The 110165-nt window shown below is 43.2% G+C and overlaps 3 protein-coding genes across 5 annotated transcripts; 1 reads left to right on the top strand and 2 right to left on the bottom strand.

The window, feature by feature from the left end:
• Positions 1-824: 824 nt before the first annotated feature.
• Positions 825-11743, top strand: sccpdhb (saccharopine dehydrogenase b). The gene is made up of 12 exons (XM_055872279.1): positions 825-1336; positions 4400-4512; positions 4912-4992; positions 5276-5405; positions 5795-5844; positions 6192-6322; positions 6603-6720; positions 7763-7882; positions 8295-8351; positions 8605-8716; positions 8896-8977; positions 9228-11743. The coding sequence occupies exons 1-12, from the start codon at positions 1144-1146 to the stop codon at positions 9322-9324; spliced, it is 1284 nt and encodes a 427-aa protein (XP_055728254.1). The 5' UTR covers positions 825-1143; the 3' UTR covers positions 9325-11743.
• A 13438-nt stretch (positions 11744-25181) lies between these two features.
• On the bottom strand, positions 25182-79265 carry snap25a (synaptosome associated protein 25a). Of its 3 annotated transcripts, none has more exons than XM_055872277.1 (8): positions 78698-79265; positions 51610-51754; positions 48939-48980; positions 47540-47588; positions 45628-45745; positions 37149-37268; positions 28195-28339; positions 25182-27549 (listed from the first exon to the last, which is right to left on the bottom strand). In XM_055872277.1, exons 2-8 carry the CDS (start codon positions 51679-51681, stop codon positions 27481-27483), a joined length of 615 nt encoding a protein of 204 aa, XP_055728252.1. In that variant the 5' UTR covers positions 51682-51754; positions 78698-79265; the 3' UTR covers positions 25182-27480. The 3 variants fall into 3 exon arrangements, with proteins under 3 accessions (XP_055728252.1, XP_055728251.1, XP_055728253.1); XM_055872276.1 differs by lacking the exon at positions 45628-45745 and adding an exon at positions 45309-45426 and having other exon boundaries at positions 78698-79255; XM_055872278.1 differs by lacking the exons at positions 45628-45745; positions 78698-79265 and adding exons at positions 45309-45426; positions 73319-73368.
• Positions 79266-86539: 7274 nt separating this feature from the next.
• On the bottom strand, positions 86540-97871 carry ankef1a (ankyrin repeat and EF-hand domain containing 1a). Its single transcript, XM_055872275.1, has 10 exons — positions 96825-97871; positions 96006-96407; positions 95161-95360; positions 94691-94840; positions 93480-93603; positions 92391-93225; positions 91905-92131; positions 91548-91705; positions 87908-88048; positions 86540-87324 (listed from the first exon to the last, which is right to left on the bottom strand). The coding sequence occupies exons 2-10, from the start codon at positions 96355-96357 to the stop codon at positions 87169-87171; spliced, it is 2343 nt and encodes a 780-aa protein (XP_055728250.1). The 5' UTR covers positions 96358-96407; positions 96825-97871; the 3' UTR covers positions 86540-87168.
• Positions 97872-110165: the final 12294 nt, after the last annotated feature.

The raw sequence follows: 110165 nt of genomic DNA, 5'->3' as shown, positions 1-110165 counted from the left end.
CCATATGCTCTCCAAGAGTGCTATTCAATCTGTATCACTGAAGCGTTACAGATTTGCGTGATAGAAATGCAAAGGTAATTTCATATTGAAGCGACATCTGCAGCGTTTAGCTGAATGCAGTCTCAGCTAATGCGGGAACATAGCGCCCCACTGTGGAGATGTCATAACACCCATAAAACCTAGCGGTCAAATGGGGAAATGGTTCCAATTGTTTTCCCACCATTAATTCTTCCAATAGGGAATTTTAGAAACACTTAAAATAAGGGCTGTGCTTCATGTAGGCGTACTCTGGTGTGACGTTTTGATAACCATGTAAATCTCTCTCGGGCAAGGTGACTTTTATCAATATATTCGGCTCTGTTTACTCTATTTCGAAAATGCTCATTGGAATCAAAGTAGACATCATGCAAAACTACAAATACCTGCAAGTTCTCTCTAGCTGACATCTTGCCAATGTGAACAATGAAAGAACATCTCATACCAAGTTTCCTTTATATCATGTATGTTCCATCGAGAAAACAAGTAAACAAAAATAATGCAACATATAAACACGGATTGCATGATGCAACACAATTGCAAACAACACAGGCTGCTACAGTGACAATTAGAGGCAGCATTCATTGACATTACTCAACCACAGCCATTTACGACTTTATTCAATCCATATATTGTCTTTTGCGAGTTTTAAATTGGCAGAGTATCTGTAATCAAACATTGGCATGAGTTGTGCAATGTTGTAGCCTACGGGGCTCCTCTCAAGATGTAATACCACCAACAGGCCACAAGATGTCCCAGTGCACCATGAAACCAAACCAGACACCATTATTCTAGAATTGTGTATTTATACTATCAAGCGTTGGACTAGAGCGCAGTCGACTCATGCAATATTGTTGCGCAGTTTATATGTTTTAAGGCAAAGTTCGAGTTATTTCGGATATCCTTATTATGCCTACCCATGTGGTTTTACATATCTCAGCTGTAGTATTTCAATCTCGATATTTTTTTTGCCAAACATTGCAGTAATACCGAATGCATTGGTTAACATTGTAGTCAGTTGATTGATACGAAACACTACGAGAACAAATCCTTTGGCGCGTCACGCGGCGTAAACTTGGCTACAGTAAACGGACGTTTTAGTGCGCAATGGCGACTGTAACCTCTACCAGACCTTATCATATTATCATATTCGGAGCCTCCGGTTTTACCGGGCAGTTTGTGGTGGAAGAGGTAGCCCGGAGCGCCTTCGAAGGACCAAGCGGGTCTCTGAAATGGGCCTTGGCCGGGCGCAGCAGACAGCGGCTGGAGGGAGTTTTGAACCAAGCCGCCGAGACCCTCCGTACGTGTTTGACACTAACCAGAAAAGAGAATCGAGTGCCTGTTGTCAGTAAAATTATGATTTTATGTCAAGCATGGTTTGACTAGGCTACTACTGTATAATGATTAACAGCGGCAACGGTTTCAGTTGCCTTCAAACGACAAGGCCTATACACTTGCATTTTTTTGTAGAAGGTGCTAGTAACAAAGGTTCATTCAGTTTCTCTGCAGGGGAACCATTTTTATAGCGGTTCTTCCAATAACCTGTGTATAACAATTTGTACGGTTCTTCATTGCACTGATAGAACCAAAGGGTTCTTCATTACACTGTAAAACAATAATTCCGGTTTCTGGATGCAGTGAAAATATGGTAAACCTTTATGGAAAATAATTGCAGTCAGAGTGCTGTATAACTGCAGTACACGCAAATACTGCGTCCAAAATACACCGTTTTTTTTACAGCAGTAATTTTGCAGTGTAACCGCAGTTAGAGCGGAGTATAACAGCAGCTGTACACGGCAGTTATTCTGCAATTACTGCGTCCAAAGTACAACAGTGGACTGCAGTTACTGCACTTTTACTGCAGTTTCAAAACGGAAATATTTTTTTGTAAGGGAATATACAAAAATATACTTCATTGTTAGAGCTGGATTAAGGTGATGTTTCTGTAAGGGACAGTATACTGCTGTATTCTGATAACTCCGAGTCACCCTCACTTGGGATTTGAACTCACAACCTCTAGTTTGCCAGCGTCAGTAGTGTGCAACTGCAGCCTGCAATTCGGGGCGTTTCTGCATGTACGCATTCACGCTACTTCCTCAAGCATTCCATTGGTCATGTATCACATCCGGACGTGATTGGGAGTCCCATAGGGTGGCGCACAATTGGCCCAGCTTCATCCGGGTTTGTCCGGAGTAGGCCGTTATTGTAAATAAGAATTTGTTCTTAACTGACTTGCCTAGTTAAAGGTTTGATTAATTTATATATTCATCTCACAAGGAGCCCTGGGTTTATTTTTGTTTTGACCCTGTAGGGTAACCCAATTGGGTTCTATGTAGAACCCTCTCATGAAGAACCCTCTTGTTGCAGGATTCTGTCATCTGTCCCTATCGGGGAACCTTTTTGGGTGCCACATAGAACCCTTTGATTTGTCCCTGTAGGGGAACCCTTTTGAGTTCCATTTAGAACCCTCTCATGAAGAACCCCCTGGTTCCAGGTAAAACCAATGACAGGTCTACAGTTATACTTATAGGATACTTCAGATGCGTTTATGGCACACACTGTTAGGTACTCGCCTGTTGGTGAGTACTGGTCAGTACCATTAAGGATACATGTGCGCAAATCTAGTATAATGGTACATTTTTCTATTCAATATAAGGCACAATCATTACTGCCCTCTGAAATGTAGGTGGGGGCTGTGCTGGTGGGGGCTCATTAGCATATCTGGGGGCATGATCTAAAATATGTTGTATTTGTGCCAACTGTTAGTGGAAGTGTTGTACCAGTTTAAGTGGTTTTATTGTTATGTTGATGAAGGTTGAGCACCTCATTTGTCCACTCCAGTTCTACGATCTTTGTAAGAGCTTATGACAATCAAGAGCTGCACTGTTAAGAGGTTAATTTAATGTGCATTTACCAGTAACTTAATGGTAGTTGGCCACCAGGAATTTCATTTTTCCCCCTTCTATAATTTACTGTCCGCTTGCTGCAAGTAGTTATTGTAAAATTCAGTAACTTACTGTGACTGATTTCTGTCGCACTCACTGACCAGATGGTGTGGCAGGACGGTCAGTTGGCTGTCAACCATGAGGTTGAGGCTGAGCTCCAAGTGTGCTAACCACAAAGAATGCTTAGTAGTTGTCAACTAATGTTAATCTTGTAATCAGTATAGTTCAGTGAAAGTACAGTAAGTTACTGGCATTTAGTTGCAAGTAAGTTACTGGGTATTAAGTTACTGTGAATTTTACACGAACTTACTGACAGCTAGGTAACACAAACTTCCAGGCAGCTAACTGCCATTAACTTACTGTGAAATACACAGCAGTGTTTCCCCTATATTCATTCAAATTGTTGCCACTGCTGCAAAAAATATGAAGTTATTTTAGACATTTCTGTCGAGATGCGCTTTTAAATGGATAGTCATTGGCTCCATGACTGTAAGTCTATGGGAACAGCTAGCATATCATTGCGCTAAAACTAGTAACAATGCACACCCACCCCCCTGCTAACCTTGCCACCACTGCTGAAAAAAATCCTAGGGCAAACACTGCACAGTAACCTCTTAACAGTGCAGCTCTTCATTGTCACAATGATTGCAGAACTGTCAGTGTTACAGTAAAATAGGTGCTCAACCTTTAACCTTTAACCACCAACCACTTAAACTGGTACAACACTTGGCACAAATACACAACATTCAGTAACTTGCTGTTTACAGTACTTTCACTGCAACCAGTAGCCTCTAGTGTACTGTAAAATTACAGGAACTTTTTAACAATCTAGCATTTCATGGCATAAAGCAAAACATGGAGGAGAGGGAAAGAACAGGATGGTTCTTCACAGCCATCACAGCAGTAAAGAACCCTTCATGAGCAGTAAAGAACCCTACCTGAAAAATGGTTACACATATCACCCTCACCGCTGACAAAGAACCCCTCAAGAACCTTTTTTGTTGTTGTTGTTGTATGCGCACGCAGTGTCCGTTGTCCTCTACGGGTGAACAACGACACTGCTGAACTTGACCGGTAAACAGGTGTCTTAATATTTCACTGGGTACACAGGGATACTGCTGTTTAATCTTAGTTGATATTGATCCCACTGGCTTGTGACTTGCTTAATAATGGTCACCCATGCAAATTGCTCTAATAATGCAAATCTTTCCAAACAATGTGATCAGTGATTCAGAGGGGTTGGGTTAAATGCGGAAGACACATTTCAGTTGAGTACATTCAGTTGTACAACGGACTAGGTATTCCCCTTCCCCTTTTCTAAATGCCTATTTCAGTATTGTATTAAGCTATGATTTACTGTAGATGTGTGACTTTTAACCAATGCATGCGTTCAGTAGAACTTTGCTCTCTGTTTCCAGGTCAGCCGGAGTTAAGGACTCAAGTTGAAATCATTGTGGCTGATGTCTCCGAAACAGATTCATTGGCCATCATGTGCCAACAAGGACTGGTTGTTCTCAACTGTGTTGGGCCAGTAAGTCTACAGTAACAATGACTGTTCTTGTTATTGATACCTGGGATGAGGGCTGGCCTTTTGGGGTGTCATTGGTCCAGACTCCCAAGTTACTCTTGTCCCCAATGATAATTGGAAAGCTTGTTAGGAGTATGCTGCCTGTGTAGCTGTGGCCACGGTACTGCTGTACATTACAGTCGACTCAGCTTTATCAGTGCGTATGGAACGTAATAACATGTGATCAATTGCAAAGGTATGGCAATTTGATAGGGAGATGAGGCTTTTGATAAAGGGTTGACGACACGCATTCACACACACACACACACACACACACACACACACACACACACACACACACACACACACCTATACCTCCATTAACACCCAAATCATATTGAGTCCTTTTTCTTGTCTCCCTAGTACAGGTTCTATGGTGAGCCCGTGGTTAAGGCCTGCATAGAGAATGGAGCCCACTGCATAGACATCTGTGGAGAACCTCAGGTAGTGTGCTCTGTCATTACACAACACCATCATATTAAATGTCCGTCTTTATGGCTCAATTCAGTGCCTTCACTAGCCTCTACCTCCAACCTAGTTTTATTACTGTCTATTACTGTCTTTACAGAGACAACGATGGTAGGATGCATTTGGATTTCAGGAGCTTTATGCTCATATCATCCTTATTGCCAACATAGTCTGGTGGAAAGCAGTGCAGGCCTTTTGGGACGCACCCCAGGTCTCTCTGCTAGGTGTTTTTACAGTGGTCTTGTGTTGTGGTCCGTAGTTCCTGGAGAGGATGCAACTGGAGTACCACAGCAGAGCGATGGACAGTGGAGTGTATGTGATTGGCAGCTGTGGCTTTGACTCCATACCAGCTGACATGGGTATCCTGTACACAAAGAACCAGTTTAAAGGTAGAGAGATACACTGTTAATTGGGTTTGTGAATGTTTTTTTTAAAATATGTTTTATTATAGAGAACAGCACTTGTTTGTGATGGCAGCCATCTGTGAAGAAGATACAGTTCTCATACTTATTTTTGTCCTTGACATTGTATCTGCAGGCTCTTTCTGCTTTACTGGTGTTTTTCCTGTTATCAATGATGAATTACGGAACCATTTTGGCAAAGAAGATGTTTGTGTTTTTAGCTGAATTCCAAACGCGATGATACAGCTACAGTACACAATTAACTCACTGCATTAGTACCATTGTTGCTTTTCCCATGAGGTTTCTATCTGTGTGCTTGTCCAGTCTGTCCTTGATTAAAGGTATATATAATAACACTGTGTCATATCTGTTAACAGGGACACTGACAGCTGTGGAGAGCTTCCTGACTATACACACTGGTCCTGAGGTAGACAGCTCGATCACTTCCGGTTTTTCTACATGCATTATGGGAAATGTAGTCATACAAGTGATCTAATGTTGATGATTCCAAGGTCCACACCATTATTTTGTTTAGATCCAGCTATATGCTTTAATCGTGAATGAATAGGAACTATAGGCACCATCTAATTTCATAATTTCGTTAGACACAACAAATGGCATGGGACGTGGACTAGTAAACCACTTTTGAGGTCTGAAAATGGGGAATTCTGGGGAATTCTGATCGACTTTAATTTTGGAGTGAACCATTCCTTTAATAGTTTGTTTGTTGTGATGGTGACTTGGCTTAAGCTTTGGGATATTCCTTCCCTGTAGGGAGGCTGTGCCCACGACGGCACATGGCAGTCCGCCATCTACGGCTTTGCAGACAGCGGCTCCCTGCGGAAGCTGAGGAAGAAATTTGGCCACCAACCTCTCCCAGTTGTAGGTGCAAAGGTCAAGAAGAGGTATTGGCAGATGTCTAATGTACAGACAGTCTGTGTTCACTCCATTTCCATTCAAAGTCATTGCATTTGATTGGTATGGCACAGTTGGTGCTTGGCAATGCTGAAGTGGATTTAGAGGACTTGTCTATCAATATAGATTAAATGAGTTGATGGCGTCTGTCTGTGCTGAATTCTGTGGGATGCTGATGGTGAAAATTTGAGAGTGTATTTGGAAGTAAACTGACTTGTATGTATGTATGTATGTGTGTGTGTGTGTGGTATGTGTTTGTGTATTCCTCAGGGGTAGCCTGTTCTTCAGTAAGGAGATTGACCAGTATGCCATACCCTTCATGGGCTCAGACCCATCAGTAGTCAGGAGATCCCAGCGCTTCCTGTATGAGGGCCATCAGGAGTTACCAGTAAGATCTAACACAACCCCCCACCTCTATTTCCTGACTGGCTGCCTGCGTTCAGTCACTCAACAATGCTACATTGTGGTCCTGCTGATGCGTAGAGGTTTGGCATGGCAAGAGAACGATCAGTTGGCTGAAGCAGAAACAGACTGGTATCCAGGCTACCCCTCCTTTCCCCAGTATTTTATCCATCACGGCTAGCCTAAACAACCTGCTCAATACCGAGACCGCTGTCAAACCCCATCTATTGCCACGTACAATACCCAGAGGGGTACATGGTCGTCTGTAGCTCAGTTGGTAGAGCATGGCACATGCAGCGCCTCAATAGTAGGTTCGATTCCTGGGACACCCGTATGTGTTTTGTATGCACGTATGACAGTAAGTCGCTTTGGATAAAAGCGTCCGCAAAATGACGTTATTATTCTGTCATTTTCCATAGTCTACCTCAGTATCTACGTGTCTCCCCCCTTCCTTGCTTTCACAACCCCTAATTAGGTCAAGCAACTCTGGCTGTCAAAATTGTATTCCATTTACGAGCTTCCTATGAAACTATAAAATGAAGCCTCATTTACTCACAAACATCCAATGTGGAGAGAGAGAGATTGTAAAGAACCCCTGTTTTTCTTCCTTGTGGAGAGATATATATTGTAAAGAACCCCTGTTTTTCTTCCTTGTGGAGAGAGAGAGATTGTAAAGAACCCCTGTTTTTCTTCATATGGAGAGAGATAAATGATAATGAGTCATACAGCAGCTCCAAGTGATTCATCATCTTGCTCTCCTCATTATCTTTGTGGGGTGTCTCAACACTGCTCCTGGCCAATATAGTGCACTTGGGATTATAGTGCCTGTGATGTGCCCTTTCTTTAGCCTGTGCCCTTTCTTTAGCCTTTCCATGGCATGGGGGAGTACTATTTAGAAGTAGGGACATCAGTAGCTTACAGGAGCATGCAGGAGTTAAAAGTTATTTATCGAGTTCCCTTCTCTTTCTACTTCTCTCCTTCTTTCTCTCTCCCCTTCTTTCTTTCCCCCTCCCTCTCTCCCTCTTCAGGTCCAGTACTCTGCGTATGTAGGGGTCGGTGGCGTCTGGTCGTTGATAAAGATGTTCTGTGGTGGCCTGCTCTTCTGGTTCCTAGGGAAGTTCGGCCTGGGAAGGAAGCTCCTCATTACGGTGTGTGTCCAAAATGGCACCCTATTGTCTATATAGTTCACTACTTTTGACCAGAGCCCAAGACCATATTCCCCATATCGTGCACTACTTTTGACCCGGGCCCATACAGTGTATTTCACCACATTTAGATGTCTGTGGAAATGACATTAACCAAGTAGTTTGGTTACCAATCTTGTGAAAATAGTCAGTCACAGTTGGTTGGCTTAATTAAGGGTAGAAAAGACACAAACGAATGGTCTCCTCTTCTTTTAACTGTGAGCCCCTCGTTCAGTTAACCTCCATGACTGTCAGATCTGTGTGAATATAACATACAGTTACTGTACAGCGATAACAAGAAGAAATGACCTGTGTTGGAGATGGGAGGTAAACAGCTCATTTTTCCAGTGAATTGGTTGACGTTTCTGATCCTTAGTTTCCAGAGTTCTTCTCCTTTGGCGTGTTCACCAAGGCTGGACCCAGCAGGAAGCAGGTACTGTAGTGGACTCAGGCCCGATGGAAACAGTACATGAATGGCCCAGTCATAGCCATGTGTCTAGTGAGAAGAACCTCCATAAACGTTTCATGCTAAAGTCAAGTTTTGGATGCAGGCATTGTAGAATGTTGATAACATCACTGTATATGTAGAAAAACAAAATTAAAAGCACTGTATTTATTTGATCAGTTCATGGAAGTGGAGGTTAGCGTTCATTACTTGAAGCGCTAAGACTCCTCTCCTCTCCCAGATGGACGGAACATCTTTCAGTCTGACGTTTTTCGGGGAGGGTTATGCTGAGGGGCTGGACCCGTCTCAGGGAAGACCCAACGCTAGGATCTGTACCCAGATACACGGAGCAGGTAATACATTATCTCTGATTGTAGCCTTGTTTTTGGTTTAGTTGTGATGCAGGTCAGGGTCATGACTATTCATGCTCTGTCCAATGTCCACACAGTGCTTATTATTTTCTTCGTCTTGATTATCATTGGTCTACTATAATTTTTGTTGATAAACTATGTTGACTTTCATTGGTCCACAGAGCCTGGCTATGTAGCCACACCTGTTGCTATGGTACAGGCAGCTATCACTCTGCTGAATGAACCACAATTCCTTCCTATAAAGTGAGTCGGGTGCCTCTGTCTCTCGCTCTCTCTCTCTCTCTCTCTCTCGCTCTTTCTCTCTCGCTCTCTCGCTATTTCGCTCTCTCTCTTGCTCTCTCTCTTGTGAATATTTTATAGTTCTACAAGGAATGAAGTCCGACACACTGGTACATCAAATATGCAGCTACTATTACAATGTAACAGTACATATATATATTGTAATATATGCATGTACAGGACCTAGAAGTTAACGCTATGTTGTGATTGACAGGGGAGGAGTGTACAGTCCAGGAGCTGCATTTGCCAGGACAACTCTCATTGACCGCCTCAACAGACATGGCCTGGTGTTCTCGGTGAAGAGATTCTGACGAGAGGGTCTGAGAAAAAGGACTCCTGTCTGTGCCCAATCCCAAATCCAACCCCTAGGACATGTTTGGCTGCTAAATTCTGGTGCATCTCGTGCATCTGGGTGGCGGTGGTATTTCTATTATATCTGAGAGGTTTTGATTTGGACTGTTTTTTGTTAGCAATATAGAAATTGGTAATATCTTCACTTTGCCCTCTGGTGGGCTGGGTAGTATATTCACCATATTGCTTATACCCATCCAATCCTTTCAGATCTACATGAAGTGCCATGGCATACAGGTGAATAGGGTGAGCGATACTCTAACCCCCTGTTACCCCCTACCCTAGTCCCACCAGCTCTGTGTATCGATTGCTTAACCCAATGACTGCTGTGGTCTATGTTAGAGGAAATACTGGATGTCAATATTAGGCCAAATGGACAAACCTCATCCCCTTAAAGCTGTATCTGTCTCCCCTTAAAGCCGTACATAATCAGCCTTTTTATCAGGCTAAGGATACAGGCATTCAGACAGCCGGCCACATTGTTACCGTTCTAGTCTGAAGTCTGTGTCTCTCTCGTGGCCCGTTTGAACTGTCCTTTTATGGCTTCAGAATTTTGGTCATGCAGAGGTGTCACTCAGTGGGTTTCAAATCAATTGTCCGTAATACAAGTGACTTATTAGTATTGTTAATGTGTATGTGAGTGTCCTTGACCCAGATTACAGCTCTCCACAATAGGATGTAGTGGAGGACTAGTTTAAGGGCTGTTGTGTGTTCTCATAGCCAAGAAAGGACTGTGGCCTATAGGTCTTTATTCTGTGTTTTAACTCACATTTTAACACCCATATTTTGCCACTGTGTGTGTGTGTGTGCGTGCGTGCGTGTGCTTGCCACATGGATTTTAATCAGACTAGTCCAAGGGCATTATAAGACAGACTTTGGGTGTTTCAGATATTTCCGAATAATACCAGTGTTTTATAAACGTGGTGATATTCTGTTTTTGTGTTTTATAAAAATAACAAGTAGGCAATACATACTGCTCTGTACAAGTATAAACACACACATATGGTAACCTGAAAATGTAACAACAAATATCGCCTCAGACTGTGCAACCTAAATAATGTTTATAAGCTAAAGAAAATGGAGTCAAATGCGGTCTACCAATGCCCATCAACACATTCAGGACCCAACCTCCCCACTAGGTGGCAGTGTTTCTCTAATTACACATTCCCTTCCCACTTTACCAAATATTTACATGCCACTAACTAGATGAGCTGTCAGTTAAGGTAATTCGCCTGTGAGAGGAGACATGGGATGGTACAATGTTTAACCATAATTAAAAGTCCATGTATACACTTTTAGCCAGAATGGATGAGGAAGGAGGGGGATGGCCAGGTTTATCATGGGTAACAGATGTGGGTACGTGAATGAGGAGGGTCAAGGTTGGAAGGACCTGGGAGGCATTGTCTGTAGACTGTGACTCAACCTCCTTTCTCTTCCCTCCTTAGCCTCCCTTCCCTCTTCAGCTCTGTCTCTCCCCTTCCTCCACCACTGTCGCAACAACTCTGTTAGCAGAGCATTACAGAGAGAGAGAAAAGGACAGAGAGAGAGCAGTGTCCTAGTTCTACTGTAGTCATACAGAGGGAAATAGACAGGTTTGTTCAATCATAAAACTGTGGGAGAGTAATTGTTAAGTAGCGTGGTTAAGTACAGGGTGTATAGCATAGCTATACGTGTAGCTGAGAAAACGAACAAGGAAAGGGAGAAAGAGAGCAAGACAGGAGAATGCAGTGGCTTGTTTCCCTATGCACATAGGATACAGGAGCCCCATCCCTCTTCCCTGCCCTCCTCTCCCGCCATCGTGGGTGTGCTGTTATTCATGCCATCTCCCTCACCTTGGCCAGCTCATCCCTTCTATCTCCCTCTCCTTTCCCCTCATCTCTTCATCCCCTCTTCGATCTCTCTCTCCTTTCTACTCCTCACTCCTCTCCTGCTGTCTTGTCTCCTCTTTACTTCTCCTTTGCTCTCTCCATTTCCACTCTTATCATCCCCTCTTCTGACTGATGCCTTCCTCAGTCCAGCAAACAGCCTCCACCCTACCAGTTAGGCATGATGTTTAGAGTGGGCTGCAGAGCAAAACACCTATCGGGCACTTCCAGCCCCGCATTCACTCTCTCTATTTAATTCTCTCTCTCTCCCTTTCTCTCTTGTATTTTCTGTTCTTCCTTTCTTTCTCCTCTGACTTTCTGTTTACCTTATCTCTCTTCCCCCCATCTCTTTCTATTTCTTTCTTTCATCCTCTTGCTGTCTATCTGTCCTCTCTCTCAGTGGTGACCCGTCATTCAGTGCAGGTGGGGCCTGTTTTGGCATTAATACATGTCACATATCAGTTAGAAAACGATGTAAAAAATAAATTATTGAGTTAATAAAGACACATACAAACATGGTCTCTTTTTTGCTTTCTTGAGAAAGGCAGCTCCAAAATGCCTGTGTTTCAGCATAGCTCAGTGCTTTCTGTGGTTGAGGGGCAGCCAATGGAAAATATGGAGCGTAGGGGTTGGTCATCTTCTCTAGTTGCGCCATGATTGGCTCAGTGTTCTGTCACTGTCAGGTTGTGCGCTACTGGTAAGAAGTCAGGTGCAGGAGAGCGGAGAGTTGTGATCAGGCGCACACTTTAATTGGCAGAAGTAACAACAGATGGACGCAACTGCGTCAAAAACCTCAAGCCAAATGGAAAAAGTGCAAAGAGCGACAACAGTCACAATAATGCATAAGTTAAACAACTAAACACACTCGGGTACAACACGGTACCCGGGGAAAAACCAGCCTGGCGCGTAACATGTAACAAAACAATTCCACTCAGACATGCGGGAAACAGGGAATATATATGTAATGTGATTAGGGAATGTAAACCAGGTGTGCGGGGAAACAAGACAAAACAAATGGAACAATGACAAGTGGAGCGGCGATGGCTAGAAGACCGGTGACGTCGACCGCCGAACGCCGCCCGAACAAGGAGAGGAGCCGACTTTGGCGGAAGTCGTGACAGTCACTCATGGGGACACTACATCACCGCAAAATCTACAGGGAAAGCTAGAAAGCTCAAGCCACCTTGGGTGCTGCCATAGATTTACATTAGAAGTGCACATCCAAGAAGGCTCAAGATCATTGGCCACAGATAAAATTATGTTAAATCACGTTATATCTACCGTAGCTTTGATTGGACTCAACATCATACTTTCAAAATCTTAGCTAGCAAACTAGACACGCAGTCATCATTAATCATGTCGACAATCTACTGGCAAATCCTTTTCATATGAAGAGAAATTATAGATAAAACGTATTGTTGCTCATCAGCCATTGGACATAAACATTACAAAACAAGTTGGAAATCGCAGATTCAACAATGAGTGTTTTGGAAGGAATCAGTGGCTAACTGCAAGTGTTGCAAAGCAATCACTATTTCGCTTCCCCTGTATGCTATGCAGCGTTCAAAACAACTGGAAATTCAGAACTGGAAAATCTCAGAAAAAAACGAGCTCCAACTGGAAAAATACGTTTTGAACAGTAATCCAAGTCGGGAACTCAGGCCTTTTTCTAGAACTCCGACCTGAAGATCACTGACATCATGATTCAACCTTGTTTTTTTCCAAGTTCCCAGTTGTCGTGAAAGCACCATAAATCCTTAGAATGCCAGACTTTGATGACAAAGTTTTATGACAAAATTTTCCCACAAGGACCGCCTCGGCCTTCTGAGTGGTGCAGTCGTCGAATGCACTGCATCAATTGCCCAGCGTCATCAGGGTTAGGGGAGGGTTTGGCCGGCAGGGATGTCCTTGTCCCATCGCTCTCTAGCGACTCCTGTGGCGGGCCTGGCGCATGCACGCAGACACAGTCGCCAGGTGTACGGTGTTTCCTCCGACACATTGGTGTGGCTGGCTTCTGGGTGAAGCGGGCATTGTGTCAAGAAGTAGTGCGGCTTGGTTGGGCCGTGTTTCGGAGGACGCATGGCTCTCGACCTTCACTGTCCGTACGGGAGTTGCAGCGATGAGACAAGACTGCAACTACCAATTGGATAGCACGAAATTGGGGAGGAAAAGGCGTTAAAGTAAAAAAATCTAATACAAGAAGGACCGCCTCGCCACCTTCTTGTTCGAGTGAGCACAGCACAATTGTGAGCCCAAAAATGTCTTCTATGCTGCTGCATAAATTATGTAATATGACAGGGAGATATGTATACTGTAGCTAAGAAAGTAGTACTAAGTGTATGTTGTGTAGTAAGCTGTTAGTAGCCCATGTGCCTCACCCTAATAATTTGGTCCCTTTCACCCATATAACTTTGCCTTCTGTTCTGACTTGGTGGTGCACATAGCCTGTTTTAGAGAAATGTCATCATCGAATATTGGAAGAGCTTTCATTGTCTGCTTATATGCCCTCATATTTATCCTACGGTTCTGACTTGGTGTACAGGGAGAATACTGTAAGAACAGCCAATGTTCTTAATTCTGTCGCTGTCAACACCATAGTGCCCTCAAAGCTCATCAATAAGCTAAGGACCCTGGGACTAAACATCTCCCTCTGCAACTGGATCCTAGACTTCCTGACTGGCCGCCGCCAGGTGGTAAGGGTGGGTAACAACACACCCGCCACGCTGATCCTCAACACAGGGGCCCCTCAGTGGTGCGTGCTCAGTCCCCTCCTGTATTCCCTGTTCACTCATGACTGCACGGCCAGGCACAACTCCAACACCATCATTAAATTTGCTGATGACACAACAGTGGTAGGCCTGATCACCGACAACAACAAGACAGCATATATGGAGGAGGGCAGAGACCTGGCCGTGTGGTGCTAGGACAACAACCTCTCCCTCAACGTGATCAAGACAAAGGAGATGATTGTGGACTACAGGAAAAAGAGGACCGAGCACGCCCCCATTCTCATCGACGGGGCTGCAGTGGAGCAGGTTGAGTTCCTTAGTGTCCATATCACCAACAAACTAACATGGTCCAAGCACACCAAGACAGTCGTGAAGAGGGCATGACAAAACCTATTACCCCTTAGGAGACTGAAAAGATTTGTCATGGGTCCTCAGATCCTCAAAAGGTTCTACAGCTACACCATCGAGAGCATCCTGACTGGTTGCATCACTGCCTGGTATGGCAACTGCTCGGCCTCCGACTTCAAGGAACTACAGAAGGTAGTGTGAACCACCCAGTACATCACTGGGGCCAAGCTGGAGGAAGGCCCTAAAAATTGCCAAAGACTCTAGCCACCCTAGTCATAGACTGCGCCAAGTCTAGGTCCAAGATTTTTGTAAACAGTTTCTACCCCCAAGCCATAAGACACCTGAACACCCAATCAAATGGCTACCCAGACTATTTGCATTGTCCCCCCCCCCCCTCTTTTACACCACTACTACTCTCTGTTATCATCTAGATTTTCCCATGATGTCAAGCAAAGAGGCACTGAGTTGAAGGTAGGCCTTGAAATACATCCACAGGTACACCTTAAATGGACGCATATGATGTCAATTAGCCTATCAGACACTTCTAAAGCCATGACATCATTTTCTGGAATTTTCCAAGCTGTTTAAAGGCACAGTCAACTTTGTGTATGTAAACTTCTGACCCACTGGAATTGTGATACAGTGAATTATAAGTGAAATAATCCGTCTGTAAAGAATTGTTGGAAAAATTAAGTGTGTCATGCACATTTACATTACATTTAAGTCATTTAGCAGACGCTCTTATCCAGAGCGACTTACAAGTACATACATTCATACTTTTATTTTTGTACTGGCCCCCCGTGGGAATCGAACCCACAATCCTGGCGTTGCAAGCGCCATGCTCTACCAACTGAGCTACACGGGACCCCATGCACAAAGTAGATGTCCTAACTGACTTGCCAAAACTATAGTCTGTTATCAAGGAATGTGTGGAGTGATTGAAAAACGAGTTTTAAGGACTCCAACCTAAGTGTATGTTAACTTCCGACTTCAACTGTACCTCTCCATGGTTGCAGAATCTTATCTATTTTTGCTAACTTTCTATTGAAATTAATTGTTGTAAGATTGTTGTAAGATGTCTGCTTCACCATCCACCCATTTTATTGGTAAACTACAAGGTAGTGTTAACACTATTTTTTAACGATCCAATACGTAATATGGTACACTTGTCATAATTAGGTTTTAATCCAGAGAGGCTAGGAAAGTGATCAAGATCTTCAATGAGACTGTGCAGGGATCCAGATTGTGGATTTAAGAAAAAACTAGAGTGCATGACACTTTTGTTTTTATCCCCAGGATTTCTAACCCCTTGATGTTCTTGTTGGATCTAATTTTAATAGCTAGCATTTCAATGGCCGTAATGAATAGATATGGAGACAACGGACAGCCTTATTTTACTCCTCTTGTCATGACGTTGGCATGTTGGGGGAGGTTTATGACCCCCATAAATACCTTCAATCCCGTTTCTCTCTGTCTATAGAGTTGACTCTTGAAAAGCCCTTTGTTAACATAGAGAGTCTGGGAACATCATAATGTGGGGGAAAGGAACCATATTTCGGTAATCCAACCAGTTGAAAATATGCGTTGGTACTTAGAGAATATGATTTCAGATCAGTTGGCGTCTGGGACATTATTACTGATGATAGGACGACATAAATTGTATCTTGGAAAGTCTACACATTAAAACCTGTCTGATCAGGATGAACAATATCTGGTATAACCTTTTTTATTCTATGTGCTAAGCATTTCGCCAGGATTTTCACATCACTACATTGAAGTGTAAGAGGCCTCCTGGATCTTTATACTGTTTTAGTAGTAATGAAATCAGACCTTCTTGTTGAGTACCTGAAAGTCTACCATTTGTATAAGAGTAATTAAAACATGCTAATAATGGATCTTTGTGTACATCAAAAAAGGTCTGATATACCTCTACTGGTATACCATCAAGCCCTGGTGTTTTTACAGACTGAAAATATTTTATTGTCTCAAAAGGTTCCTCTTCTGTAAGTTAACCTTCACACAGGTCTTTCTGTAAATGTGTTAATTTTACATTATTATTATTATTATTATAATTATTAGGAAAGACATCCTTACAGTTAACATCATTCAGTGAAAATGGAGGAGACTGAAAAGAAAACATGCTAAAAATATTTTGCTTCTTTCAAAATATAATTTGGTGAATCATGGATAATCATTTGTAACAAGTTTCTGTAAATTCTTTTTGGTAGAACTTCTATGTTAATTTTTTTTTTTTAAATTGGTGCATTTTTCAAAATGTTCCATCCAATTCGCTTTATTTTGGTAATACATTACATTTGATCGTTCTTGAATAAGTACCTCCATTTCTTGTTGTTTTTTCTCTAACCTATTTTGTGCTTCTGTAGTACAGTTTCCATGACCATCTACCTGCACTGTTACTTCCTCTATTTGCTTTATTATTCTAATCTCTTTTGACCTAAACTGCTTTAGTTTTAATGATGAGTATTGTATTGAATGGCCTCTAAAAGTACATTTGAAAGTGTCCCATACAATAAGGGCTCTACCTATGCTGTGCAAAAAAAAGTCAATTATGAATGATTTTGTCTTAAGGTTAGTTATTAACTCTGAATGGTTAAGGTAAGGGTTAAAGTTTGGGACAGGCTTAAAAAAAATCTTATAAACCACTTTCTATCGCTGGATTTAAACTTGCAACTTTGGGAATCAGAGGTTTGAAAGAAATTAGCTTTTTGTGCGTATGGAACATTTCTGGAATCTTTTATTTAAGCTCATGAAACATGGGACCAACACTTCACATGTTGCGTTTATATTTTTGTTCAGTATATTTCTACAAGGGCTGCTCGGATACAACCTTTGCTGTGGCCTATTAGCTATGGACAGCCTGAGTACATTTAGGGGAACCGATATAGCCACTGTAAATGACAATGACTGCTAGAAGGCTAGGCAGGCAGGCAGTTAGGCTTTTGTGATGTTTTTCTCCAGGCTTGGTCTGCTGACTACCAAAAGGGGCCCAGAATGTGTCAGCGGGGATGGGTGAGGACTAGAAGCAAGAGAGACGGTGGGAGAGGAGAGAGAGAGAAGGGGAGGGAGAGAGCGGGAAAGGGGAGGAAGATAGAGAGCGAAGAAGAGAGAAAAAGGGGACAAGGGTACAGGCGATGAGGGAAAGAAGAGGTTAGGTGTTGTGAGAGTGAATTGTGTGAGTGTGTGAAATGAAAAATAAGAGCGGAAGCCAGCTAGGGATGCATGAGATGAGAGATTATGTGGAAGACAGTATATGAGGGATGCCAAACAGTGAAGGAGATATGATTCCAGGGAAGAGGTCAGTTCTCAGTCCTGTCTGGGACGAGACACACCCCACCCCATACACACCATTTTATTACAGCCATTTTACAACCACACAGCCCCATTACACACAGTCACACATATGGTATACTTCAGCCATTCAACCCTCTTATTCGCTGTATCTCCTCTGAACAGACAGACTTACTGTATTGTGGGATGAGAGCCAGACATCACTACATTACCCTATAATTTGCTGTGTTTAAGTGATCACCACCCACAGTCACGATGCAGGGAGCATCCAAGATGTAAATTACACTGTCTGCATCCCAAATAGCACCCTATTCCCCATTTAGTGCACTACTTTTGACTAGGGCCGATATGGTCAAAAGAAGTGCACTATATAGTGGATAAGGTCCCATTTGGGATGCACCCACAGTGAGTGGATAAGGGGACTGGTGGGTAGCACTTTATTTGACAGTATTTATACATAGATTTTAGAAATCAAATGATCAAATGATCAAATGGTCAAATGGTAATTGCACATTAACACATTAATAGCACTGGCACTACTAGGCACCATTTGAAACCAGGTTTGAATTGTGTTGAATGCTATTGCCACATAGTACAAATGACACAAAACAAGATCAGTCCATCAGTATCTCCTCGCTTCTTTTCTCTTCTCCTCTCCTCTCTCCACCCCTCTCTCCCCTTCTCTTCTCCTCTCCTCTCTCAGCCCCTCTCTCCCCTTCTCTTCTCCTCTCCTCTCTCCGCCCCTCTCTTCCCTTCTCTTCTCCTCTCCTCTCTCCGCCCCTCTCTCCCCTTTTCTTCTCCTCTGCTCTCTCCGCCCCTCTCTCCCCTTCTCTTCTCCTCTCCTCTCTCCGCCCCTCTCTCCCCTTCTCTTCTCCTCTCCTCTCTCCGCCCCTCTCTCCCCTTCTCTTCTCCTCTCCTCTCTCCGCCCCTCTCCCCTTCTCTTCTCTTCTCCTCTCCTCTCTCCGCCCCTCTCTCCCCTTCTCTTCTCCTCTCCTCTCTCCGCCCCTCTCTCCCCTTCTCTTCTCTTTTCTGCTCTCACTTCAGTAATGAATAATGGAGAAGCTACAGACAGATGGTGATAGTGTGGTATTAAATCAGCACTTGTTTTCCCCAATGTTTCCCAGATCTTGATTTATCTTACTGGAAGATACAGAAAAGATGCAGCATCATGCTCTCGCTCTCTGTGGCAGCTTGTTCGGATTCAAACTAAAGGTTTGCCAAAAAAATATGCAGGAACTCCTCCAAGAACTGAAGTTCTCTTATAAATATTGCAGCTTTCGATTGTGTGGCTTTAAGAAAACTCAACAGAATCGATAAAGTTGTTTTTGGGAATAAGACAGGCATATAATTGCTTAATAAATTATAACGCAGAAATGTATTTCGGAAAAGATTTATTTTGACAATCGCAGTAGTAATGTTTGGTTCTCATTTTCGGTGAATAAAAATGAAACCTTGTTCAAAGTATCACCCTTTCTTAAACAAGCCATATTAAGCTGGTTAGAATTTCAATTTTATCCTCCAGAAAATACAGTAAAATCACAACAAATGTTATGGTTAAACTCAAATATACTGATTGACTAAAAAAAAACATTATTTATGGAAACAAGGGTTTAAAATTGTATTATTTTCATAAAAAACATTATGAATAGGAATGGTGGAGTTATGTCACACATGCCGCTATCGAAAATATATGGGAACGTCTGCTCAATCCAAAGTTATAACTAACTGATTGCAGCAGTACCTCAAAAATGGAGGAGACAAGTGGAATGGGGAGAAGCTCGGGAACTTGTCTGTCTGCCATATATTAAAGACCAAAATGGGCAGAAATAGAAAAATATACCAGTTTAATTTGAGGACAAAAATGTTGACAGCTACGCCATACAGGTTGTAAAATAGCTGGGAAGAGATTTTTAATGTACCGATTCCATGGCACATGGTGTATGAACTGATACACAAAACAATGCTTGACTCAACATTTCAAGTTTTTCAACTTAACTGATTATACAACATTTTTGCCACCGACATAATGTTATATACAGCATATGGGGCCATACAACAATCTCAGCTCTGCATATTTTGCTGCAAAGAAACAGAATAATTTGTTAATGTATCTGGTATTGCCCACATGTAGCTTGTCTCTGGTCACAGGTTCAGGAATGGCTGAAAAATCACCACATTCAATTCAAATTAACCCTACAAAGAGTTGGGCGATTTGGAAACCCATGGTCAATCAATAAACAGTATATAAAAAATGTCCTCTTTAACTCACAATCTGTGGATACTATGCGATCAGGAAGGTTCAAAATGAACGTAAGACATCACGGCACAGAAATCACGGAAATCAAAAGAGGGTGGTATACGGAGACAGGTGGGATGGGCTGAGAGTAGCAGAGGGGTGTGATTAAAAAGCTCATGACAAGTAATAGTTATTTTCTGAAAATGCGATATAGATTTCTGAGTAGTATCTATCCCAAAATGTAATGTGTATAATCAAAAAGAAGACTGTTCTTGTGTAATTACTGTGTGTATAAGTAACATGCATGTAAAATGTACAATAATACAAAACAAAGTTACTTTTGTCCCCTGAAGAGGTGGGGGGCCCTAAACGAGATTTGTTTGGGGGCCCACAACCTCGCAGGCAAAACATTTTAGTGTGTGCAAATCAGCACCAGAATTTAAATTGAATTTTTTTTAAAATATCTCACTCTAATTTCTGAATCACACTTGTAACGTCAGCGTACCATTCACAGGGTGAACAGGCAAGACAAAATATTGAAGTGCCTTTGAACGGGGTACAGTATGGTAGTAGGAGCCAGGCGCACCAGTTTGCGTGTGTCAAGAACTGGAACGCTGCTGGGTTTTTTACCCTCAACAGTTTCCCATGTGTTTAAAGAATGGTCCAGTACCCAAAGGACATGCAGCTAACTTGACACAACTGTGGTAAGCATTGGAGTCAACATGGGCCAGCATCCCTGTAGAATGCATTCGACACCTGGTAGAGTCCATGCCCGACGCATTAAGGCTGTTCTGAGGGCAGAAGGGGGTGCAACTCAATATTAGGAAGGTGTTCCTAATGTTTTGTGCACTTATCAAATCAAGTCAAATTTGATTGGTCACATACACATGATTAGCAGATGTTAATGCGAGTGTAGCGAAATGCTTGTGCTTCTAGTTCCGACAGTGCAGTAATATCTAACAAGTCATCTAAAAATTTCACAACAACTACCTAATAAACACAAACGTAAAGGGATGGAATAAGAATATGTACATATAAATATATGGATGAGCGATGGCCGAGCGGCATAGGCAAGATGCAATAGATGGTATAAAATACAGTATTTACATATTAGATGAGTAATGTAAGACATGTAAACATTATTCAAGTGGCATTTTTTAAAGTGACTAGTGATCCATTTATTAAAGTGGCTAATGATTTGAGTCTGTATGTAGGCAGCAGCCTCTCTGTGTTAGTGATGGCTGTTAAACAATCTGATGACCTCTGTTTTTCAGTCTCTCGGTCCCTGCTTTGATGGACCTGTACTGACCTCGTCTCCTGGATGGTAGCGGGGTGAACAGGCAGTGGCTCGGGTGGTTGTTGTCCTTGATGATCTTTTTGACCTTCCTGTGACATCAGGTGCTGTAGGTGTCCTGGAGGGCAGGTAGTTTGCCCCCGGTGAAGCATAGTGCAGACCGCACCACCCTCTGGAGAGCCTTGCGGTTGAGGGCGGCAGTTGCCGTACCAGGCGGTGACACAGCCCGACAGGATGCTCTCAATTGTTAATCTGTAAAAGTTTGTGAGGGTTTTAGGTGACAAGCCACATTTCTTCAGCCTCCTGAGGTTGAAGAGTCACTGTTGCGCCTTCTTCACCACACTGTCTGTGTGGGTGTAACATTTCAGTTTGTCCGTGATGTGTACGCTGAGGAACTTAAAACTTTCCTCGTTCTCCACTACTGTCCCATCGATGTGGATAGGGAGGTGCTCCCTCTGCTGTTTCCTGAAGTCCACGATCATCTCCTTTGTTTGGTTGACGTTGAGTGAGAGGTTGTTTTCCTGGCACCACACTCTGAGTGCCCTAACCTCCTCCCTGTAGGCTGTCTCGTCGTTGTTGGTAGGCAAGCCCACTTAGTCTATGTATATACAGTGGGGAGGACAATAAAAATACATGCAATAAAATGCAAATTAATTACTTAAAAATCATACAATGTGATTTTCTGGACGTTTGTTTTAAATTCCGTCTCTCACAGTTGAAATGTACCTATGATAAAAATTACAGACCTCTACATGCTTTGTAAGTAGGAAAACCTGCAAAATCGGCAGTGTATCAAATACTTGTTCTCCCCACTGTATATATATATATATATATATATATATAAACTCAGCAAAAAAAGAAACTTCCTCTCCCTGCGTTTATTTTCAGCAAACTTAACATGTGTAAATATTTGTATGAACATAACACGATTCAACAACTGAGACATAACCTGAACAAGTTCCACAGACATGTGACTAACAGAAATGGAATAACATGTCCCTGAACAAAGTGGTGGTGGGAGGGGGGGGGGGGGTCAAATTCAAAAGTAACAGTCAGTATCTGGTGTGGCCACCAGCTGCATTAAGTACTGCAGTGCATCTCCTCCTTATGGACTGCACCAGATTTGCCAGTTCTTTCTGTGATGTTACCCCACTCATCCACCAAGGCACCTGCAAGTTCCCGGACATTTCTAGGGGGAATGGCCCTATCCCTCACCCTCCGATCCAACAGGTCCCAGATATGCTCAATGGGATTGAGATCTGGGCTCTTCGCTGGCCATGGCAGAACACTGACGTTCCTGTCTTTCAGGAGATCACACACAGAACGAGCAGTATGGCTGGTGGCATTGTCATGCTGGAGGGTCATGTCAGAATGAGCCTGCAGGAAGGGTACGACATGAGGGAGGAGAATGTCTTCCCTGTAACACACAACAACAAGCTCAGTCCGATGATGCTGTGACACACCGCCCCAGACCATGACGGACACTCCACCTCCAAATCGATCCCAATCCAGAGTACAGGCCTCTGTGTAACGCTCATTCCTTCATTGATAAACGCAAATCTGACCATCACCCCTGGTGAGACAAAACCGCTACTCGTCAGAGAAGAGCACTTTTTGCCAGGCCTGTCTGGTCCAGCGACGGTGGGTTTGTGCCGATAGGCGACGTTGTTGCCGGTAATGTCTGGTGAGGACCTGCCTTACAACAGGCCTACAAGCCCTCAGTCCAGCCTCTCTCAGCCTATTACGGACAGTCTGAGCACTGATGGAGGGATTGTGCGTTCCTGGTGTACTCGGGCAGTTGTTGTTGCCATCCTGTACCTGTCCCGCAGGTGTGATGTTCGGATGTACCGATCCTGTGCAGATGTTGTTACACGTGGTCTGCTACTGCGAGGACGATCAGCTGTCCGTACTGTCTCCCTGTAGCGCTGTCCTAGGCGTCTCACAGTACAGACATTGCAATTTATTGCCCTGGCCACATCTGCAGTCCTCATGCCTCCTTGCAGCATGCATAAGGCCCGTTCACGCAGATGAGCAGGGACCCTGGGCATCTTTCTTTTGGTGTTTTTCAGAGTCAGTAGAAAGGCCTCTTTAGTGTCCTAAGTTTTCATAACTGTGACCTTAATTGCCTACCGTCTGTAAGCTGTTAGTGTCTTAATGACCGTTCCACAGGTGCATGTTAATTGTTAATTGTTTGTGGTTCATTGAACAAGCATGGGAAACAGCGTTTAAACCCTTTACAGAAGATCTGTGAAGTTATTTGGATTTTAACGAATTATCTTTGAAAGACAGGGTCATGAAAAAGGGCCGTTTCTTTTTTTGCTGAGTTTATATATATATATATATATATACAGTTTAAGTCAGAAGTTTACATACAGTTTGGACACGTCTACTCATTCAAGGGTTTTTCTTTATTTGTACTATTTTCTACATTGTAGAATTGTCACGTTCCTGACCTGTTTTTCCTTTCTCTTGTATTATTTTAGTTAGTCAGGGCGTGAGTTGGGGTGGGTTGTCGATGTGTTTGTTCTATGTTGGGGTGTTTGTGTTCAGCCGGGTATGATTCTCAATCAGAGACAGCTGTCAATCGTTGTCCCTAATTGAGAATCATACTTAGGCAGCCGGTGATTCACGTGGTTTTTGTGGGTGGTTGTATCTCGTGTCTGTGTTAGTACCACACGGGACTGTTTGCGGTTTGTCACGTTTGTTGTTTTGTATTTTGAAGTGTTCAGTCTATTTTTATTAAATAATGAACACTAACCACTCTGCGTTTTGGTCCTCTTCTTCTGTCAGCGAGGACAGCCGTTACAAGAATAATATTGAAGACATCAACACTATGAAATAACACATGGAATCGTGTGGTAACCAAAAAAGTGTTAAATAAATCAAAATATATTTTATATTTCAGATTCTTCAAAGTAGCCACCCTTTGCCTTGATGACAGCTTTGCACACTCTTGGCATTCTCTCAACCAGCTTCATGAGGTAGTCACCAGGAATTATTTTCCAACAGTCTTGAAAGAGTTTCCACATATGCTGAGCACTTGTTGGCTGCTTTCCTTCACTCTGCGGTCCAACTCATCCCAAACCATCTCAATTGGGTTGAGGTCGGGTGATTGTGGAGGCCAGGTCATCTGATGCAGCACTCCATCACTCTCCAGATGGGATGGCGTATCACTGCAGAATGCAATGGTAGACATGCTGGTTAAGTGTGCTTTGAATTCTAAATATATCACTGACAGTGTCACTAGCAAAGCACCCCCACACATCACACCTCCTCCTCCATGCACCCTACTCTGCGTCTCACAATATACAATTATGTATCATAATTATGAAACGCCCCCATCGCATTCATCTTACTAATGAGACCTTCTAATGGCCCACCAGATACTGAATCGTGGGCCGTTTCCAAATGGCACACTATTCCCTATATAGGCGGCAGGCAAGGTGAAAAATATTCTGATGTGTCCTTGAGCAAGTCACTTAACCCAAATTTGCTCCAGGGGCAGCGTACTACTCTGGCTGACCCTGTAAAGCAACACATTTCTCTGCAACTATCATGTGTATGTGACAACAACAAACACCTTATTTTTTTTTTGGGGGGGGGGGGGGGACTGGTCAAAAGTAGTGCACTACGTAGGTAAGGGTGCCATTTGGGACGCAGACGTGCTTAAAAAATGTAAATGAATAAACGTTCACGTGACTACAAAAGATACATAACTGTAAAGATGGATGGTATAGTCAAATATGTGTCTTATTTACATGTATAATGTCAGTCACAGTATACATATACTGGGTATTGTTAACATTACATATACTGTTCAATTTACATACAGTATTTATTTCATGTTCATACATCATTTGGTTGCATATTATGTTGTTGTTATATGTCAGTGTGGGTATAACGATATTGTTGTCTTTGGCCTGGTGAATCTGACCGACAGATGAAGACAGACATATACTGTAGTAGCAGGTGTGTGTCTATATAGACAAAGCCATTGACCGACAAGAGCAATAAAGATCCATCATGAGTAATCACAGAGAATACAAAGGGAGTTTTAATACTACATGCGTTTTGAGGACGTCAATCTCACAATTGAATCTGTGGTGTCGTTCAGAGAAGGTATTTATTCATTAATTTCAGCGATTTGATGTGTGCATCGCTATAAAAATACAGAAGCAAACAAAAAAACCTTTGTATGTCATTTTTTGTTTCAGAGTGTTATTACTATCATATTCATATTTGTATCATTATTATTTTACCATTAATAAACCACACGGGGAGATTAAACAAACACAATACAGTCCTCTTATAAAAGTAATGTCTCTCAGAAATACGAGTTTTTGTTTTGCTTTTTTTCCCCCCCAGAGCATCCAAAACCTGATACAGTGCCCAACTAGTCGCCAACCTTTCAGCACATATTTAATATCTTCACTGAACTGCATATTCATTTAGAAAAAAACAGGTCCTCATTTTTTCATGATAATCTCTTCACGTGAAGATCATTTTGCATTATTGTACAATGGTCACAGTCTGTAAATATATGTTCATACAAATAGTGGAACTGTTGCAAACTTGCAGGAGAGTATGGATCGTTTAACTGTGTCATAATACTGAGCATGAGTGAACAAAACATTAGGAACACCTGCTCTTTCCATGACATAGACTGACCAGGTGAAACCAGGTGAAAGCTATGATCCCTTATTCATGTCACTTGTTAAATCCACTTCAATCAGTGTAGGTGAAGGGGAGGAGACAGGTTAAAGAAGGATTTTTAAGCCTTGAGACATGGATTGTGTATGTGTGCCATTCAGAGGATGAATGGGTAAAACAAAAGATTTGAACGGGGTATGGTAGTAGTTGCCAGGCACTACCGGTTTGAGTGTGTTAAGAACTGCAACGCTGCTGGGGTTTTCACGCTCAACAGTTTCCCGTTTGTATCAAGAATGGTCCACCACCCAAAGGACATCCGCCAACTTGACACAACTGTGGAAAGCATTGGAGTCAACATTGGTCAGCCTCCTTGAGGAACGCTTTCAACACCTTGCAGAGTCCATGCCCTGATGAATTGAGGCTGTTCTGTGGGCAAAATGAGGTGCAACTCAATATTAAGAAGGTGTTCTTAATGTTTTGTACACTCAGTGTATATATTTTTAAGACCGCTTTTATGTATAAGACAAACAAATTAACCAGTTGTCATGCAGAACGCACAATTTACATCTCTTGGAATGCAAAGTCTATTACAGCGAATCTAGTTGCACATTGTCTGAACAGTAATGAACCAAAGACAGTGATTGTACTTAAGTGCTTTTTGAATTGACTATAATTTGTAATCATCGTATTTTTTCCCTCTTCTTCATTCGTCATGACAACATCAAAATAAGGAACAGGACAGTAGCTGATGGAATGACACAGTTTTACTAAGACGATACTGAGATACTGAAAAGGAAAACAGCTTGTATAGCATTCCTATTATATTTTTAATCCGGCAGTGTACCTTTATACAGTATATACAGGTATCTGTCAGAATAAAGGACACGCCAACATAAAGTATCATAGTAGGGCATTGGGCCACCACAAGCCACCAGCACATTTTCAGTTTGCCTTGGCATAGATTCTACAAGTGTCTGGAACTCTATTGGAGGGATGCGACACCATTCTTCCTCAATAAATTCCATAATTTGTTGTTTTGTTGATGGTGGTGGAAAACGCTGTCCATGGCGCCACTCCAGAATCTCCCGTCAGTGTTCAATTGGGTTGAGAACTGGTGACTGAGATGGCCATGGCATATGGTTTATTTCATTTTTATGCTCATCAAACCGTTCAGTGACCACCTGGGCCCTGTGGATGGGGGCATTGTCATCCTGAAAGAGACCACTCCCATCACGACAGAAATGCTTCAGCATAGGTTGAAGGTGATCACTCAGAATGGCTGTGTATTTATTGGTGCTTACCTTGCCCTCGAAGAGGTTGAATGGACCTAAATCAGGCCAGGAAAATGCACTCACACCAAAACAGAGCCACCAGAACCCTAATCTACTCAAGTGTTTCCTTAATTTTGGCAGTTACCTGTATTTACTATATTTGATAAAGAGAATATAAACTTCACAAGTGAACTAGAGCCATCGAGTCAGCACTGTATGCAACCTTTGGAAAGAATGATACAGAGGATAAGAAATATTTCATTTCACGAGGACAATCATTGAAAAAGCCAGACAAACGATACACAGAACAACATTTACAATGTGGGGAGGTGATATGTGCACATGTGCAAACCTAGAAGGTAAATACCATGACAATAAATTGCGATTGGGGGAAAAGCAACATGCTCTGGGAGCTTAGCCACTGCCCAGCATCTTAGTGGCCCGCTGGTTGGCTTCGTCAATCCTGGTCTTGTTAGAATCAGCCTGGAAAAGGAAAGGAAAGGAAAGGAAAGGAAAGGAAAGGAAAAGAAAAGAAAAGAAAGGAAAAGGAAAACACAAGTTATTTGTGGTCCTGTTTGTTTTCTCTTGGAACATTTTGCAGATAATATACGTAGATAACGGCACTTTGAGATGTGAGGCTATTGAGTCTCGGTTGTCATGTGATGTCAACTCCTAATAATAGCATATATACAATGAAAGACCAATAGAGAACTAATACAGACGTGGACATCGATTAAGGAAGGCCTCGTACTTCTCTGATTCAGAGGAGTTGGGTTAAATGCGGAAGACACATTTCAGTTGAATTCATTCAGTCGTGCAACTGACGAGGTATCCCCTTTCCCTTCCTTTCCCGAACAGAGGACCAATAGAGGACCAATAGAGGACCAGCACAGGGCCGATACAGGACGAATAGAGGACCAATAGAGGACCAACACAGGGCCGATACAGGACCAATAGAGGACCGACACAGGGCCGATACAGGACCAATAGAGGACCAATAGAGGACCAACACAGGGCCGATACAGGACCAATAGAGGACCGATACAGGGCCGATACAGGACCAATAGAGGACCAACACAGGGCCGATACAGGACCAATAGAGGACCAATAGAGGACTAAGAGCAGTACCTTCTCCATGATCCTGTCGATCTGTCGATTCTGGGTGTCGATCTCATTGCCCATATCCAGGGCCATGTGGCGCAGGTTACCGATGATGCCTCCCACCTGCTCCAGGTTCTCATCCATCTCATTTTCCCGGGCATCATCTGTTACCCTGTGGTTTAGGAACTGAATTAGGGTTGCATGCACCCAAACAAACACGCAGTCATACACGCTCGCTCGCTCGCTCGCACACACACACACACTTGTTTTTCTATCCTTGTGCGGACGTAAAATGTATTTCCATTCAAAATCCAATTTTCCCTAACGCCTAACCCTAATTGTAACCCTAACCACAAACCTAACCCCTAAGCTTAAAATACCCTTTGTCCTCGTGTAGCAGTGTGATGTTGTTCCCCTAGATTACGCACCAAATTGCAAACAAGGACCAATTCAAATAGGCCAGGTCAAGAGGGGATGTTAATAATCTGATAATAATAATAATAATTCAGTGTATTTTTTTATTTAATTACAGCTGCATAGCTAATGTTTTTATTTGGTGTACAAACACTTTTTCATACCAATATTGTACATACAAGTGATTGTAAAAGTTTTGTATATTTTGGTTTGGCCCATCGCGGGTTATCTGTATCCCCATACCACTTTATCGTTCTCTTTTGCCTGACCCTCGGTTAGCAAGGTGCCGGAGAGCTGTGACTGCACCAAGGGTAACGTGTGTGTTGTCTCTTCGTGTGCAGGTATGTCTTTTATTTTGTCAGAATTATGTTCTGTATAGTTTTACTTGTATATGCTGTGGTGCAGCGAGTGTGTGCACGCAGCACCTGTTAATTCCTTTTGGCGCTCTTTTGCCTGACCCTCGGTTAGCAAGGTGCCGGAGAGCTGTGACTGCACCAAGGGTAACGTGTGTGTTGTCTCTTCGTGTGCAGGGCAAATAAAAAGATTTCAACGAGCAGACCATCAGTTGTGGCAGCGTCTTCATTAAGAATTACACAACGCAGAATGAACCACGCTACAAACTGGTGCCGCGACCTGCCGACTGGTTAGCTCAAGCTGACCACCGGAGCTGTGCATGTGGAGGAGATGCGCGATCCGCGCATGCGCACTTGTTGATGGTTTGCTATAAGTGAATGTATACTGTAAATAGTGAAGGTGAATGTAGCATATTCACTAGATAATTGTATTGGTGTTTATTTGCATGTTTTGAGGGAATTTGTTTATTGCATTTTTTTTTTTGTATTTGTATGCAGTAAATTACATTGTAGTTTAGTTCTCTATTGAGCCATGGAAGACTCTCAAGTCCATAAGATGAGTTATGCTGGGGATTTTGGTGTGGTTAGTGTGGGTAGAGGGAGGGGTGTCCATGCATTTACACCATTTGTACAGTCAGCTCCTGGGAGTAGAGTGTTTGCTAGTCCTGAGTTTACAAGCACTGGGAGGGGTAGGCTGTTTACTCCACCTGACCAGGGTATCCCACCTCTGTCTCATGATGTACCATCGTCCCCAGTCCTCAGTAATAATGGTACACCGAGTCAGCTTAGTGACCTTATAAAGCAGATTGGTTCAGAGATAGGAGAATCTATCAGGGCGAGTTTACTGCAGCCTGGGGCTTCAAGTCTTTCTCCTGCCCATTCCCCTGACCAATCCCAGCAGTTTCCCCGGCCTGAACAATGTGGGTCAACTTTTATTGATGCGTCCAAGCTGAATCTGGTTGTGAAGTCAGAGGTTAGTGCTCCACCTTTCTTCAGGGGTGATGGCTCAGATGAGTACTCTGTCCTGGAGTGGGAGGAGCTAATGGGAGTCTACCTAGAGAAGAGGGGTTACACTGGGTCTGAGAATGTTGGGGAGGTGATGTCTAGGCTCATGGGGAGGGCACGGGATGTGACCAAAGTCTGGATGCGTAACAACCCTGTTGTCACAGATGTTAAGGCAGTGTTCAGTGTTCTCATGCAACACTTTGGGGATACTGTCTACTCAGGTATGCCATTAGCTGATTTCTATTCAATGAAACCATATGCTAATGAGGGTCCACTAGATTTCTGGATTAGGCTTAACAAAGCTGCAGACGCAGCTGAACAGTATCTTGTAGGTGAGGGTAGAACTTTGCCCAATCAGCGCTCAGAGTTGGCAGTCATGTTTGTGCGCAACTGTCCCGATAAAGAGTTGGCCCAAGTGTTCAAATGCAAACCCCTTCGTGACTGGACAGCCAGTGAGGTACAGGATCGTTTGGATGAACTGTTAAGGGAGCGTAAAGCATGTAGAACACAACTTTCACAGCAGGTGGCTGCTGTCTTCGACTCCCCCCAGGAGGAAGTGGATCCTGAGAGCAGACCTAATGTGTCATCTTTTTCTCGATGTGGCCGTGAACCAGAACAGGCCCAATCTGTATCTGAGGGTGGGACATTAGAGAAAGTTTTGAGTATGCTAGAGAAGGCTCTTCTCAGCAATACTCAGTCTGTGAACAGAGGGCCCCGTAAACAGTTCCCCAAACGTGAGCGTGAGTGCGCTGTCTGTGGAAGCACTAATCACTGGACCAAAGCTCACTGTCAGATGCACCAGCTGTGTTTCAAGTGCTTCTCTACTGGCCACATGAGCTTTGACTGTAGTGAGACTGGGAAGCGAAAGAGCCCTGAATGTGGACAGACTGGCAGGTCTGGAAAACTAGAAAGCCTCCATTCTGAGGAAGGCAATGTGGGGCAGGCTAATTTTTCCTCTACTGATGATGATGATATCCAATCTGTTTATTCTTATTTTTGTGAGTCAGTACCCAAGAACAACACAGTAATTTTTCAGAACACAATGAGAATTTCTCAGAATGACAGTTTGTTTTACACCACCGTGCTAGTACAGGATAAAGTTGAGCTGAAGGGGATGTTAGATAGTGGGTCCATGGCTACTACTCTGCGCGCAGATATTGTACCTCGGTTGAGGGAGGCAGGAGTGGTAGAGGGGAACTTTCTAGCTCCTTCAGACATCATACTGGTGGGTTGTGGTGGGACGCAAACTAGCCCAGTGGGCATGTGTGACTTGAAACTACAGCTTTATGGCTTCAGTTATGTAGTCCCAGTGCTGATTGTAGATGGGCAGGTTGATGAACTCATTGTTGGCACTAACGTGTTGAAGTCTCTGATTAGACAGTTCAAATCAAATGACAGCTACTGGCGGGTGGTGGGTACGCCAGGTCCCTCTGGCCAGTGTGAGGACAGCCAGTTCCTGCGTCTCCTATCAAATCTGGAGAGATGGAGAGGAGACTCCATCCCAGATAAAGTGGGCACCATTAAGTTGAAGAGGGCAGTAACGCTCCAACCCATGAGTGAGCATCTGGTGTGGGGCCGCTTACCCCCAAAGACAAAACTCTCTGTGGGCAGTACTGTTGTTGTCGAGCCCAGCACGTCTCGTTGTGTGAATCGACACATACTAGTAGGGAGAGTAGTTACGCCTCTGTGGGGGGATGGATGGCTCCCTGTGAAGATTGTGAATCCAACAACTTCGCCAGTTACCCTGAGACGAAATGCTAAAGTGGCAGATGTGTACCCTTGTATTGCATTGGAGGATTTTGAGGATGTCAAGCAGCAAGCTGCTTACCAGAACGTGGCAAAAGTACAATGTGACAGCTCACATGGCAGTCTTACAGCTAAGAGTTCAGTTGGTGGCAGTGTAGTTAATGACAACAGTACACTGAGCAATCTTGGACTTCAAGGCCTGTCTGTTGAGGAGTGTCCAGTCTCACAGTTCTGGAAAGACAAACTTGTCGGTTTAATTGAGAAGTATGACACGGTGTTCTCTAGACATAGCCTGGATTGTGGAGAGGCAAAAGAGTTCTGCCATCGCATACGGCTGACTGATGACCGCCCATTTCGATTACCTTATCGTAGGCTTTCTCCAGCTGATTACCAAAAACTCAGGGAAACACTGGATGATATGGAGGAAAAGGAAATCGTCAGAAAATCCAGCAGCGAGTATGCCTCACCATTGGTGCTGGTATGGAAAAAGAATGGGGACTTGCGTCTATGTACTGACTTTAGGTGGTTAAACGCCCGCACAGTGAAGGATGCTCATCCACTGCCTCATCAGGCTGATGTACTGGCGGCGCTGGGAGGTAATGCCTTCTTCAGCACAATGGACTTGACATCAGGGTACTACAATGTGCCACTGCATGAAGAGGATAAGAAATACACTGCCTTTTCCTCTCCTTTAGGTCTGCACGAGTACAATCGTTTGCCTCAGGGCCTTTGCAACAGCCCGGCTACGTTTATGAGAATGATGCTGACCATCTTTGGGGACCAAAACTTTCTAAGTCTCCTTTGCTATTTGGATGATCTGATGGTTTTTGCTAAGACGGAGGAAGAGAGTCTGCAGAGACTTGAGATGGTTTTCCAGCGGTTGCAGGAGCACAATCTTAAACTGTCTCCGTCTAAGTGCAAGTTTTTGAGGAGGTCTGTTAAGTTTTTGGGCCACATCATTTCTCAGGAGGGCGTAGCCACTGATCCTGCTAAGATTCAAACCATTTTGAATGTGACTGAGATTGAGATGATGGAAGCTGATGGTGTCACTCCGTCTTCTAGCAAAATCCGTTCTTTCCTTGGTATGGTAGTATACTATCAACACTACATTGAGAATTGTTCCATGGTTGCTAGGCCATTGTTTCAGCTGACTACAGGTCAGAAGAAGCCTAGGAGAGGCAAGGGCAGAAAGATGCCTGGTCCCTCTCGCAGGCTCACTGCTGCAGACTGGACTGCCGAGTGTCAACTCGCTTTTGAAGCTTTGAAAGCAGCACTAGTTGACCAGGCACTGCTGGCTCATCCAGATTTTTCTCAGCCATTTTTGCTTTCTGTTGATGCATCTACTAGTGGTTTGGGAGCTGTACTATCCCAAGTGCAAGATGGGAAGGCCATAGCCAGGCCAATAGCTTTTGCTAGTAAATCTCTTAATCATGCACAATCCAAGTATCCTGCTCACCGGCTGGAATTTCTAGCCATGAAATGGGCCATTCATGATAAGTTCAGCCATTGGCTGCGAGGGCATAAGTTTACGGTGTGGACCGACAACAATCCACTCAAATATATTCTTACAAAGCCGAGACTTGATGCATGTGAGCAGAGATGGGTTGCAAAGCTGGCACCTTTTGATTTTGATATCCAGTACATACCAGGGCCCAAGAATGTCGTTGCTGATGCTTTGAGCAGAGAGCCATTTGTCCGCCCCAAAGTTCTGCACCGACTGACAAGAATTCCATATGATGTCCTGCTGGAGGAAGCCAGAGGTCTTCGACTGGATGATGTACAAGACATGTTCCGTCTCTCCTGTGAGCAGCCCGAGGCTGGCTGTGGAACGTCTATGGCTCCTGGGAGTGAGTTGAGTAGAGCTGGAGACGATGTCAGTGGGTTGGTTTCCTGTGAAGAGGTGTCTGCTGTCCTCCAAGCCCATCGCCGATGGGATGATGGTGCCACAGTGAGGTCCGTTTCACATGTGCAGCACCTTGAGAAGTTGATGTCCATGGGTCAGAGCCCTTTACCTGTCCTTACACACAAGGAGCTGTATGATAACCAGTCACTGGATCCTATCATCAGCAGAGTAATGTTCTTTGTAGATAGAGGCCGGCGCCCATCTAGGAGAGAGCGAGTCTTTGAAGCTAAAGAAACAGTTTATACTCTAAGACAGTGGGGGAAACTCACCACGCGGTTAGGGATTCTGTATCGTGTCTCAAAACACCCAGTGAGTAAGAAGAAAATATTCCAGTATGTCGTACCTGTGTCTTTGAGAGGCCTTGTGTTGAAGGGAGTTCATGATGATGCTGGTCATCAGGGTCAGCAGCGCACATTGTGGCTCACGAGACAGCGGTTTTACTGGGAATCTATGGAGAAGGATGTCAAGGAATATGTGGCCCACTGTAAGAGATGTGTGTTGAGTAAAGCACCTGAGCCTGAAGCAAGAGCTCCACTTGTCTCCATTGTGACAACGGCACCTTTAGAACTTGTGTGTATTGATTTCTGGACTGCCGAAGATTCAAACAACAAGTCTATTGATGTGTTAGTAGTGACTGATCACTTTACTAAGCTGGCCTGTGCGTATCCATGTCCAAACCAGTCTGCTAAGACTGTTGCTCGTGTTCTCTGGAATAATTTCTTCTGCATTTATGGGTTCGCTGATTGCATCCATTCTGACAGGGGTGCAAACTTCGAGAGTTTACTTATTGCAGAATTACTTCAGTTATCTGGTGTTGAAAAGTCCCACACCACACCTTATCATCCCATGGGTAACGGTCAAGCAGAACGTCTGAATCGCACACTGGGTGGGATGATTAGAGCTCTGCCAGCTAGGTCTAAGGCTAAATGGCCTCAGATGTTGAACACATTGACATTCTCCTATAACTGCACTGTTCATGAGACTACTGGGTTTCCACCCTTCTTCTTGATGTTCGGACGCACCCCTAGGTTGCCGGTAGATGTTATGTTTGAAAGTGTGCTGTTGGATGGGGACACAGTAGATGTGGATAAGTATGTCCAGTCTCTGGGTGAGGATCTGAGAGAGGCCATGACATTGGCCCAGCAGCATGCCAGTAAGCAACAAAAGAGACAAGCCGAGGTCTACAACAGACGGTCTAAGGGTCACTCGGTGCAGAAGGGAGATAGAGTTCTACTTGCTAACAAGGGGGAGAGGGGCAAGAAGAAACTGGCTGATCGCTGGGAGAGTGTGGTGTACATAGTGGTTGCAAAGAACAGCTCACTGAACACATATCGTATCCAACACCCTACCACTGGACGCATCAAAACTGTGCATAGGAACCTGATTATGCCAGTCAACTTTCTGCCTTTACCTTCGTGGGAGGAACCTGAGGGTCACGGATCTCTATCGAGTGGTGACGTGATCTCTGAGATGTCTGCAATGTCCAGCCAAATGGATGGGAGTGACGCCAGGACTGTCCACTGGGTAGCAGGCTTTCCTGAGTCTTCTGGGAGGATACTCCAAGAGGATGGTGAAGTCCCGGCTGATGGAAGTGAGGTGGAACAACCGTATGAAGTCCCCTTAAGTGAGGTGTGCTCAGCAGAAGTGGACCAGAGAGATATCCCCGAAGCCTACAAGAGTTCTGATTGCGAAACTCCATTCAGTGTGGATGATGTTACCTTGGTTGAAGATGCTTCGTCAGTGTGGTCTGTGACAATCTACCAGGATTCTGATCAGTCGTCTGACACTACTAGTGTTGAGTCGGTAACTGAAAGTGTGCTGGCTCCGGAGATGCGGATCTGTAGTACTCCCCATCCTGAGGTTAGACCTCTGAGCAGGGTTAGTGCTGTCTGTGACATTCCTGCTAGGTTTGTGGGTGAGGGTGTTCGGACTAGACTGGGTAGACTTATTAAGCCAGTGGATAGGTTAATCCAAACTATGTCTACACAGGAAATGAAACAGTTCTTGGTTTCTCAGTGACGGTAGGATATTGCCTACCTTTTCTTTTGTAGGAATGTAGGAAATCTAAGCATGTCTTAGAATGATTTGTGGGTTTGTCTAATATATTTGACAATTCATGTAACTTTGTGTGTAGTCCATCGGCATAAAATGTATATGGCATTTTTCGTATACGGTTGAATAAGGGATTAGCTACCCCTTATTTTTCCTAATCCTTCGCGGGATAGCTTTTCAGCTGATCGACCATTTGTGGGTCTAGAATTAAGGGACTACACTGGGTTACTCTGTCGCCCTGTGGGTGTGAATTTTTTTTTCTTTCTTTGCTTTGTTACCTTTGAGGTAATGTGTTTTGTTTTGGGTCTATAATCTAGTGTAAAACAGTGGGGGTGAATGTAGCAGTGTGATGTTGTTCCCCTAGATTACGCACCAAATTGCAAACAAGGACCAATTCAAATAGGCCAGGTCAAGAGGGGATGTTAATAATCTGATAATAATAATAATAATTCAGTGTATTTTTTTATTTAATTACAGCTGCATAGCTAATGTTTTTATTTGGTGTACAAACACTTTTTCATACCAATATTGTACATACAAGTGATTGTAAAAGTTTTGTATATTTTGGTTTGGCCCATCGCGGGTTATCTGTATCCCCATACCACTTTATCGTTCTCTTTTGCCTGACCCTCGGTTAGCAAGGTGCCGGAGAGCTGTGACTGCACCAAGGGTAACGTGTGTGTTGTCTCTTCGTGTGCAGGTATGTCTTTTATTTTGTCAGAATTATGTTCTGTATAGTTTTACTTGTATATGCTGTGGTGCAGCGAGTGTGTGCACGCAGCACCTGTTAATTCCTTTTGGCGCTCTTTTGCCTGACCCTCGGTTAGCAAGGTGCCGGAGAGCTGTGACTGCACCAAGGGTAACGTGTGTGTTGTCTCTTCGTGTGCAGGGCAAATAAAAAGATTTCAACGAGCAGACCATCAGTTGTGGCAGCGTCTTCATTAAGAATTACACAACGCAGAATGAACCACGCTACACTCGCTGGGACTTGGGAAATGTCCTCACGAAGGATAATTTTCCATCTTTTACTATCCTTGTGGGGACTTTTGGGGATTTCAAGTACCCACAAGGACAGAAGAACAAAACCACACACTACATATTGAATAATATAATTCATAAAGGTAGCCATACATATTTCACCTTTGATTTCTCCTCCTTTGGGGACCTTCGACTCCCATCAAACTCTCCGTTCCATACAGCTCCCCCAAACCCAAACAACTGAATATCCCTGCCCCCTACATTAACCACCAACCCACCCGGTTCCACCACGGCCCCCTCCTCACCTGCCCCCTACATTAACCACCAACCCACCCGGTCCATCCACAGCCCCCTCCCTCACCTGCCCCCTACATTAACCACCAACCCACCTGGTCCCTCCACGGCCCCCCTCCCTCACCTGCCCCCTACATTAACCACCAACCCACCTGGTCCCTCCACAGCCCCCTCCCTCACCTGCCCCCTACATTAACCATCAACCCACCTGGTCCCTCCACAGCCCCCTCCCTCACCTGCGAACGAATCCTCCACTGATGGCCATCTGTTCACGTTCGTCCACCACACGGGCAGGCTGGCTGGCCACCACCCCATCCTGGTTGTTCCCCCAAGCCTTGCTGCCACCACTCTTCATCCTGGGGGGGGGGGGGGGGGGTCGAGGAAGAGGAGGGTGAAGCTTAATCAGGACTAGATATATTATCTATCAGGTGTAGCTGTTTCATCATGATTTATTCCGCCACATAGAAATATGAGAAACAAGTCAAAGACTAGAGACTAACCAAGCAAAGCAAAGAAAGCAGGCATGGGTTTGGTCATTCCTTCATTCTCTAGTCTTAACATTGTTAGTGTGATGCGATGTCATATCTCAATGGCATATAACACACTGTACTCAGGCTTAGTATGTTTAGTATGCAAGTTTAGTATGCTGAGACACATACCTTTTCCCAGCTGAAAAATTTGACCTCTTAAATATTTACATGCATTTTGTAAACAACAGTTGGGATAACTCATTTTTTACCACCCTCCTCCACCCTCCAGCATTCCTTCACATTGAAATGCCCCCCGCCCCCCTCCTCACAATGGTATGACCCAGGTTGCATCTGAAATGCCACCCTATTCCCAACACACATCCACTACTTCTTGGAATAGGGTGGCATTTAAGACGCAGCCTCAGTGTGGCTATATGTGACACAGAACAGAGAGACAAGGGCTTGGCAGACAGACAACATAGAATAAAAGGACTGGACTCCCACAGTGTTTGGGGAAGAACTGGAAAAGAAAACAAAGCGGAGGGACATAACAAGAGTACACTTCTTTTCTAATGTCAACTATTTTGTTCACTTTGTGAATCTATCTAGGGTAGGTTATTTTGGGGTGGTTAATTTGGGGCGGCAGGTAACCTAGTGGTTAGAACGTTTGGGCCAGTAACCGAAAGGTTGCTGGATCGAATCCCCGAGCTGACAAGGTATAAATCTGTCGTTCTGCTCCTGAACAAGGCAGTTAACCCAGTTTTCCCCGGTAGGCCATCGTTGTAAATAAGAATTTGTTCTTAACTGACTACCTAGTTAAATAAAAAATAATAGGTAGCGTTAAAGGGATACTTTGGGATGTTGGCAATGACTGGATGTCTATGGTATCTACTAGCATGCTAGCAGTTACCATAGACTTCCAGTCATTGTGGTAATGCTAGTTAGCATTTGAACTAATGTTTGTTAGCAACTTCATTCAAACTGCACACAGAGGCATACAAATGGCATCCACGAGTTGGATATGACTCTGGGGAAGTAGATGATCAAATCAGGAAGTATCCCTTTAAGGTCGATCAGTGAATAGTGCATTATTAAGGCCTTCTTAGTCAAATGATGGGGTGGTTTGACAAAATGTTGGCCTCCTCTATTTCAGGTGGTAAGTAATATTTATGCAGTACCTGCAGTACCTGCCCTTTATAAATAAAATGTAATATTATTATTAGTAGGTTAATTATTAGCAGGTTAACCAAGATGAATGTAAAACAAATGATGTAGGTGTATCTAGATTTGTTATGTACTGTGTCAGACAGAGATCTAAACATGACAGGCAGCTTCTATGGTGGCATAGACCCTGGGTGAGTCTATGCTTCAGGCTCCCTTTAATGAGTCTATAAGTACACTGCAGTAGTCAAGATATTTACCACCATCACAAATTGTCTGTGTGAAATGTATGTCATACTGTATTTTGTATGCAATTATTCATTTTAATAACATTCAACATGGACTATAAGAGGACCCTGAGTTATAATGTCTATCTTGACTTATCTTTCTTCCCTCTCCCTAAAACTATGTCTGTCTTTCCTCTAAGTAACCAAATGGCTTGGTTGGATTAAGACTTTCTGTAACCTCGAAGCTCGAGGATGGTAGATATTTCTTGTTTTATCAGACGATGGAGAAGATGGCTGATTCTGAGCCCTCCCGCTGAGCTAGTATTTATAGAAATGGACTGAGGCGATGATTACAAAGACCACTGTGGTAAACACACACAGCCAGGCACACTGGTTAACTCTCCTCTCCTCCTACATTCACTTGACTCAGTTATCTTATACAATTTGTTTTACATGCAACAGTTAGGTTATCCAATTCTTTCGACGTGCCATTTGCAACTTTCTCTATCACTCTCTCGTTTTATGAGGTAAAAATGTGTTTGTTTTTTGTGAGAAACTCCCAAATCCCTGATCAGAGTGAATCTGTTTTAGTAACACATACCGTATACCCTCCATGGACTTAGAACTCTACCTACTGTACTTGGATATGATGTCAATCAGACAACAAGAGAGACACCTCATCAGGGTTAACTAACTCTTTTGATCCACTGGCTGATAAAACATTTAGTCCCTATAGTCCTACTAGTGAAGAAGATTCATTTAATATGATTGGAGGAGGAATAGAGACCAACAATACAGGTTAAATCCAGTGGATCGAGTTCTTGTCTCCAGTATAGATCTAGATATCTAGAACGTAGCCCTGGGTTTCAGTCAACAGGGTATCTTGCCCACAGTATATATGATCTGGCTGACCTAGATCTGAGCTGCTTCCCTGGGGCTGCATGGGAAGAAGACGGCACACAGTTACCACAGTGCTCTGTGGAAGTGGAAGTGGTGGTAGGCCACTGCATAGGCAATGCAGCGTGGTATCCACTTGTTTTTAGAATAATAATTTGGTTTTAGTAGCCTATTATAACCTGTTTGCGTCTCTCTCTTCCTATACAAGCACTTTGAGGTATGTATGAAGTGTATGAAGTGCCGGGACCAAGAGACTGAAAAACAGCTTCTATCTCAAGGCCATCAGATTGTTAAATAGCCATCACTAGCACATTAGAGGCTCGTGCCTATATACATAGACTTGAAATAACTGGCCACTTTAATAAATGGAACACTAGTCAATAATGTTTACATATTTTGCACTACTGATCTCATATGTATATACAGTATAATTATATTCTATTCTACTGTACCTTAGTCTATGTCGCTCTGGCATTGCTCATCCATATATTTATATATTCTTAATTCCATTCCTTTACTTAGATTTGTGTGCATTGGGTATATGCTGTGAAACTGTTAGATATTACTTCACTGTTGTTAGATATTACTTGTTAGATATTACTTCACTGTTGTTAGATATTACTTGTTAGATATTACTGCACTGTTGTTAGATATTACTTGTTAGATATTACTGCACTGTTGTTAGATATTACTTGTTAGATATTACTGCACTGTTGTTAGATATTACTTGTTAGATATTACTGCACTGTTGTTAGATATTACTTGTTAGATATTACTGCACTGTCAGAGCTAGAAACACAATACTTTTGCTACATCCGCAATAACATCTGCTAAACATGTGTATGTGACCAATAGCAATTGATTTGATTAAAAAATGAATGTTATTTTATGTTTATTATAATTATGACAATTACTGATGATCCCTTATTCTCATTTTCCAGTCACTACCATAAGTGGCAAATTAATGTGACCCAATTTAGCACCCAATTATATGACAAATAACAGGAGTTCATCATGAACATCATCAGCATCATTTTTTCAACATGTGTACCATTAATATGAGTTGCATCATCAGCATGCATGGCATTCGATGGACATGCTCTCCAGTCATTCCAGTCAGTAGTCATTCGTGGGTTGGGTGTGCAGAGTACACAGTTGCAGGGAGAGAGACAGAGATCTGTCTGCATGACGTGCAATTACTGATCTATTCTGCAGATCTCAGGTTGTTTGGGTGTCTGACCATGTGGTATTCACATGCAGACGAAGAAAAGTGACAAGCAGTCATGGAATCTTATAGTGGCTTAGATAGAAACTATAGTACCTATGAAAGTAATAGTAACTATAGTGGCTATGGAAGTAATAGTAACTATAGTGGCTATGAAAGTAATAGTAACAATAGTGGCTATGAAAGTAATAGTGGCTACTACAGTGGCTATGATAGTCTGGCAAGAGGAGGGAGGAGAATGGTGCTGTTCTATACACTCGGACTGTCATGTAAGCGTGCTGACGATACGTTTGCTTGGACTAGAAGGAAGCTTGGAGAATGGCACTTAGAATATGGTGTTTGGAGAAGGGTGCCTGGAGAAGGGTGCTTGGAGAAGCCCCTGCTGATGAGTTTTGGCCTGATCTAAGTGGAGGAGATGTTGGTTTGTTGATGGATAGGAGTCAAGACTTGGTAGGTTGGTGTGTTCAGGGGCCATAGAAAGTCTGTCCTGTCCGTCTAGCATTAATAGTTAGGGGCAGCAAGTGTTTGGACATTTGTGGGCAGTATTCAGCTTGGCTATTATGCTGTTGAGGGGAACTCCAATATAGTCTACATGCTGTATAAGCTAACACTGCATTGTTAAGGGGTTGAACACCTCCATACACTCTTCTCACACCTTTGTTGATTGTTGGTTGTGACAGATGGGCCTGTGGGGAGCTCCCGAGCCGAGTCTGTGGATTCCACAAAATATTCTGGGATACGTCTAGAGGCCTGTCCAGGTTTATTACCAGAGTGAGACCCATGAGGACCTGAGGCTCCTGTCAGTCACCACTGTCTGTGTGTGCATGTGTGTGTGTGTGTGCAGAACGTGTGTGTGACATCATGTTGTGTGTGTATGTGTGCACATATATTACCAGTCAAAAGTTTTGACACACCTACTCATTCAAGGGTTTTTCTTTATTTTTACTATTTTCTGCATTGTAGAATAATAGTGAAGACATCAAAACTATGAAATAACACATATGGAATCATGTAGTAACCAAAAAAGTGTTAAACAAATCAAAATATGTTTTCAATTTTAGATTCTTCAAAGTAGCCATACTTTGCGTTGATGAAAGCTTTGCACACTCTTGGCATTCTCTCAACCAGCTTCATGAGGTAGTCACCTGGAATGCTTCCCAACAGTCTTGAAAGAGTTCCCACATATGCTGAGCACTTGTTGGCTTCTTTTCCTCCACTCTGCGGCCCAACTCATCCCAAACCTGTCACGTTCCTGACCTGTTTTCTCTTGTTTTGTATGTCTTTATTGGTCAGGGCGTGAGTGTTGGGTGGGTAGTCTATGTTTTGTATTTCTAGGTTGGTTTTTGTGTTCGGCCTGGTATGATTCTCAATTAGAGACAGGTGTGTATCGTTTGTCTCTAATTGAGAGTCATACTAAGGCAGCCAGGGTTTCACTGGGGTTTTGTGGGTGTTTGTTCCTGTGTCCACACATGGACGGTTGAAGGTTAGTCACGTTTGTTGTTTTGTAGTTCTGTAGTGTCTTGTTTGCTGTTTTCATTAAAAGATGGCTTATTTCCCTCAATCCGCATCTTGGTCCTATCCATGCTCCTCCTCGTTTGAGGAGGAGAACAACGTTGACTGCCTTTACAGAAACACCCACCATAACAGGACCAAGCGGATTGAGGAGAGAGAAAAGGAACTAAAGCACTGGACACAGGAGGAATGGTCTTGGGAGATCATGGACGGAAAGGGACCCTGGGGAAGGGTTGGAGAGAATCGCCGCTCTCGGGAGGAGAGGAAGGCAGCCACAGCCCAGGAGCGCTGGTATGAGGAGGCAGCACATAGGAGAGGCTGGAAGCCCGAGAGGCTCACCCAAAAATTTCTTGGGGGGGGGGGGGCTAAAGGGGAGTGTGGTGAAGCCGGGTTGGATACCTGAGCCAACTCCCCGGGCTTGCCGTGGAGTAAGAGGGCGTCGTACTGGTCAGACACCGTGTTATGCGGTAAAGCGCACGGTGTCCCCAGTACGCGTGCTTAGCCCAGTGCGGGCTATTCCACCTTGCCGCACTGGGAGGGCTAGGTTGGGCATCGAGCCGAGTGCCATGAAGCCGGCCCAACGTATCTGGTCTCCAGTACGTCTCCTCGGGCCGGCGTACATGGTACCAGCCTTACAGGTGGTGTCCCCGGTTCGCCTGCATAGCCCAGTGCGGGCTATTCCACCTCGCCGCACTGGCAGGGCTACGGGGACCATTCAACCTGGTAAGGTTGGGGAGGCTCGGTGCTCAAGAGCACGTGTCCTCCTTCACGGTCCGGTATATCCGGCGCCACCTTCCCACCCCAGCTCAGTACCACCAGTGCCTACACCACGCACCAGGCTTCCAGTGCATCTCCAGAGCCCTGTTCCTCTTCCACGCACTCTCCCTATGGTGCGTGTCTCCAGCCCGGTACCTCCAGTTCCGGTACCACGCACCAGGCCTAGAGTGCGCCACGAGAGTCCAGTGTGCCCAGTTCCTGTTCCCCGCACTCGCCCTGAGGTGCGTGCCCTCAGGCCGGTACCTCCAGTTACGGTACCACGCACCAGGCCTAGAGTGCGCCACGAGAGTCCAGTGTGCCCAGTTCCTGTTCCCCGCACTCGCCCTGAGGTGCGTGCCCTCAGCCCGGTACCTCCAGTTCCGGTACCACGCACCAGGCATATAGTGCGTCTCAGTCAGCCAGAGCCGTCCTGCCATGACCAGCCAGAGCCGTCCTGCCATGACCAGCCAGAGCCGTCCTGCCATGACCAGCCAGAGCCGTCCTGCTATGACCTGCCAGAGCCGTCCTGCCATGACCTGCCAGAGCCGTCCAGCCAGGACCTGCCAGAGCCGTCCAGCCAGGACCTGCCAGAGCCGTCCAGCCAGGACCTGCCAGAGCCGTCCAGCCAGGACCTGCCAGAGCCGTCCAGCCAGGACCTGCCAGAGCCGTCCAGCCAGGACCTGCCGGAGTCCCTCAGCCAGGACCTGCCGGAGTCCCTACGCCCGGACCGGTCGGAGTCCCTCAGCCCGGACCTGCCGGAGTCCCTCAGCCCGGACCTGCCGGAGTCCCTCAGCCCGGACCTGCCGGAGTCCCTACGCCCGGACCTGCCGGAGTCCCTACGCCCGGACCTGCCGGAGTCCCTCAGCCAGGACCTGCCGGAGTCCCTCAGCCAGGACCTGCCGGAGTCCCTCAGCCAGGACCTGCCGGAGTCCCTCAGCCAGGACCTGCCGCCCCTTATCCCGGTGCTGCCCCTTATCCCGGTGCTGCCCCTTATCCCGGTGCTGCCCCTTATCCCGGTGCTGCCCCTTATCCCGGTGCTGCCCCTTCATTTAGGTGGTGTTAGTGGGAGGGTGGTCATTGGGAGGGGGATAAAGAAGCGGGGATTGATTATGGTGGGGTGGGGACCTCGCCCTCAGCCTGAGCCACCACCGTGGACAGACGCCCACCCAGACCCTCCCCTAGACTTTGTGCTGGTGCGCCCGGAGTTCGCACCTTAAGGGGGGGGTTCTGTCACGTTCCTGACCTGTTTTTTCTTGTTTTGTATGTCTTTATTGGTCAGGGCGTGAGTGTTGGGTGGGTAGTCTATGTTTTGTATTTCTAGGTTGGTTTTTGTGTTCGGCCTGGTATGATTCTCAATTAGAGACAGGTGTGTATCGTTTGTCTTGTGGTAAGTCTAATGAACGTATCCTCTGCAGCAAAGGTAACTCTGGGTCTTCCTTTCCTGTGGCGGTCTTCATGAGAGCCGGTTTCATCATAGCGCTTCATGGTTTTTGCGACTGCACTTGAAGAAACTTTCAAAGTTCTTGAAATTTTCCGGATTGAATGACCTTCATGTGTTAAAGTAATGATGGACTGTCGTTTCTCTTTGCTTATTTGAGCTGCTCTTGCCAAAATATGGAATTGGTCTTTAACCAAATAGGGATATCTTCAACTGATTGGCTAAAACGCATTAAGAAGGAAAGAAATTCCACAAATTAACTTTTAACAAGGCACACCTGTTAATTGAAATGCATTCCAGGTACCTCATGAAGCTGGTTGAGAGAATGCCAAGAGTGTGCAAAGCTGTCATTAAGGCAAATGGTGGCTACTTTGAAGAATCTCAAATATAAAATAAGTGTAACACTGTTTTTGGTTACTACATGATTCCATGTGTGTTATTTCATCGTTTTGATGTCTTCACTATTATTCTACAATGTCGAAAATAGTAACAATTAAGAAAAACCCTGGAATGAGTAGGTGTGTCCAAACTTTTGAATGGTACTGTATGTATGTGTGAATGTGTGTCAAGATGTCTTACGAGAGGATCAGAGGATTGATGGGAGGAGTCAGTCTGGTTAGAGCTTGAGCAGACTAACGCACTACTGGCCACTATGACGTCAATTCTACCTTGGTTAATGGCAGGCAGGCAGGCAGGCAAGCATCACCTACTTGTTACATGGGCAGGAGCAAATACCACAGAATTTTCCTAGATCGTTCAAATTCTTTTCTGCATCCTTCATGTCCTTATTGATTTGGTCCATTCCCTCTTCGATGCGCTCCAGTTGCTCTGATTAAACACAAGTCATTTATCCCCCCACAGAACGAAGCACGTGAGAAGGAAAGGAAAGGAAAGGAAAGAAAAGAAGGAAGGAGGAGAGAAGACAAAGAAGAGAAGACAACAGATTCAGACACTCACTGTGACGAAAGGGGGAAAAAATGGACGCCACCACAAGTGAAGAACCTTTGGGCTCGTTGGGTCAGTACCTACTTGTTACAGGGACATATGATAAGACCACAGCATTTCCCTAAATCTTTTAAACTTTTCTCGGCCTCCTTCATGTCTTGGTTGATATGGTTCATGCCATCTTCAACACGGTCGAGTTGTTCTGGTCAGGACAAAGGGATGACAGCAGTGGAATGAATTTTATTGACTATTTGACAGAAAAATATGAGTCATGAGCAGCACTGAGCTGTGTACAATATGATATAATCTATATGAGTTTCTATTGAGAGCATGCATCTTCACGCCAGAGAGTACTGGATACTGAGACTGTCAGTTTCAATATATTCTTTTGAATTTCATTTTACAGAAGCCTTTTAGTGTTGAAAGTACGCAAAACAAAATATTTGTGGTTTATTACTCATTGGCGAGGGGATTTTTTTTTTAAATCTAAAGATATCATCATCAACGGTTTTCGATGGCTGTAGCATCACGGAAACGTGGGGCAAATCTGAAATCCTACCGATCCTATACTACAGTATCATTCCCCTCGGAGATGAGCTGTTCATGGGCAGTGTGGACATCGGGTCAAGGCATGAACATGGTAGCTGGATGGATGTTATTGGTGTGATGTCGGGCAGGGTTGGGGTCAATTCAGTTATCAATACAGGCAATTCAGCAGAAAGTTTATCATGAATTCAAATGGACCATCTTTTATATGAGGATTTCTCAACTCAGACATTGCATTTCAATGAATTCCCTGCAGTGAATGAATTGAAAACAAAATGTGTGGAAGGGGATTAATGATAGCGGGTAGGTAGGTGGGTGGATGGACAACTCTGATGTTGTGGTTTAGGAGGTTGCGTAGAAATTACATGCAGCATATGTGTTATAGTAAGATGAGGTTGGAAAGTGGAGTAGAGTAGGTCAGGAATGCAGTCAAGGCTAAGCCAATTGATAAAGTCCACCTTTGTAAAATCCCCGGCATGCTTTTATACACACGTACTGTAGAAACAACTAAGTCATGTGACCTTTACTTGAACAGCGGCAACTAAGAGGAACGTCAAATGGAAATAAGGTGATGTTGAACGGGTATTTTTTTTTCGCTCAGTATCAACATAATCAATTTCTTTGTTCACAAACCCTATATTTTTCGGCCCTTTTTAATTTATTTAATTCTGTGACTGATTCAAGCCTTGTGTACTGCATCAGTCCAGGCTTCTCCACTACGGCACCGTCAATAAGCAGAAGTCAGAGAGCAGCTAAGCAGGCTTACGGCCACCTCAGCGACCATCCAGCAGTCTAAATTGGCTTTGTGGAGGCAGCGCTGGACTGATGGACTGCAGAAGGAAGGGATGAGTGGATAGAGGGATGATGATAGAGGAATGAGCAGATGACTTTGAGAGTGTAATTAAGGTCCTCGGTCAGGGGGATTTCCCCAAAAGGAACGGATTACTGATTACAGCCAATCAGAAGACTGGATTGAGGCTAATGCCTTCCGGCAAGACAATTATGTCCTCTAATCAATCCCTCCAAGCACAACAAACCAGTAGTAATGCCAGGGTTTAGGCCCTGTAATTATTTTCTCTAAATAACATTTGTTATTGGTCATTATCAGGTGTAAATTCTTTGTTTTTTTTGGGGGGGGGGGGATTGCCCACTTAATGGATACGAGCAAGTGCACAGGAAACAATTCAACCATCAAGAAAATCTCTGTTTGTTTACATGGGTATCTAAAATATTGCTATTTGAGTGTTTTTGTACCTTCATCCATATATATGTCTATTTCAATGTACAAAGCACTTGAAAATAACTCACGTTGAAATATAAAGCAGAGTCTGTCATTCTAGCTAACCACTTCAAAGCATGCACTGTTAAGTTATTCATAGCAAAACATCAGATGCAAGGCGGGGCACAAAGTCCCATTGGTTTTCCCTTCCAGAAGACATCCAACACTTACCTCCTTGCTCGTCCAACATAACCAAAGTCCTGATACCAGCATCTTTACTCTACTCCCCGAATAACCGCAGAGAAGAAGGAAGAGATGAAAGGAAGGAAATAAAGAGAAAGAGAGAGGTAGGATCAGTAAGGGAGTATACAGAATCCATACAGATTGGAGATTAGAGGGCAAGGCAACATGATTGAAAAACAGGACGGCACCATCAGAAAAAAAAACACCTCACGCTTTAGACAAAGTTAGATCAAGGTCTTGCGATTTTCTCAACCAAAAAATGTCACAATAGGGGTAACATTGTCCGAATCGCAACAGCCTGATAACATTAGCATATTCGTATAGTTTCATATTCGTATAGGAAGAGGACATCAACATTTGGGGCGAGCAATAAGCAGCCACTGCAGTGTGTAAATATTTGTTATATTTTTTTGTCATTTAGTCGACACTCTTATCCAGAGCAATTAGGGGATTTGAACCAGCAACCTTCTGGTTATTGGGCCAACAAGCTTAACCGCTAGGCTACCTGCCACCCTATAATTTATTCTGTAAATTAGCATTCCGGTTCCCAGAGAAATCCCGAAGTAGTAAAAAACACGACCCCCATAATGCACTGCACTGAACCCTTCAGCTCGGCTTCACACTAACACCTTATGCAAACCACATAGATGGAGATAGATACACCTTGATTCCATCATTATGTATTTGGAAATGCAGTTGCTTGTTTGTTTGCATGAAAAATAAAATGTTCTCACCTTTTTGTTATGATGATAGAGAGAGAGAGACAACAACTCAAATCAAATAGAATCTGTGCTCCAACCCAGTGTGGTGATGCACTATTATCGCCAAACAATTATCACACATAATCATCTGATTAATCATAGCTGACTAATGTGTCCCTCTATTCCTCTCTCTCTCATCCTTTATAGTTCCCTCTCTCCACTATCCTTCTTTTTCTCCTCTTAAGTCTTCCCTTTCACCAGACAGCCCCCCTCCCTCTATCTTCACCGACGCTCGTCTGTCTTGTCACGTCCGAGGTGCTTCTCTCTCTCTCTCTCTCTCTCTCTCTCTCTCTCTCTCTCTCTCTCTCTCTCTCTCTCTCTCTTCCTGCCAAGATAACAATTCAACCCTCAACAGTGTTCATTTAACACCGTCTTAGTGGGACTCATACATACACTGTGAAAGTTATACATTTAACACTCTCTGAGTAAAATGTGCACCAGTGAATATGCTGTGCCAGGCAGATCTGTACATGTGAGAACACACAGTGCATGTCTTGCCCATGTCAATACCATGCACTGTTCTGAGGCAGATACTGTAGAGTACACTAAGAGCTGTGACACAGCTTGCATTGTATTCTGGCTTGGCGTTGCGAACACTGTAAGTATGAATGGTGTCTTTCTCTTACCTCTTCCACCAGCTGTAGCATACGACGAGTGCTCTCGAGCGACTGTGGACAGAAAGGAGAAGAAAGTTAGAATTGGAAAGCATGAGAAGACATGACAGACATGAGTGGAGACAGAGATGTAGGTTGACAAAGCTCCATATGGTCTAGACCTCACTCCCTATGTTTGTGAAATGGAATTGCCTGGAATTGGGACGTAGACACTGGAATCGATGACCAATACAATCAACATGATACTATAATCGACATGATAATCATTTGGAAAGTTAATAAATTATCTGTAATTTCATACATATTCCATTGATAAGAAAATGTAAATATAATGTGTATCAGTAGGTTGAATGGCGGACATAGAACTTTGATGTAACTACCCACCAAAAGGAGTCAGTCAGTTATAATATATGTTTTCTTTAGAGGCACAGAAACCATCACAACTATACTGTGGAAACAATACATTTAAAGATTTGGAAGTATTAAAGAACTTGTACTGTAAATGTATTTTAATTCAAATAAGATTTTTTTTTAAACAGTGCTTCTAATTTTTTGTATCATTCAAAGCGATATAAACCCTGTTTTTAAATAACTGCATAAAGTCTGCTTTGATAGTGTAACGTGTGTCGTCGGAAGGAGACCAAGGTGCGGCGTGGTAGGCGTACATAATTTTATTAAAATGTTCCACCAAGAAAAAACAATAAACAATACAACGAACGAAAAGCTTCGTCGTGCAAACTACGTGCACTCAAACAAAGACAAGATCCCACACTGAAGGAGGGAAAAAGGGCTGCCTAAGTATGATCCCCAATCAGAGACAATGAAAGACAGCTGCCTCTGATTGGGAACCACACTCGGCCAAACACAAAGAAATAGAGAACATAGAATGCCCACCCCAAATCACACCCTGACCTAACCAAATAGAGAAATAAAATTAGCCTCTCATCTCCTCCTACCACCACCACCCCCCATAGAGAGAAGAAACTTATAGGAACCCCCATTTTGTGTTTCCCGGTTGTGTTTGCATGTGCGTGTGTTTTGTATTCTGCTCAGCTGTGAGAGTGTGAGCCATTCTTGTCGTGATGTGTGTTTTGTCCTATATTTTTATTTAATTGTATAATTAAAAAAAAATCCCAGTCCTCGTCCCCGCAGGAGGCCTTTTGCCTTTTGGTAGGCCACCATTGTAAATAAGAATTTGTTCTTAACTGACTAACCTAGTTAAATAAAGGATAAATAAATATTTCAAAATACCAACTTTTCAAATACTCAAGGTAGTCTATTGTAGTTTATATAGAATTTCAACTAAACGGCAACCATTATTTTAAATATTCAAGTACAGGTCAAGAAAACCAAATAATATTTTAAAGTATTTTGATTACTTCTCAGAAAACCAAATATTTGAAGGTAATTGAATATATGCAAGTTATAAAATAATCTATATTTATTTGATGGGAAGCCAAATATTTGTTGAAGAACCAAAAACTACAACAGTTAGTTGAATTAGTCTAAATATATGATCATAAGCACATGGTTTGGAGGGCTCTTAGATATGAATAATAATATAGCCTATAGCCTAGAATTAATTACATGAGGGACATGGAATCAATTCAACATTAGAGTAGACCACTTTTGCAGCTTCAAAATAATTAACAAATCATAGTTACAGCTATAATTGTCCTAGGTTTGGCACACACATAAACTAACACTTATCCACATGCACGCACGCACGCACGCACGCACGCACACACACACACACACCACTATTATGTAAGAACTGAACCAGGTGGATCCTCCCTCCACCTGACACACAGACCCTGGCATTGCACAGTCGGAGCCAGGAGCTGTAAGCACGAGGCTGGGCCATCAGCATGTTACCCTCCCTGTGCATCTGCCCTGCTAGTCCTCTACAGGAGCTGTAAGCACGAGGCTGGGCCATCAGCATGTTACCCTCCCTGTGCATCTGCCCTGCTAGTCCTCTACAGGAGCTGTAAGCCCGAGGCTGGGCCATCAGCATGTTACCCTCCCTGTGCATCTGCCCTGCTAGTCCTCTACAGGAGCTGTAAGCACGAGGCTAGGCCATCAGCATGTTACCCTCCCTGTGCATCTGTCCTGCTAGTCCTCTACAGGAGCTGTAAGCACAAGGCTGGGCCATCAGCATGTTACCCTCCCTGTGCATCTGTCCTGCTAGTCCTCTACAGGAGCTGTAAGCACGAGGCTGGGCCATCAGCATGTTACCCTCCCTGTGCATCTGCCCTGCTAGTCCTCTACAGGAGCTGTAAGCACGAGGCTGGGCCATCAGCATGTTACCCTCCCTGTGCATCTGTCCTGCTGGTCCTCTACAGGAGCTGGCTGCTGCTGACAGGAGGAAGTCATCTAGTGGGCTTGATTGTCATACAATGTGTGATACTGTAAAATGTATTTTAAAAAACAAACAAGTTGACTGGATCTGTTTTAGTTGATTTTATGTCAAGAGGAGAGTGAGGAATTCATATTTCCTCAATGCTACAGCTAAAACATACAGATGTTTTCATTCTATAGTTAAAACATACAGATGGTTTTGAAGTGTAGTTGCATATGCCTAAATTTGGATGATTTTCTGTGTAAGCATGAGTGTCTCTCAGGCATCTAAAAATCTGTTGGAAATGTGGTATACAGTAGCATGGGTTGGGGCTGTGCTGCTCACCTCATCTCCAAGCTGGTCGGCGCGTTGCTGCATATCCGACAGCTCATTGCGCATGTCCAAGTCTTCAGCCATGGCTACTGGCTGTGCGTGGTGGAGCTGGTCTCCAACGGGGAAGAGTAGGTTCTAATGGGAGGCCGGGGATAGGCTAGAGGAGGAAGGGAGATACAAAACAACAGCCATTAGCATGCTAAGCTAAATAATATCCTTTAGCACGATAAGCTTAGCAACAGTCTTTAGCACTGTAAGCTAAACAATAGTCTCTAGCCCGCTAAGCTAACCGACATAACGTAGCATGCTAAGCTAAGCAAATACCTTTCGCATGCTAAGCTAAGCCAAGCCAAACAAGTATGTTCTCAAAGCTAAGGTTACGTTTCAACGTCCATACTAGAATACCACAGAATACATGTTAAAAACACTTGAGTGTACAAAACATAAGGAACACCTTCCTAATATTGAGTTGCACCTCCTTTTGCTACTTTTGAACAGCCTCAAAACATTTGGGCATGGACTCTACAAGGTGTCCAAAGCGTTCCATGTTGTCTCCAATGCTCCCCACAGTTGTCTCAAGTTGGCTGGATGTCCTTTGGTGGTGGACCATTCTTGATAATACACACGGGAAACTGTTGAGCATGAAAAAAAACAGCTGCATTGCAGTTCTTGACACACTCAACCCAGTGCACCCGGCACCTACTATCATACCCCGTTCAAAGGCACTTAAATATTTTGTCTTGCCCATTCACTCTCTGAATGGCACGCATACACAGTCCATGTCTCAATTGTCTCAAGGCTTAAAAAGTCTTCTTTAACCTGTCTCTTCCCCTTCATCTACGCTGATTGAAGTGGATTTAATAAGGGATCATAGCTTTCACCTGGATTCACCTGGGCAGTCTGTCATGGAAAAACCTCATGTTTTGTTCATTCAGTTTTGCGCTTCAGTGCACTGCCAGTGTGGATATATCAGTCTTTTTGGGAAGGGTGCTACCTCATGGATTTTTATGAGATGTGTTTTTGCCCAATGTCACAGTAATTTACTGTGAATCTACCCAGTTTCCCCCCCCCAAAACAAATATTTTTCTTTGATCTCATACGCAGTATTTTCTTGGATCTCAAGTGAATGAACGGCAGTCTCTTTCCAGCTGCAGTTAGAACCCAGTTTAATAGAGGATTACGACAGCGTTTGTTCCACTCAATGAAAGGGAAGCGGAGCCATTGATGTTTGCAGAAGCATGGCAGTCTTAGAGAGTCGTGTCGATGGTATAGTGTGGATTAGCTAGCTAGCACACCAGACGTAAACGTTCTGCTGCAAGCGTGTGCCGTGTTCTCCTGTAGACAAGCGTCATGAGAGTTTCAATCATACACCAGACAGTGGTTTGATCCTTCCTCAGCAGCCCCGACCCACATTCACTAAGGGAATGATGACATTAATTGATTAACTTGCTGTAGTTCAGTTGGTAGAGCATGACTCCTGCAACACCAGAATAGTGGGTTTGATTCCCAGGACCACCCATAGATTAAACATGTATGCATACATGACTGTTTGTCACTTTGGATAAAAGTCTGCAAAATGGCATACACTATCATAATAATACAAAAGAAGGGCAATCATAATGGTATGCATACAGCATACCACCCTGCATCCCACTGCTGGCTTGCCTCTGTGGGATGCAGGGTGGTCCCTGGATGAGAGACCAGATGCTGCTGGAAGTGGTGTTGGAGGGCCAGATGGGGGCACTCTTCCCTCTGGTCTAATGAGATCCCAGGGCATTGAAGGGGACATTGCCCTGCGACTCGTGCCAAAATCTTTTTAAACCTCAAATACACTACAATTTTAAAACGTCCTGCATTGCAGGAAAGCTCTCCTACTACAGGGTGATCAAATTAAGATCCTACATCTGTAGCTGATGTGTGGTGAGCGTTCTGGCACAAAATGGTTGGCGTGGATCACCCAGGTGGGTGCCACACATTGGCGGTGGATGACGTGAGTTTCCCCCTATTTCGTAAAGCGCTATATACTGTAAATCCAATCAATTATGCCACAACATATAGGTACTTAATTTGAGACAGTTTGCTCCAGCAGGAAAATAATCCTGCAGCAACAGGACATTTTTCATAAGGGAAAATCAAGTCTGAAATTTCAAAGTGAAATTCAGAAAATTCAGAAACATATTTAAAGGTCTAATGAAGCAATTTTGATCTCAATATAAAATAATTTATGGGTAGCAATTAAATACCTTACTGTGATTTCTCAAGCAAAAATGTTACTAGGACTGTCTGGGAGTGGTCTGAGTGTGGAGGGGAAAACTGAAAACTAGCTGGTATTGGCAGAGAGGCTTGGAACTCTCTTGGTCTATTAGCTAATTCACCCCCTGGTGATGTCACCAGGCAGTCCAAAATTTCATCTGACTAAAACAGGCTAAAATTTCCAGCAGTCTTTTTTTAAACAGCTCTTACACTAAAAGGGCATTACTATAATTTTTACAGTTTCACAGTATTATTCCAACCTCATAGGGTAGAAATATATATATAAAACTCAGGTTTTTGACATCACTGTCACACACACGTATTACATTTCATGAATTGTAGAAAAGTTATCCTGCAACAGGGTGATCAAATTAAGATCCTACGTCTGTACCCTTCACAGGTTCTGTTGATTACTAAAATATATCATCTCTACATGGGTAACCTAACAACATTAAAATATTCAATGTTAAAGTTATGTGTATTACTGTGCAATATTGTGTGCCAGAGAGTGTATCATTGTTTGTGACTAAGGAGTGAGAAGGACATCTACAGATGTAGGATCTTAATTTGAGACAGTTTGCTACAGCAGGAAAATAATTCTACAGCAACAGGAAATGTGAATTATGTGGATTATAATTAATTGACATTTGTAGGAGCTGATAAATTTTCCATTAAGGAAAATCAAGTCATTCATTTTGAAGGGGAAATGACAATCTTTAGAAGCCTTTTTAAAACTCAAATACACTGCTGTACAGGACTACTTTCTTATGTCAATCTCACTGGCACCTACAGTTTAAAAAAGTGTTGATAAGGGACAGAATGCGTCGGACTATCATATAGTTGCCATACACTCTTACGGAATTTCCACGTTGGCGAGGATATTAGAAATTTTATCAAAGCCAACTGTATGACAACTTTACATTTTCCTACATAACATACAGTGCCGGTCAAAAGTTTGGACATACCGACTCATTCCAAGGTTTTTCTTTACTTTGACTATTTTCTACTTTGTAAAATAATAGTGAAGACATCAGAATTATGAAAAAACACATGGAATTATGTAGTAACCAAAAAAGTGTTAAACAAATTGTTTAACAGATTCTTCAAAGTAGCCACCCTTTGCCTTGATGACAGCTTTGCACACTCTTGGCATTCTCTCAAACAGCTTCATGGGCTAGTCACCTGGAATGCATTTCAATTAACAGTTGCACCTTGTTGAAAGTTAATTTGTGGAATTTCTTTCCTTCTTAATGCGTTTGAGCCAATCAGTTCTGTTGTGACAAGGTAGGGTTGATATACAAGATATCCCTATTTGGTAAAAGACCAAGTCCATATTATGGCAAGAACCGCTCAAAAAGGCAAAGAGAAACAACAGTCCATCATTACTTTAAGACATGAAGGTCAATCAAAATTGCAATACATTTTTAAGTTTCTTCAAGTGCAGTCGAAAAAAACATCAAGCGCAATGATGAAACTGGCTCTCATGAGGACAGCCGCATTCGCTCTGCAGGTAGTATAACTTTTCATTACATTTCATTACATTTCATTATAGTACAACGGTTTAATTTGTTTAATTTGTCTAACCTTAGCAATTTCTTCTTAGCTAGCTACTTAGCCGTCTGTGTATAAAAGATAATTGCGTAATTATCGTATTCCGTCGTCTATCGTAGTCCACACTGCTATCTGCCCAGCAGCTAGCAAACGTCCACCGTCTACCGAATAGTAGTATAACTTTTCATTACATTTCATTATAGTACAACGGTCTGATTTTCATTTTCACTACAGTACAACGGTTTGATTTGTTTGATCTTAGCTAGCTACATAGCCGTCTTTGCATCAAACATAATTGTGTAGTTATTGAGGTTCGCCAGCCAGCTATTTTCGCCCTAACGTAACGCAACGTAGCCAACACTGCTAGCTAGCCAGCTTGCCACCGAATAGCAGCATTGTAGAAACGAGTGCATTACAACGGAACGACTTGATCAGTGTAGTGTTGGCTGACTACACAGTTGTCTTTGCTATCTTTGATTTGTATTTGTTCGATCTTAGCTAGCTACTTAGCTGGCTACATAGCCGTCTTTGTATCGGTGATAATTGTGTAGTTATCAAGGTTCGCTGAGGTTCGCTAGCCAGGTATTCTCGCCCTAACGTAACGTAACGTAACGTAGTCAACCCTGCTAGCTAGCCAGCTAGCCACCGATTAGCAGCACTGTAGAAACGATTACATTACAACGGAACGACTTGACTTGTGTAGTGTTGGCTAGCTACATAGTTTTCTTTGCTATCTTTGTATCTAAGATAATTGTGTAGCTTTGAGTAATTATCGGTTAGCTAGCCAGCTATTTTTCGCCTGCCGCGCTGCCGTCCTCCTACCTAGCCAACACTGCTAGCTAGCCAACTTCTACCGAATAGCAGCACTGTAGAAACTTACATTACAACGGAACGACTTGATTAGCGTAGTGTTAGCTAGTTGTCTTTGCTGTCCTTGTATCCATGATAACTGTGTAGTTTAGAGAAATTTAGTGAAATTGTCGAGGTTACCTAGCCAGCTTCACTTTCAACAACGTAGCCACTGCTAGCCAGGCTACTTCACCAGCCAGCAGTACTATATCATTTTAGTCAATAAGATCTTGTATTTTATTTTTATTTTTTTGCAACGTAAGCTTAACTTTCTGAACATTCGAGACGTGTAGCCCACTTGTCATTCTAATCTCCTTTGCATTAGCGTAGCCTCTTCTGTAGCCTGTCAACCATGTGTCTGTCTATCCCTGTTCTCTCCTCTCTGCACAGACCATACAAACGCTTCACACCGCGTGGCCGCGCCCACCCTAACCTGGTGGTCCCAGCCCGCACGACCCACGTGGAGTTCCAGGTCTCCGGTAGCCTCTGGAACTGCCGATCTGCGGCCAACAAGGCAGAGCTCATCTCAGCCTATGCGTCCCTCCAGTCCCTCGACTTCCTGGCACTGACGGAAACATGGCTCACCACAGATAACACTGCTACTCCTACTGCTCTCTCTTCGTCTGCCCACGTGTTCTCGCACACCCCGAGACCTTCTGGTCAGCGGGGTGGTGGCACCGGGATCCTCATCTCTCCCAAGTGGTCATTCTCTCTTTCTCCCCTTACCCATCTGTCTATCGCCTCCTTTGAATTCCATGCTGTCACAGTTACCAGCCCTTTCAAGCTTAACATCCTTATCATTTATCGCCCTCCAGGTTCCCTTGGAGAGTTCATCAATGAGCTTGATGCCTTGATAAGCTCCTTTCCTGAGGACGGCTCACCTCTCACAGTTCTGGGTGACTTTAACCTCCCCATGTCTACCTTTGACTCATTCCTCTCTGCCTCCTTCTTTCCACTCCTCTCCTCTTTTGACCTCACCCTCTCACCTTCCCCCCCTACTCACAAGGCAGGCAATACGCTTGACCTCATCTTTACTAGATGCTGTTCTTCCACTAACCTCATTGCAACTCCCCTCCAAGTCTCCGACCACTACCTTGTATCCTTTTCCCTCTCGCTCTCATCCAACACTTCCCACACTGCCCCTACTCGGATGGCATCGCGCCGTCCCAACCTCCGCTCTCTCTCCCCCGCTACTCTCTCCTCTTCCATCCTATCATCTCTTCCCTCTGCCCAAACCTTCTCCAACCTATCTCCTGATTCTGCCTCCTCAACCCTCCTCTCCTCCCTTTCTGCATCCTTTGACTCTCTATGTCCCCTATCCTCCAGGCCGGCTCGGTCCTCCCCTCCCGCTCCGTGGCTCGACGACTCATTGCGAGCTCACAGAACAGGGCTCCGGGCAGCCGAGCGGAAATGGAGGAAAACTCGCCTCCCTGCGGACCTGGCATCCTTTCACTCCCTCCTCTCTACATTTTCCTCTTCTGTCTCTGCTGCTAAAGCCACTTTCTACCACTCTAAATTCCAAGCATCTGCCTCTAACCCTAGGAAGCTCTTTGCCACCTTCTCCTCCCTCCTGAATCCTCCTCCCCCTCCCCCCCCTCCTCCCTCTCTGCAGACGACTTCGTCAACCATTTTGAAAAGAAGGTCGACGACATCCGATCCTCGTTTGCTAAGTCAAACGACACCGCTGGTTCTGCTCACACTGCCCAACCCTGTGCTTTGACCTCTTTCTCCCCTCTCTCTCCAGATGAAATCTCGCGTCTTGTGACGGCCGGCCGCCCAACAACCTGCCCGCTTGACCCTATCCCCTCCTCTCTTCTCCAGACCATTTCCGGAGACCTTCTACCTTACCTCACCTCGCTCATCAACTCATCCTTGACCGCTGGCTACGTCCCTTCCGTCTTCAAGAGAGCGAGAGTTGCACCCCTTCTGAAAAAACCTACACTCGATCCCTCCGATGTCAACAACTACAGACCAGTATCCCTTCTTTCTTTTCTCTCCAAAACTCTTGAACGTGCCGTCCTTGGCCAGCTCTCCTGCTATCTCTCTCAGAATGACCTTCTTGATCCAAATCAGTCAGGTTTCAAGACTAGTCACTCAACTGAGACTGCTCTTCTCTGTATCACGGAGGCGCTCCGCACTGCTAAAGCTAACTCTCTCTCCTCTGCTCTCATCCTTCTAGACCTATCGGCTGCCTTCGATACTGTGAACCATCAGATCCTCCTCTCCACCCTCTCCGAGTTGGGCATCTCCGGCGCGGCCCACGCTTGGATTGCGTCCTACCTGACAGGTCGCTCCTACCAGGTGGCGTGGCGAGAATCTGTCTCCTCACCACGTGCTCTCACCACTGGTGTCCCCCAGGGCTCTGTTCTAGGCCCTCTCCTATTCTCGCTATACACCAAGTCACTTGGCTCTGTCATAACCTCACATGGTCTCTCCTATCATTGCTATGCAGACGACACACAATTAATCTTCTCCTTTCCCCCTTCTGATGACCAGGTGGCGAATCGCATCTCTGCATGTCTGGCAGACATATCAGTGTGGATGACGGATCACCACCTCAAGCTGAACCTCGGCAAGACGGAGCTGCTCTTCCTCCCGGGGAAGGACTGTCCGTTCCATGATCTCGCCATCACGGTTGACAACTCCATTGTGTCCTCCTCCCAGAGCGCTAAGAACCTTGGCGTGATCCTGGACAACACCCTGTCGTTCTCCACCAACATCAAGGCGGTGGCCCGTTCCTGTAGGTTCATGCTCTACAACATCCGCAGAGTACGACCCTGCCTCACACAGGAAGCGGCGCAGGTCCTAATCCAGGCACTTGTCATCTCCCGTCTGGATTACTGCAACTCGCTGTTGGCTGGGCTCCCTGCCTGTGCCATTAAACCCCTACAACTCATCCAGAACGCCGCAGCCCGTCTGGTGTTCAACCTTCCCAAGTTCTCTCACGTCACCCCGCTCCTCCGCTCTCTCCACTGGCTTCCAGTTGAAGCTCGCATCCGCTACAAGACCATGGTGCTTGCCTACGGAGCTGTGAGGGGAACGGCACCTCAGTACCTTCAGGCTCTGATCAGGCCCTACACCCAAACAAGGGCACTGCGTTCATCCACCTCTGGCCTGCTCGCCTCCCTACCACTGAGGAAGTACAGTTCCCGCTCAGCCCAGTCAAAACTGTTCGCTGCTCTGGCACCCCAATGGTGGAACAAACTCCCTCACGACGCCAGGACAGCGGAGTCAATCACCACCTTCCGGAGACACCTGAAACCCCACCTCTTCAAGGAATACCTAGAATAAAGCAATCCTTCTGCCCCCCCCCCCCCCCCCCCCCCCCTTAAAAGATCTAGATGCACTATTGTAAATGGCTGTTCCACTGGATGTCATAAGGTGAATGCACCAATTTGTAAGTCGCTCTGGATAAGAGCGTCTGCTAAATGACTTAAATGTAAATGAAAGGAAGACCCAGAGTTACCTCTGCAGTGGATAAGTTCATTAAAGTTAACTGCACCTCAGATTGCAGCCTGTTCAGAGGAGATTGCGTGAATCAGGCCTTCATGGTCAAATTGCTGCAAAGAAACCACTACTAAAGGACACCAATAATAAGAAGAGACTTGCTTGGGCCAAAAACCATGAGCAATGGACATTAGACTGGTGGAAATCTGTCCTTTGGTCTGACTAGTCCAAATTTGAGATTTTTGGTTCCAACCGCCGTGTCTTTGTGAGACGCAGAGTAGGTGAACGGAGTATTTCAGCATGTGTGGTTCCCACCGTGAAGCATGGAGGAGGAGGTGTGATGGTGTGGGGGTGCTTTGCTAGTGACACTGTCAGTGATTTATTTAGAATTCAAAGCACACTTAACCAGCATAGCTACCATTGCGTTCTGCAGCAATACGCTATCCCATCTGGTTTGCGCTTAGTGGGACTATAATTTATTTTTCAACAGGACAATGACCCAACACACCTCCAGGCTGTGTAAAGGCTATTTGACCAAGAAGGAGAGTGATGGAGTGCTGCATCAAATGACCTGGCCTCCACAATCACCCAATCTCAACCCAATTGAAAATAGAAAATAGTAAAAATAAAGAAAAACCCTTGAATGAATAGGTGTGTCCAAACTTTTGACAGGTACTGTATATAAAACTTTGCTGGGGGTGGGGGCCACAAAAGATCTCAACTCATCATGAGGGGCGCAGTTGCTTGCGGGTCTGCGTACCCACATGTGCATTCCCCCCCACCACATTGTGAGCAAAACATGTTAGCAGCCCCCCTCTTGAATGCAGGCCGCCGGTTGCCCATCCCTGGTCTTGCGGATGCACAATAGTAGTTTCATCTTGCTGTGATGTTCTCACATTGATTTTTAGCTCTCAATAGGAAAAAATACAAAATCATTTCATAGAATTTTAACAAGACTAATTTCTCTTGGTCACAGATGGATGAAATCACTTTGTGCTTTAAGTTGAAGTTGTAATGAGTCTGCACACATTTGAATGGTGTCTCTGTGCTGCTCAGTGGACGTTGAGAATAAAAGTCTCTGTCGTCAGTTATATGAAATAATGCCAATATTGTACTGTCAGTAAGTATGATCATATTTATTTTACAGTTATAAGAAAGGTGAAATCTTATAGTAAGTCATTTATAATTGGATTGTTACTATATTCAGAAAGCATTTCAGTACTTTCAAGCCCTAATGCCTCACTGTTGTTGAATAGGGAAAAAATCAAATATGATTTGTCATATTTTCATATTTCAATAATATTTGCACTATGTACTTGAGTTTGTGTCCTCAAAAGTGAAAACACCTAAGCAATTTATTTTAAAAATGACCGGAAAGTTGAGTTCTAGACCTTTCTAAGACTATGCAACATTACCAGTTATTGATTATGGCAATCTCGTGGAAAGGAATTACGTTTGGGTATGTCTATTTAGGCGGAAATCTAAACTTTGTCCTATCATAAATAGATGGAACTCTCATCTAAGCAGGAATCAACTGGGACATTTTCGATAACACAAGTTAAGCATGTTTCTACAAAATCAAAATCTGTACTACAAAATCAACACAATCAATGTGTGAGGGTGAATGGTCCACAGACATCTCTGCTGATGTATGTTTTAGGTTGGTTTATGTTACTCTCAGATCCAGCGGAGAGAGAATGTGTTTCTGTCATGTTAACCAGATCAGACACATTTATTGAGTGGCCTAGCTAATTTACTGTGATTTACTCTCTTCTGCTGCACTCTGCCAGCTGCCAGACATCTGCCTCATCCTCTACCTCCCTCCCCTTTCCAAATTCATCCACTATCTTCTCTTCAAACCTATACTATACCGCCTCATTACCTTCCTCCCCCCTCCAAATCTCCTCCTCCACCTCCCTCCCCTCTCCAAACCCATCTACTACCTCCCTCTTTCTCTCCAAATTCAAAAATAAATCAAATCAAATTGTATTAGTCACATTTGATTAGATGTTCAGGAGTCTTATGGCTTGGGGTAGAAGCTGTTTAGAAGCCTCTTGGACCTAGACTTGGCACTCCGGTACCGCTTGCCATGTGGTAGCAGAGAGAACAGTCTATGACTAGGGAGGCTGAAGTATTTGACCATTTTTAGGGCCTTCCTCTGACACCAGTGATGTACAGGGCCGTATGCACTACCCTCTGTAGTTCCTTGCGGTTGGAGGCCAAGCAGTTGCCATACCAGGCAGTGATGCAACCAGTCAGGATGTTCTCGATGGTGCACTGTAGAACCTTTTGAGGATCTGAGGACCCATGCCAAATCTTTTCAATCTCCTGAGTAGGAATAGGTTTTGCTGTGCCCTCTTCACGACTGTCTTGGTGTGCTTGGACAATGTTCATTTGTTGATGATGTGGACACCAAGGAACTTGAATCTCTCAACCTGCTACACTACAGCCCCGTCGATGAGAATGGGGGCGTGCTCGGTCCTCCTTTTCCTGTAGTCCACAATAATCTCCTTTGTCTTGATCACGTTGTGGGAGTAGTTGTTGTCCTGGCACCACACGGCCAGGCCTCTGACCTCCTCCCTATAGGCTGTCTCGGCGTTGTCGGTGATCAGGCCTACCACTGTTGTGTCATCGGCAAAATACTGTTGATTGTTTCATTTGGGATTGGTATGCAAGTCCAACTACCTGCAGAGGAAATGTAACAACAACAACAAATACACCTTGACAATGTCTTTTGAGATGCTTTCTACTTTCATCCTTTCATTCATTATTAACACATGTCCAATTCTACACCACTTCTCCATGCAAGCCACTGCTAGGTCTACTTTACTATTTGTCCTGATACCAGTTAACACACTCTCTCCCACAAACACACATGCACACACACACACGCACGCACACACACACACACACACACACACACACACACACACGCACGCACGCACGCACGCACGCACACACACACACACACAATCTTGAGTGAGCTTTGCTGACTATCATAATTTAATCATTTTCTTTATGGCAACAGAAAATATGTTGTTAAACATTTTATATGACAGCTATTACATTTCCCAAGGTAATTAACACTTTGTACTAGCTGAGTAGAGACTTTTGAGGAATTATTTCGATTTTCAAAAGCAGTTCATCAGTTAATGCCTGCATTAACTTGAACGTTTCCACATTTCTAAACTTAATTGCCAAAGATACTGCTAATGGCGCCAGAGGGGAGGGCTGCTGTTTTATGGGCTCTTAACCAACTGTGCGATTTTTTTTATTTTCGCATTGTTTGTAACTTATTTTGTACACAGTGTTGCTGCTACCGTCTCTTATGACCGAAAAGAGTTTCTGGACATCAGAACAGAGATTACTCACCTTGAACAGGACAAATCATTTTTCTTTAATGAGCCGGACGAGAGGGATTTACTCCAGACACCCAACAAGGCCCTCATCCCCGTCATTTGCAGGAGAAAAAGACGGAGATATCACGGAAGGAGATCGGGGTGCCTTGTAAGGATCTGGCGACGAGTGGCTAATCTGCCTTTGCCATCGGTACTATTGGCCAACGTACAATCGCTGGATAATAAAGTGGACAAACTACAAGCACGTATATCTTACCAACGGGACATTAAAAACTGTAATATCTTATCTTTCACTGAGTCGTGGTTGAACGGTGACATGAATAACATACAGCTGGTGGGTTACACACTGTATCGGCAGGATAGAACAGCAGCCTCTGGTAAGACAAGGGGTGGCGGACAATGTATATTTGTAAACAACAGCTGGTGCACAATATCTAAGGAAGTCTCAAGGTTTTGCTCACCTGAGGTAGAGTATCGCATGATACGCTGTAGACCACACTATCTACCAAGAGAGTTTTCATCTATATTCTTCCTAGCCGTCTATTTACCACCACAAACCGATGCTGGCACTAAGGCCACACTCAATGAGCTGTATACGGCCAGAAGCAAACAGGAAAATGCTCATCCAGACGTGGCACTCCTCGTGGCCGGGGACTTTAATGCAGGGAAACTCAAATCCATTTTACCTAATTTCTACCAGCATGTTAAATGTGCAACCAGAGGGAAGAAAAACTCTAGACCACCTTTACTCCACACACAGAGACGCGTACAAAGCTTTACCTCGCGCTACCTCTACCTGGCAAATCTGACCATAATTCTATCCTCCTGATTCCTGCTTAGAAGCAAAAACTGAAGCAGGAAGAACCAGTGACTTGGTCAATAAAAAACTGAGCAGATGAAGCAGATTTTAAGCTATAGGACTGTTTTGCTAGCACAGACTGGAATACAGTATGTTTCGGGATTCTTCCAATGGTATTGAGGAGTTCACCAAATCAGTCACTGGCTTCATTAATAAGTGCATTGATGACGTCGTCCCCACAGTGACTGTACGTACATACCCCAACCAGAAGCCATGGATTACAGGCAACATCCGCACTGAGCTAAAGGGTAGAGCTGCAGCTTTCAAGGAGTGGGACTCTAACCCGGAAGCTTAAAATAAATCCCGCTACGCCCTCCGATGAACCATCAAACAGGCAAAGCGTCAATACAGGCCTAAGATCGAATCATACTACACTGGCTCCGACACTCGTTGGATGTGTCAGGGCTTGCAAACTATTACAGACTACAAAGGGAAGCACAGCAGCAAGTTTCCCAGTGACACAAGCCTACCAGACGAGCTAAATTACTTATATGCTCGCTTTGAGGCAAGTATCAAGTCAAATCAAATTTTATTGGTCATATACACATGATTAGCAGAGTGCGAGTGTAGGGAAATGCTTGTGCTTCTAGTTCCGACAGTGCAGTAATATCTAACAAGTAATTTAACAATTCCCCAACAACTACCTAACACACACAAATCTAAAAGAAGTGAATGAAAATATGTACATATAAATACAGTGGGGCAAAAAAGTATTTAGTCAGCCACCAATTGTGCAAGATCTCCCACTTAAAAAGATGAGAGAGGCCTGTAATTTTCATCATAGGTACACTTCAACTATGACAGACAAAATGAGAAAAAATGAGCTTGGAGGGTACTATGGTGTTGAATGCTGAGCTGTAGTTAATGAATTCTTACATAGGTATTCCACTTGTCCAGATGGGATAAGGCAGTGTGCAGTGTAATGGCGATTGCATCGTCTGTGGACCTGTTCGGGCGGTATGCAAACTGAAGTGGGTCTAGGGTGGCCAGTAAGGTGGAGGTGATATTATCCTTGAGGTGATATTATCCTTGACTCTCTCAAAGCACTTCATGATGACAGAAGTGAGTGCTACGGGGCGGTAGTCATTTAGTTCAGTTATCTTTACCTTCTTGGGTACAGGAACAATGGTGGCCATCTTGAAGCATGTGGGGACAGCAGACTGGGATAGGGAGCGATTGAATATGTCTGTAAACATATTCAATGGTCTGAGCATGCTCTGAGGACGCGGCTTGGGATGCCGTCTGGGCCAGCAGCCTTGTGAGGGTTAACACCTTTAAATGTTTTACTCATGTCGGCCACAGAGAAGGGGGAGGGGGGGGCAGTCCTTGTTAGCAGGTCATGACGGTGGCACTGTATTATCCTCAAAGCGGGCAAAGAAGGTGTTTAGTTTGTCTGGAATCGTGACGTCGGTGTCCGTGACGTGGCTGGTTTTCTTTTGTAGCCCGTGATTTCCTGAAGACCCTGCCACATACGTCTCTTGTCTGAGCCGTTGAATGGCGACTCCACTTTGTCCCTGTACTGGCATTTCACTTGTTTGATTATCTACACTGTGAATAACTACACTGTTTATATTCATCCATATTCCCAGAACTCTTTCCATGGTTAAATGCGGTGGTTCGCGCTTTCAGTTTTGCGCGAATGCCGCCATCCATCCACGGTTTCTGGTTAGGGTAGGTTTTAATAGTCACATTGGGTACAACATCTCCAATACACTTCCTTATAAACTCACTCACTGAGTCAGCGTATAGATCGATGTTGTTCTCTGAGGCTGACTGGAACATATCCCAGTCCGTGTGATCAAAACAATCTTGAAGCGTGGATTCCGATTTGAATGGTTCTAGTCACTGTTACATCCAGTTTGAGTTTCTGCCTATAAGACAGAAGGAGCAAGATGGCTTCGTGGTCGTATTTGCCGAAGGGAGGGTGGGGGAGAGCTTTGTATGCATCGCGGAAGTTAGAGTAGCTAGTAGTTAGAGTAACCCGCACGCAGTGCAATCAATATGCTGATAGAATTTAGGTAGCCTTGTTCTAAAATTTGCTTTGTTAAAATCCCCAGCAACAATAAATGCAGCCTCAGGATATATGGTTTCCCGTTTACATAGAGTCCAGTGAAGTTCCTTGAGGGCCGTCTTGGAGTCTGCTTGATGGGGAATGTACACAGCTGTGACGATAACTGACGAGAATTCTCTTGGTAGATAAAATGGCCGACATTTGATTTGATTGTAAAGAATTCTAGGTCGGGTGAGCAGAAGGACTTGAGTTCCTGTATGTCGTTATGATTACACCATGAGTCATTAATCATGAAGCATAGACCCCCACCCTTCTTCTTCCCAGAGAGGTGTTTATCTCTGTCGGCGTGATGCATGGAGAAGCCCAGTGGCTGAACTGATTCGAACACCATATCCCGAGAGAGCCATGTTTCCGTGAAACAGAGAATGTTACTGTCTCTGATGTCTCTCTGGAAGGCAACCCTTGCTCAAATTTCATCTACCTTGTTGTCAAGAGACTGGACATTGGCGACTAGTATATTTGGGAGCGGTGGGCGATGTGCACGTTTACGGAGCCTGACCAGGAAGTCGCTCCGTCTGCCCCTTCTGCAACACCGTTGTTTTGGGTCGACTTCTGGGATTAAATCCATTGTCCTGAGTGGTGGTCCAAACAGATGATCCACTTCGGGAAAGTAGTATTCTTAGTCGTAATGTTGGTAAGTTGACGTTGCTGTCACGTTCCTGACCTTATTTCCTTTGTTTAGCCTTGTTTAGTTGGTCAAGACGTGAGCTGGGTGGACATTCTATGTTATGTGTTTCTATGTTGGGCTCATTGTCAACTAGCCTGATATGGTTTTCAATCAGGGGCAGGTGTTTTACGTTTCCTCTGATTGAGAACCATATTAAGGTAGGCTGTTCTCACTGTTTGTTTGTGGGTGATTGTTGCTGTGTCTGTGTTTGTTCGTCACACGGTACTGTTTCGTTCCGTTCGTTCGTTCGTTTGTTCCTGTTCGTGCGTTCATGTTTTATGTTCTCAAGTTCAGGTCTGTTCACGTCGTTTTGTTATTTTGTATTTTGTATTTTGTCAGTGTTCTGTTTTGTTGGATAATTCATTAAAATTCAACATCATGAACATTCACCACGCTGCGCCTTGGTCCTCCTCTCTTCCACATAAAGACGAGCGTTACAGTCGCTCTTATATCCAATAGTTCTTCCCGGCTGTTTGTAATAAGACTTAAGATTTCCTGGGGTAACAATGTAAGAAATAATACATAAAAAACGAAATACTGCATCGTTTCCTAAGGACTCAAAGCAAAGTGACCATCTCTGTCGGCCCCATGTTTATTTTTTAAATATATATATTTTTAAACATGTATGAGAGCATCAGCTGTTCCGGATGACTGTGTGATCACGCTCTCCGTAGCCGATGTGAGTAAGACCTTTAAATAGGTCAACATTCACAAGGCCGCAGGGCCAGACAGATTACCAGGATGTATACTCCGTGTATGCGCTGACCAAGTGTCTTTACTGACATTTTCAACCTCTCCCTGTCTGAGTCTGTAATACCAACATGTTTCAAGCAGACCACTACAGTCCCTGTGCCCAAGAACACTAAGGTGGTAACCTGCCTAAATAACTACTGACCCGTAGCACTCACGTCTGTAGCAATGAAGTGCTTTGAAAGGCTGTTCTTGGCTCACATCAACACCATTATCCCAGAAACCCACTCAATTTGCATACCGCCCCAACAGATCCACAGATGATGCAATCTCTATTGCACTCTACACTGCCCTTTCACAACTGGTCAAAAGGAACACCTATGTGAGAATACTATTCATTGACTACTGCTCAGTGTTCAACACTATAGTGCCCTCAAAGCTCATCACTAAGCTAAGGACCCTGGGACTAAACACCTCCCTCTGCAACTGGATCCTGGACTTCCTGCCGGGCCGCCCCAGGTGGTAAGGGTAGGTAACAACACATCCGCCACGCTGATCCTCAACACCGGGGGAGCCTCAGGGGTCTGTGCTCAGTCCCCTCCTGTACTCCCTGTTCACTCATGACTGCATGGCCAGGCACGACTCCAACACCATCATTCAGTTTGCTGATGACACAACAGTCATCAGCCTGATCAGCCATTATCAGCCTGATCACTGATAACGACGAGACAGCCTATAGGGAGGATGTCAGAGGCCTGGCTGTGTGGTGCCAGGACAACAACCTCTCCCTCAACATGATCAAGACAAATGAGATGATTGTGGACTACAGTCCCATTCTCATCAATGGGACTGTAGTGGAGCAGGTTGAGAGTTTCAAGTTCCTTGGTGTCCACATCCCCAACAAACTAACATGGTCCAAGCACACCAAGACAGTCGTGAAAAGGGCACGACAAAAGCTATTCCCACTCAGGAGAATGAAAATACTTGGCATGGGTCCTCAGATCCTCAAAAGGTTCTACAGCTGCACCATCGAGAGCATCCTGACTGGTTGCATCACTGTCTGGTATAGCAACTGCTCAGCCTCTGACCACAAAGCACTACAAAGGTTAGTGAGTACGGCCCAGTACCATCACTGGGGCCAAGCTTCCTGCCATCCAGGACCTCTATACCAGGCGGTGTCAGAGGAAGGGCCTAAAAATTGTCAAAGGCTCCAGCCTCCCTAGTCATAGACTGTTCTCTTTGCTACCACACGGCAAGCGCCAAGTCTAGGTCCAAGAGGCTTCTAAACAGCTTCTACCCCCAAGCCATAAGACTCCTGAACATCTAATTAAATGGCTACCCAGACTATTTGCATTGCCCCCCCCCACCCTCGCTTTTACGCTGCTGCTACTCTATGTTTATTATCTATGCATAGTCACTTTATTAACTCTACCTACATGTACATATTACCTCAATTACCTCAACTAACCGGTGCCCCCGCACATTGACTCTGTACCGGTACCCCACGTATATGGTCTCGCTATTGTTACTACTGATTTACTGCTGCTCTTTAATTATTTGTTACTTTATTTCTTATTTTTCTAAAAACTGCATTGTTGGTTAAGGGCTTGTAAGTAACCCTTTCACTGTAAGGTCTACACCTGTTGTATTCGATGCATGTGACAAATAAAATTTGATTTGATTTCGATTTGATATAAAAGGCACCCTTTAAAGAATGTACAGCTGAGCTACAGTCAGCGGGCTATAATCACTGCAGGTCCTTGAATGAAAAATATGGAGATGCCTTCATTCGCATTACCCACACGTTCCCTTTTGAGGTTGTAATTTTTCATGCCTTGTCCAATCACAGAGTGTTTATAGAACACTCTTCACACCATCACCTCTTCCCCGTCGGCTGTCTTTCGCCCGTGTGCCTGCAAATGATCTGGCCTGGAAAACCTAAAACGGCTGTACCTGTATTCATCAAATAAAACCCCTGCATGCTGCTACCCAGTCACGAACACATCCAAATGGACGAAGGGATGAGAATACCATGGAGGTGCTTCACATTCCTCAGGGATGCATTCCGTGCCATTCCCTGATCTCTGTCATTCATTCAGTAGGCAGCAGCTATGTGGCAGACTCAAGCACTCAGACCAGACAAATGTTCAGTTTAAACTGGCATTTCCTAACCTTGCAGACAAACTGGCTCGTGGTCTGTTCTGATAATAGACCAAATCAGTGTTCTGCTTCAACAGTTAAAGAGAGAATAGCTCTTTGTCTCTGTGCGCGTGTGTGTGTGTGTGTGTGTGTGTGCGAGCGTGCGTGCGTACGCGTGTGTATGTTTGCATGCTCACAATAACCGTTTGTCTGCAGCGGCTGCCATTTTGTCTTATTCCTCCAATTAGTCTGTCTTTGCTCAATCTTTTACCACACACAGTATCCACCATAACAACACCCTTTACACATCAATATACCCTCCATAGTGCCATTCCTCACAACAATCTGTTTTAATTTCAGCTAAAAATAGAACGTCATCATGTTTTGGTCACTGAGAGAAAAGTACATGGTTAGCTAGTTGGCTACAGCAGGTTCTACCATTTCACAATAGCCTGTAATCACTAGTTATTATTTCTAAACAAAATACATTTTTGGGTGGATTCTTGTTGTTTGGTTTATGGTTTGAACAGTGTCTGAGAATATATTTGGTTATCAATGCAAAATATTCTACTTTGATGAATAGCCTATAGATCAGATCAAGGAACCAAGTGACAACACTGCCTCTATGGCTGCGGAAGGAATGATATTGGATGTCTACCTTTTCACGTAGTCAAAAAGTAAGTTGAATGTCAGGGCCTGTTACAAGGGGCCGCCCCTTTTGTGATGAAAAACGACATTGCAAAACTCAGAATCTCGCGTCTGCGTAGAGCTTGTAAGTAGGCTTTACAGTAGCTTCTAACGTACATCACCCCTCCTTGTCCCTCCCACCTGTTACAAGTGTACTAGGGTCTGCTGCTTAGGAACAGGAGAAAGATCCAGGATCAGCAGTGCATACAGGCTCCTTCACTGGTGATCTCATCTGGGTTCAAATAGTATTTGTTTTCTTTCACTTTAGATGTACTTGATTGAGCCTGCGGTGCCTGAAGCAATACAACCAATGGAATAGTCCCAAAATGACAGGCTCCCATCAGACAGGCTCAATTAAATGCTTTCAGCATTTGAAAGAAAACAATGACCATTTGAACCCAGGTCTGGCATCAGCGCTTACCCCATCAATACAGAGCATAGGGGAGCTGAGCAGAAGCCCTAGCTCCCCTCTGACAGTGGCAGACAGTCACCTCTGCGGTCTCCTTGCGTAGGGAGACAACGGCTGGGCTGGCTCTCTCCCTTCCTCCTGGGGGAGCCCCAGGACACATTTATTAACACAGAGGCCATTAAAGCAGACACGCTGGACCCAGAGGGCCTGGGAAATATGACAAGTGACAAGCCAAACACGACAAGGAGCGGCAGCCGCAGGGGGTGGCAGTGGGCAGGAGGAGAGAGGGGAAGGGGCTGTGGGGAGAGAGGGAGAGAAGAAGGGACGAGGAGTATGGGAGTGGCGGGAGGAAACACACAACAGCTTGTTATGAGACGGGTTGGCAGCCTGTTTTGAATTAAAAGCATGACCTTCCAGTTTTTATGGGACTGAGACAATAAAACCGGGTCGAGATGCAAAGGCACTCCGAAACCTGCAGCAGATGTTTCTTTCAATGTCGTGATATTTGATGGAATTCAATCGCAAGGGGCAAATTGAGGCACCCCATCCCTGAAAAGGAATGCCAGATACAATTACTGATGGTTTACTGATGTTGGTGGTAATAGGCACTTAAAGCATTTTGTCTTAACCAATATTGATGGGTTCCCTTATCGCTGTTGTCACCGCTTTGCTCTGGAACATGTTTGTGCACTGTAATGCAGCCTATTCAGCTTCCTTCCCCACAATGTTCCATTTACACAAGTTGATGTTTCAATTCCATAGATGTTCCAATTCTGTGAACACACTCATGGCTTATTTGACTGATTCATGGCATAATTGAATCTGTGTCCCAAATGGCACCCTATTCCCTACATACTTTACTACTTTTGACCAGAGGCTGATGGGCCCTCGTGCACTATATAGCGAATAGGTTGCCATTTTGGACAAAAAGTTCCATTTCTCCGTAGTCCAGGGACTGCAGCCTCAGTAGCCAAGCCACTTAAGTGACAACGTTAGAGGCTGTTAAATATTTGAGGAGTCATTTTTAAAATGTACCTTTATTTCACTAGGCAAGTCAGTTAAGAACAAATTCTTATTTTCAATGACAGCCTAGGAACAGTGGGTTAACTGCCTTGTTCAGGGGCAGAACGACAGATGTTTACCTTGTCAGCTCGGGGATTCAATCTTGCAACCTTTCGTTTACTAGTCCAACGCTCTAACCACTAGGCTACCTGCCGCCCCGAGCATTGAAGACAAAGACATTAAAAAGCAATTAGTGGGCCCCCGGGCCAAGAAACACATTCTGACAAGACCCTTACTCACAATATCTAAGAATAATGGCTACGTCAGAAATTACGTAGCCTCTGTAGTCTCTGTAGTGCACTCATACAATTAAATATAGGATATTTTAAGAGTGCACTACTATTCACCATAGATCCTTCTTCTTCTTCTTCTGTCTGATCCCTCATGATTACATTTCAACTTGGTCAAATATGAACATGAATAGGTGTTATTACATGTAATAAGCATGTTATAAGATACTATTACCCGTAGTATCCACCAGCAGCACACAAAACTGAGTTAGATGTGTATAATCCCCCAAGAAAAAGACTTCAACCCAGTGGTGCATGTGTACGACTTCAGACTGAGAGGAAATGAACTCATTATGCGCGTAAGTCCAGTCAAGACAAATAAGCATTGAACTGATTTGCCAAGCAGGAAATGTAAGCGTGTTACTTACAATTGACACTAACTGACATTCTCTATATTCCCATGAAGCTTTAGCTCAGTGAACCAACGTCTGTATCATTACCATATCACTGCCTCGGCTATACGATGAACACACATACACCAATTAGATCAAAACAACATCTCTCGGGCAAATCAAATGTGCTATATTGTACAGTACGAGCGTATACTTCTATGTGTGTGTGTGTGTGTTTGCACGTGCGTGCGAGAGAGAGAGCAATATCCAATATTGTAATTGGTGGCATACAAAGGGCCATTACTCATTTGCTGTGAATTCATATGTTAGGAACAGTATACACAAGCCCGGATAAAGTAAATTGCTTTGCACAATCCTTGGCTTGCAACAGCTCATGGGAGCAGGAGCCTATATCCTGTTTCTGTAGCTTGAGGCAGCTCGATGTACAGGCCATCCCCTGGATAGGACACTAATCTCCGTAACACATCAGGTCCCATTTTTTTGTCTTTGGTATGACTCAGCTGGGGATCAAACTCCCAACCTTCCAATCTCAGGGCCACTGAGTTGGTTGCACAACAGAATATGCCTCACGTAATATACCCAGAAACCCTCAGTGTCTGCACTAACCCATCGTAAATGACCCTGCCACAGATCGACAAAGGTAGAGCAAAAACATCACCACAGAACCTCGTCACACTCCATTGGATACTGCAATCGTGTCAAATGCAGCCCAGAGTCAACAGAATACTTATGTCTATCCAGTCTATTGTCAGGCACCTGAGCTCACTGTAGTACATGTAACGGTGAACGGATCAAGCACGTTCATGTTGACTAGAGCAGATGATTAGGTGAACGTGGTTCATTTGAGAAGGGATTAGATGGTAATTAAATGGCCGGTGCTTCAGTCCAGACCAGGGAGAATTCAGCCAGTCCTACAGTATGCCTCGTAACTCAACACAGACGAATCCTTCCATCATACAACTGACTTGGAAGATGATATCGGCGTGGTAACAGCACGCAACGCGACACTTATTACTGTTGCAGTCGCCGGCATACCTTCTAACTTGCAGGCCTGTTCAAACAACGTGTCTTGTCATCACTGACCACTGTATTGCTGCAAAACAGAGATAGACCTTTAATTAAGTCTATAATAGGAAACATTCTTTACAACAACGCTTTTATTATAGAAGTGCTACATAACAAATATTATTTACGACAAAGCTTTTATGATAGAGGTGCTCTATGATTTGGAGAAGGTCCAACATCGAGCAGATAGATAGTACTTCCAAAAAAACAAATCTACAGTAGCTAAGATGGGGAGAAGTCTGTCCATAATAAAGCTCTGCTCTGCCCTTCTTAAAACAACACTATCAACAAGGCAGGTCCTTGTTTTGTCGCACCTAGTCTACTGTTCAGTAGTGTGGTCAGGTGCCACAAAGAGGGACTTGGGAAAATTGCAGTTGGCTCAGAACAGGGCAGCATGGCTGGCCCTTAAAAGTACACGGATAGCTAACATTAATGACATGCAGGTCAATCTCTTATGGCTCAAAGTGGATGAAAGATTGACTTCATCATCACTTGTTTTTGTAAGAGTTGCTGACAAGCTGAATGTACCGAGCTTGTGCATACCCCACAAGACTTGCCACAAGAGGTCTCTTCCCAGTCCCCAAGTCCAGAACTGACTATGGGTGGCACACTGTACTACATAGAGCCATGACTACATGGAACTCTATTCCACATTAGGTAACTGATGCAAGCAGTAGAATCAGATTTAAAAAGCAGGTAAAATACACCTTATGGAACAACAGGGACTGTAAAGAGACACACACAAAGGTACAGACACATGCATAAGCACGCATTGTGATATTGTTGTATGGTGGTATTGAAAATGTTGTGTTGTGGATATGTGGTGACGTAGGGATTGTAATGGAATTTTTATGTTTGTGCTTTTCTTATAACTAATTTCTGTGTTCTATTCACGTACTGTTCTATTAACCGATTTCTGTGTTCATGCCAGTGACTGATTTAACGAATCCTCACTTATCCGTATCTGCAATTTGGCAGTACGCCCAGACCTTGTTTTGAGAACGAACAAAAGATATCTCAGCTTCAAGGTCTCAGCTTAGAGAGGAGAAGCCTCGTGAGATATTGGTCTGTCACATGTTATGAACCAGTATTGGTCGGTCACATGAATGAAACAAAACGGTAATGATTAATGAACTATGCTAAATCATGCAAATATAACTTGTCTGTGTATAGCCGTATATAAGACAACTTCATGGACTGCCCAGTAAGAGCTCCTGACTAACATGTGTTTCATGGTGCATTGAGTTGGTTGGAACCTCTCCCAGCGCGCTGACAAATAAACAATGATTAATTTAAGATTGACTTAGTGTCCCTGTGTAAGAATTTCCACATATGACGTCCTGTTTTATCTTTAGCTCGTTCAGTACAAACATAGTTGACTGTTTTATCTTTTGTTTTATATGTAATGTGGATACTTTGGTGCATTTGTAACCCATTGTACCCCTCTACCTGGGGTACAATCGGGATCCCTAATAAAAACAAACACAAATCTACGGCCCTTTTCCAGGGCCATGAACTCAGAATAGCCTCCGATCCACTGGTCTCCGCTGGTCAGAACAGCACCAACACAGATCTCATTATGGAGATACCATCACACACAGTCCCTCTGACAAAAGCTCTGCTGCGCACCTGGAGGCCATGATGACTATTTTATTTGTCAGAGAGATTAAAAAAAGTTATTCTTATATCCAATTAAAAAGCAGAGTACAATTCACGATTATTCAGGCTTTTTCTTTAATGCTTTCCAGCTTCCCCCAGGCTCTCAAATGCATGTCATATTCTGCATGTTATGGTGCCATGGCTCTTTCAATTGACAAGCATCATTAGTAATCAGTATGAGTGGGGCATGTTTTTGTGGGTATGTTTGGCAAAAAACCTAAACAGACAATCTGCAGTCGCTACATCCATTTTTGTACTCGATATTAATGATCTGTACGCATTGATTCTTGAATAATATAACTTATAAATGCCTCGTGAGCTTAGTTCAACTGTCGTGCCCCATCAAAACCCAAAATACGAGCTTGTTTAATTCCACAATATGTAAACAAAGTAAATATAGACAAACGGTTAAAACTATAATTCTGATTTGATGGATCGTCAGTCATTGCATCTATAGCTCTGTCTATGAATTTGAGAGTGGTTACATTTCTCCAGCCCAACCCTCATCTTTTTACCGAAACAGGGGCGGGGCCAGGTTTTGTTATTGTTTCAACTGCTGATTGTAGCTTTAATTAATTAATCCAAGGCTGTAATCATATAGATTGTAATATAAGTAAAATGTTCTGAAATCAATTTACTGCCAAGTCACTTCTTGGCCAAATGTCAATTTCAGTAGGCCTATAGTTGTTTAGGGGGAAATTAAATCCTGTCTGCAGTCAACTACTTATATCTGGAGGGTATATACTCAGAAAAAAACAGGGATAGCTGCAAACACAAACACGCACACAATGCACAGTTGAACGAATCTTTAAAAATCATTGATCTCCGAGGCATTGGTTTGATTCTAGAAATGTCAGCTCAGTAGACCAGACACAGACAGAGCACAGCTATATAGATTAACAATAGGCTGTGCCGGGAAACAATCAACCACTGGGGATGGTATATGAGTCCGTTTTTACTCGGTGAACAACCCCTATAGCGCCGCCCACGCAAAGCGATGGAAGCTGCATGATGCAATATGGTATAGTGTAGCAGCCGTGCCAACCAAGAGCGTGTCCTTTTCTTTGTCAGTTTAACACGGGGCCCTCTCAACAACCCTTTCGATGACGGATTTCTAGCATAACTAAAGGCCTGCTACTAGCTTCTCCATTTTGATGCTCTCTGTCTCTCTATCGGTTTCTCTCTGATGTTATAGCAAGAGACTGAAAACGCTCGAGCAGTGACAGGGGAGATGCGACAGTGGTCCAGCACGGAAATCTAAAAGCATTATCAGACATTTATGAGACAGTATTACCAGGTCCGACGTGTGAAGATGATCACCTGACCTACATAATTCATTTGCCCAAACATGTCTGGTCATCAAGCAACAACTTTCCTTTGAACCATGATGAAGAAAAGCCAGTGAGCAATAACTGCATTTTTGCCAATTCCACCACATGCTTCGTGCTGTCGACGATCTAAGGATCTCATGCTCATCTGTGGTCTGTTGTAGGGGACGTGCATTGATAGACCAGCATAGATGTATGATATGGCGTGGATGAATGGGTGCTATAGGATGTCATAGTGAAACCTATAGGATGTCATAGTGCAGGTTTCACCACCGTCCTCCCATGCTCTTCTCGCCTCCAGCCTCCGCCCATCTAGACACAAACGGTAATTATGCCTCACCACCTAAATATGCAGCCTGGTCTCATATACTAGACGTAACATAGTAGATGTAAATCCGTGACACTCAAATTAGTATGATATGTTACATTTGGTATGGTTACATAAGACAGATGGTTACTTAAGGCAAAAAACGAAAGTAAGGTTGTTGGTCGGGGTGGATGGGTTGGGGTATAATGCAAATTTCGTATAGCAACTTTTCAACTACTTACTACTTTTTAGCTACTTTGCAACTACTTAGCATGTTAGCTATCCCTTCCCCAAGCCCTAACCTTAACCATTTTATCTAACTCTGCCCCTAGCCCTAACCTTAACCCTTTGAGATAACCCTTCTCCAACCCTAACCTTAACCCTTTAACCCGAAACTTAACCCTAACCCCTAACCCAAACCCCTAGCCTGGCTAACATTAGCCAGCTAGCTAATGTTAGCCACCAAGATAGGATTCGTAACATATCATACATTTTGCAAATTCGTAAGTTATAGCACATTTGCAAAATTTGTAACATATTGTACATTTTACTAATTAACAGTGTTGGAAAAAGTACCTAATTGTCATACTTGAGTAAAAGTAAAGATGCCTTAATAGAAAATTACTCAAGTAAAAGTGAAAGTCCCCCAGTAAAATACTACTTGAGTAAAAGTCTAAAAGTATTTGGTTTTAAATATACTTAAGTATCAAAAGTAAAAATAATTTCAAATTGCTTACATTAGGCAAACCAGAATTTTTTGTTTTTGTTATTTACTGATAGCCAGGGGCACACTCCAACACGCAGACATAATTTACAAAAAAAAGCATTTGTGTTTAGTAAGTCCACCAGACCAGAGGCAGTAGGGATGACCAGGGATGTTCTCTTGATAAGTGCCTGAATTGGACCATTTTCCTGTCCTGCTAAGCATTCAAAATGTAATGAGTACTTTTAGGTTTCAGGGAAATGTATGGAGATAATAAATACATTATTTTCATTAGGAATATAGTGAAGTTAAAGTTAAAGTAGTCAAACATATAAATAGTAAAGTAAAGTACAGATATCCAAAAAAACAACATATGTAGTACTTTAAAGTATTTTTACTTAAGTACTTTACTCCACTGCAAATTAGTAACATATAATACGAATTGTAATTCATAACATATCATACGAAATGGAGTTTCTCGGATTTACATACAGAATAATATGAAATGCTCTGAGACCAGTCTGCAGCATGGCATGGTAGGGATGTGGCCATTTTGACACAACAAACTATGGACAGACGTGCACAACAGTGGCACATTCATGAAGTTTGACAGTCTCCACCATCCATCAAGATACTATGCATGGTGCACTTTACTACAGCCTAATGACCATCCCTAAATCAATCAAGGACCCCGTCTTTCACCCCCTAGGATGTGTTTCTCCCCAACTCTGTTAACTTTCTAGTGCGTGTTCGTCTGTTTATTTTCCTAGAGAGAGAGAGAGAGAGAGAGAGACAGAGAGAGTTTACTGTTAATTTGATTGTTTATTTCACTGTTGTTTATTTTCTAGTTCACTTGCTTTGGCAAAGTTAACATATATTTCCCATGCCAATAAAGCCGTTAAATTGAAATTGAGAGAGAGAGAGAACAGCGAAGATGTCGTTGTCCAAGGTTCTGAAACACAGAAAACGCCCACACCTTACACATTAGCACACACAACATCCTTCATTTTCAACAATTGACTACGCGTGTAGATTTTACACGCAAAGCACAGTGGTCATGTAATTCGAAAGGCGTGCCGCGTTTACCTCTTTCTAATAACTGTACACACAGCCTAGAACGGATAAATAGGCAATATTAAACACAAAGGCAACGAAAAAAAGTTTGTTAATCAAGTGCTGTTATCATACCGGGTTTAACAATAAAAACCCATCCTCGATGTACTCAGTCGAACACGGCTTCACAATTCAAAACCTAATGCTTCATTCTGTAGTAAAAGTGTATTGTGGGGATGAAAACTAAAATAAATCCTTTGCGATATAACAGAATAGAGAATTGTATACTTTTCTCCTACCTGTGCCCGTGGTCGGTGGCTTGCAGTCAGCACGAGGAGGAAATGTCCGCAAATTTCAACAACTAACAGATATCACCCCAGTTCTGCATGGACTGGATTGTCACAAAGGCAGTGCGCGCGTGGTTGATACCTCCTCAGTTCTTCTTCAATGAAAATCAGCATCTCTGCAATCGTAAAAGATGGAGGATGCTTTTGACGTCAGCAGCTTTGAATCGATATCTGTCAAAAAATATCAGCACTTCTGCGGGGTCGGTAATGGGAAGCTGCATGTGCACCGGTAACGGCTCAATAGAAATCGCCATGTATTTTTAGGCAACCAAAAGCATGTGAATGCGTTTACAGTGTCGAATCATGGTGTCACATCTCAGCCGTGGAGTCTAGACATTTTCTCCATCAAAACCAGTATTGTTTAGTATTACTTTTGTGGCTTTATCGTGAGAAGTAGATAACATAATAGATGTACACATGCTTGACAGGATGATGTTCTTGAGCATCCACTAAGCATGTGATTTAGTCCTATTGAAGCAAACTGCAGTCACACAATAACAGCACCATCTTTTGAATGCTCCGAAATAGATTAGACTAGTGAATACAGCCAGCTTTACATTAATGGATAGTCGTTAGGGACCATTCGAAAATTACTGGAAGGTGGGGGAGTCCAACTCGAGATTTTATTTTTTTCAAAGGCACCCCCCACCCAATGTTATAAAAATATATTCACATGACCCTCCCCTTCATTGAATTAATTCAAAATAATTGATTATGACCACAGTAACAGTGACAAAGTATAAATGCATTTAATGCAATTCTCGTAATTTACATGACTAAAGACATTAGCAGAATGTCTTTTTTTATACCAGTTTTTCTGAGCTAATAGTCAGCAGGCCAGAACATAATATAAATGCAGCCCAATTCATTCACCTTCACTATTTCAAACAATATTTTTGAACTCATCCGTTTAATAAATAATCAATTCAATTACACATAAAAAAACAAACAATTTGAGATAAAATAACCAATGTCTCTGAGTGCTGTAGTCTTAGTCTATTTCTCTGTGCATTGACTGGTGAAAATAGTTTGCCTACCCTAAAGAAAATATAGCTTTCCAAAAGTCCCTAAAGAAAGGCAGATTTAGAAAATAGGAGTTTCAGGGAAAAATGGACAGATAGATTATCATTAATCGTACCACATTTCTCAAAATGTCTCTGATGCCAAGCCAGTGTGTCTTGTTTGCAACGAAACTGTTGCTGTTTGTAAAAAATGTCATCTGAGACGTCATATGATTCTAAGAAATGTAAGCTACTTTTACAAATTACATTTCCCCACCCCAGACAGAGGCCCAACACAGAAACATTTACATTTTAACTGCTGGCTACTCTTCCATGGCTTAACCCATCAAGAGAAGGTCAAAAGTCCTTCCCTGAAAGCTGCCTGGGTTTAAACATCTCTTTTACAGAAAGTGAATAGCTCAATTGATAGCGACATTGTAGGCCTATTAGATTACTTCCCAAGCAAAGTAAAACATTTTACTTTTTGCAACTCGTTTCTAGCATAAAGCATCGCAGAGGAAAGCGTTGTTATAGATGGCTTTAAATAATCAGAATCTGTTTTAGTTTCTTCAAAATCTTAAGCTAACGAGGAGTATGCTTTTTGCCATAAAAAAAACATACTTTTGGTGATACTTTTAGAGGAATTGGCCGACAAATCTATGGATAGCTTATCATTTAAACTGATGGAGCCTATTTCTTCCTGTTTAAGAAATAAGAGGCCTACCTCTTAGGCTCCAGCAAAAATCTCTCTTGTTGTTAGTTCATTTGAGTTAAAATGAAGTCTGCTGAAATGAATTACTTGAATTAGCCTTCTTTCAGCACCATGTGCTGTCCACCTTTCGATTGATTGTGCCGTGGGTGCCGCTTCACGTTTCAACTCCACAAAGTAATGGAAGTTACTGTAATCTTGCTAATTGTCAAGTCAATAAATGATGACCTCACAATCATCATGGGTAACAAAACATGTTGTTTTGTGGCCTTTGGAGGCAAATATCAAAGGTAAGAGTGTGACCAATATGAGCCTGGAGCCGACGGCGGCAACCCATGTGGGTACTGTGGGATTGGCTAGTGTATAAGGAAAGTACCAATACCAAGGCAAAAAAAACTCATTAGACTCCCCTGTGCCCAATAAAAATCCACACAACCCTCCCCAAAGCAACAAAAAAAGAGTTACAAGTTTTCCCTATTTTGGACCCCCGCCCCCTTCCCCTCCAGTAATTCTCGAACTGCCCCAATACTTTCTCCAACAGCAGTTCTTTTCAATCTATTTACATTTTAGTATTTTTTTTCTCAGACTAATACACACCCACATTTGAATCTAACAATGTGTGCCCAAACAAAATCACAAACAAAATAGAATGGAGACAAGTGAAGATTCGACGACACCCCACCCTTGTCTTACAGTACATGTATCCAAGACAAAGATAATCACAGTCATGTATGAGGGTGTTATGAATATGATCATAGAATAATGGATGATAATTACAGCTTTTTATTTCAGATCAATTAAAATAAATTAATTTGAGGAAATTAATAATTCATATTTCCTAATGAGGAGTGTAGACTTCTCAGGCAGCGTGGGAATGTTCTCCTTTTCTCTCTGCCTCTGTTTGGCATTCTAACAAATGTATCTTCTATTGCTCTGAAGCAAACCCGACTCCTAAATTAAGGAAAATGATAACTCCGCATGAAATATCCATTTGGAGAGGAGAGCCAGAGGCCGAAAGAGAGAAAGAGAGAAGGAGATAAATGGGGAGAGAGAATGAAAGAGAGAGTGATATGGGAAGAGACAGAATGGGAGAGATATAGATAGATACTGTAGATGTGGGATAGAGAAAGACAGAGATGAGAGAGAGATTGAGAAAGGAGTCTCTTGCTGGACATTTCATTCACAAAACCAACAGATAGTAACTGCATGTATTTAAATACACATTCAATGCTCTGTATTTTTAATACAGGACAGAGTAGATATGTGTCACATGTGTCACGGTCCCGTGTGACTCAGTTGGTAGAGCATGGCGCTTGCAACGCCAGGGTTGTGGGTTCAATTCCCACGGGGGGACCAGGATGAATATGTATGAACTTTCCAATTTGTAAGTCGCTCTGGATAAGAGCGTCTGCTAAATGACTTAAATGTAATGTTGCCCTCTTTAGTTTTTCAGATTGGAGACCAGCCCTTTTTGTGTGTATTTATTATTTCATTTTGAGTTTGCAGTGATAATTTATTTAACATATTTTGCATGCCTTATTCTAATTTGCATGACATTCTATGGTTTGCTGTGCCTCCTTTTGTCCTTTCTAATGGATTTGTTGTAGACTCCTCCCCCTTGGCTGGTCTCCTTGGAGACGGGATTTGGCCCAGGTTTGCCACGCCTGGGCCTTATCAACTAACAAGCTAACTGAGCTCCTTAACTGTTACTGACTCTTACATCTGATAACTCAAAGAATAATGCAATGGGCTGTTATGTAAAGATGAAGTGAAGGGGAGACCTGCTGTTTGGAATGGTCCGACAGACAGCACATCATCCCAAAGGAGAGGGAAGAGGACTATGGACGAGAGGACTAGCGACTCCTTGTGGCGGGCTGGGCGCCTGCAAGCTGACTCGGTAGCCAGGTGTACATTGGTGCGGCTGGCTTCCGGGTTAAGCGAGCAGCATGTCAAGAAGCAGTGCGGCTTGGCAGGGTCGTGTCTAATGATGCATGGCTCTCGACCTTCGCCTCTCCCGAGTCTGTACGGGAGTTGCAGTGATGGGACAAGAATGTAACTACCAATGGGGGAGAAAAAGGGGTAAAAGTACAAAACAAATAAGTAGAATAGGGTGCCATTTGGTACGTATCCTGAGTGATGTTTTAGTGACTTTAGGTGACAACAGACTGAGAGATTGACCTGATGAAAGAGAGAATCTCTGAAAGGGTAGCAGAGGTGAGGAGAGAAAATTGAGGTTTCTTTCTGGTGAGTGAGAGAGGGGTGTTTTCCTCAAACTGGGTAGCACTGCAGAGCCTGCAGCGTGGCTGTGCCAGCCAGTGCCGCCTCCTCCTCTGCTGCACTGAAACTGTTTTTCTTTCTCTCTCTCTCTCTCTGTCTCCAGTTCTCTATTCTAGGCGCCCTTCTGTCCCAACCCGGCACCAGAGAAAATATTTTGTTTCTTTCAGTAAATTTTGGGCAAGAAAAAACTAACATGTAGCTAGCTGCCTTCTGTGAATTGTGCTGTGTTATGGCTGTTGCTGCTTATTGTATTACTATTGGACGTTCTTTCGTTCACTATTTCATGAAGCATTATCATTTGTTTACCATATTTATCATCCGTTTGGGTAAAAGGCACAGGAACTCAACTAAGATGAGCGCATCTAAAGGATACAATGGGTAGATGTACACAGTCCCTCTATTCTCTATGACAATAATGGTATAGGCTAATGATTGTGTACAACAATAGACGATATGGTCAGAGGTGTGTGCTTCTTCTCTAAGACATGGTATATGTGCATAATGGTATGCAACAGGAGACAATAGGCAGAGTCGCGTGTTGCTTCTCTCTCAAATGAACTGTTGTTGGGGAAAAAAAGGAAAAGGAAACCAAACCAAATATGGTTGCAGGTGACAGCAGAGAGGATACCCTGTTGCCATAGCTACATGCCAGCTAATTTCATGTTCACTCTATGGAGATAAAACATGTTCATGCATGTAGTGGTGTTAATAGTATAACACACAGGCACGCACACAAGTAGGCGCACATGCACACACACATAAACGAGCACGTGCATGCACAAACACACACACAATACAGCCTCCCACATACACACTGGACCCGCAGAGACTATTACACCATCAGTAATGACAGAGTTGATTTACTGACCAGAACACTGACCTCCATAACCCAGCAACCTGGACACAGATTATGAAGGATCCTTCGAGGAGCACTGCACTGCACTGTAAAAGCGCACGCACACACGCACGCACACACGAGGGGATCCACTGGCACACTGACTGCCCTCTCCCCACCACCCTTTCACAAGCATTCTCTGTAAACATCCTAATAATCATCATACATGCTGCAAGAGGATCTTAACTGTTGCAATGTTTTATCCCGTGATGCAAATGCTCAAGCAAACACACACACACACACACACACACACACACACACACACACACACACACACACACACACACACACACACACAAATATGCACAGACACACAGTATACACACAGATGCTCATATGGAGACTAAGAATATAATAATTTGTGTTCAGTTGGCAATAATGTGCCACTTTCTGTGAGTTAGCCAGGAGGGACCTTCTGTTTTGGTCCAGTACTCCGAGGTATAAGAGCATTCAGCTCCACTCTGCCATCCTGCACTGCACAGCTGTCCACGCACAAGACTGGCATCAGTGAACCTTGTAACCCTACTGGCCCCTGTTGAATAGCTTGCTAAGGCCGGGCCTATTATTATTATTATTATGCATTATACCGTACTGACAAGTAAAGATCACCCAAATAGGTAATAGCAAATGTGAATAGACAAGATTCAATGTTGGTAAACATCAAATTTATTTGGTTTTGTCAACCCTCCATACAAAGGCCGTGTTTATATCTGTAATTTCTTATATTTCTCATTGTACTTCTCTCTTTCCTTCTCTCTTTCTTGTCTCTCTAACTCCGCCTCTTTCTGTCTCTCCCTAACCCTCTCTTTAAATCTCTCACACACTCGCTCAGTCTCTGTCACTCTATAAAACTTCTTCGGTATCGGTGTCCCGTCCACGGGACAGTTGAGCTAACGTAGGCTAATGCGATTAGCATAAGTAACAAGAACATTTTCCAGGACATAGACATATCTGATATTGGCAGAAAGCTTAAATTATTGTTAATCTAACTGCACTGTCCAATTTACAGTAGCTATTACAGTGAAAGAATACCATGCTATTGTTTGAGGAGAGTGCACAATTTTGAACATGAAAAGTTATTAACAAATTAGGTGCATTGAGCAGTCTTGATACAAAATTTTGAACAGAAATACAATGGTTCATTGGAGCAGTCTAAAACTGCACATACACTGCTGCCATCTAGTGGCCAAAATCTAAATTTCACCTGGGCTGGAATAATACATTATGGCCTTTCTCTTGCATTTCAAAGATGATGGTACAAAAAAATACACAAGAACATTTTTTTCTTTCTTTGTATTATCTTTTACCAGATCTATTGTGTTATATTCTCCTACATTCCTTTCACATTTCCACAAACTTCAAAGTGTTCAAATGGTACCAAGAATATGCATATCCTTGCTACGGGGCCTGAGCTACAGGCAGTTAATTTTGGGTATGTCCTTGTAGGCGAAAATGTAAAAAAAGGAGCGTATTCTTAAGAGGTTTTATCACGGCACAGAGCAGAGGACAGGGGGCTATCCTCTAGTATTGGCCCTATAACCATAGCCAATAGATTCCCATTGGTAGAACACTCTCCCCCCTCTTCATCCTCCCAGAGTCAACCTGCCGTGCTCTCCCCTCCCTTTCTTTCTGTCCCATTACAGTGATCCACAGACATGAAAATCACCACTGGGCTTTCTCTCCCTCTATTGCATTCATTCATTCAGCTTATTATTCTTGCTCCCCCTCTCTGTAACTGACATCCCCATCTCATCCTCTCCTTTTCTCTCGCACGCTAGCAGAGACCCATAGACTTCCAGTCATTGCGCTACGGCTAGTTAGCATTGGCTCGCGCAACTACCTCTTAACTTCCTTCATACTGAACAGAGCCATAGAAATTATATCCACAAGTACATCTGACTCTAGGGAAGTAGGTATCCCTTTAGCTGTGGTAATACAAATTCAACGTGGGCCTGTGTTACTGACCTCGATCTTGGTCTTTTTCCTTTTATTTGTAACAATGTCCAAGTGACCTTGAGGACACTGTCGTCTAATTTGATATTGAGAAGGTGAGAGAGCATGGATCAGCATCAGCAAGTACATTTAACACAGAGAGATAGATAGAGCCACTGAGTGTAATTGTAATCTTTGTCTCTCAAATGTGATCATCAACTCTCAATGCAGTCTGGAGATAGTCTTTTGAGTGTCAGGGAAAATGTAAGGAGTATTTTATTTAGGAATGTAGTGAAGTAAAAGTTGTCAAACATATAAATTGTAAAGTAAAAATAACCCCCCCAAAATACCACTGCTAATACCATGTCTTTTCTTGTTGTTTATTCTCAGATCAAGTATATAATGGTATAGCAAGCTAATAACAGTACACATGGCTGCTACTTTTACTCACTCTGGGCTGTAAGACAAGAGCTCCCTAGAAGTTTCTATTCACCCGCCTTATCAAGGCCATCATTGTAAATAAGAATTTGTTCTTAACTGACTTGCCTAGTTAAATAAAGGTTAAATAAAACAAATAAACAACCAGTTGTTCCAGCATAAAGTTAGCCAAACAGTGCCTCCTGCAGGTTCAGAGGAGGAACTGTGTATTGCATAGAAAACCATACCCTCACTACTCACCAGAAGAAAAAGTGTCCAAATCCAAGTCCATTACAGACACATAGATGACTAACAAAAGGATAAAACAGGCACATTAAAAAAAGTCAGGCAGTGAAATCAAATAGCACAGTATGTGCTATGTGTGATGTCACTGGCCTTCACAGGCTTAGGGAGGTGTGTCTTAATGTGCGTGTGGTTTGTGTTGTGGTGAATTGTGTGTACCTGCAGAGTGAGGCATGCTACCCAGCGTGCCTGGCAGACGGCGGTGAGAGAAAGAGAGAGACCGAGAGGAGATGTTGACACACCAACCACCAGCCCAGATGCCAAATCAAATCAAAGTTTATTTGTCACGTGCGCAGAATACAACAGGTGTGTGAAGACCTGCTTATTTACAGGCTCTAACCAACAGTGCAAAAAAGGTATTAGGTGTGGATCCTCCCCAACATATTTCAAATCATTACTAGGACTTCTATATCAGATCCGTAGGACTGTAAAGCTGTCTGGAAGAGTGGAAGCTGTCTGGTGTACAGGATAGACTCTTTGCCATGTGCTTTGTGTCTAGTGATAACAATGAGTACTCGGTAGGCGTGTCAGAAGAAGACAATTTTGAACTAAATTCAAGTGTATAATTTCAATAGATATAGTGAACAACATCTATACATTATTCTGACATCTTTACATCTACTACTTGGTGTCTCTTGCTTTAGTCAATACATTTACTGGCTTTCTATGACAGCGAGGAAACAATCCTCTCAGCCATCAGTGTGCTAAGGCAAATTACATTTTCAATTCAGAGAGTAAATTGAAATTCAATACATAAATTGAAAATATGACTCAATTAATTCCAATTCACTTCCTGAATTGAAAACTGATTTGAAACCAACTATGTGAGGCAAATATATTCCATCTGCAAACATAACTGCTGACTCATTACAACCATGCCTTGTTACCACTAGTTAGTAGCTTGAGTTAGCTTCAGCGATTTCTGCTGGATGTTCTTACTGAAGGGCATCATAAAGTCCTCAAAGTCCACCTCGTAGGAAAACCTCTCCCTCTTCTTCTGCATCTTCTCTACCAGCTGGCTGGTGGTGGTCTGCTTGCCCCATACCTGGAACATAAAGTACGGGAATAACATAGAGTTGTATAGAGGACTTTCACCATTTTGAAATAATCACCTGGGTGGGACTTCCTATGAGGTAAGGAAAGATCACATAATTCCATCCAGGTCATGAGGAGGGATCAGCCAATTAATTATACTGGTAAGAAAACATTCCATAACTGCAGGTGGCATTAAACCTCCAACCTTGAGTTTATTTATCCCTGCTCAAACAACACACTCCGGGTGGCAGTGTGCACCCTTTCAGTTTGTTTACCAATTCTTTGAAGTAGTAGAATAAAATGGACTACTTCAAAATGGAGGCCTCAATGGCGCTGCCCGTGCCCTCAAAAACGCAATAATGGGACAGATACAATGTTGCGATCTCTATACAACTCTATGAGGGAGAAACAACTAAACTGAACATAACCAACGTAGTTCAACTTTATTTTAATATACAGGTTCAATTCCCCTCCTGGACCTCCATGTACATGTCTTGCAGAAAAAAATAAACATTGTTACCAAACTCATTTGAGAGAGATTCGTTGTCATTTTAATCTGCTACATCAGCACTGCAATGGCATAGCAGTCCTACCGTTTTTGGCACGTAGCTGATGTCCACTTTGTTGACTTGTCCGCTGATGATCTGAGTGCTGTGCAGAATGACGCTCTCCTTCAGGGACATCGCTTTATTCACTACCATCTCAGATGGGGCAGGGGTCACCGGACCATGACCCTGGGGGGGGGGGGGGGGGACCCCGGCAACACAGTCATCAAGGAGGCAGAAAAAACAGCAATCAAGGTTTAGGGTCAGTTCCATTTCAATTCAGTCAATTTCCAGAGATTGTATCAGCATTTTAATTCTACATCAACTGAAATGTTGACTCATTGATTTTCAATGAGGATTTATCAATACTTAGGAATTTCAATTCATATCTTGACTGAATTGAAATGGAATTGAGCCCAACCCTGGAGCAACATTGAAGTAACCACAGTGACACAGCAACACAGTAAAAACTGTAATATCTTATGTTTCACCGAGTCTTGGCTGAACGACAAAACGGATAATATAGAGCTGTCTGGGATTTCCGTGCATCGGCATGACAGAGCAGCTACGTCTGGTAAGACGAGGGGCGGGGGTGTGTGTATTTGTTAATAACAGCTGGTGCATGATGTCTAATATTTAAAAAAGTCTCAAGGTATTGTTCGCCTGAGGTAGAGTACCTCATAACAAGCTGTAGACCACACCATCTACCAAGAGAGTTCTCATGTGTATTATTCGTAGCCGTCTATTTACCACCACAACCCGATGCTGGCACTAAGACCGCCCTCAACAAGCTGTATAAGGCCATAAGCAAACAAGAAAATGCTCATCCAGAAGCGACGCACCTAGTGGCCGGGGACTTTAATGCAGGCAAACTTAAATCAGTTTTGCCTCATTTCTACCAGCATGTTATAAATGTGCAAGCAGAGGAAAAAATCTAGACCACCTTTACGCTACACACAGAGATGCATTCACAACTCTCCCTCACTCTCCATTTGGCAAATCTGACCATAATTCTATCCTCCTGATTTCTGTTTACAAGCATAAACTACAACAGGAAGTACCAGTGACTCGCTCAATACGGAAGTGGTCAGATAGGCCGAATGCTACGCTACAGGACTGTTTTGCTAGCACAGACTGGAATATGTTCCGTGATTCATTCAATGGCATTGAGGTGTATACATCACCCAACAAACTATCATGGTCCAAACACACAAAGACAGTCGTGAAGAGGGCACGACAACACATTTTCCTCTACAGGAGACTGAAAAGATTTGGCATGGGTCCCCAGATCCTCAAAAGGTTATACAGCTCCACCATTGAGAGCATCCTGACTGGTTGCATCACCACCTGGTATGCCAACTGCTCGGCATTCAACTGTAAGGCACTACAGAGGGTAGTGCGTACGGCCCAATACATCACTGGGGCCAAGCTTCCTGCCATCCAGGACCTATATATTAGGCAGTGTCAGAGGAAGGCCCAAGAAATTGTCAAAGACTACAGTCACCAAAGTCATAGACTTCTCTCAAATACCACACGTCAAGCTTCTACCCCCAAGCCATAAGACTGCTGAACAGCTAATTAAATGGCCACCTGGACTATTTACATTGACACACCCCCTCAGCTACTCACTGTTTATTATCTATGCATAGTCATTTTACCCCTACCTACATACAGTGGGGCAAAAAAGTATTTAGTCAGCCACCAATTGTGCAAGTTCTCCCACTTAAAAATATGAGAGAGGCTTGTAATTTTCCTCATAGGTACACTTCAACTATGACAGACAAAATGAGAAAAAGAAATCCAGAAAATCACATTGTAGGATTTTTAATGAATTTATTTGCAAATTATGGTGGAAAATATGTATTTGGTCACCTACAAACAAGCAAGATTTCTGGCTCTCACAGACCTGTAACTTCTTCTTTAAGAGTCTCCTCTGTCCTCCACTCGTTACCTGTATTAATGGCACCTGTTTGAACTTGTTATCAGTATAAAAGACACCTGTCCACAACCTCAAACAGTCACACTCCAAACTCCACTATGGCCAAGACCAAAGAGCTGTCAAAGGACACCAGAAACAAAATTGTAGACCTGCACCAGGCTGGGAAGACTGAATTTGCAATAGGTAAGCAGCTTGGTTTGAAGAAATCAACTGTGGGAGCAATTATTAGGAAATGGAAGACATACAAGACCACTGATAATCTCCCTCGATCTGGGGCTCCACGCAAGATCTCACCCCGTGGGGTCAAAATGATCACAAGAACGGTGAGCAAAAATCCCAGAACCACACGGGGGACCTAGTGAATGACCTGCAGAGAGCTGGGACCATAGTAACAAAGCCTACCATCAGTAACACACTACGCCGCCAGGGACTCAAATCCTGCAGTGCCAGACGTGTCCCCCTGCTTAAGCCAGTACATGTCCAGGCCTGTCTGAAGTTTGCTAGAGAGCATTTGGATTATCCAGAAGAAGATTGGGAGAATGTCATATGGTCAGATGAAACCAAAATATAACTCTTTGGTAAAAACTCAACTCGTCGTGTTTGGAGGACAAAGAATGCTGAGTTGCATCCAAAGAACACCATACCTACTGTGAAGCATGGGGGTGGAAACATCATGCTTTGGGGCTGTTTTTCTGCAAAGGGACCAGGACGACTGATCCGTGTAAAGGAAAGAATGAATGGGGCCATGTATCGTGAGATTGAGTGAAAACCTCCTTCCATCAGCAAGGGCATTGAAGATGAAACGTGGCTGGGTCTTTCAGCATGACAATGATCCCAAACACACCGCCCGGGCAATGAAGGAGTGGCTTCGTAAGAAGCATTTCAAGGTCCTGGAGTGGCCTAGCCAGTCTCCAGATCTCAACCCCATAGAAAATCTTTGGAGGGAGTTGAAAGTCCGTGCTGCCCAGCAACAGCCCCAAAACATCACTGCTCTAGAGGAGATCTGCATGGAGGAAAGGGCCAAAATACCAGCAAGAGTGTGTGAAAACCTTGTGAAGACTTACAGAAAACGTTTGACCTCTGTCATTGCCAACAAAGGGTATATAACTAAGTATTGAGATAAACTTTTGTTATTGACCAAATACTTATTTTCCACCATAATTTGCAAATAAATTCTACAATGTGATTTTCTGGATTTTTTTCCCTCATTTTGTCTGTCATAGTTGTACCTATGATGAAAATTACAGGCCTCTCATCTTTTTAAGTGGGAGAACTTGCACAATTGGTGGCTGACTAAATACTTTTTTGCCCCACTGTATACAAATTACCTCGACTACCCTGTACCACTGCACATGGGCTCGGTACCGGTACTGTATATAGCAATTTTATTTTATTTGAGTTTAAATAGGGACTCGCATGGTGTCTCTGCCGACTACGATGCCTCTGATTATTGAGAACTACACCACGGCCTTGTCAGCAAGTAATTCTACACGTCTGGACTAATTTGCTTACATGTCTCTGGGGTAGGGTAACAGGGACTATCCTTTTACACTTTTTGGTTTTCGGTCGCATTGAGAGATGGGAAGGGAGGCCTATGCATAGATCAAAAAAGAATGGGTGTGTGACCACATCTTTGACATACAGGAATATGATGATTGGTTAACAGTCTTACCATCGATCGGATCAAAAACAGAAAGAAACGGTCCACATGTTGTTAGGACAAACTAGTAGCATGAAAAGTTCTTGTACCTTTTCTTGGGCAGTGGCAGGTCTGGGTTTAGGTTGAGGTATACCCCCTTTTCCTTTCTTGTTCTCCTTGAGTTTGGGCAGAGTATCAATCTTAGCCTGGACCAAGTCCACAATCCTGAAGTCTGCATAGGCACGGGCGATGTCCAAGCAATTTTGCTCTGAAACAAAATGCACTTATTCAAATGACAGAAAAAGTCTCTGAGGCAATCTATCAACTAAAACAGTCAACCAACTCAGGTGTTCTGAGTGCTGACCTTATGTGTTGTTTGGGTAGCCTACAGAGTGAGTGAGTATTCATTCCTTGTTCGCTATTTAATATCCTACTGCATCATGCTATTTATGATGGTATTACAGTACCTTTCTTGTTTTCTGCAGCAACCTTTGCCCCGGCCTTGATGAGGTAGTCCACACAGCAGGGCCTGCAGCTCTCGATGGCCCTCATGAGGGGTGTGGCACCGTTGAGAGAGGGCGTGTCCACCTTGGCTCCTCTCTCCACCAGCAGCTCCATTATGTCCAGTTGTCCGGCGTGACAAGCGTGGTGAAGGGGCGTCCAACGGAACTGGTCACACACATTCACGTCAGCCCTGTGGTATATAAGAAACACATACGGTACAGTACTGAAATAGGCCTAATGCTATGACTAATGCTATGACTGACTAAACCACTATAACTTTACCGGCATATTCACACTGCATTATAAAGCAAACATTGAGAAATGTATACAGTCTACAAAAGGGAGAAGTGATAAGGATGAGTTGTGTAACAACCCCTTTACATATATTGACTACGGTGTTCCATAAACTAAAACAAAATAATCTCATCCAGGAGAGCATTCTTCCTCACCCCAAGTTGAGGAGGAATTGGGCCACCTCGTAGTTTCCACTGGAGCAGGCGGTCATGAGAGGGGTCTTATAGAAGCGGTCCTTCACGTCCACCGGGACCCCCTGACTGAAGGCCAGGTTCAGAGACTCCAGGTCCCCCGTCTTCACACAATAGTTGATGTCGATATAGACCCTCTCCGGCTTGTCTAGGTACCAGGCGGAGTCATCCTCTATCGGGTGGACTGGCGGGTGGTCGCGGTCGAAACGGGTGACGTCAGTACAATGCTGGTAGGTCTCGATCATGTAGTGAGGCGGCCCGCCGTCGTCCCGCCGGTATATAAGCTCAGGTGGGATGGTACAAATAGGCATTGGGAGAGTGAATTTAGACTTTTTCTTGCCCTTTTTACCTCTCTTTCCTCCTTTCTTCTTCTTTGGACCATAAGAGGCGATGGTAAATGGTTTCTGGAGGTACTTGAGGCCCTTGAAGAAGTCACTGACGTTGACTAGTCCTTCTCTCCTTTTGTCGTGGGCCCCTACCACCTTGTGGAGCTGGTCCAGTTCCACTGGGGCCTGGAGCTTCTGCAGCACAGATATAAACATTTCCCTAGAGACTGTCTCCGTGTCCTTGGCTTCTGATTCGTCCAAAAAGGCGTTCCGGAGGGCGGCCTCGTGCTCGTGGGACCAATCGTGGAGGGTCAGGGCCCAGGGAGTGTTGGGATTGGACATCCCGGTTTTGGAGTACTTCCCATGTATCCTCTCTGCTTTCTTGAGTTCCTTTAAAACTGCCTTGCAGCCGTTGTCTTTGGCAATATGACGGGGTAGAAGGCCCTCCTGGTTTTTTTGTTTGGGGTTACAACCTGAAGTTATCACACAATAAAGATGGAAACCCTTTCGTGACTGAAGTGGAATAAAAATCTGACAAATCAATAGCCAGCTGAAAACATTTCAAATGCTGTGAATAAAATGTATAAAATGCCTAATTTTTTTTCAAACAGATGTATTCACTGAGCTTAACGTCAATGTGTTTGTTTGAGTTTAAGAAGGACTGATTACTTCCGTGTATATTAGTTATAGTATTAGTAAAAAAAAGCATATTAGTTAAGGCCTATACCTCTCTGTGCTAGGAACCTGCAGCAATCAGTGAAGCCTCCTCGGGCAGCGTAGTGCAGAGGAGTGTCCCCCTCTGATGTCATCACCCCCATGTCAGCTGAGTAAGCAGACAGCACCTGGATCACCTGCAGGAAGTCAATACAATTATAGTAACTGATGATGCTCGTACACAAAACAGATGACGTATAGGGCCTGTTTCCCGGACCCAAAATAAGCCTTGTCCTGCTCAATGGAAAATGTCTATAGGAAGTGTTTTTCAGTTCAGGACTAAGCTTAATCTGGGTCCAGGAAATTGGCGCATGAAGTTCAGACTAGGGTTGCAAAAATAGTGGTAATTTACCAAAGTTACCAGAATCTTCAGTAATTAGTAAATTAACAGAAAATATATGGCAATCTATCATGACTTTGGTAATTTATACTTGAATAACAAAAAAACAAAAAAAAAAGATGGTTCAAGAGAAAATAGCCTAGTTAATAAAAAAAAGCATCTAATCAACAACGGCCGTAACTCTGCAACTCAACCAACTATTGACTTTTTTCACAACTGACACTAGTTTGACGCCAAAACATTACCAAAGAATACATATTGACATAGTAAAATAAAATAGAAGTGTGTAAAAATATATATAAAAGGATATTTCATGCTGAAACCCCTCATATTAAACACCAATGGTATTCACTAAATTGATGGTTTACTTTTAGGATAATGTTTTACATCTTTGTCATTCTGTTTTTCTATTTTAATAACATCTTATTTAGTTATTTCATATGTGATAAGGCTACACAGAGGGCCCAAAATAATTACAGACATTAATAATCTGAAGTACCCAAAAGGCCCACTAGAAGTCTTTTGATAGATTACATTAATACAGAAAGTTTCCAGTAATATTCCCTTCCTTTGCAACCGTAGTACAGATATATTGTATATGTGGCCCATGTGGCAATTAAAGCCACAATTAGACATGGGTAGTCTATACTGACAGACACCTGACGTTCAAATGAATTATTACTGTTTAGGCTACCTGGGGTGGCAGGTAGAGCATTGGACTAGTAACCGAAAGGTTGCTAGATTGAATCCCTGAGCTGACAAGGTAAAAATCTGTTGTGCTGCCCCTGAACAAGGCACTGTTCCTGGGCTGTCATTGTAAATAAGAATTTGTTCTTAACTGACTTGCCTCGTTAAATAAAGGTAAAATAAAAAAAATAACCCACCTCAAAGAATCCCCCCATGGCAGCGAAGTGTGTGGCGTGGAGGTGGTTCTTGTCGAGGGTGTTGGGGTTTGCCCCCCTCAGTAGGATGGCTCTGACCAGCTCCACAGCCCCAGCCCTGGCTGCCTCCATCAATGCAGTGCGGCCTGTCATCTGGAGAGACAGGAGGATGTCACCTCTATGTGATGAGTGTGAATATGAAGACCAAATTCACACACATCAAAGTCTTAGTTACCTTATTCTATATCTACATTACTCAGAGAGACGACAATTCAGGTAATTTCCTCTCCCATAATTCAACAAGTTAAATTTGAGAAAATATACAATTAGTTGAATCCAAAATGGCACACTTATAACATTTCAGCAAACTGTACCTAATAAGACTTAAGTATTGCACTAAATAGAGAATAGGGTGTAATTTCAGATTTGCCCATTGATCTCCCAGAAACCCCCCATGTCATGTGTTATGAGACCTGATTGGCTGCATTGGGGTCGGCGCCCTGCTCCAGGATGCTGAGGCACATGGCGGAGCAGTCGGCGGCACGTTGACACGCCAGCAGGAACACGGGTGTCCCGGCGAGCGAGACGTTGTTGACATCAGCCATGCTGTGTAGGGCCACCTGCAGGCAGCGCATGTGGCGCTTGGTGGGGAAGATGCAGTAGAAGAGCACACCTGGGAAAAGAGCCAAGAGCCACCAAGTGAGCCATTGAGCTGAAGGGATCGGATTACCCAGCAGGCTTTACAGACAAGGGAGAGGATCCCTTCTGATCTGTAATTAGATGTGTCCACAATCATCCCCACAAAATAGCCAAGACTCATTGACTGTAACTGAAGACTGGACATCACTGCAATTGAGGCTATTATCATAATTGGGCTTTAAGGAGTTTTGTATGAGCGCCATTGGGTTGGCTCCTTTGGAGGGAGGGAGTCAATTCGAGCCGCCTGAGACACAGATCTCATCAATATGTAAACAGAGAAAGCATGCATTTTCATGAGTCAAACAGTCACGCCATTCAACAGGAGGCTACCAGACTGAACTTGAAACAGAATCCATCTCTTGGTATCAGAGCTACACACACAGTAATACAGTAAGTAAGCAAACTGTGGAGTGTAAATTTGAATACAGTGATGGTCTACTATGGTTTGAATTGATGCGAAGGGCACATTTCCATCTACGGGTAATAAATAAAGTAACATTCTATTTTATTCCATCCCATTGTATAAATTTATATTCTCAGTGGCTGACTACTCTACTCTACTCAAAATCTCTAGCAAACACAGCATCACCTAATCTGGAGGCTGACTGGATCCTCTCACCTTTCCCCTCAGCATCCAACAGGTTCATTTTAGCGTAGTTCTTAGCTAGCAGGGCCACCATGCCGTCGTGCCCCATCTCAGCTGCTAACATGACCGGGGTGCGTCCCCTTTTGTCCTGGACGTTGGGCTGGGCGCCCTGGGCCAGCAGGAAGCTGACCATGTCTGTGTTGTTGGCCACAGCAGCCAGGTGGAGAACTCCGGTGCCCTCCCGTGGCTCTGTCAGGTTGATGAGGTCCTCCACACCCATGTCTACCATCTTCTCTATCTGAGGTTGGTCTCTCTCATGAACATACTGGAGGAGCCGGTAGATCTGCAGCACCTGCAGGCGACCCTCGGCCACCGGGGTCTTCATTATGGGTCAGTGGGCCAGTAGGGGCTCTCGTTCCAGACCAGGGTCAAATACTATATGTCAAAAGTTTTAAATACTTGAGTTTCACTTTATTTAATTTGTCTGGTACAATGTAGCTCTGTCACATTTTAAGCCAAAGCATGCACAACTCTCGCAGAACTAAACTCCACTCTAAGGTGAAGGAAGTTTATAAACTCCCAAATAATAGCCGACCTTCAACTATATATATTTCTTTGTCCCTTTCTCCTATCTCACTCTCACATCTCCTTGCGGCCATTCTGCCTCGCTGTTGTAAAATGTTTACGTTCCGTTTACTCATATCAAATCAAAAACAAGTGGGGTAGGTCTGGCTTGTTTACGTACCTGGCTAGCTACGTAAAATATGCCTAGCTACGTAGAATATGCCTAGACCAAACTAACGTAAACTGCAAAACAATTTGAAAGACAGCTTTTAAATTGTACTTTCTTACCTTTAAAAAAAATCTCACATGCAGAAACTATTTCTATGTGGTTAGTTTGTTGACAAATCCGGTCATCATTGGAGCGAAATTAATGCGTAATCGACCGAATAGTTTGAATGCTGATTGTTTCAAAGCACAACCTGTGACTTTTGTTGGAGAGAGCAGGGGGAGGAGAAATAATTCCCATAGCAACGGAACGTGCGGGTAAAATCACTAGAGGATGGGCCTCAAGGAATAACTGCCGGCATCTTGAATGCTGGCAGGCAACGCGCATTCTATTTTACTCAATGGCTACGTTCTTAAGTGGGTAGAATTACGGGTTCAGTGCACTTCACTGGCGTTGCAAATATCAGTTTACATGGTGTGTCAGTCCTGTCACTCAAGCACAGTCTTAAAGAGGGTAAAAACAAAAGCCAAGGAATAAGATCAGACTGCGAGAGTAAAAGAGGATGAATATTGCCTCCTCTCTTCAAAATCAAAAAGTAATCTCCAAATATTCAGGGTTGTTCAGCAGCACAGTGAAGTAGAGCTATCATATAATTCTGGACATACGTTTTCACTAGTGCAACAGTTTACAGTTGTCATAGAGAGGAATTGAGTTTAGCCTAGCTGTTTGCTAGCGCTATTGCCATGTAGCCTGTTTTCGTCATTCTAGCTAATAAGTATGTGTGTTTGTATAAAATGTACAGTATGTTCATATTGGTATAGTTACCCATTCTACTTACCTCTTTTGACCAGTTGCGAAGGAAGACTGGAGGCCATTGTTAATTAAGATTAAAATAGTTTTCAAATGTTTGTCTGCGTTGTCTTATGAAACCTCTTAGCAGAGGATTGATAATGGATTATAATTGATTCTCTTGTGCTTGTCTTTATTTTCCAAAAGGTAGCATGGTGGGAAAATGTAGCTGCAATAAAAAGTTAAAAGGGAAGTTCACCCATTTTTTTTTTACATGTGGCCTTATTTTCACTCTTTCTGTGCTTTTAGTTGTTTTGTTGCAGAGAAAATGGTTGTCACATTTTGCGGAGTCATCACTTGCCATTGACCCAAATGCATTGTGCAAATGTGTCTAAAGCATGTTATAAAACACTACAAAACACTACAAACCAACTCAGAATCTCATTCTGGATAAAGTCTCTGCACTAAATTTTTTAATCCCCTCCAACTGTGTCGTAAATCCATATTTGAATAATGCTTCTTACAAAAAAAATATGTAAATATGGATTTATGGGACAGTGGATTTATTAATTTATTAAATTGAGTGGAGAGACATTATCCTGAATGAGATTCTAAAATAATATGAGTTAGTTTGGAGTGTTTAGCGTTTTATAACATGCTTAGACACATTTTCATAATGCATTATTGTCTACCCAAGTGATGACTCTGTAACCAAACAAAATATATATATTTTTTAAGTTTGGGGGATCAACTTCAAGCACAAAGGGAGTGAAAATAAGGTCACATGTAAAAATGGGTGAACTTCCCCTTTTAGTCAAAGTGGAATGAAGACAAGGCCTCAAAGGGATTAACATTTTTTTTTAATTAAAAATAAATAAATATGTAATTTAATATGTAATAATGAAAATTTAAAAAATGCAAAAGTTTGTATTAGCTTATTATTTCTTGTTTTGATATAACTACATTTAGAAAATTGATAAAATAACATGTGCACTACTCTAGTAGTGACACAGTAGTGAAACAAGATGTCAATAGTGATTTTGAGCAGGCAAAAGGTAATAGAATGTTTTCAATAGTCATTCAAAAGAGTTTCTGTAGGAAATGAAATAGTCTCAGGAGCAATTCAGTAGGGACACAACACTATGTACACAGATGGCACTGGTAGTAGTAATTCAATAGGAATTGAGTAGACATACAGAATGAATGTGTAGGCATTGTGTAGTAATTCAATCGTGAATGCGTAACGCACTACGCAGGAGATGAGAAGCAGGTACAGGGAGTGAACCATTTAATATAGAAGGACATGCAACGGAACAAGAGCGTCTGGACACAAAACACGACAAACAATGCTACTGAAAGGAACAATACAGAGGAACATACATATATGCAGGGCCAATCAACAAAGTGAAGGAGTCCAGGCGAGTCCAATGAGCACAGCTGCTGCGCGTAATGATGGTATAATGACAGGTAGCCTGGCACCTTCGAGCACCAGGGAGGGGGAGTGGGAGCAGGCGTGACAGAATGTGTAGGATTTAAGTAGTAGGAACCCCAAAGCTTAGTAGTTACACAGTAGTCATTAAGGGAGAATTATGTAGTGATTTGAGTAGGAAATATGTAGTGTTCACCAGTAGTGAAACGTCCCAATTTATCATTACTACTTAAATTATTACTGGTTTAATACACATTTCCATAGCAATCAAGTAGTAAAACCAGTAGGTTCTGTGTAGATCTTGTGTAGTAGTGATGAGTATTAATTCAGTAGTTATAACGACACAGGACGAGACCCAAATGCAAACACAGGAGGTAGATGGTTCGAGTCTCTGATATTTATTTATAGATAAGGGGCAGTCGAGGCAGGTCGAGGACAGCCAGAAGTTCGTAAACCAGGTCAGAGTCAGATGAGTACAGGACGGCAGGCAGACTTGAGGTCAGGGCAGGCAGAAAAGGTCGGAACCGGGTGGACTAGAAAAACAGGAGTACGGAAGAACACGCTGGTAAGCTTGACAAGACAAACTAAGCAACAGACAAACAGAAACCACGGGTACAAATACACAGGGGATAATGGGAACAAATGGGAGACACCTGATGGGGGGTGGAGGCAAGCACAAGACAGGTGAAACCGATCAGGGTGTTACAGTAGAACTTCATGAGGATTCCTCTTTCAGATTCCCCTGTGACCTCTTGACCTCTGATTGAGAATAACAGTGATATCTATTTTCATCTGCCTCACTTTTCATTGTGTCAGAATAAAAAAGGGAAGTTGAGACTACACCGGAAGTTGTCACAGAGCAGACTGATGCAAGGCCAGCTATTCCCCTGAAAAGGTGTGGTGATGGAAGAAGTACCCTTTTTGGTACAGCTTAACTGAGAACGTTTATTTCAAACGAACCTTCAAGTTCTTACATATTTCTCCTCATATCAACTTCACAATCTTGAAACTCAGAGCCAGTAAATGAAAAACAAACAAAAAACTAAAGCAAATATTTTACCTCTCAAACACAATCATTATCTGTTGCTCAATGACCAAGCACAGGGAAGTAAATTGGCACATTGCGACTGCTTTAAAAATATATCTTGCAACAGAAATGGTGAGAATTTGAATCTGATTATTCTGCTAATCTCTTTAATATATCAATATAAGCGTATAGTCTTAATAGTGAATAGTCTATGGTTCAGGGTCTTGATCTAATGGTTGCATATTCAGTCTGTTGGTCTACCAGTGGGAAGGTTGACCTCAGTATAGGTAATGTCTGCTCTCTGGCCCTATGCACATATGTAACAGTATAGCTTCCGTCCCTCTCCTCGCCCCTACCTGGGCTCGAACCAGGGACCCTCTGTGCACAGACAACAGTCACCCTCGATGCATCGTTACCCATCGCTCCACAAAAGCCGCGGCCCTTGCAGAGCAAGGGGAACAACTACTTCAAGGTCTCAGAGCGAGTGACATTACCGATTGAAACACTATTAGCGCGCACCCCGCTAACTAGCTAACCATTTCACATCGGTTACACATACATAGTTAAACACGTACACACACACACACAATTATCAAAGTGAATAATGTTGTTGAATCGATTTACTTACATCACTGTTGTTGGCTTGCACCACATTTCCTGTGTTGACTAACATCTGATTTCCTGAAAAATAATCTGAAATCGTACGATCGTGAATCATTAATAAAATACACATTTCACACCAAAAAGAAAGGTTTTCTTTACTATACAACATTATAAATATCTATTAACTGTATGAAGGAAATTAGTTCAGTTCAGATAGAATAGAAGCTGACTTCAGAGGGTAATTAAGAGTTGTAGATGACTTACGCACCCTCCACCTGAAGATGACAATCAGAGCTGCAGCCACACACACAGCCATAAGCACCACTGCTACCCAAATCACCTCAGACTGGTTAAGAACTGATGGAGAAAGACACAGAGCACACCTGTGTCACTTGAGATCAGCCTGGCTCACAACAGAAAGAGGGACTGACACACAAATTACAAAGTACATACAGTGCCTTGCAAAAGTATTCACCCCCCTTGGCGTTTTTCCTATTTTGTTTCATTACAATCTGTAATTTAAATTGATTTTTATTTGAATTTCATGTATTGGACATTCACAAAATAGTCCAAATTGGTGAAGTGAAATAAAAAAAAACTTGTTTCAAAAAATAAAAACCGGAAAAGTGGTGCATGCATATGTATTCACCTCTTTTGCTATGAAGCCCCTAAATAAGATCTTGTGCAACCAATTACCTTCAGAAGTCACACAATTAGTTAAAATCCACCTGTGTCCAATCTAATTGTCACTTGATCTCAGTACATATACACCTGTTCTGAAAGGCCCCAGAGTCTGCAACACCAGTAAGCAAGGGGTAACACCAAGCAAGCAGCACTATGAAGACCAAGGAGCTCTCAAAACAGGTCAGGGACAAATTTGTGGAGAAGTACAGATCAGGGTTAGGTTATAAAAAAAAATCTAACTTTGAACATCCCATGGAGCAGCATTAAATCCATGATTAAAAAAATGGAAAGAATATGGCACCACAACAAACCTGCCAAGAGAGGGCTGCCCACCAAAACTCACGGACCAGGCAAGGAGTACATTAATCAGAGAGGCAACAAAAAGATCAAAGGTAACCCTGAAGGAGCTGCAAAGTTCCACAGCGGAGATTGGAGTATCTGTCCATAGGACCACTTTAAGTGGTACACTCCACAGAGCTGGGCTTTATGGAAGAGTGGCCAGAAAAAAGCCATTGCTTAAAGAAAAAAATAAGAAAACACGTTTGATGTTCGCCAAAAGACATGTGGGAGACTCCCCAAACATTTGGAAGAAGATGGTATTCTAGTCAGATGAGACTAAAATTGAGCTTTTTGTCCATCAAGGAAAATGCTATGTCTGGTGCAAACCCAACATCTCTCATCACCCCGAGAACACCAACCCCACAGTGAAGCATGGTGGTGGCAGCATAATGCTGTGGGATGTTTTCATCTCCAGGGACTGGGAAACTGGTCAGAATTGAAGGAATGATGGATGGCGCTAAATACAGGGAATTTCTTGAGGGAAACCTGTTTCAGTCTTCCAGAGATTTGAAACTGGGACGGAGGTTCACCTTCCAGCAGGACAATGACCCAAAGCATACTGCTAAAGCAAAACTCGAGTGGTTTAAGGGGAAACATTTAAATGTCTTGGAATGGCCTACTCAAAGCCCAGACCTCAATCCAATTGTGAATCTGTGGTATGACTTAAAGATTGCTGTACACCAGCGGAACCCATCCAACTTGAAGGAGCTGGAGCAGTTTTGCCTTGAAGAATGGGCAAAAATCCCAGTGGCTATAAGCTTATAGAGACATACTCCAAGAGACTTTCAGCTGTAAGGGGGGGTGAATATTTATGCACGCTCAAGTTTTCAGTTTTTTTGTCTGATTTCTTGTTTATTTCACAAAAAATATTTTGTATCTTCAAAGTGGTAGGCATGTTGTGTAAATCAATTTTAATTCCAGGTTGTAAGGCAACAAAATAGGAAAAATGCAAAGGGGGGTGTCACGCCCTGACCGTAGTTCCTTTTTTATGTCTCTATTTTGGTTTGGTCAGGGCGTGAGTTGGGGTGGGCATTCTATGTTTTGTGTTCTATTTCTGTGTGTTTGGCCGGGTGTGGTTATCAATCAGAGGCAGCTGTCTATCGTTGTCTCTGATTGAGAACCATACTTAGGTAGCCTTTTCCCACCTGTGTTTTGTGGGTAGCTGTTTTCTGTCTGTACCAGACAGGACTGTTTCGTTTCGTTCTATTTGTTATTTTGTTTAGTGTTCTGTTTTAATAAATATATAACATGAACACTTACCACGCTGCGATTTGGTCCGATGATTCCTCATCTTCATCCTCAGATGACGAACGTTACAGGGGGTGAATACTTTCGCAAGCCACTGTAGATGAAGCACAATGAGGTACAGCAGTGAAAGTGTTTCCTTGATAAACAGGATTTGAATTTTACTTAGTTTTCCTCCTTTGTCATTACCATCATTATCAGGCTTAATATTCCTTTCTTGTTAATTTTTTCCAGATCATAGTAGCATAAAAAGGATACCACAGGAGGTTGGTGGCACCTTAATTGGGGAGGACGGGCTCGTGGTAATGGTTGGAGCAGAATTAGTGGAATGGTATCAAATACATGGTTTCCATGTGTTTGATTCCACTTCATTCACTTGGTTCCAGCCATTATTATGAATTGTCCTCCCTCAGCAGCCACCTGTGAAGAATACATACCTGAGAATGTAGAAAAACAATGTAGTCAATGGAGGTCTTCACTTTTCCCTTGTCAGTCAGATGACACCTCCACTTCCTGTTGTTGTCCTTCCTCTGGAGTGTCACAGACTGAGGTCACAGAGAAACCCTCTGACCTGGTATCTGGAGTCTCCCTGCAGCTCACTACCTGTCATCCTCCCAGCTAAGGCTAACTGTATGGTCAATGAGTGAGATACATGTTCCAAGTCCATCAAATGTGTGCAGAGAGCACCTTAAAGTTACTGGTCTATTAAGCTATAGATCTGTCTCTGGTGTGGATGAGGAGACTGGGAGAGACAGAAGAAAAATGCAATATTGTGGTAGTTGTACATTTATTGTGTACTACTGTATTTTATATGTTGTATATGTTTAACTAAGACATCTTTTTGCTCATCTTCAGCTGTGACACTTTGAAGATATAGAGAATAGCCAGCCTTCACACTCAGTCTCTTAGTTCTCTGTTATGTCTCACCTTTGTCTTAGAGACCGCTGTAATAGCGTTCTCAATCCCAGCTCTGGAGTAAAGCCATATAGTTGAGGAGCAGTCTTCTGGATCAACTGTATTGTGACAAGGAAGATGGACATCAACCCCCACATTGACATATTGAGAGAGTTTGTTTACATTTATAACGAGAATGTAAGACAAAGTTAATCCATATAACACAGCATAATAATTACTCAAATAATTTCATAAAGATTGGATCCAATATAAGAGGTAAATATTCACTGAGTGTACAAAACATTTAGAACACTTTCCTAATATTGAGTTGCACCTAGGGCTGTGGATGTCATGACATTTTGTCAGCTGTTGATTGTCAAGCAAATAACTGCCAGTCTCAAGGTAATTGACCGTTAATTAACAAACACATTTAGCATCTCCTGGCTTACACGCATAGCCTACAAGCCACTGATGCAGACCTTTGAAACATATACATTTGAAAATGTCTAATAAATCCATTTAATATAGACTACACCATCACAATAAATCCATCATTTATTTTAGACAGGTCTAAAGAAACATGATATGAAGAAAATGAAGTCTATTTTCAGAAGAACAGAATAGCATACTTTGTCCTTATGTTAGGTCCTGATGTGGCTATGCCAAATGGCTGTGGGCTAAACTAGTTAATTTAGAAGACAAGATTTGCTTAGAATTCTGTGGCATTATTTTATAGTATGAAGAATACAATTGAACATAGCTGAATAAAATACAAAATGATCTTTTCTCCAAACGATTTCTGAGAGTGTGCACATATTCTGTGTTGAGCGGTTAACAAAGGAACATGTCCTCCTATATGCTTAATTTAGAGTTATTTATGCAACTTTAGTTGTGAGACATACGTTGGGCTATATGTTTAGATTTTTTAATACATTCTAAGGCTGCATGATGCGACTCTCATGATGATTTGGAAAAAGTAGCATGAAAGGATTGAGCTCTGCTTTGTTTCTTGCACAGACTTCATCAGTCTCTCATTCACAATTTGACTAGCACTTTATAATGTCTTGAATTTCTGGGAAGCATCCCCCTAGTGTGGCCGTAATGCCCCCTAAACAATCCATGCCTTTTGCAGCCAGTGACCATTGTGCCCTTGGGCTGAATGTAATAATTAGAATTCCCTTCTCCCGGCTGGAGATTCCAAAGCAACACTCAGATATCTCAATTCTTAGAAGCCACTGCCCGTCAGGTGATTGGGTTTTTCTCATAGTCATCTATCTAAGCTCCGAAGTAGGCTACACGTGAAGACAGACACATCGGGGATGCAACCTTTTTATCATATTCCGAGGCGCATATTGAAGATGTTAGCAGAACTGTCCACATTTACTTTTCTACAGCCAACAAGATTATGCCAAACAAACAGAAAAAGCACTAGCCTATGTCAATCTACTATCCCCAATAGTACAAACGTTTACATATTCTATTGGTCAACTTGTCCTTCTGTGCGAGAAATAAATATTCCAAACATAGTCTGGGACAGTTGTGGGATGCGATATATTCCAAATTAATACAACCACTCGCATCCAAAAAAAGCTGAATACACAATCCTCAAAAGTGACCACAAATGTGATTATGCATGTAATGCTGAATTACAAAAGTGAGTAATTGTTTTTGTGGTACTTTTTACCCCTTTTTCTCCCCAATTGGTACAGTAGTTACAGTCTTGCCCCATCATTGCAACTCCTGTACGGACTCGGAAGAGGCGAAGGTCGAGAGCCATGCGTCCTCCAAAACACGACCATGCCAAGCCGCTGTCTTCTTGACACACTGCTCGCTTAATCCGGAAGCCAGCGGCACCAATGGGTTGGAGGAAACACTGTAGAACTGGCGACCGTATCAGCGTGCATGGACAAGGACATCCCAGCTGGTCAAACCCTCCCCTAACCTGGACGACGCTGGGCCAATTGTGCGCCGCCTCATGGGTCTCACGGTCGCAGCCGGCTGCAACACAGCCCGGGATCGTACGGATCTGTAGAACACCTCTGGGATCGTACGGATCTGTAGAAACCTCTGGGATCGTACAGATCTGTAGAACACCTCTGGGATCGTACGGATCTGTAGAACGCCTCTGGGATCGTACGGATCTGTAGAACGCCTCTGGGATCGTACGGATCTGTAGAACGCCTCTGGGATCGTACGGATCTGTAGAACACCTCTGGGATCGTACGGATCTGTAGAACACCTCTGGGATCGTACGGATCTGTAGAACACCTCTGGGATCGTACGGATCTGTAGAACGCCTCTAGCACTGCGATGCAGTGCCTTAGACAGCAAACAAAGTTGTGCTCAATTCTTACATGGTGACTGGAAACATGATGATTTATCCAGTTTTACAAGATTACTGGCATGAAGGAACACCACTTGTCTGGACATGGTAGACATTGACTATAGACAGACAGACAAATAGAGGAGGGGATAGTGTAATGGGTTGAAAACAGTCATTAAAAACAGACACCCCTTTATTATATATTTATTTTTTAAGTCAATTTGTTTATGTAAATTGTATATTCTACATGCATTAGGTAGTCCATCAGGTCAATAGATGGTGCTGTTGCACTGTGGTAGTAGGAGAAACAGCAAGTTCTGGCCAAGTGCCCACACCATTCTTCAGAATAAAGAAAGTGCCAGAATTTTGCAGACTTAAACTCGCTACAGACTGAGGCCGGTAAACACTAGTTATAGCCTAATGTTAGCTAGATAGCTAACATTGAACCTAAACTTTGCACTTGACAATAGCAATATCAGATCATTATTTTTCATATAGATTATACTTTACAGATTTCACCGGTATGCTTTTCACATAAATGGAGTAACTTTATCCACAGAATGTCACAACAAAAATGTCTACTTATCAAAAAATGTCTACAATATTTAGCAGATACTAAAGGGACCCAAGCAGCCCTAAAACATCTATTTCAACCATTGTCCTCTTAATCTGACTCTCCTCTGTCAGAGTCTCAGCACAGAAAGTTCCTCACTATAAAGTATTGAGTATAGTTGAGCAGACAAATATCCATAGCGATTTACAGTCATGGGAGCAGTGCATTCATTTAAGGTAGATAAAATAATGGCATATTGCAGTCATTGCAGGTAAAAACATTCCTCATTACAGAAGCTATCTGCTAAATCAGTGCTAGTAAGAAAAGACAAGTGCTTAGTGCATGTATTAGCGCTTCCTCTGGCAGGAAATGCACATAGTAATTGTACAGCCATTTTGTAGGAAATGTCATGCCCGCAACCAATCAGAGCACACCAACAATGAATTTAAACTGTCCTAAAACCCAGAAACAGAGTTACCTCTGGTTTGTTCAGCCATTCCTATGGGTAAAATTAATGGGTAAAGAATAGGGTTTAGGGATAAAATACAAATATTTTGTATGAGATTAGCACAGGTTTAGGAGATCTTATATGTATGGTCAGTCAGTTAACATGACCTTCATGAATTATGAAGCCTTTATGTGCTTTGTTATGTCATAAATGCTTCAACGTTCACAAAAAGTGATGTTAACTGATGAAGATGATCTCATAGAACAAAAATCTTCTAAGCCTGTGTTTACCACAGACAATATTTTCTGCGTTTATCCAAAAACCTTACAAAAACTCCATTCATTTTCACATAGCTTTGTCCAACAAACTATGGCGAGGTAAGTGCCTACAAAAAGACAGCATTACTAATGCTCTCTATAGAGGCACTTCCACCCTATTACACGTTGATAGCAGGATACCACAGGCAGCGTGGTTTCCATGTGCTTGATACCATTCCATTCACTCCATTCCAGATATTATTATGAGCCGTCCTCCCCTCAGCAGCCTCCTGTGCAGGGTACATATATATCAATTTATATAAGTGACACTTTTTACCATGCGTTACATTTGGGTTTGAAGTGATCAAAAATGACAGGATTGAGAATGGTTATTTGTTTTCAAAATAAATATACTTTTCTATTCATCAAACTACTTCCACAGGGTAAAATCTTTACTGAATAATAAAGCTTCTGTGATGAAGCAATATAAACAGAGATTTGTAGGTTTTTGGTTAATGGATATTGATCTTCAGCAACCTCTAGTGGCTGCTGTGTGATACAAACTTTACTTTAAAAAAAATGAATCCAAATGATTTTGGGTAATCATTGGTACCAGCAATGTTGTTGAGTTGCCCATCAGTCACTACATGCTCTTTATGGCACTGCCCATCATGGTTGCCACAGTCATCGTTTACACAACCAGGAGGAACCATGTGTGTTGTTTTGTTGTCTGTATAGAAGAAGCATCTGGTATTGAGCTTCAACCTGGTCCTGGACGAATGACCCCTTGTTTCTTACTCTAACTCTTCTCCCTGTGCTGGACTATACACTTTCAAACTGTCTGTGGACCTTATTGATTGAGTAACAGAGGACATAATACATGTTATAATTATTATTATGTATTTTTTTTTTTTACAGCTGATGTTAATCTATGATAGCACAGTGTGCTTGAAGATGACTTCATAGTTGTATTCTCATCTTTTAATATCTTCTATTACACACTTTTTTAGTGCATGCAGTATGGATGCAGACATCAATTAAGCAAAGCATGGTTGATGTGTGAATGATAAGTTTGGTGTTTATTATATCCATTGTGATGTGCATGAAGTCAACATATCCATTGGTTTTGTTTATACATGTTATTTTTTTTTGCCTTAGAAAAAGTATTCTGGTCATTTAAAATCTGCTAAGTATTTTATTGAATCTATGTTACTGTTTTAAAATATATTTTTCAACTAATAAAAATACAATATTTTAAACTGTTAGTTACAGGTGTTTTTAATTTACACTTCCACAATGTATGGTAAAGCATTCATTTACCTGATTTTTTTTTTTTACAACCTAGCCAGCAGCACTGATAGGCCCAGGCTAGACAACTTTTGTCTTCTAGAAACATCAACAAATGACTATCAGAGATTTTCTGTAATCTACTGATTTTCATTGAAAAACTAATCAAATGTATTTCCATTGACATTACAAAGGACTGTAGCCTACACCCCTTCTTTGAAATGACGCTACAGACTGGGCTACTTACTCACTTTATCACCTTAACCTGCAGCTGAGTTTGTCGCCGGGCACGGTGGCATGTGCCTGTAATCCAAGTCACTGGGAGGCTGAGGTTGCTGGATCGAGTGAGCTGAGGAGCTCTGGGCTGCAGCATGCTATGTTGAACGGGTGTCCAGGCTAAGTTCGGTATCGAAATGAATAACACATTCAAATCTCAATGCAGTATCCATAGTTACTATTTTACAGGGATGCTTATTTCCAACCTGGTCTCATAGCATTTCGTATTATTATTGAGTACATCAACAATCCATTCAGCATCAGGGCAGTCGCCTCGAGTCAGTTGGACAGGCATTTGATTTCTATAGGTGGGCCGTTTTTTTCACGGGACCTCCCACATTTTTTTTTATGGGTGCCAGAGGGGGTGTGGAATATGGCCAATATACCACAGCTAAGGGCTGTTCATAGCGCAACGCGGAGTGCCTGGATACAGCTCTTAGCCGTGGTATATTGGCCATATACCACAAACCCCCAAGTTGCCTTATTGCTTTTATAAACTGGTTACCAACGTAATTAGAGCAGTAAAAATAACTGTTTTGTCATATCCGTGGTATACAGTCTGATATACCACGGCTGAGTGCATGCATTCTGGAGAGAGACGCCACACATCCCTCCCCTTCTTCTTGTCTCAACATTTTAAAATGATACTCAAGACACATTAGCTTCACACATTTGAGATGCTTTTCACTGACAGCCACAACTCAAAAATCAGCTAGGCCTATTGCCACACACACTGCCCAAGTTGCTGGCTTCCCAAATGGACATAGGCCTATGCACTTGTGATTTGAAACAATCCACAGCTATTTAAAAATAATAAGCTAATGATCCTCTGTGGCAGAGTCAAGCGCGCTGGTAAAGTATTTTGAATGATTTTATTTAGACAGGAGGAATTATATAATTTTGGAAAAACATACATTTACTTTAGGGGAAGTCAGCATTCGAACAGAGCACTGTGCACTTGCCAACCTTTCATTCTAATTTGAAAGTGGCTGAAAACAGATCTGTATATAATGACGAGATGCTCATGTCTCTGCCCTAACAATTTCTGTCGTTTTCTTAAAGGCTGGAATGCAGGCGACAAGCTTATGTCTGCATATTATGCACACAGAAACACATTGGACTTATTCAGGACAGATTTTGGAGTGTGAGTCCTCTCGCTTCACATCTTCCTCTCTGCTGAAACTAATGAGAGAAACAGCGCCAGCCTGTAGACCATGTACAGTATCTGATGCTGTCTGGTCAGAAAAAGTATGAAATGCCATAATTCTTTTGTCCAAACAGCATCAGATACATGGTCTACACATACGGA

The sequence above is a fragment of the Salvelinus fontinalis genome, chromosome 20 (genome assembly GCF_029448725.1).
Source record: "Salvelinus fontinalis isolate EN_2023a chromosome 20, ASM2944872v1, whole genome shotgun sequence".
Classification (NCBI taxonomy): Eukaryota; Metazoa; Chordata; class Actinopteri; order Salmoniformes; family Salmonidae; genus Salvelinus; species Salvelinus fontinalis.
This window is presented reverse-complemented; position numbering and strand designations above follow the sequence as displayed.

Excerpts from the sequence above, each read along its gene's own strand:
- sccpdhb (XM_055872279.1), top strand. The coding sequence starts at position 1,144 with ATGGCGACTGTAACCTCTACCAGACCTTATCATATTATCATATTCGGA. Across the intron at positions 5,406-5,794 it reads CACAAAGAACCAGTTTAAAG|GGACACTGACAGCTGTGGAG; the intron begins GTAGAGAGATAC and ends ATCTGTTAACAG. Across the intron at positions 7,883-8,294 it reads GAAGGAAGCTCCTCATTACG|TTTCCAGAGTTCTTCTCCTT; the intron begins GTGTGTGTCCAA and ends TCTGATCCTTAG.
- snap25a (XM_055872277.1), bottom strand. The coding sequence starts at position 51,681 with ATGGCTGAAGACTTGGACATGCGCAATGAGCTGTCGGATATGCAGCAA. Across the intron at positions 45,746-47,539 it reads TATGTTGGACGAGCAAGGAG|AACAACTCGACCGTGTTGAA; the intron begins GTAAGTGTTGGA and ends TGTCCTGACCAG. Across the intron at positions 37,269-45,627 it reads ATCATATGTCCCTGTAACAA|GATGAAGAGTGGTGGCAGCA; the intron begins GTAGGTACTGAC and ends CCCCCCCCCCAG.
- ankef1a (XM_055872275.1), bottom strand. The coding sequence starts at position 96,357 with ATGAAGACCCCGGTGGCCGAGGGTCGCCTGCAGGTGCTGCAGATCTAC. Across the intron at positions 93,604-94,690 it reads CCATGGGGGGATTCTTTGAG|GTGATCCAGGTGCTGTCTGC; the intron begins GTGGGTTATTTT and ends GACTTCCTGCAG. Across the intron at positions 93,226-93,479 it reads CAGGTTCCTAGCACAGAGAG|GTTGTAACCCCAAACAAAAA; the intron begins GTATAGGCCTTA and ends TGATAACTTCAG.